General features: G+C 39.1%; 8 protein-coding genes and 3 pseudogenes across 10 annotated transcripts; 8 read left to right on the top strand and 3 right to left on the bottom strand.

Annotated features, from left to right (window-relative positions):
* The first annotated feature begins 16,392 nt into the window (after positions 1–16,392).
* Positions 16,393–17,337, top strand: LOC114098595 (olfactory receptor 52I2-like; annotated as a pseudogene).
* Positions 17,338–27,373: 10,036 nt separating this feature from the next.
* On the top strand, positions 27,374–28,419 carry LOC114098594 (keratin, type I cytoskeletal 18 pseudogene; annotated as a pseudogene).
* Positions 28,420–32,284: 3,865 nt separating this feature from the next.
* Positions 32,285–33,286, top strand: LOC114098593 (olfactory receptor 52I1-like). The gene has a single exon (XM_027942833.1). The coding sequence runs from the start codon at positions 32,285–32,287 to the stop codon at positions 33,284–33,286; it is 1,002 nt and encodes a 333-aa protein (XP_027798634.1).
* Positions 33,287–46,829: 13,543 nt separating this feature from the next.
* On the top strand, positions 46,830–47,825 carry LOC114098592 (olfactory receptor 52I1-like). Its single transcript, XM_027942831.2, has one exon. The coding sequence runs from the start codon at positions 46,851–46,853 to the stop codon at positions 47,823–47,825; it is 975 nt and encodes a 324-aa protein (XP_027798632.2). The 5' UTR covers positions 46,830–46,850.
* Positions 47,826–50,268: 2,443 nt separating this feature from the next.
* LOC114098591 (keratin, type I cytoskeletal 18 pseudogene) lies at positions 50,269–51,398 on the top strand (annotated as a pseudogene).
* Positions 51,399–55,056: 3,658 nt separating this feature from the next.
* On the top strand, positions 55,057–56,055 carry LOC114098590 (olfactory receptor 52I1-like). The gene has a single exon (XM_027942830.2). It carries the CDS (start codon positions 55,057–55,059, stop codon positions 56,053–56,055), a length of 999 nt encoding a protein of 332 aa, XP_027798631.1.
* Positions 56,056–63,170: 7,115 nt separating this feature from the next.
* On the bottom strand, positions 63,171–76,176 carry Trim68 (tripartite motif containing 68). Of its 3 annotated transcripts, none has more exons than XM_071616431.1 (7): positions 76,085–76,176; positions 72,772–73,254; positions 71,006–71,101; positions 69,648–69,908; positions 69,172–69,194; positions 68,527–68,627; positions 63,171–68,344 (listed from the first exon to the last, which is right to left on the bottom strand). In XM_071616431.1, exons 2-7 carry the CDS (start codon positions 73,195–73,197, stop codon positions 67,794–67,796), a joined length of 1,458 nt encoding a protein of 485 aa, XP_071472532.1. In that variant the 5' UTR covers positions 73,198–73,254; positions 76,085–76,176; the 3' UTR covers positions 63,171–67,793. The 3 variants fall into 3 exon arrangements, with proteins under 3 accessions (XP_071472532.1, XP_071472533.1, XP_071472534.1); XM_071616432.1 differs by having other exon boundaries at positions 69,648–69,833; XM_071616433.1 differs by lacking the exons at positions 72,772–73,254; positions 76,085–76,176 and adding an exon at positions 72,631–72,730.
* A 7,441-nt stretch (positions 76,177–83,617) lies between these two features.
* Positions 83,618–84,589, top strand: LOC114098588 (olfactory receptor 51D1). Its single transcript, XM_027942829.2, has one exon. The coding sequence runs from the start codon at positions 83,645–83,647 to the stop codon at positions 84,587–84,589; it is 945 nt and encodes a 314-aa protein (XP_027798630.2). The 5' UTR covers positions 83,618–83,644.
* A 13,094-nt stretch (positions 84,590–97,683) lies between these two features.
* On the top strand, positions 97,684–99,389 carry LOC114098492 (olfactory receptor 51E1). Its single transcript, XM_027942741.2, has one exon. The coding sequence runs from the start codon at positions 97,722–97,724 to the stop codon at positions 98,673–98,675; it is 954 nt and encodes a 317-aa protein (XP_027798542.1). The 5' UTR covers positions 97,684–97,721; the 3' UTR covers positions 98,676–99,389.
* A 4,696-nt stretch (positions 99,390–104,085) lies between these two features.
* LOC114098459 (olfactory receptor 51I2-like) lies at positions 104,086–105,048 on the bottom strand. The gene has a single exon (XM_027942707.2). It carries the CDS (start codon positions 105,046–105,048, stop codon positions 104,086–104,088), a length of 963 nt encoding a protein of 320 aa, XP_027798508.1.
* Positions 105,049–114,879: 9,831 nt separating this feature from the next.
* Positions 114,880–115,842, bottom strand: LOC139706993 (olfactory receptor 51I2-like). The gene has a single exon (XM_071616976.1). The coding sequence runs from the start codon at positions 115,840–115,842 to the stop codon at positions 114,880–114,882; it is 963 nt and encodes a 320-aa protein (XP_071473077.1).
* Positions 115,843–121,896: the final 6,054 nt, after the last annotated feature.

The raw sequence follows: 121,896 nt of genomic DNA, 5'->3' as shown, positions 1-121,896 counted from the left end.
GAAGGGGCTTGAAGGAATGAGGTTGATGTCTTGTATTGATCCAAAAATACTAAAGAAAATGTCAGCAAACAGAGTCCAATTGTGTTAAGAAAATAATGTCAGATCAAGTGGGATTTGTTCCATGAATGTAAATATGGTTCAATATTAGGAAATCCTTTGATACAAATCATATTAAAAGATCTAAGGCAAAAGATAATATAGTTTTCTCAAAAGATGTACAAAAGGCCCTTTAACACCCATTACTCATAGAATATTCCATAAAATAAAAAAGCAATTATAATTTCTATGTATACCTCATTCCTCTTACTTAAGGAACAAATAGTAAAGCATTCCAAGAGTAGGAAAGATTAGAAAAATGGCATGAATACACACTGACGTAGTGTGTTTTCTCAGAAGCAGATCCTGAATCAATTATTTGAATGCAAGTATTTTATTTTAGAAGTCACCCTAGGAAGCAAAGGTAGGATAGTTGGGAGTGATATATAGGTAAAGAAATAAGGTCATTACAAGGCTGTGTAATGAGTAGGTTCTACTTTGGCTCACTGGGTGAGAAAGGGTCATTCCTGATGAAGACTTTTGAGAAATTATGTAGTACATGCCTCAGATATTGCATAGGAGGGGTGAGGAGGCCAAGGTATTAACTAGAAACTCCATCTATCGACTGTTGAAGTTCCCTTAGATGTGTTAATACACTTCTGAATTTTTGTGCCTGAAAATTCCCATATCCTCATATCCCCACCAATCCATGGGGTTATCCAATTTTCTGTCTTTTCTCAGTTATTGACAAATGCTATTATTGTAGTTTCCTCACTGTTAGTTTTTATATCTTGACATGTTTTAGCTATTAAAGGTACCCTTTCTGTAGCTTGACTTATTTTCTATCAGAATAATATTTTATTCTATGTTTTTTTCCTTCTATTCTTGTATTTATAGTATTCCAGAAGTTCTTTTAGGCTATGTTAACTCCTTATCTGTTTTAGATACTGACAGTATTTTCCACTGGGAATGTGGCAGAAATAGATATCCCCAAAATAGTCTGCTTGACGCTTTCAGAGTGCGGCTAAGAGCTTCAGACAGCTAATGCCTCCCAAGAGGAACAGGAACAATATATACTTCCCTTTTTATTCCTTTGTGCTGAGTCCTTTCCTCAGTATGGAAAGTATATCTTCCTTCTTCCCTTCATCCCATTTCCCTTCTGCATTCACACAGGATGAGAGGTGATTTAGGTGAACAACCTGGAGGCTATTGATTACATGTGTCCCCTGTCCATCCTGTGGGTTATACATGGGTTCCAGGCATAGAACATTGTAAGAAAACTCTTGACATAAGAAACATTGCCTTGAGATCTGTCTCTCAATTTTTAGTGGAACAGCATTATCAGATAGTTAACAGTTAGGAAACATGGTTGTCTTACTTAGAGATTTTCATATAGTTTTAAGAGTCAGAAGCTCCAAAACATTCATAATCAGGTTAATTATTCCCAATAGCAAAAGTGACCGGCAACTGGTGGCATGAATTTTTATTACTGTTATTAAAGTGAAACTGTAGGCAAGTGGTTAGCTATCGAATTATTACTTTGTTTTCTAATAAATTGCTTCAAAATTTAGCAGCTTCAAAAAAATACACAAACAAAAACCCAAAAAAGTATCTCATAGTTGATGGGATCCAGGAATCCAGGTGCTAATTGCCTTTGGCTCAAAGTCTTTCATAGGTTACCATCAAGGGGTTGGCTAGGGCTACAGTCATTCTAAAGGCTTAATTAAAGAGATTAACATCTGGGTCAACACATTTGGGTGTTAGAAGTCTCATAGGATACACTGTTACGTTCTCTCACATTACTGTTGTTAAACATTAGGTTCTTTTTTACAGTTAGTCAAAGACATACTTTTCTTACCATATCCACCTCTCCACAGTAGCTCATAATATGGCAGATGCCTTACCTCAGGATTAAAAGAAAGACAGACAGTATTAGCAAGATGTAAAGCACAGTCTGTTTGTAAATTAATCTAGACTGTGAAGTACCATTAGTTCTGCAGCATCATATTCAATACAAGTGGGTCCTGATGTCCAGCCCACACTCAGGATGAGGGAATTTCACAGGGGCATGAATACCAGAGGAGACCATTTGGTACCATCTGTTGCTACCTACTGAAGGGGCCTCCTGGGAAATCTTGGCAGGAAAGCATCAGAAATAAATAACAAGTTGTATATTCTCTTTTGGAGAACATTTCCCTTTTTATTCCTTTGTGCTGAGTCCTTTCCTCAGTATGGAAAGTATATCTTCCTTCTTCCCTTCATCCTATTTCCCTTCTGCATTCACACAGGATTTTACACAGAGTGTCATGTGAAATATTAAATCTGTAGAGTCTACTGTGCGTCCTCAGGAAGAAAGAGGAACAATAAAATGCAGTTTGAGAGATTAAGTACACTATCAGTGTGAATAGTTGTACAAAAAAAGTGATATGCACCACAATTCTAGAATTTGAACCTTGATTCTCCAACTTACTAGCTTTGTGACCTAAGTACTTCACATTGATCTATGAAATGTACATGTCATGATGGAGCTACATCAAAGGGATGTGAAAAGTGAATGAGATAATTCTTGAAACATGTTTATCAGTGTGTCTGGCACATAGCAGCCTTTCACAGATTTACTGTAACTTAGAACTTTTGTTTTCCTATCAGGATGCACCTTACATAAATAGTGTAGCATTCAGTTTCCCCTGAAGACTTGAAGAAACAAATCCCTTCAGTTGCTAGGCATCTGCTTCCTCCTGCAATCTGGAAAGCTCCAGGGGCCAGAGCTCAGAAAAACTAGTCTCTGGAGAAATTACAATTTTCATTTCCAGGTAGGAGTAAAGGGAATTTACCATGTCTGGGGAAATGGCAGGATAATAAAGTATCTAACTGGGAAGGAGGACTCACCATAGGTAGTCTTTGAAAAGCACAGTAGTCACTTTGACTCTATATTATCTTTGTGATTGTTACTACTCCTCTTCAAGGATCCTGTATCAATCCCCTATCTTTTGAGTGAAAGAAATGTGGACTACCAGGCATAGATCACCAGATGAATAGAGAAACTCCAAGGATGTGGGTAACTGACCTGGATATCAAGGACTGGGATGGGAGGATTTAAGACCAGAATCATTGAAGAAAGGAGGATTCAAGTTCTCAACACAACTATAAAGGGCTGGCCAGATCTAGAGGATTCTCTTGAGACCAAGAACTTCTAAAGTAAGGGGAGGAAGAAGGAAGATGGCGGCGAGGGGAGTGCATTGCCCCCGTGTGCTGCTTCACTGTGTGGGAGTATGACAAGTCAGGACGGCTAAAGGATATCTTGTTAGGAATTTCCAGCAATAGTGGGGTGCTCTGGAACCTGGAGGAAGGATTTCCATCGCACGAGGATCAGCTACGGGGACTCAAACGCGAGAGGTTTGTCGCACGGAGGGTAACACTGCTTATTCAGCAAATCGCCCCGCAGCTAGAATATGCAGCGTGCGCTGGGATAGAGACGCAGGGTTACAGCGCTGCAGTTTCTGCCAGCCGCGCAAGCACCGTACTCAGGGCTGAATTCTGGGTTCGAGACGGGGGAAGGAAGCGGTCCATCTCGGTTCTCCACACCGGTCAGACCACAGAGGAGGCCAGCAGCCACCATGTTGGTAAACTGACGTCACCACCCCTGTTTTTGACTGACCGCAGCTCATTCAGCCATAGAACAGGTAATTTCAGGCTGCAATTCGCCTGCGGCTTGCAGACAGATTGCTAGGGCTCAGCGCCTGGGTGCTTCTTAGAACCTGATCTTATCAGAGTGAATACCGAGCGCGGGGCGGCCGAGTTCCGGCTCCCGGAACTGAGCCCGCGGGGACTGCTTCTTGGAGCTTACATTTATAGGAGCTTACACCGAGCACGGAGTGGCCGAGTTCCGGCTCCCGGAACTTCCCTGGCCCGGGGCTAGGAGCCCGCGGAAACTGCTTCTCGGTCCGGGTCCTGCTGAGGGCCGGTCAGGACTCACCCGGTGCTTTGGTTGCCTGGCAAGGGGAACGAAATGCTGCCATTCGCATAGGATACCAACATGGCAGAGATCTGACGTCTGCAGAAAGCGGCGGAGGAGGGAACTTCATCAATACCAGTGGTGACATAAGCAGTTGGTCTCCTGGTAGGGGGGGTGAGGCACAGTCACCCGAGTCTCCTCAATTTGTTGTCGAGCCAGAGGGAAGGAGCCGGGCCGCCGCCAGCGCCCGGAGCAGGCCCAGCGGCTCGCCAGCGTGGTGACCGCGTGACCCCAATTGGAGAGGGGGCGGAGCGAAGCCGCCACCCGCAACCGCAAGGTGGGCAGACCCGTAACCCAGTGGTACATGGGCGTGGTAGGAGGGGCAGGGCAGAGCCGCGGTTCGCGCTTGCAAGGTAAACAGACCTGTGTCAGCCTGGCGGGTCAGGCCCAGTGGCCTGCCAGTGTGGTACACACGTCACCCCAACTGGAGTAGGGGCAGAGCAGATCCTTCTCCCACGCCCGGATCAGGCCCTGCCGGTGTGGTGGTCACGTGACCCCAATTGGAGTGGGGGCGGAGCAGAACCGCCACCCGTGCCCGCAGGGTGAGCAGACCAGTGATCAACCTGCAGATCAGGCCAAGGGGTCCGCAGGCGTGGTAGGAGGGGCAGGGCAGATCCGCCGCCCGCGCCTCCAAGGTAGGCAGACCTACAACAGACCGGCGGATCAGGCCCAGGAGCCTGCCGGCGTGGTACAAACACCACTCTAATTGGAGTAGTGGCAGAGCAGAGTCGCCGCCCGTGCCAGGAACAGGCCCAGCGTCCTGCAGGTGGGGTAGCCACGACACCCTAATTGGAGTAGGGGCAGAGCAGAGCCTCCACCTGTGCCCGAAAGGTGGGCAGATCTGCGACCGACCAGCGGGACAGGCCCAGGGGCCTGCCGGTACGACAGACACGTCACCCCATTTGCAGTAGGGGCAGAGTAGAGCCGCCGCCCGCGCCTGCAGGGTAGGCAAACCTGCAACCGACCGGCGGATCAGGCCCGGTGGCCTGCCGGCGTGGTACACTCGTCACCCCAATTGGAGTAGGGGCAGAACAGAGCCGCCGCCAGCTCCCAGAACAGGCCCAGTGACCTGCCGGCGTGGTAGCCACGAAACCCCAATTGGAATAAGGAGAGAGCAGAGCCGCCGCCCGCACCTGCAGGAAAGATACGCAAGCAGTATGAAAAGACAAGGAAAGAAAGGACCACAAGCAATGCAGGTCAACGCAACTATAGAAGAGGTAACAGCTGCAGCAGATGGAATGTCAGATAAAGAATTCAGGATATACATGCTTCAGATGATCTGGAATATCAAGGAAGACATTAAACAGCAAAATCAGACAATGAAAGATCACTTCGACAACGAATTACGCAAACAAATCCAGGAAGCAAAGGATCAACTATACAGGGAGATAGAGGTTATAAAAAACAAACAAACAGAAATCCTAGAAATGCAGGAAGCAATAAACCAACTTAAAAACTCAATGGAGAATACTACCAGCAGAGTAGAACACTTAGAAGATAGAACATCAGACAATGAAGACAAAGTATTTCAACTGGAAAAGAACATAGACAGCTCAGCAAGACTGTTAAGGAACCATGAGCAGAACATCCAAGAAATATGGGATAACATTAAGAGACCAAACTTAAGAGTCATTGGGATACAGGAAGGTACAGAGCTCCAAACCAAAGGAATGAGAAGTCTATTCAATGAAATAATACGAGAAAACTTCCCAGACTTGAAGAATGAGACAGAACCCCAAATCCTAGAAGCCTACAGGACGCCGAATGTGCAAAATCATAAGAGATCCACACCTAGACACATCATAATGAAGATGCCCAACATACAGAATAAGGAGAGAATTTTAAAAGCTACAAGAGAAAGGAAGCAGATTACATTTAGGGGTAAGCCAATCAGGATAACAGCTGATCTGTCAACGCAGACTCTGAAAGCTAGAAGATCCTGGAATAACATATTTCAAACACTGAAAGAAAATGGGTTCCAACCAAGAATTGTGTATCCAGCGAAATTAAGCTTCAGGATGGAGGATGAAATTAAAACCTTCCACAATAGACAAAAGTTTAAAGAATTCGCAGCTAGAAAACCATCTCTTCAAAACATCCTCGCCAAAGCATTACAGGAAGAGGAAATGGAAAATAACAATGAAAACCAACAGTGGGAGGTAGGACAGTAAAGGGGGGGGGAATAATCAAAGAGGAAAACAAACCATGTTTAGTAACAGAAATAAACAAATATGGCTGGAAGAACAACCCATATCTCAATAATAACCCTAAATGTTAATGGCTTAAACTCACCAATTAAGAGACACAGGCTAGTAGAATGGATCACAAAACAAGACCCAACAATATGCTGCCTACAGGAGACGCATTTGATAGGAAAAGACATACATAGGCTGAAGGTGAAAGGTTGGGAAAAATCATATCACTCATATGGACTTCGGAAACAAGCAGGAGTGTCCATACTCATATCAAATAAAATAGATTTCAAGCCAAAGTTAATCAAAAGGGATAAAGAGGGACACTACATACTGCTTAAGGGAACCATTCACCAACAAGACATAACAATCATAAATATATATGCCCCAAACAATGGTGCAGCTATGTTCATCAAACAAACTCTTCTCAAGTTCAAGAGTCTAATAGATCACCATACCATAATCATGGGAGACTTCAACACACCTCTCTCGCCACTGGACAGATCTTCCAAACAAAAGTTGAATAAGGAAACTATAGAACTCAATAACACTATTAATAACCTAGACCTAATTGACATATATAGAATATACCACCCAACATCAAGCAGTTATACTTTTTTCTCAGCAGCACATGGATCCTTCTCAAAAATAGATCATATATTATGTCACAGGGCAACTCTTAGACAATATAAAGGAGTAGAGATAATACCATGCATCTTATCTGATCATAATGGAATGAAACTGAAAATCAACGATAAAAGAAGGAAGGAAAAAGCATACATCACTTGGAGAATGAACAATAGGTTACTGAATGATCAATGGGTTATAGAAGACATCAAGGAGGAAATTAAAAAATTCTTAGAGATAAATGAAAACACAGACACAACATATTGGAATCTATGGGACACATTGAAAGCAGTTCTAAGAGGAAAATTCATTGCTTGGAGTTCATTCCTTAAAAAAAGAAAAAACCAACAAATAAATGATCTCATACTTCATCTCAAAATCCTTGAAGAAGAAGAGCAAAACAACAGCAAAAGAAGTAGAAGGCAAGAAATAATTAAAATCAGAGCTGAAATTAATGAAATCGAAACAAAAGAAACAATTGAAAAAATTGACAAAACTAAAAGTTGGTTCTTTGAAAAAATAAACAAAATCGACAGACCCTTAGCGATACTAGCAAAGAGAAGAAGAGAGAGAACTCAAATTACTAGCATACGGGATGAAAAAGGCAATATCACAACAGACACTTCAGAAATACAGAAGATAATCAAAAACTATTTTGAATCCTTATACTCCAACAAATTAGAAGATAGTGAAGGCATAGATAAATTTCTTAAGTCATATGATCTGCCCAGATTGAGTCAGGAGGATATAGAAAACCTAAACAGACCAATATCAATTGAGGAAATAGAAGAAACCATAAAAAGACTTCCAACTAAGAAAAGCCCAGGTCCAGATGGGTATACAGCAGAATTTTACAAAACCTTTAAAGAAGAACTAATACCAATACTTTTCAAGCTACTTCAGGAAATAGAAAAGGAGGGAGAACTTCCAAATTCATTCTATGAGGCCAACATCACCCTGATACCTAAACCAGACAAAGACACTTCAAAGAAAGAAAACTACAGACCAATATCTCTAATGAACCTAGATGCAAAAATCCTCAATAAAATTCTGGCGAATCAGATACAAAAACATATCAAAAAAATTGTACACCATGATCAAGTAGGATTCATCCCAGGGATGCAAGGCTGGTTCAATATACGGAAATCAATAAATGTTATTCACCACATCAATAGACTTAAAAATAAGAACCATATGATCATCTCGATAGATGCGGAAAAAGCATTCGACAAAGTACAGCATCCCTTTATGTTCAAAACTCTAGAAAAACTAGGGATAACAGGAACATACCTCAATATTGTAAAAGCAATCTATGCTAAGCCTCAGGCTAGCATCATTCTGAATGGAGAAAAACTGAAGGCATTCCCTCTAAAATCTGGAACTAGACAGGGATGCCCTCTCTCTCCACTTCTGTTCAACATAGTTCTCGAAACACTGGCCAGAGCAATTAGACAGACGAAAGAAATTAAAGGCATAAAAATAGGAAAAGAAGAACTTAAATTATCACTATTTGCAGATGATATGATTCTATACCTAGCAGACCCAAAAGGCTCTACAAAGAAACTATTAGAGCTAATAAATGAATTCAGCAAAGTGGCAGGATATAAAATCAACACGCATAAATCAAAGGCATTCCTGTATATCAGCAACAAATCCTCTGAAATGGAAATGAGGACAACCACTCCATTCAAAATATCTTCAAAAAAAATAATATACTTGGGAATCAACCTAACAAAAGAGGTGAAAGACTTATACAATGAAAACTACAGAACCCTAAAGAGAGAAATAGAAGAAGATCTTAGAAGATGGAAAAATATACCCTGTTCATGGATAGGCAGAACTAACATCATCAAAATGGCGATATTACCAAAAGTTCTCTATAGGTTTAATGCAATGCCAATCAAAATCCCAACGGCATTTCTTGTAGAAATAGAGAAAGCAATCATGAAATTCATATGGAAAAATAAAAGACCCAGAATAGCAAAAACAATGCTAAGCAGGAAGTGTGAATCAGGCGGTATAGCGATACCAGACTTCAAACTATACTACAGAGCAATAGTAACAAAAACAGCATGGTACTGGTACCAAAACAGGCGGGTGGACCAATGGTACAGAATAGAGGACACAGAAACCAATCCACAAAACTACAACTATCTTATATTTGATAAAGGGTCTAAAAGCATGCAATGGAGGAAGGATAGCATCTTCAACAAATGGTGCTGGGAAAACTGGAAATCCATATGCAACAAAATGAAACTGAATCCCTTTCTCTTGCCATGCACAAAAGTGAATTCAAAATGGATCAAGGAGCTTGATATCAAATCAGAGACGCGCCGTCTGATAGAAGAAAAAGTTGGCTACGATCTACAGTCGGTGGGTTCGGGCTCCAAATTCCTCAATAGGACACCCATAGCACAAAAGTTAATAACTAGAATCAACAAATGGGACTTACTCAAACTAAAAAGTTTTTTCTCAGCAAAAGAAACAATAAGAGAGGTAAATAGGGAGCCTACACCCTGGGAACAAATCTTTACTCCTCACACTTCAGATAGAGCCCTAATATCCAGAGTATACAAAGAACTCAAAAAATTAGACAATAAGAGAACAAACAACCCAATCAACAAATGGGCCAAGGACCTGAACAGACACTTCTCAGAGGAGGACATACAGTCAATCAACAAGTACATGAAAAAATGCTCAACATCTCTAGCTGTCAGAGAAATGCAAATCAAAACCACCCTAAGATACCATCTCACTCCAGTAAGATTGGCAGCCATTAGGAAGTCAAACAACAACAAGTGCTGGCGAGGATGTGGAGAAAAGGGTACACTTGTACATTGCTGGTGGGACTGCAGATTGGTGCAGCCAATTTGGAAAGCAGTATGGAGATTTCTTGGAAAGCTGGGAATGGAGCCACCATTTGACCCAGCTATTCCCCTTCTTGGTCTATTCCCTAAAGACCTAAAAAGAGCATGCTACAGGGACACTGCTACATCGATGTTCATAGCAGCACAGTTCACAATAGCAAGACTGTGGAACCAACCTAGATGCCCTTCAATAGACGAATGGATAAAAAAAATGTGGCATTTATACACAATGGAGTATTACTCTGCATTAAAAAATGACAAAATCATAGAATTTACAGGGAAATGGATGGCATTAGAGCAGATTATTCTAAGTGAAGCTAGCCAATCCCTAAAAAACAAATGCCAAATGTCTTCTTTGATATAAGGAGAGTAACTAAGAACAGTGTAGGGACGAAGAACAGGAGAAGAAGATTAACATTTAACAGGGATGAGAGGTGGGAGGGAAAGGGAGAGAGAAGGAAAATTGCATGGTAATGGAAGGAGACCCTCAGGGTTATACAGTGGAGGAGGTAGAGAGAGAGGAGGGGAGGGGAGGGGAGAGGTGGGGAGGGGGGAGGGTGGAGGATGGGAAAGGCAGAGGAGCACAACAGACACTAGTATGGCAATTTGTAAATCAATGGATGTGTAATTGATGTGATTCTGCAATCTGTGTATGGGGTGAAGGTGGGAGTTCATAACCCACTTGAATCAAAGTGTGGAATATGATATGTCAAGAAATTTGTAATGTTTTGAACAACCCACAATAAAAAATTTAAAAAAAAAAAAGTAATTTAAAAAGTAAAAAAAAAAAAATAAAAAAAATAAAGTAAGGGGAGGGTAAAGGACGCAGGAGAGGGAACAGGAATATGGGACTTCTTTGGTTCAAAGCAGAGAAAAGAAGGGAAAATAAGATCAACAGTAGGATGGTGCAGAGACAATTCTTAGGGGACAAGCAGAGTTATTAAAAAAGACCAAGACCAAGTAGTAAGGCACATTGGAAGAGTGTTTGGATGGAGAGAAGAAATACCAGGATAGAGGCACATGAACAGAAAAGCTCCATTCAAATTGAGTACTTTTACCTTTAAGAAAAATTTGAGTTATGAATTTTCCAATCCTTTAAATAGGAATGAAAACCTCACACATCCTGTGAGTTGGTTACTCCTGTTAAGTGATTTGTCTAAGCTAGTTTTCAGTGATAGACCCTCTGGGTCTGCATGTAAGGCAGAGGTAGAAGCAGGCCTGGAAATATGATTTAGGAGATGTTGGCTGAAGCTTTCTGGAAATAGAGGCCTCAGCAACCAGGGAGCAATTGTCTTGAGTCTTGACCTGGGTAGTGGCTATATGGGTGTGTTTATTTGTTCACATTATAAAGTTCATCATACTGTTTATCTTCACATTCAGCATCTTACAGTACGTATGTCATACTTCAATCAAAGAGGATGGGGCAGGGAATTAACTGAGGCTACTCTCAAAAGAAAAGTGTCTTTCTATACAGGGCAGCCAGGAGGGGGATGTTATGGATGAGAGGTAACTGGGGCAATAGGCACTCTGAATCTTTTTTTTTTTTTTTAAACTGTTTAGGCAGTGATGCTCAACCCTAAGTTTTTGGCATTGAGAACCTATTTAGCAGTCCAGAAATTCTCGGAATTTTTTAGTTCTTTACTAGCATTTTATTTTGAAAGATTTCCCAGTCCTCTTCAATCTGTCATTGAAGATATGTTCCCAATTGCTATTATGATAAGGTTCCTATGATGTGGAGCTGTGTACTTCCTTCTTTTGTCCCAATATATAGCATTTCTTATGTTTAGGGGTTGTGTCTTCATGGTTGGCTTGTTTCAATAAAGTATGAGAAATCTGATTTTAGGAAATCTCCTGAGGACTCTGTAGGTACCTGAGTATGGAATAAATCACTGACTCTCCAGAAGGCAAATGGGAGGGCAAGTGTATGCCTCATGGTTGGGATGGAGAATCAGGAACTGTTTGTCTAGTGCCTGGCTAACAAAGAAAATGTCTATGGCAGCAGGTGAGAATATGAGCCCAGAATTCACTGGATGTGATCTATCCAATTTGCGCAGGAAGGATCCAGGCCCCTGATAAGGAGTTAAAAAGGGATAACTAGAGACAATGTCCAAGGGTAAGGACATGGCAGTTTCATCAGCCTGGAAATGCTTTATTTAATGTGTTTATTTATTTATTTTTATTGATTTTGTTTTTTTAAATACATGACAGCAGAATGCATTACACATTCTGCTTATTACACATAAAGAGCACAATTTTTCATATCTTTGTATATAAAGTCTGTTCATGCCAATTCATGTCTTTATACATGTATTTTGTTTCTTTTGCATTATAATTCTTATTACACATATATACCACAATTTTTCATATCTCTGTATATAAAGTAGGTTGACACCTAATTCATGTCTTCATACATGTACTTTGGATAATGATGTCCATTACATTCCACCATCCTTGATAATCCCCTGCCTTCTCCCTTTCCCTCCTTCTCCTCTTCCCTATCTAAAATTCATCAGTTCCTCCCATGGTCACCCTCCCTACCCAACTATGAGTCAGCCTCCTTATATTAGAGAAAACATTTGGCATTTGTTTTATTGGGGATTGGCTAACTTCACTTAGCATTATCTTCTCCAACGCCATTCATTTACCTGCAAATGCCATGATTTTATTCTCTTTTATTGCTGAGTAAAATTCCATTGTGTATATATGCCACATTTTAAAATCCATTCATCCACTGAAGGACATCTAGGTTGGCTCCACAGTTTAGCTATTGTGAATTGTGCTGATATAAACATTGTTGTGGCTGTGACCCTGTAGTATGCTGTTTTTAAATCCTTTGGGTATAGACCAAGGAGAGGGATAGCTGGGTCAAATGGTGGTTCCATTCCCAGATTTCCAAGGAATCTCTATACTGCTTTCCATATTGGCTGCACCAATTTTCAGTCCCACCAGCAATGTATGAGTGTAACTTTTTCCCCACATCCTCGCCAACTCTTAATTGTTGTTTGTGTTCATAATAGCTGCCATTCTGACTGGAATGAGATGATATCTTAGAGTAATTTTGATTTGCATTTTCTGATTGCTACAGATGATGAATATTTTTTCATATATTTGTTGATTGATTGTATATCCTCTTCTGAGAAGTTTCTGTTTAGGTCCTTGGCCCATTTGTTGATTGGGTTATTTGTTTTTTTGGTGCTTAGCTTTAGGAGTTCCTTATATACCCTAGAGATTAGTGCTCTATCTGATGTGTGAGGGGTAAAGATTTGCTCCCAGGATGTAGGCTCTCTGTTCACCTCACTTATTGTTTCTTTTGCTGAGGAAAAAGAACTTTTTAGTTTGAGTCCATCCTATTTATTGATTCTTGGTTTTAATTCTTGTGCTATAGGAGTCTTATTAAGGAAGTTGGGGCCTAATCCCACATGATGAAGATTAGGGCCTACTTTTTTCTTCTATTAGATGCAGAATCTCTGGTTTAATTCCTAGGTCCTTGATTCATTTTGAGTTAAGTTTTGTGCATGGTGAGAGATAGAGGTTTAAGCATATGGATTTCCAATTTTCCCAGCACCATTTGTTGAAGAGGCTATCTTTTCTCTAGTGCATGTTTTTTTGCACCTTTGTCTAACATAAGATAATTGTAATTTTGTGGTTAGTCTCTGTGCCCTGTATTCTGTACCATTGGTCTACAAGTCTATTTTGGTGCCAATACCATGCTGTTTTTGTTACTATTGCTCTGTAGTATAGTTTAAGGTCTGGTATAGTGATGCCACCTGTTTTGCTCTTCCTGCCAAGGATTGCTTTAGCTCTTCTGGGTCTCTTATTTTTCCAGATGAATTTCATGATTGCTTTTTCTATGAGGAATGCCATTGGGATTTTGATAGGAATTGCATTAAGTCTGTATAGTGCTTTTGGTAGTATGTTCATTTTGATAATAATTCTGCCTATCCAAGAGCAAAGTAGATCTTCTGGAAATGCTTTATTGAGGGGAGGCACAGGAAGTAATAACTAAAGTCAGGCTAGTCTTGAGTCTTGGCAAATAAGCCTCCTTCATTGAAGCTTGCCTGGAAACTTAGGAAACAGTCTTGGGTTATATATGACTACTGTTAAATTGGCACAATTGGGGTATTGACTCGCTGGGCTGAAGCCTTGAGAGATGCAATAATAGGGCAATGAGAGTTTGAAGGAGGAGTTCAATGGGCTTAATATGGTCTGGTCCACATTTGGACTCTTGAGTCCACAAGTCTGGGACCAAACCACATGTACATTTCTTTAGGAAGTGGAATGATCTGAGAGTAGGAAAAAAAAAGTCAAAGCAGCAATTTAGCCTGGATCAAGCATGCCTGTCATACCCACTTCCACTCCATCTTTAATCTGATTTCATTTTGGCATTCCTGTTAAATGGTCAGTGCGAAGTCAACTACTCAGAGTTTGTTATTAGAGATGGGGTGTAGATATATGTAAGAGAGACCTTTTTACTGAAATGATGATAAAAATTAATCAAACAAAACAAAACCCCATTTCTTGAGAAATATCCTGTAAGGAACAGAGAGTCAGATCCTCATGGTGGGATAGGAGATCCTTACTATGCATAGGCACTGTGGGAGACATCTTCAGTGGTACATCAGGGGAAGACAAGAACAAAGGTTCAAACAATGCAAAGGGGGCAGTGTGTGTGTGTGTGTGTGTGTGTGTGTGTGTGTGCACGCATGCACTGGCCTCCAGGTGACACCTATTGACTTCAGAATGCTATTTAGAATAATTCGGGACTCCAGTGAAATAGTCTCATTCTTTTGAACACCTATTACCAAGCAGCATGCTAAGCACTTTCATATGGCTTATCATTTGAAATTCTAAACATCTACTTAATGGAGTAAATATTATTTCCAACTTGCTAATGAGAAAATAAAAGCTTGGATTGTTAGAATGATATGATCAAGGTAAAATACTAGTTAGTGGCAGAGTAAGTATTTCATTTTAAAGAATACGACTTTAGAAGCAATGCATTTAGCCAGTTTATTTTCCTGCCTCTTGATGCTGTAGGACCAATAACACATTTTAAGTGGGTCATTACAAGTGTGCAGGATTTTAATGCTGTATTCAAAGAAAAACTAGTCTTCCTAGAAGATCAATCACATTTCTTAGGCTAAATGATTCCCAGAATAAAGATGGGTCTCTTACAAGGAGTCTTCTCAGAGTGCTGCAAGTTTGTACACATGCCTAACCACCATATGAATTCATGAAGTTAAACCACACTAAAAGAACTAAAGGGATATCACCTGAGAATGGAATGGTAATTAATGCTGATCCCTTATATTCAGCTTTACTCCACCAGGTCATAAGACATTATATAAATAGCAATACATGTGTGAGGCAGAAGTAAGGCGAAGGTAATAATAAACAGAAATTTTCCAAGTGTTGGGTCAGTATCTGGTTGTGCAGGGTGCCTGTTGATACTGGCCAAATGAAGTTGCAACACTTTTTTTCTTAGGTATGTATAGCTGATTTCTTATAGTTGATTTTTTTTTAAATGTTGAGTTGGAAATGCACGGGAGTCATACCTGGAAGACCTGGACCTGTATTTCCAATTTACTACATATTTGTGAGGTGATACTGGAGGAAATATTTTATGTCATTTAAATTATATTGACAGTTCCAGATGGATGTTTGTTTTATACTATAAAAGAAGAAATATCTTTCAGAAGTTCTATACTTTGGGTACTAACATATAGTATCTTCTTTAAAATATGCTTTAAGTTCTAAAGCATAAAACTTATTATCTGTAATGTTTTGGTGGTCCATCATAAAAAAGTGGTTAGCTCTAATGAACAAACATAAAACTAATTGAAGGATGAAACTATGAGTTATTAGTCTCAAGAGTTTATTATGTGGTTAATCTATCAATTGAACCTAGCTCAATAGGAAATCCAGAAGGAAATGCAGAGAAGGTAGGGATTATAAATATTTCCAGGCAGTTTATTATCTCCTATGGAAAATAATAGTGTTGTTTTCTAATGCCCTTATTTTCCTAAACCCACTAATTAACTTCACCTGCCACAGGGATGATTTATTTAGGTCTTGTTTAGATACTACCCCAAGGATACTAAACATGACATGCTTGATCTCCAGAAATTCATTGCTTCTCTTAGTTATTGATCACTAAGAGAAAAAGGACAATTTCTTCTACTTTATTATTCACTCTGTGATAATTATAAACTGAATATATATGAATATATATGTTCTTATATTGCATGACAGATCACATACTAGGTACAAGGCACAAACAAGAGATACACACTTGAGTGCATATAATAAAGTCATAGAGTATTGGAATTATCAATTTAGGTTCTCTTGGGTCAGTATGGGATATTTCATGGGAACTGAAAAAGAAAAAAGAAAGGTACCTAAATTCACATGACCATGGAAAAGGGAAAGGGACCAGAGATGACTTTTCAAAGGAGGTAACCTAAGAGCTGATTTTGAACAAGGATGGAAGGTAAAGCAGAATAACATTCTCATATGTCAGTTTTCTGATCCTAAGATTACCAACCAACTGTCAATACTACAAGGTTTACCAACACCAGACAGGTACAATTTTTACAGGACTACATATTTTTTTTATCCTACTTTCTATATTAACAGGAAAGCATTCTCATCTGTGATGCTGGGGCCACACTACAACCACACAGTGGAAACCCCTGCCACCTTCTTCCTTGTGGGCATTCCAGGCTTGCAGTCTTCACACCTTTGGCTGGCTATCTCACTGAGTGCCATGTACACCACAGCCCTGGTAGGAAACAACATCATCATGGTGGTAATTTTCATGGATTCCACTCTATGAGAGCCCATGTTTTGCTTCCTTTGTGTTCTGGCTGCTGTGGACATTGTCATGGCCTCTTCTGTAGTCCCCAAGATGGTGAGCATCTTTTCCTCAGGACACAGCTCCATCAGCTTCCAGGCCTGTTTCACTCAGATGTACTTTGTCCATGCAGCCACAGCTGTGGAGACAGGGCTGCTGCTGGCCATGGCTTTTGACCGCTATGTAGCCATCTGCAAGCCCCTACACTACAAGAACATTCTCACACCCAGAGTGATGCTGAGGATGAGTGTGACCATCACCATCAGGGCTGTCATATTCATGACCCCATTGAGTTGGATGATTAGTCATCTACCTTTTTGTGGCTCCCATGTGGTTCCCCATTCCGACTGTGAGCACATGGCTGTGGCCAAGTTAGCATGTGCTGACTCCATGCCCAGCTGTTTCTACAGTTTAATTGGTTCCTCCATTATTGTAGGCTCTGATGTAGTTTTAATTTCTGCCTCTCATACCCTGATTCTCAGGGCAGTATTTGGTCTCTCCTCAAAGAATGCTCAGTGGAAGGCATTAAGCACATGTGGCTCCCATGTGGGGGTTATGGCTTTGTACTACCTACCTGGGATGGTGTCAGTCTATATATCCTGGCTAGGACAGGACTCAGTCCCTCTGCACACTCAGGTGTTGTTAGCTGACTTGTATTTGGTCATTCCTCCCACTTTGAACCCTATTATCTATGGCCTGAGAACCAAACAAATGCGCAAACTGTTGTCTGTTGGAACACACTTGTAAGTGTTCATGAATACTAAATTCTTTAGACCGTGAACATTCCAGCCAACTTCAAAGGTATCTTAGTCATCTATGGAGATAGATTTTTTTTTAACCTACACCTCAGGAATTCTAAGATGAAGCCATAAAGAGCATCCTTTCAAAGCTTTCAATTTATAATAATAATGCTAATGGAATAATTCTGATTGTCTGACAACATTTTTATTAGTATTTATTAGGAACCAATTTGCACATAGAAAATATATTTTTGATTTTTCTTTCCTTAGCTTCTGACCTGTATTTTTAACCTAATATCTCAAGAGTTCCTTTGCTGAAGGAAAAATTATTTAAAACACTTTCACCAATCCTCCTATGATTTTCTCAGAATTTTTTCTCCCCCATGTAATTACATGGAAGAAGCTCTTACTATGTGACTCTTTCCTTTGGTCCATTAACAATCCACTCATTTGGGTTATGTGCTCACATCTAGACCAGTGTCTTCCAACCACAATGGATTCCAGTTTATCCAAGGACATACAAACTTGAGATCAAAGATGGTGGCAATTTTTGAACACTTGAACTTGAAAAGAGGAAAAAGAATCATAGCAAGAGAAGCCAATTATCAATATATGATGCCGATAACATTTTTCTGCTGTCTAGCTCTATTTCACCTCTGACACCAAGATAGATCCCTGTTCTGCTCTTTGTCACTCAACTTTAAGACATAGAAAAGAGGGACCAAATATAACTTAGGTGTTTCTTCCTGTGGGTACATCTCAGGATCTTTCTGGGATGAAAAGTTTACTTCACAACAATATAGAAATAGACATTGAAATATCACCATTCTTTTGTAGGTCCCTGCATACTTACATGGGTTTTGTTTTACATATTTTTCTTTCAGAAAGTCTTAAACCTAGTTATCAACACTGTGAAAGAAAAAAGATCTCATACATAGGAGACATATATATATTTGATTAGGGTACATTTGAATATCAATTTAAATATAAATTCTTAATAGTGCTAAAATTGACAGTATAAGAAGAAACCATTGATAGTGTGTTGTTATATCTGTCTTAAGGGTTGTTTTTACGGAAAGTAGAAACAATGTTAACTTATTAAGGTTCCAAGAAATAATGAATGGAAAAAATTATATAACATTTGACACATTTTATGTACTTAAAATTACACAAGTGTTAAGACAAATTTTAACAGTGCTAGGATTGGAACTTAGTCCTGTGTAAATTAATACTAATATGATACTCTTTCAAAGTAATTTGCTGACTAAAACTCATAATCCATAAATTTTGCTAGCATTGGACTTCTTTACCAACCAAGAAGTTTTCTACTTGGGTGCCAACAAAGTAGGAGGAAGCCTTACAAAAATCTGATAATAATGAAAATGATAGTACAACATGAATTTATTTGTCTTAAATATTTGTAGTTTACAATTTTTTTTCACATAAAAAACTTAGATCTTGAAGAAAAATGAATAAGAATCAGGAATTTTAAAAAAAGCGTGATTGGTCTTGGGAATGTAGTTTTAAAGGAGACAAAATCATATCCAGGAATTAATTATATTTTGGTAAAAGAAAAAAAGAGATTGAAATTAAAATTTCATTAGGAACATTAAAGATAGAATATTAGAACACTTGTACTAGAAAACAGAATAAGGAGATGACTGAGATCAAATAGAAAATAACAGACATAAGAAAACAAAGAAGTGTAATGAATATGTGTTAGATATTTATGTCCATGGAATCCCTCAAGAGGATTTAAGAATTAAAGGAATCTAAAGATTATTTTTATATGAATTTTCAAAGAACTCGCCTAGAAATATTTATCTGAAATTGTCAACTCTTTGAATAATATTTTTGAGTCTGTCAAATATTTAAAATAATAAAAATTGCCTTTGGCCTTCAGACAAAACAAAAACAGAAAGTAAATAAACAAAACGCCCCAAACCTAAGTCATGTTCAAGGAAAGTAAAACCAGGCTTAAACTGCTTTTTTAAAAATTTTTTATTTTATTGGTTCTTCTTAGTTGTACATGACAGTAGAATCTACTTTGATAAAATCATTCAAGCATAGGATATATCTTGTTCTGATTCGGGCCCCATTCTTGTGGTTGGGCATTTCTTGACAGCAGCATGTAAATCCAATAAGAGTAGAGTAATACTTTTAAACCAACAAACAAAAACCCCTCATGAACAGAAATTATGAACTAAAATATTTTTTCTTAATGGTTTATTTTAATTTATTATAATTTTAATTGTACATTTTTATGAGATATAGTGTGATAATTCATTACTTGTCATGATAAGTATAATTAGTAGTCATTAAATTCAGTGTATTGAGCTTTTCTACCTACTTAAACATTTTTTTGAATTTTGATTAACATAAAATTGTTCATATTTATGAGGTACAGTGTGATATTTTAATACATACCTATAAGGTGCAGTGATCAAATCAGAATAATTAATATTGTCAGCTTCTTATCATCATTTTGTGTGTGGAATCTTTGAGCTCCTCCCTTCTCATTATTCATAAAATATAGAATAGATTTTAGATGAAAGGGATGTTGAATAAAATGCTTTTTCTCCATCTATTGAAAGGATCATGATTTTTGTCCTTTGATTGTTGATGTGGGGTATTATGCTTATTGTTTGTATTGAACCATAATTGCATATCTGGAATGTCATTTGATTCAGATGACTGATCTTTTTGATAAGCTCTTGTATTGATTTATTATTATTTTATTGAGTACTTTTGTATGTTCACTAAAGGTGTTGGTCTTAAAAGTGTATGTGTGTGTGTGTGTGTGTGTGTGTGTGTATTTCCATATCATGGTAAGGTTGGATTTGTTCATTGAATTTGGAACAATTATTTCCCTTTCAATGTTTTAGAATAGTGTGATAGGAATGGGTATTTATTCATCCTTGAAAGTTTGGTAGAATTTAGCAGTGAGGCCATCTAGTCCTGGGCTTTCCCTTGTTCTGAGACTTTTTATTACTCATTCAATTTCATTAATCGTCATTGATATGTGCAGGTTTTTCATGCCTTCACAGTTCACTTTTGGTAGGTTATATGTACCCAGGAATTTATCCATTTCTTCTAGGTTTTCCAATTTATAGTAAATAATTTAGTTGTTTGTAACAGTCCCTGGTGATATTTATATTTTTTGTATTATCAGTTGTAATATCTCATTTTTTTCTCTAATCTTATTTGGTTTGTCTCTTTTTTTTTCCTTGATTAGTCTACATAAAGTTTTGTTGATTTGTTTGTCTTTACAAAGAACCCACTCTTTGTTTCCCTGATTTTTGAATTCAATTTTTTAGTCACTATTTTATTTCTTTCTGCTCTGATCTTCATTACGTCTTTCCTGCTTTTTGATTTTGGACTTGATCTTCTCTTGCTTTCATTAGGTTGTTTATTTGAAATTTTTATATGTTGTTTTCATGTATGCATTTGGTGCTATAAACTTCCTTCTTGTTACTGCTTTTGCTATATCCCATAAGTTTTCATATGTTCTGTTTCCATTTTTATTTGCTTTTTAAAATTTCTTAATTTCTTTAGTGACTCATTGTGCATTGATAGTGTGTTATTTAGTCTCCATGAATTTGTGTAATTTCTAAAGTTTCTATTGCTGTTCATTTCTAGTTTTGTTGCATTGCAGTCTGAAAATATACATTTGATATTTTTAATTTGAGACTTGTTTTGTTGCCTAATGTACGGTCTGTTCCAGAGAACAATGTGTATTCTGTAGCTGTTGAATGAGCTATTCTATAAAGTTTATTAGTTCCAGTTAGTTTATAGTACAGTTTATTTCTGATTTTTCTGCTAATTGTTTTGACAGAATGATTTGTTCATCAAGGCAAGTTGGGTGTTGAAGTCTTCTACTATTATTGAGTTGGAGATTTCCCTTTTTGATCTACTAGTGTGGGTTTATAAAATCAGCTTCTCTAGCATTAAGTGAATGTATATTTATAATTGTTATATCTTACTGAATTGATCTTCTCATTATTATGTAGTATAGCAACCTTCTTTATTTCTTTTTGTAGGTTTTTGTATTTTGCTATCAATCATTTTTTTTCTTATTTTTTTGGATACTGGATACCAGGGATTGAACTAGGGGACACTCGACAACTGATCCACATCTCTAGCTCTATTTTGTATTTTATTTAGAGATAGGGTCTCACTGAGTTGTTTAGTGCCTCACTGTTGCTGAGGCCGGCTTTGAACTCATAATTTTCCTGCCTTATCCTCTAGAGCCTCTGGGATTAGAGGTGTGTGCCAGTGTGCCCTCTGTCAATCATTTTTACTGAGAGAACAAAGCTCTGATGAAAGAGATCAGACAACTACTGATAGTTCTCCAATAGTTCTTCAGAGACAGGGAAATATGGAGTGAAAGTAGAAATTTCATCTGTCATTTAGTTCATGAAATTGATTAAGACATGAGCTGGCTTTTTTTTTTTCTCTCTTCAACTTTACTGAAATTTAATACAGATCAAGGGAATCAAATAAAAGGCAGCAGTTTTTCCTAGAGATCAATGTATCATTTACAAATGAATTATGAGTTGTTACACAAATCTTTCTTGGTACAATTCACTAAAGATAAATATAGTACTTAAGGAGACAGCTATGTGTCAACAAATGAACCATTTTGACCCAGTCTGGTGAACCAAGACAGCACCCCATAGTTTTAAATGATCCAAGATTAGAAATAGAACCACAACCTTTGACTATTGATATATTATTATAATCTCTTTTTCTTTTTCTTTTTGTTTCATAATGTTATGTATAACTAAAAAGATTCATTTTGACACAATTTTTAAAAGAATGGAATATAATTTGCTCTAATTCACTCCCCAGTACTTCCTCTAACCCTCCCCTCTCCTGTTTCCACCCCTCTACTCTACTGATCTATCTTTCTGCTATTTACTTATAGGGTGTGTGCACGTGCATGTGTGTGCACATGGGTGTGTGTTTTAAAGTGTCTCAACCACCCCGTCTGATCAGTGCACTACTGCAAGAGCCAAGATCCAGCCCAGACAGCTCACAAGAGCCCATGCGGTATCCAGGATTTCGGTAGGCCCGGTTCACCCCTCCCCTGGTGGCGTAGACACTGCCAGAGCCTAGCCTTTGGCATAGGACCACCCCTTCCTATCAGCAGACTACTGCAGGGTTCAAGCCCAGTGGCCCAGATCCACCCACTCCAACTTAAGCAGGTCCCAGACACAGGATGCGGTAGCATCCATTGAGGGATACAAGCAGGGTCTAGAAGCCCAACATCAAGGTGAGGTACAGACACAGGTACTAAAAGAATATAGAGAAGAAATTAATATCACAGATCCATGTAGCAAGAAAGGAAGACATAGACAATATGAAAAAACTAGGGAAGAAAGTACCCCAAACAAACCAGGACACTATAATACCAGAACCCACAGGCAGCAAAGTTGATGAAATGTCAGAGAAGGAGTTCAGATGGTTCATAATTAAAATGATCTGTGAATTAAAGAATGACCTAAATGAGCAAATACACACAAAAATTGACCACTCCAACAATGAAATAAGAGAGCAAATGCAGATAGCAAAAATATTACTTCGAGAGAGAGATCCTGAAAAAAAAAACAGTCAGAAATCCTTGAAATGAAGGATACAATAAATCAAATAAAAAACTCAATAGAAAGCATAACCAACAGACTAGACCACTTGGAAGAAAGAACATCAGATAATGAAGACAAAATATACAATCTGGAAAATAAAGTTGAATACACAGTGAAGATAGTAAGAAACCATGAACAGAAGATCCAAGAATTATGGGATAGCATCAAAAGACCAAATCTAAGAGTTATTGGGAATAGAGGAAGGCACAGAGTTTCAAACCAAAGGAATGAACAATCTCTTCAATGAGATAATATCAGAAAATTTCCCAAGCATAAAGAACGAATTGGAAAACCAAATACAAGAGGCTTACAGGACATCAAATGTACAGAATTATAACAGATCTACACCAAGGCACATTATAATGAAAATGCCTAGCATACAACAAAATAAGGATAGAATCTTAAAAGCCGCAAGAGAGAGGAATCAAATTGCATATAGGGGAATACCATTTCATATCTCAGCAGATTTTTCAACCTAGACCCTCAAAGCCAGGAGATCATGGAACAACATATACCAAGCTCTGAAAGAAAATGGATGCCGGAGATCCAACATGGCGGCGGGCGCGGAGAGATCAAGTCTCTGACCTCTTCAGCTGCGCGGGCACAGGGAGTCATAAACTGTCTAAATGCTGTTTGCTCAGGATCACTAGGCAATGCTGAGCTGACGTGTATCTGGGGCGAACAGTCTGGGCCTCTCAGAACACACACTGAGCCCGGATCGGCTGAATTTAAGCTCCCGTTCTCCTGCGTCTCACAGACAAACCGCTGTGACTCAGCACTAAACGATCCTGCTGAAACAACTGGTTGGCTCTTCTGATCCTATGGAGGTTAATGTCAACCGAGCCTTCATAGGCAGTGGCCACAGGATTGAAACGGGGCTTGGGAGAGACAGTCAGGACCCACCCGTTGCATTGGTCACCCGGCAAAGGGAACGAACTGTCACCATTTGCATGGGATACCACCATGGCAGAGAACTGACGTCACCAGAATGCAGCGGAGGAGATAACTTCATTGAAACCAGCGGCGACAGGTGTGTAATCCCCTAGCCTTCCCTCTCCACACAGCGGGGAAACCTTAAGGGCCCCTCCCAGCTCTCCCTTGAGCGCAATAGCCAGATTGAGGGAATCAGGAGTGGCGCGGGACCCACGGTGCGGAACTCCCGGCTACCGCTCCCACCAGTGCTGACAACTGAGGTCTCTTGCACCAGCTACCGGGGGGCGTGGCTACCGGAGGGCAAGCAAAATTCGCTGAGGGTTCTCAGCCCCAAGCTCTACAAACTTAGGGTCTGAGGGAATGGCAAACAGAGAGAGTGTGCCCAGTCGTTCATGAAAACAGGGCTCCCAGGAGCACCAGACCTGGCGTGTAGCCAGTATTGTGGTGAGCGTCACCAGTGAGCGGGGCCTGGCTTGAGGAAAAGTGGGGAAGTGACTAGACACAAGAGAAGGCCCTAGGCACTCAGGATTGGAGACCCGCCCAGTCTGGGAGGAGGAGCTGCTGCACAGTGATTGGTTCCTGCGTATTGAGAGGAGAAGCTTAGCCCAGTGGGAACAGCTCCACCTACTGGAAGAGAAGTTAATCGAACTCTAAGACTGCATTTATTAATTTTTTTTTTAATTTGGTTTTTTTTTTTTGTTTTCATTTTTTTTGTTGTTGTTTTTTAAATTTTTTTTTAAATTTTAATTTTTATTTTGGGAATCAACCTAACAAATCCATATGCAACAAAATGAAACTGAATCCCCTCCTCTCGCCATGCACAAAAGTTAACTCAAAGTGGATCAAGGAGCTAGATATCAAATCAGAGACTCTGCGTCTGATAGAAGAAAAAGTTGGCTCCGATCTACATATTGTGGGGTCGGGCTCCAAATTCCTTAATAGGACACCCATAGCACAAAAATTAATAACAAGAATCAACAAATGGGACTTACTTAAACTAAAAAGTTTTTTCTCAGCTAAAGAAACAATAAGAGAGGTAAATAGGGAGCCTACATCATGGGAACAAATCTTTACTCCTCACACTTCAGATAGAGCCCTAATATCCAGAGTATACAAAGAACTCAAAAAATTAGACAATAAGATAACAAATAACCCAGTCAACAAATGGGCCAAGGACCTGAACAGACACTTCTCCGAGGAGGACATACAATCAATCAACAAGTACATGAAAAAATGCTCACCATCTCTAGCAGTCAGAGAAATGCAAATCAAAACCACCCTAAGATACCATCTCACTCCAGTAAGATTGGCAGCCATTCTGAAGTCAAACAACAACAAGTGCTGGTGAGGATGTGGGGAAAAGGGTACTCTTGTACATTGCTGGTGGGACTGCAAATTGGTGTGGCCAATTTGGAAAGCAGTATGGAGATTCCTGGGAAAGCTGGGAATGGAACCACCATTTGACCCAGCTATTGCCCTTCTCGGACTATTCCCTGAAGACCTTAAAAGAGCGTACTACAGGGATACTGCCACATCGATGTTCATAGCAGCACAATTCACAATAGCTAGACTGTGGAACCAACCTAGATGCCCTTCAATAGATGAATGGATAAAAAAATGTGGCATTTATACACCATGGAGTATTACGCAGCACTAAAAAATGACAAAATCATGGAATTTGCAGGGAAATGGATGGCACTAGAGCAGATTATGCTAAGTGAAACTAGCCAATCCCTAAAAAACAAATGCCAAATGTCTTCTTTGATATAATCAGAGCAACTAAGAACAGAGCAGGGAGGAAGAGCAGGAGGAAATGATTAACATTAAACAGAGACATGAGGTGGGAGGTAGAGAAAAGGGAAATTGCATGGAAATGGAAGGAGACCCTCATTGTTATACAAAATTATATATAAGAGGTTGTGAGGGGAATGGGAAAATAAACAAGGAGAGAAATGAATTACAGTAGATGGGGTAGAGAGAGAAGATGGGAGGGGAGGGGAGGGGGGATAGTTGAGGATAGGAAAGGTAGCAGAATACAACAGTTACTAATATGGCAGTATGTAAAAATGTGGATGTGTAACTGATGTGATTCTGCAATCTGTATTTGGGGTAAAAATGGGAGTTCATAACCCACTTGAATCTAATGTATGAAATATGATATGTCAAGAGCTTTGTAATGTTTTGAACAACCAATAAAAAAAATAAATTAAAAAAAAGAAAATGGATGCCAACCAAGAATCTTATATCCAGCAAAATTAAGCTTTAGATTTGATGATGAAATAAAAACCTTCCATGATAAATAAAAGTTAAAAGATTTTTCAACTAGAAAGCCTGCACTACAGAACATCCTTAGCAAAATATTCCATGAAGAGGAAATGAAAAACAATGATAAAATCAGCAGAGGGAGAGATTACACTAAAGGAAAATCTAATCAGAGGAGAAACTAAGTCATGTTAAATACCAAAATATAAACAAAAATGGCTGGGAATACAAATCATGTCTCAGTAATAACCCTGAATGTTAATGGCCTAAAATCACCAATCAAAAGACATAGACTAGGGGCTGGGATTGTGGCTCAGAGGTAGAGCATTGGCCTAGCATGGGTGGGACCCGGGTTCAATCCTCAGCACCACATAAAAATAAAGGCATTGTGTTGTGTTCATCTATACCTAAAAAAATAAATATTTTTTAAAAAAAGACAGACTAGCAGATTGGATCCCCTCCCATCTACCCTTCGAGTCTCTCATGACCACTTTCCTCTCTGTTTTCTACAAAAATGCCTGATAACTTCAGATTTTTCTTTGTTTTTGGCTTATTACACTTAATATAATGACCTTCAGTTCTATTGATGTTGTTTCAAATGAAAAATAAAAGAATTTCTTTGTTTCTTTTTTTTTTTTTGGTACTGGGATTTGAACTCAGGGGTGCTTAACCATTGAGCCACATCACCAATCTTTTTTATATTTTATTTAGAGACAGGTTCTTGCTAAGTTGCTTAGGACCTTGCTAAGCTGCTGAGGCTAGCTTTGAACTTGTGATCCTCCTGCCTCAGCCTCCTGAGCCATTAGCACTATAGGCAATCACCACTGTGCCTGGCAGAATTTCATTACTTGTGTGACTGAATAATATTCCATTGTGCATATATACCATATGTTGTTTATCTGTTCATTCACTGAAGGGCAACTGTGTTGATTTCATATTTAGCTATTTCAAATATATTTTTGTTTGAATTACTGAGTTCTTATTTTGAAAAATTTATTTGGTCCCTTTTAAAGATTTTTTTGCTAAATTTTTGATTCATATCATGAGTTTTGTTTCTATTTTGTTCATCTGTCTTTCTGTACTCTCTTGAACCTCATTGTTTCCTTATAATTATTATTTTTAAGGCTTCATCAGACATTTTTGGGTTCAGGGATTTTGGCTTGCTTCCCATTCTTCCTAGTTTTCAATTTCCTTGTGGTGGGGATGACCAAGGGTTTGGCAGAAATGGGAAGCATTCAGAGTATGGAGACCATGCAAGACCTGCCCTCCTACCTGGATAGAGTGAGGATCCTAGAAAGCAAACTCTGGGAACATCTGGAGAAGGGACCCCAAATAAAAGACTGGGTGCATTACTACAAGATCATCAAGAGCTTTAGGCTCAGATCTTGGCAAATTTTGTGGTCAAATACCTGAATTCTCCGCAGATTTGCAACTTTCATCTTGCTGTTGAGAATATTAGAGTCAATTATGAGACAGAGATGGCCATGTGCCAGTTGATAGACAGTGACATCCAGGGGCTCCTCAAGGTCATTGATGACACTAGTATCACTTGACTTCAACTAGAGGAAACTGAGGCTCTAAAGGAGGAGGAGTTGTTCATGAAGAAGAACCATGAGGAGGCATGGTCTTCAAGGTTACATTGCCAGCTGTGGATTGACCACAAGGTGAATGCCCCCAGATCTTAGGACCTTAGCAAGATCATGACAGACATCCAGGCCCAGTATGATGAACTGGCTCAGAAGAACTGAGAGGAGCTGAACAAGTACTGGTTCCAGGAGATCAAGGAGAGCACCACAGTGGTCACTTTGCAGTGTGCTGAGATTGGAGCTGGTGAAATAATGCTCACAGAGCTGAGATGCCCAGCCCAGTCCTTGGAGATCCACCTGGATGCCTTGAGAAATCTGAAGTCCAGTTCAGAGAACAGTCTGAGGGGCATGTAAACTTCCTACACCTTCTGTATAGAATAACGTAATGGGGTCTTGCTGCATCTGGAACCAGAGCTGGCATAGATACAGGCAAAAAGGCAGACCAGACCCAGGACATACAAAACTCTGCTGAACATCAAGGTTAGTCTGGAGGCTGATGTTGCCCCTTCCCACTGCTTGCTGGAAGTCAGTAAGCACTTCAGTATCAATGATGGCCTACACAGCAGCAACTCTATGCGAAATATTAAAAGGACTGCCACCTGTGGGATTGTAGACCCCACAATGGTGTCTGAGACCAATGATACCAAAGTACTGTGTCACTGAGGAAGCAAAAGCAGGGAACCCTTGGGTAATAGGAAACAAACAAAAAATGGTCAGAGATCACCAGAGAAAACAGTAAAAACTGTAGGCAAAGATATAAATAAATTGTATAGTGTCATACAGATATAATATGGTGCCACCACTGGTAAAGAATGTGAAGGTTCCTCAAAAAATAAAAAAAATTATAACTACAATATGATGCATGAATCTTACGTATGGATATACATTCAAAGGATTCGATCAGGATCTTCAAGACATACTCATTTTCACAGTAGCAATTAAGTACGAGAGTTGTACAAAACAGTGAAATTTGTCATGATAGAATGTGAATCTTGATTCTCTGCCTTGCTAGCTATGTGACCTTCTATGTACCTCACATTCACCTATGAAATGTAGATGTACTGATGGCTCACATCAGAGGACTGTGAAAACTGAATGAGAACAATCTATGAGAAGCATATAGCAGACTTTAACAAACATAACCAACATTGGACCTTTTATTTTCCTTTCAGGATGCACTGTTTATCATTACTCTGATATTTAGTTATTCTCTGAAGACTTGAAGAGACAAAGACACTTTATTCACTAAGCATCTTCTGCAACCTATATTGTAGAAAGCCCCAGAGGCAGGGTGCAGGGATGAACTAGTCTCAGGAGTCAGTGTTTGGCTGCTCAGCTGAGATAAAGGAAAAATGGTTATGGAGGGAATAGGTGGAATAACAGAGTATCTAGCAGGGAAAGAAGGTTCCCAGGGGGAGGTAGTAAAGGACAATAGTCATCATTACTCTATATTGTCATCTTTGATCTCCTTGGCTTGCTCTTCTCCTTCTGAAGAGGCCTTGTATAAATCCTCCCTCTATTGGGTGTCAGAAATGTGGACTACCAGACATAGACGATCAGAGAAAGTTGAATAGAGAAAACTTCCGGGATGCGGATGATTGACCTGGGGATTGAAGGTTGGGTCGATGGAGTCTTAAGGCCAAGGCTACCCTGGAAAGAGGATTCAAGTGGAGAACACAGTTATAGACTACTCTCCAGGTCTGGAAATACTGCCAAAACCAAGAGATTCTTTAGGAAATGATGGGAGGATGAAGAATGTGGGAGAGGGGACAGGAACATAGGACAACTTTGGTTGAAAGCAGAGACAATATGAGGTAAGTCTAAACTTGGGATGGTGGACAGATATATTTTAGGTCTCAGGATGAACTATGAGAAAAGCAACCAAGGTTAGGGATAATTGGGAGCTCACTGGGATGAAGAGTAGAGGTTCAGGGTTATATAAACAGAAAGGCTCCATTAAAATGAATTATGCATTAGTATTTCAACTTTAAAGAAAATTTTGAGTCATGAATTTCCCATCCTTAAAATAGGAATGAAAATCTCATATATCATATGAGTTCCTATTGATTTAAATGACTTCTCTAAGCTAGATTTTAGTGACCCTCTGGGTCTTCATGTGAGTATCTCTTTAGGGTTGAATTCAGAGGTGAGAACAGAGCTGGAAATGTGCTTAGGAGAGGTTGGCCAGAGCTTTCTGAAAAGAGAGACCTCAACATCAAGGAAGCATTGTGTCTGAATCTTGACCTGGGTAGTGGCTTTGCAAGTGTGTTCATATGTTTACATTATGATGCTTTATCATGCTGTATACCTTTAATTTCTACTTCTAAATGTATGCATGTCATGCTTCAAAGAGTTGACCAAATTATAAGGGAGAACTCAGTGATGTTATAAGAAATTACTGGACTGGCAACAGATCTTTGATGGAGCTCACTGCTGATCTTAGCATGAGATCTTAGAAAATTTTTAGTGGCAATAGGTTGGGTAAAATAAAAACTTTAAAAGATAAAACTGACCCAACCAAATGCCCTGTTCTTAAGGAGAATTAAGACACTGGTGAACCTCTAGCAGTGCTGATGAAGATCAAAAGTATACAAAGAGGGAAAAAAAAAAACAAAAACACTCCAAAGATCATAAAAGGAATGTCCACTGGGTAGGGCTGGAGAGAGGAAGGATGGGGTGGGGCATAAACTGTGGCTGCCCTCAGAAGAAAGGTGTGTTTACACAGAGCATTACACAGGAGGGGAGGACCTGGATCAGAGGTGGGTGGAGAAGTAGGCATTCTGAATCCTCTGCTCTTCTCCAACTGTTCAGGCAGTGAGGCTCAGCTCTAAATTTGTGGCATTCATCATTCACATAGCAGACTTAAGGACATCCAGATATTTTTTTTTTCTACTTGTCACCAGTATTCTTCTTTCAAAGCTTTCCCCTGTCTTCTGATCTATCACTGAAAGCATCTCATCATGTGGTGGTACACAGCAAGTTTTTCATGACCTGCTCTGAAGAGATCATTATTTCATTTAGTCTGCCCTATCATATAGCATTTATTTATTCTTAAGGGTTTTTGTGTTGTTATTTGTTTGAGGACCATAGTTTGAATTCAGGTCTCAGAACTGGGCTTTTTAGAGAACTCCTGAGGACTCCCCACAAGGCTCCTGAGGGCATCTGGGCATGGAGTCATCACTGATCAGCCCTCCAGAAGCAAATGGAAGGGGCAAGTGTACACCATATGGTTGGGATGCTGAATCAGGTGAATGTCTGTCTAGGGCCTGGCTCACAGGGAAAATGTCTACTGAAGCAGAACTGCATCAGCCTGATCTATCCAACTATTCAGTGAGGGGCCAGGCCCCTGAAGAGAATTAAACTTGAGTGAGTGGATATAGTTAATATCCAAGGGTAAGGATGTGGCAACTTCTCAACCTGGAAATCATTTATTACGGGGAGGTACAGGAAGTGACAGCTGAAGTCAGGCTATTATTATTGGCAAATAAGCCTCCATCATTGAAGCTTGCCTGGAAATATAGGAAACACTTCTTGGATTAGATCTGACTACTGTAAATCAACACAATTGATGTGCTGACTCACTGAGCTGAGGCCTTGAGAGTTACAGTTTTAGGATAATGAGGGTTTGCCACAATAGATCAAATGGACATAAGATGTTATGATCCACACTTGAGATATTAGATCTAGTTCTGGGACTGAGATACTTGCCCATTTCTCTGGGGAGTGGAATGATCTGACAGTAACTGGAAAACAGTTGAAACATCACTTCAGTTTGAATCAAAGATGCTCATATTGCCCGCTTCCATTTTATCTTTAATTTCATTTTAAAAAAAATGGCCATAGCGGTGTCAACCACTCTTACTAAGAATTTGTTATTAGAGATAGGTTATAAGTAAATGTAAAATAAATTGTCACAGAATTGACCATTTTTTTTAAAAAAGCAATCAAGCAAGCAAACAAAAAACTAAGCTTGAAAGCTAGCCTATAGATGAACAGAGAATGACTTCATAATGAACCTTTTAGGTTTACCCCACCAGGTCATCTCAGTTAAATAACATGGCAACACCTGAATGAGGAGATGTAAGACAGATATGGAAATGAACTGAAATTTCCAAGTGTTGGAGCTCAGATTCTGGATGTGCACATGGGTAGCTTTTTCCTTATCAAAACTATCCCAGGTGTACAATGAATCAAAATGCATTTTGCTATTATATATAACTAATTACAATAAATTAATTTAAAAAAAACTGTCCCAGTGAAGCCATAACAATTTTTTGGATAAGTATCCATAATTATTCACCTGATTATAACTGTATTTACTTAATTCAACTCCTCGAATCACAATTGGAAAGACCTAGACTTTAAAATATCTTAAAATAGCAATTATACAATAAATTTATCTTAGATGAAATAGCTTATGTTTTGTCGACTATGAGGTATGCATGTTTGTTCTATATTATACTTCACTAATACTACAGTGTGAAACAAATATTATAAGACTATATCATTTCTTATATCATTTTTTTAGATGAACAGAAAAGCATTCTCACCTGTGATGCTGGGGCCACCCTATAACCACACAATGGAAACCCCTGCCACCTTCTTCCTTGTGGGCATTCCAGGCTTGCAGTCTTCACACCTTTGGCTGGCTGTCTCACTGAGTGCCATGTACACCACAGCCCTGGTAGGAAACAGCATCATCATGATGGTAATTTGCATGGATTCCACTCTACGAGAGCCCATGTTTTGCTTCCTGTGTATTCTGGCTGCTGTGGACACCGTCATGGCCTCCTCTGTGGTCCCTAAGATGGTGAGCATCTTCTCCTCAGGACACAGTTCCATCAGCTTCCAGGCCTGTTTCACTCAAATGTACTTTGTCCATGCAGCCACAGCTGTGGAGACAGGGCTGTTGCTGGCCATGGCTTTTGACCGCTATGTAGCCATCTGCAAGCCCCTACACTACAAGAGCATTCTCACACCCAGAGTGATGCTGGGGATGAGTGTGACCATCACCATCAGAGCTATTATATCCATGACCCCATTGAGTTGGATGATTAGTCATCTACCTTTTTGTGGCTCCCATGTGGTTCCCCATTCCTATTGTGAGCACATGGCTGTGGCCAAGTTAGCATGTGCTGACCCCATGCCCAGCTGTTTCTACAGTTTGATTTGTACCTCCATTATTGTTGGCTCTGATGTAGTCTTCATTGCTGCCTCCTATACCTTAGTTCTCAGGGCAGTGTTTGGTCTCTCCTCAGAGAATGCTCAGTGGAAGGCATTAAGCACATGTGGCTCCCATGTTGGGGTTATGGCTTTGTTCTACCTACCTGGGATGGTATCCATTTATGTAGCCTGGCTAGGACAGGACTCAGTTCCTCTACACACTCAGGTGTTGTTAGCTGACTTGTATTTGGTCATTCCACCCACCTTGAACCCCATCATCTATGGCCTGAGGACAAAACAACTACGGAAGAGAATAATGAGTTTGTTGATGTTCTTCCTCTTTCACCATCCCAGTCAAGGTGAATGACACACAACTGTTCATGCCTTGAGCAATTCATCTTCAAAGATGCTTTAGTAATCTATTGAGGTGAATTGTTTGCTTAGCACCTCAAGAATTGTAAGATGAAGCTGTAAAGAGCATCCTTGCATAGATTTAATTTCTAGTAAGAATATCAATGAAATGTTTTGAGCAACTAATAAATTTCTGATGTTTTTTAAAAAAAGAATATCAATGAATTGTGCTGCTATAAACATTGATATGCCTGTATCACTATATTATGCTTATGTCAGTTCTTTTGGATAAATACCCAGGAGGGGGATAACTGGGTTGTATGGTGGTTCCATTCCTAGTTTTATGAGGAACCTCCATACAGCTTTCCAGTACTAATTTGCCATTCCACTAACAATGTATGAGTGTATCCTTCCCCCACATCTTTGCCAGTACTTATTATTATACATATCCCCAATGAATACCATTCTAACTGAGTGAGATGAAATTTCAATGTAGTTTTTATTTGCATTTCCATGATTGCTAGAAATGTTGAACTTTTTTTTTTTTCATTTGTTTGTTGGATATTTGTATTTCTCCATTTAAGATGTGTCTGTTTAGTCCATTTGCCCATTTCCCTCCCCCGCTTTTTTTGCAGGGGTGGGGTGGGAAGTGGTAATTGAACCCAGGAGCAATTAACCACTGAGCCACATTCTTGGCCCTTTTTATTTTTCATTTTGAGATAAGGTCTCACTTGAATTGCTTAGGGCTCGTTAAATTGCTGAAGATGGATGGCTCTGAACTTGCAATCCTCCTGTTTCGGCATCCTGAATTTCTGGGATCATAGGCATGTATCACCATGCTCCACTATTTTGCTTATTTTTGATTAGATTATTTGCTTCTGGGGAGTTTGTTTTTTGAGTTCTTTGTATATTTTGGATACTAATCCCCTCTGGGAGGAGCAACTGGCAAAAATCTCCCATTTTTTATGCAATCTTTTCATACTTTTTTTTCCTTTTCCATACAGCTTTTTAATTTGATGCTGTCCTGCTTATTGTTTCATCGTTTTATTTCTTGCACTTTAAGGGTCTTGTTAAGAAATTCAGGGCATGTGCCAATATGTTGGAGTGTTAAACCTATATTTTCTTCTAGCAGTTGCAAAGTGTTGGTCTAATTCCAGGGTCTTGATCCACTTTGAGTTGATTTTTGTGCTGGGTGGGATATGGGGATCTAGTTTCATACTTCTCCTTAGGAATATTCATTTTCCTTTAAAAAGGCTGTCTTTTCTCCAATGTATGGTTTTGACACATTTATCAAGTAGCAGGTCACTGCATCTATGTGGATCTGGCTCTGTGTCTTCTATTCCATAGGTCTTCATGTATGTTTTCATACCAATACCATTTCATTTTTGTTTCTATAGCTCTACGGTATAATTTGAGGTATTATTCTGCTTGCTCAGGATTGCTTTGGCTATTTTGGGTCTCTTATTCTTTGAGTTGAATTTTAGGATTGTTTTGTTTTTCTAGTTCTGGGAAGACTGTCATTGAAATCTTGATGGGGATTGCATTGATGTATAATGTATAATGCTTTTGGTAGTATGGTCATTTTGACAATATGAATCTGCCTATCCAAGAACATGGGAGGTCTTTCTATTTTCTAAGGTCTTCTTCAATTTCTTCGTTCAGTGTTTTATGTTTTCATTGTAAAGATCTTTCACCTCCTTGGTGAGATTTATTCCAAGTATTTAATTATTTTTAGATCATTGTGAATTCAATATTGCTGATTTATGGATCCAGCCCAGGTTCCAGTCAATAGATGAATGGGATAAAGATAGCATGTGATAGATCCATAATGGAGTTTTACTCAGCCATAAAGAAGAATGAAATTAATGGCATTTGCTTGTAAATGGATGAAACTGGAGTATATCTTGCTAAGTGAAATAAGTCAGATTTGGGAAGTCAAAGGTCAAAGGTTTCCTCTTATGTAGAGAAGCTAGACCAAAATGAGGACAAAAATGGGGGATACCATGATCCTCAAAGGTATATAAGAGGATTAGAATAAGGGATACAAAGGGAAGGAAGAGGGAATGATAAGGAAGTACTAGGGACTGAAATGGAGCAAGTCATGTTCCATGCATATATTATTATGTCAAAATGAACCCCAACATATGTATAACTGTAATGTGCTAATAAAAACATAAAAGGAATGACAATAAAATGATTCTTATTTCTGATACCTGTTTAGATAGGGTTATACAGAGAATATAGATTTGGTATTTTTGTTCCTTTATTTCCTGTTCAATATTTCCAACCTAATATCCTGTGAGTCTTTCTGCTGAAGAAAACAACTTTTTGCACTCTTCCATCAACACCTATCTCATTTTCTTTTTCTTTTTTAATAGTATTTAAAAATTTTTTAAAATAAAAATGTAATGCATTACAATTCTTATTACATGTATGCAGCACAATTTTTCATATCTCTGGTCATATATAAAGTATGTTGACACCAATTCATGTCTTCATACATGTACTTTGGATGATGATGTCTATCACATTCCACCATCCTTGATAATCCCTTTCCATTTCCCTTTCCCTCATTTGACAAAATATAGCACTCTTTCATGTTCAAAACACTAGAAAAACTAGAATAAGAGGAACATATCTCAACATCATAAAGGCTATCTGTGCTAAGCCTCAGGCCAACATCATTCTAAATGGAGAAAAGTTAAAGGCCTTCCCTCTAAAAACTGGAACAAGACAGGGATGCTCTCTTTCACCACTTTTATTTAACATAGTTCTTGAAACACTGGCCAGAGCAATTAGATAGACGAAAGAAATTAAAGGATATGTATAGGAAAAGAAGAACTTAAATTAGCATTATTTGCTGATGATATGATTCTATACCTAGAAGACCCCCAAACCTGTCTCATTTTCTTAGAATTGTTGCAGCCTTCATGTTATATGGAAGAAGCTGTTACTCTCTGGCCCTAACTTGGGTCATGTGTTCACATGCAGAGAGGAGTCCCTTTCTAGTCTGAGTGAATTCTGGTTTATCTGAGGGTTATAATCTTGAGATAAAAAATGGTGGCAATTCTTCAACATAGAAACTTGGAAAAAGAAATCTGAACCATAGGAAGAACATCCAATTACTAGTATAGGATGCAAAGAATGTTTATTTTGCTGTTCTCTGGTTCCAGTTCACTTTGGACACCAAGGTACACCTCTGTTATTAACTTCTGTAAGAGCTCTACATCCTTTCAGACTTTTGTCAGTACACTGAATTTAGTATGCTGACTTTCAACATTTTGTTCTTAAACAATGGTAGCCATGTCAATGTGATTTTTGGTTTAGGCCATACTTCATTTTTCTTTCTAGTCCTTGTCTGGTTTAAGGACAGAAGAGAGGGATCAAATATAAGCGAGGGCTTTGTTCTGATGGGCACCTCTCAGGATCTTTCTGGGATGAAAAGATTAATTGACATCCATATAGAAAAAGAAACTGAAATGTCACTATTTTCTTTCTAGGTACCTGGATACTTACATTGTTTTTGCTTTTATTTCATTCTATATTCTTCTTTAAGAAAGTCTTAAACTGTGTACTCAATATTAAAAGAAAAAGAGCTTTGATGAATTATGAGTTCTGGGAGTTTTTTGGTGGAGATTTTTGGTCTTCTAAATATAGAATCATACCCTTGCAAACAAAGTTAGTTTGAGTTATTCTTTCCCTATTTGTACCCCTTTAATTTCTTTCTATTGCCTAATTGCTCTGACTAGAGTTTCAAGGACTATGTTGAATAGAAGTGGTGAAAAAGGGCATTCTTGTTTTATTCTTGTTTTAGAGGGAATGTTTTCAGTTTTTCTCCATTTGGAATAATGTTGGCAGTGGGTTTGTCACATAGCTTCTACAATGTTGAGGTATGCTTATTCTATCTCTAGTTATTCCATTGTTCTAAACATGAATGGATGTTGTATTTTGTCAAATGTTTTTTCTGCATCAGTTGAAATAGTCATGTGGTTCCTGTCTTTAAGTGTGTTTATATGATGTTCTACATTTATTCATTTTTATATGTTGAACCAACCATGCATCCCTGGGATGAAACCCACTTGATTGTGGTGCTGTATCTTTTTTTTTTTTTGGTACTGAATATTGAACCCAGGGGCACTTAACCACTGAGCCACATCCCTAGCTCATTTTTTATATTTTGTTTATGGCCAGGGTTTAGCTGAGTTGCTTAGGCCCTCACTAATTTGATGAGGCTGACTTTAAACTCATGATTTTCCTCCCTCAGCCTCCCAAGCTGCTAGTATTACAGGCATGCACCACCATACCTGGCTGCAGAGTCTTTTTAATGTGTTTTTGTATGCAATTTTAGATAGGGCATTAATTTCCAGGATATACAAAGAACTCAAAAAACTTAACACCGAAAAAAAACCCCAAATAATCCAATCAATAAATGGGCAAAGAATTGAATAGACATTTCTCAAATAAGAAAAATGATAGATCAACAAACATATGAAAAAATGTTCAATACCTCTAGCAATTAGAGAAAGGCAAATTAAAACTACATTGAGATTCTATCTCACTCCAGTCAGAATGGCAATTATCAAGAATACAAGTAAGGGCTGGAGTTCTAGCTCAGTGGTAGAGAACTTACCCAGCACAGGTGAGGCACTAGGTTTGATCATCAGCACCACATAGATACAATACCTTTATTTTATTTATGTGTTTTTATCTACAATTAAAAAAAATTCAAAAAGAAAAAAGAAGACATAACAACCAATGTTGGTGAGAATGTGGAGAAAAGGGAACACTCATATTTTGCTGGTGGGACAGCAAATTGATGCAGCCGCTCTGGAAAGCAGTATGGAGATTTCTCCCCAAAACTAGGAATGGAACCATCATTTGACCCAGTTATCCCACTCCTTGGCATAAATTAAAAAATTAAAATCGGCCTACTACCGAAGAAGAGCCATACTGATGTCTTATAGCAGCACAATTCCCAATAGCTAAGCTATGGAACCAACCTACATGCCTATCAACAGATGGATGGATAAAAAAATTGTGGGATATATATATATGCAGTGGAATATTACTCAAACATAAAGAAGAATGACTTTGTGACATTTGCCAGTAAATGGATGATCTGGAGAATATCATTATAAGCGATATAAGCCAATCCCCCAAAACCAAAGGCCAAATATTTTCACTGATATGTTGAAGTTAAACCACAATAAAGGAGGAACAGGAAGAAGACTATTCTGTAGATGAGACAAAGGGAATGAAAGGAAGGGAGGAGGAGGAGGAAGGGAATAGGAAAGATAGGAAAATTATATTCAGTTTATTCTATATACACATGAAACTACCTAAGTGAACCCCACTATCATGCCTGCCTGCACAAGTTGGGTTCTAATTAGAATAAGATATATCCTATGCTTGTATAATTTTATTAAAATGGATTCTACTATCATGTATAACTAAGAAGAATCAATACAATTAAAAAGAAAAGATCTTATTTGTAAGAGACACATACATTTGATGAGGGTACATTTGAAAAATCTTAATAGAACATAACTTTCTGATAGTGCCCAAATTAAAAGTACAAGGAGAAACTGCATTGCTATGAGTGTTCTCTGAAAGTCTTAAGGGTCACTTTCCACTGCTGGAAACTGTTAACTCCTAGAGAGTGCTCAAGATTTAATGAGATGATGATAAAAAACAGATAACACAACATCTGACACACTGTATATACATAAAAACATTCCCAACACATTCCTAATTCCATGTTTGAATGATATTTCTAGATCCTGTATAAAGTAGTATTAATATAACTTTGAAATATATCTTCTGATTAACTACTTAGCATCCATACCTTTTGCTAACTTTGAACTTTTTAAAATTCTGTTCCCATTTTTATTAGAAAATAATTGAGCACCAAAATATAAGGAACATTAAAAAAGACTTGTTTATTTACCAAGAATGTTTTCTACTTTTGAATGCCTAGCAGAGTAGGCATCAACCTCTTGAGAACCTGACAAAAGTGAAAATAGCAGCACAAGAGAATGAATTAATAATATGTCTTAAACACTTATAGATAATATTTTCACACAAGAAACTCAAAGCTTCAGAAGTGAAATGGATAAAAAGCATAAGTTATAAAAATAATTGATCAAACTTAATGTAAATTTAATTAGTCAAAATAATATCTTGGGATTACATGATGAATTATATTTTGATAAGTGAGTAATGGAACTTAAAATTTCATAAGGCACATTGAAGATAGTTTTCCAGTGTAGGTGTTTCTAATATTCTAAGAAGTGACAGGAAGAAAAATAGACAAATGGCATTACATAAAGTGTAAGTCATTTTATGTAACAAAGGACACAACAGAGTAAAGGCCACTTACAGAACAGAAGAAAATATTTCCTGATCTTATATTTTATAAGACTCACCTGTCTAGTAAGTAAAATACTTCTACAACTCAACAAAAGTCTAATACACCAATTAAAATTTGGACAAAGGACTTTACAATTCTCTAAAGGTGGTATGGAAATGACCAACTAACATATGCAAAGAAGCTTTAAACACTGATCAATAGAGAATTAAAAATCAAAACAATATTGAGATAATACTTCATACTCATTAGGGTGACAACTATCAATATCAAAACAAAATAGAGTAATACTGTTGGCCAGGATGTGGAGAAACTAAATTCCTTGTGAATTGTTGATTTTTAGGTGTAAAATTATGCAACCACTGATAAAGAATATGGATTTTCCTCAACACACACACACACACACACACACACACACACAACAAAAACAAAACAAAACAAAACAAAAAACACCCACAACCGAATTAATAAATGGGCTAAGGAGCTGAACAGACACTTCTTAGAAGAAGATATACAATTGATCAACAAATATATGAAAAAGTGTTCAACATCTCTAGTAATTAGAGTAGTTTTGATTTGCATTTCTCTAAGATTTCCTCTTGTGCCAGTCAGAATGGCAGTTATCATGAATATAAACATCAGTAAGGGTTGGCGAGGATGTAGGGAAAAAGCACACTCATACATTGCTGGTGGAACTGAAAATTGGTCACAACCACTCTAGAAAGCAGTATGGAGATTCCTTAGAAAACTTGGAATGGAACCATCATTTGACCCAGGTATCCCACCCACCCCTGACTCTATACCCAAAGGACTTAAAATCAGCATACTATAGTAATGCAGCCACATCAATGTTTATAGCAGCTCAGTTCACAACAGCTAAACTGTGGAAGCAACCTAGATGCCCTTCATTAGATGAATGGGTAAAGAAACTGTGGTATATAAACACAATCGACTGTTATTCAACACTAAAAGAATAAAATTATGGTATCAGCAGGTAAATGGATGGAGTTGGAGAATATCATGCTAAGTGAAGTATGTGAATCCCTCAAAACCCAAAGGCCAAAAATTCTTTCTGATAAGTGACTGCTGATCTATAATGGGGTGGGGGGATGAGATAAATGGAGGAACTTTGGGCAAAGGGGAGGGACGGGTGGAGAGGGGGCATGGGGTCAGGAAAGACTGTGGAATGAGATGGACATTACCCTAAGTACATGTATGACTGCACATATGGTGCGATGCTACATTGTGTACAAACAGAGAAATGAAAAGTTGTGCTTCATTTGTGTGCAATGAATCAAAGTGCATTCTGTTGTCATATAAATATATGACATTCTGTTGTCATATATACCTAATTTATATTAATAATAAAACAAGGGACTTTTGTATGATGCTGCTATCTCACTTCAAGGTATATATCCAAGGAATTGATATGAGGTGCTCCTAGACTTATTTTTTTTGCATACTAATGTTTACAGTAGCAATTAGGAATGTGAGTATACAAAAAAGTGAAATGCATTATGATTGATAGAAGTTCACCATAGCTAATAAGATTCAAACTCTATGTACCTGTATTTGTTAGAACATGCAGATGTATTGACAGCTATATCAGAGGGTTGTGAAAATTGAATGAGATCTTTTGGAAAGCATCTGAAGGGGTTCCTGGTGGGCTTTCACAGATCTAACCAATCTTGGACCTTTTGCTTTCCTTCTGGGAAATTCCTTGTAGAAAACTCTACACACTTAGTGTAATGGTTAGATATCCTCTGGAGGCTTGAAAAAAATAAAGACATCTTAGACACTAACAATCTAACTCCTCCTGCATTCTTAAAAACTCCAGGGGCAGAGCAGAGAGAAAATCTAGTCTCTGGAGAAGTTACACAGTTTGACTGCTAGGCAGAAACCAAAGGAAGATGGGTGCCCATGGGAAATGACAGGTGATAAATTGTCTAACAGAGAATGGAGGCTCCCAGCCAGAGGTCTTTGAAAAGGACAATAGTAACCATGTGTATACATTGTTATCTTTGATCCCCTGGGTTCTAACTGCTCCTCCTAAAGGGTCCTGTATAAATCCTCCTGTTGGGTGAAAGAAATGTGGACTCTCAGGCATAGGTCACCAGAGAAAGTTGAATAGAGAAAACTCCAGGGATGTGGATATCTAACCAGTGGACACCAGGGTTGGGTTGATGGAATGTCAAGGCCAGGGTCACCCTGGAAATGAGGATTCATGTCCTCGACACAACCATAGACTACTGTCCAGCCTGGAGGCTGCTGCTGATACCAAGAGATTCTTCTGGAAATGATGGGCAGATGGAGGAGGTGGGATAGGAAACAGGAACATAAGACAACTTTGGTTGAAAGCAGAGAGGAGATGGGGTAAGTTCAAAATTGAGGTGGAAAAGCAACTTTCAGGATCAAGAAGAGTTATGAGAAATGCAATCAAGTTTAAGCCGACTGGGAGCATTTTTTAGTTGGAGAGGAGAGGTACTCTGAGTCCACAGGGCTATCGTAAAAAGAAAGGCTCCTTTCAAATGAGTTATGTAGTATTTTTACCTTTAAGAAATTTTTGAATTATGAGATTCCCATCCTTTAACTGGGAGTGAAAACCTCACATATCCTGTGATTTGGTTGCTTATTGTTGAGTGACTTATTTTGGTTGCTTATGTTGATTGACCCTCTGGGTCTGCATGTGGGTGTCTATGTAGGATTGAAGACACAGGTAGGAGCATGACTGGAAATCTGACTTAGGAGATGTTGTCCAAAGCTTGCTAGAAAGTGTGACCTCAGCAACCAGGAAGCTTGAATCTTGACCTGGGTAGTGGCTATGTGGCTATGTTTGTATGTTCACATTATAAAGTTTTTTAAAATCATTTTACTTATGTATTTTGGTATCAGGGATTGAACCCAGTGGTGCTTACCCACTGAGGCACATATATCCCCAGCACTTTTTTTTATGTTTTAATTAGAGACAGGTTCTTGCTAAGTTGCATAGGGCCTCGCTAGGTTGCTGAGGCTGGCTTTGAACTTGTGATTCTCTTGCCTTAGCCTCTCAAGCCTCTGAAATCACAGGTATATACCACAAATCCAGTTCACATTATAAAATTTATTATGCTGTTGATCTTTAACTTCTGCATCTTACAATATGTATGGCATACTTCAATCTAAGAGCTAACCAAAATATAAGGGAGCACTTGGGGATGCTAAAAGAAGTCAGTGGATAGGTAACAGATTTTTGTGGAGATCATTGTTGATCTTAGCAAGTAAATTTTCAGGGGCAATACACTGAGTGCAATAAAATTTTTAAAAAAGGAAACTGAACAAACCAATGTCCTGTTCTCTGAAGAGAGCAATATCATATGTAGACCTCTGGAATAGCTGATTAAGAAGAAAAGTAAATGAAGGAAAAAAAAACCCTATGAAGATCATCAAAGATATGCCCAGTTAGAAGTCTCTAGTGCTGGAGAGAGAATGGATGGGGCAGGGAATAAACTGAGGCTGCCATCAGAAGAAAAGTATCTACACAGGGCCTTGGAGGGGATGTCCTGGATCGAAGGTGAATGGAGGAGTAGGCATTCTGAATCCTCTGCTTTCTGAATCCTCTGCTTTTCTCCAGCTGTTCAGGACATGATGCTTAGCTCTAAACTTGTGTCATCAGGCCATGTGTAGCAGGCTTAGGGATACCCAGACATTTTTCCACTTTTACCTCCTACTTTGTAAGCTTTCCCTTGTCTTCTCCTGATTTATCACCAAACACATCTTACCCTATGGTTACCCACAGCAAGGTTCTTATGATCTGTGACACAAGGACCATCATTCCATTGCATCTGTCCCATTATATATCATTTCTTATGTATAGGCCTTTTCTTTTAGTGGCTGTTTAGTTGTTTGTTTCAGTGAAGACAACAGAGTGGAATCGGTTCTCAGATATTTGTGTACTTAGGGAACTCATGAGGACTCCTCACAGGCTGCTGAGGGCACTTGGGTATGGAGTTGTCACTGATAAGCTCTTTAGGAGGAAAATGAAGGCAAGTATATGCCCTATGGTTAGAATGCAGAACCAGGGGAATGATTGTCTAATGTCTGGTAACAGAGAAAATATCTACTGCAGGAGATGAGAATGTGATCCCAGAATTCCATCAATCTATCTATCTAACTGTTCAGGGAGCGGCCAGGCCCCTGAAGAGAGTATAGGAAGGATTAAGTAGCAACAGGATTCAAGGGTAAGGACATGGCAGTTTCTCAACCTGGAAACCCTTCATTGAGGGAAAGACACAGGAAGTGATAGTTAATGTCAGATTAGTCCTGAGCCTTGGCTAATAAGCCTCCTTCATTGAAGCTTGCCTGGAATCCTAGGAAACAGTTCTTGGGTTGTATGACTACTGATAAGTCAAAACAATTGGTGTGCTGACCCACAGGGCTGAGTCCTTGAGAGATTAATAATAGGGCAATAAAGGTTTGAGGTGGGAGTCCAAAAGTACTTACAATTTGGTCTGGTCCACAATTAGAACCTCAAATCCAAGTCTGTGATCAAATCATGCATCCTTTCCTTAGGAAATAGAATGATCTGAGAACAACAGGAAAAGCCATTTTTACTTCATTTCATTTTATTTTTAGGATCTGAGGATTGAACCCAGGGCCTTGTATATGCTAGGCAAACTATACCCACAGCCAGTAGAAATAGTTACAGTAGCAATTTGCCTGGATAAAAGATGCCTATCATATCCACTTCCACTCCACCTTTAATGAATTCATTTCAGCAATTTTGTTATATGGCAGTAAAGGTGTTAACCACTCAGACTTTATTATTAGAGATGGGTTCTAGGTAAATATAGAAGAAACCTTTTCATTGAAGTAACAATGGAAAGAAAATGCAAACAAACAAAACAAATATCCTAAATTTGAGTAACATTCTCATAATGGAACAGAATGAGCTCCACATAATTGGTTTCTAGATCGTAAGAACCTTATTGTATATAACCACTCAGGGGTGAGGGATCTTCAGTGCTAGAGCATGGGAGGACAAGAGAAAAGCTTCAGCCAATTCAGGTGGAGTTGGTTTGCATATGTTTTGTTTTCTTTTTTAATTTGACCCTGAGTCACACTTAGTCATTTATTTATGCTATTTGGAGCGACCCGGACCTATAGGATTATGTAGGGAAAATAATATCAGCTTTATTAGCTACCATCTATTGAACACTTATGTACCAAGCACTTTTACATAGCATCTCCTATAAATCTCAAAACATCTCTTTGATGGAGAAATTAGTCTCTCCAACTTACCAAGGGGCAATCTAAAGGTTGGATTATTTATGTATTTTGACCTAGACAAATGTTTAGCAAATGACAGAGTATGGTTTTCAGTCTGGGGACTATGACTCTAGAAGAATGCTCTAATTCCTTCTCTTTTTCTGGTTCAATCATTCCTTCAAGAATGATGTAGGTACAACAGCACATTATGAGTCGGCCATTAGAAATGTAAATAATTTTTATGCTGCAATCTAAGAGGTAGAATAAGGGTTCCTAGAAGATCAGCCCACATCTCCCAGGACAGAGTGATGCCACTGAGTGAAGAAGAGCCCTTGGAAGGATTGTTCACTTATCATGGTGCTAGCACATAGCATCTTCTGTAAAACATGTCTTACTTTCTTTTATTGGGTATTTTATTTTATTAGTATTGGTTCTACTATCATGTATAAGTAAAAAGAATTTTTTGACATAATTATAAAAGCATGCAATATAATTTGTTTTAATTCAGTCCCCAGTACTTCCCCTTCTCTTCTCTTCCTCTCACTCCCTGTTCCCTTACTTCTAATTTGCCAGTCTTTCTGATATTTACTTATAGGTATTTTTTAAAATTAGTGTCTTGTGGATGTACATAATGGTGAGATTTGCTGTGGTATATTTCATATAGGTATATAGGACATTTGGGTCAGATTCATTCCACTGTCTCTCCCAATCCCATACCTCCTATCTTTCCTTTATTCTCTTTTGTCTATTCTCCACTAATCTTTTTTCTGTTCTCCCCCCTCCCCAGCTTATTTTGGATTAGCTTCCACATATCAGAGAAAACATTCTACCTGTGGCTTTGGGGACTGGCTTATTTCACTTCGCAGTTCCATCCATTTGTCACAGATCATAGAGTTGTTATTCTTTATGGCTGAGTAATAGTCTATTAAGTATATATATATATCACAATTTCTTTATCCATTCATCTGTTGAAGGGCATCTAGGTGGGTTCCATAGCTTAGCTATTGTGAATTTTGCTGCTATAAACATTGCCTACTCTCTAAAGCATATAGCATCTTGTTGTCCAGAATGATTTGGCAGTTCATCATTATCAATTGGTTAATTTATTGAAGAATCAAGAAAACTTATGGGAGGGTTCATCTATGAGTTGGTACTAAGGAATTATTTTTTAGTTTTTTAATCTATTAATTGAAACTACCTTGAAGGTATCCAAGCTAAATTTAGGGAAAATAGGGGTTATAAATATTTCCAGACATTTTGTTATCCCCTGTGGAAATTCATGTTTTTCTCTAGTGATCTTATTTTGACTGAATTCATTAATGAATTTCTTCAATCACAAGAATGTTTGGTTGAGGTTTTGCCTTGTTTCTATACAGGACACAAAATGTAACATTTGATTTTAAGAAGTTGATCAAGAATGATTATTAGTACCTAAGCGTAAGAGATGAAAGAAAAACTTCTTGGATTTATTAATTCCGAGGAAATGATAAGAATACACATATACTTATAATAGTTTATTTTGTATCACAGCTCAGGGTTACATATTTGGCATAAGGTAACCAGCAAGACCTACATACTTGAATGCATACATAACCATAGGTAGATAATTGTAGTTGTCAGTTTAGGGAAAATAGGGGTCAGCATGTGAGATTTCAGGAAGGCCCAGAGGAAATGTACCTAAATTCACCTGAACATGGAATGGAGAGAGAACAGACATGACTTCTCAAGGGTGGTATCCCAAGAGCTGATCTTTGAACAATGAATAGAAATTAGTAGGGGACGAACATTGAGGAGGACAGAAAGTGGAGTAGGATAACATTATCATATGTCAGTTTTCTGATCCTGAGATTACCATCCAGCTGACAGTAGTCACAGGGTTTATCATTGCTACAGACAGGTACAAATTTTATAGGTCTACATCTTTTCTTATCCCACTTTCTATATTAACAGGAAAGCATTCTCATCTGTGATGCTGGGGCTACACTACAACCACACAATGGAAACCCCTGCCACCTTCTTCCTTGTGGGCATTCCAGGCTTGCAGTCTTCACACCTTTGGCTGGCTGTCTCACTGAGTGCCATGTACACCACAGCCCTGGTAGGAAACAGCATCATCATGGTGGTAATTTGCATGGATTCCACTCTACGAGAGCCCATGTTTTGCTTCCTATGTGTCCTGGCTGCTGTGGACATCATCATGGCCTCCTCTGTGGTCCCTAAGATGGTGAGCATCTTCTCCTCAGGACACAGCTCCATCAGCTTCCAGGCCTGTTTCACTCAGATGTACTTTGTCCATGCAGCCACAGCTGTGGAGACAGGGCTGCTGCTGGCCATGGCTTTTGACCGCTATGTAGCCATCTGCAAGCCCCTACACTACAAGAGCATTCTCACACCCAGAGTGATGCTGGGGATGAGTGTGACCATCACCATCAGGGCTGTCATATTCATGACCCCATTGAGTTGGATGATTAGTCATCTACCTTTCTGTGGATCCCATGTGGTTCCCCATTCCTATTGTGAGCACATGGCTGTGGCCAAGTCAGCATGTGCTGACCCCATGCCCAGCTGTCTCTACAGTTTAATTGGTTCTTCCATTATTGTAGGCTCTGATGTAGTCTTAATTGCTGCCTCTTATATCCTGATTCTCAGGGCAGTATTTGGTCTCTCTTCAAAGAATGCTCAGTGGAAGGCATTAAGTACATGTGGCTCCCATGTTGGGGTCATGGCTTTGTACTATCTACCTGGGATGGCATCCATTTATGTAGCCTGGTTAGGACAGAACTCAGTCCCTCTGCACACTCAGGTGTTGTTAGCAGACTTGTATTTGGTCATTCCTCCCACTTTGAACCCTATCATCTATGGCCTGAGAACCAAACAAATGCGCAAGAGAATATGGGGTTTGCTGATCTGTTGTGTGTTGGAACACACTTGTGAGTGTTCATGAACACTAAACTCTTCAGATCGTGAACATTCCAGCCAACTTCAAAGGTATCTTAGTGATCTATGAGATAGATTTTTTTTAACCTATACCCCAGGAATTCTAAGATGAAGCCATAAAGAGCATCCTTTCAAAGCTTTCAATTTCTAATAAGAATGTTAATGGAATAATTCTGATTGTCTGACAACATTTTTATTAGTATTTATTAGGGACCAATTTGAACATAGAAAATATATTTTTGATTTTTTTCTTTAGCTTCTGACCTGTAGTTTTAACCTAATATCTCAAGAGTTCCTTTGCTGAAGGAAAAAAAAAACTATTTAAAAAACTTCCCCCTATCCTCCTCTGATTTTCTCAGAATTGTTTCTTCCCCATATGATTACATGGAGGATGCTCTTACTATGTGACTCTTTCCTTTGATCCATTAATGATCCACTCATTTGGGTCATGTGCTCACACCTAAACCAGTGTCTTCCAACCCCAATGGATTCCAGTTTATCCAAGGACATACAAACTTGAGATCAAAGATGGTGGCAATTTTTCAACACTTGAACTTGGAAAGAGGAGAAAGAATCATAGCCAATTATCAATATATGATGCAGATAACATTTTTCTGGCTTTTCACCTCTGACACCAAGATAGATCTCTATTCTGCTCTTTGTCACTCAACTTTAAGACATAGAAAAGAGGGACCAAATATAACTTAGGTGTTTCTTCCTGTGGTACATCTCAGGATCTTTCTTTCACGATATAGAAAAAGACATTGAAATATCACCATTCTTTTGTAGGTTCCTGCATACTTACATGGGTTTTGTTTTATATTTTTCTTTCAGAAAGTCTTAAAACTAGTTATCAACTCCATGAAAAGAAAAAAGATCTCATACATAGGAGACATATATTTTTGATTAGGGTACATTTGAATATCAATTTAAATATAAATTCTTAATAGTGGTAAAATTGACAATATAAGGAGAAACCATCACGTGTTCTCAGATCTAGCAGTGGTGCATGCTCGCCAGGAGCATTTGGCTATGAGGAAAGGCAGTATCAGCACCTGCCTTCATTCCCATCTGGAACAGCTGGCCATGCCTCTTGTTGTAGGAAACAAGTGTCTTCATGTATCAGATCTTGAAAGAATCACCCTTCCCTCATCCAGAGTTGAACCATTTGGTTCTAGGGTTATAGTTGCTCTGCTGGGTGATTCTGGGTTCATGAGGCTTCAGGCCCCTGTGCTGGTTGGTGAAATATCTATGGGGTTCCAAATCTGGGGTTATTCAGATGTTTCTGACCACAGGACAGTATGAATTATTCCCTTTTCAGGCTGGTGCTGAGTTACAGCATCCTGAGTTATGAGGATTTGAGGGAAGAAAACATTAGTCCCTTCCCCAAAGTAAATCTATTATGAGGACCCCACTTAGCTTCCTTATGTAGGCTATAAGCCTGTGAGGTCATGGAACTCTCTGGTAGCTATGATTGCCAACATACTGATGGAGTTTCTGATGGATCCTTCAATTCACCCTTTTCTCTGCAAACAGTAGCTCCCTAATTATTGTGCTTTGTTCCTTGTTTCTATGCTGCCATTCCAGATATCTGATTCTTATAGGGTTTCAGACTTTCCCTTGCTCAGTTGTAGCATTCTCTGTTGTTCATTAATTTTAATATTGCAATTACACATCTGTTTATTTGGTTATTCTTTGATGTGGAGGAGGTGATCTGTAGGCAACTTTATTCAATTTTCTTGGAATTACTCTAAACTAAAATTTTATAACCAGATAAGTTATTTATAAGATTAATAATACAGAAAATAGTCATTAAACACAGAATATTTTACCTGTTCTCCTGTCATGAGAATTTTTTAGATATGACATCAAAAGCACAGTAAACAAAGGCAAAATATGCATGAAACATAACTGATGGTGTGTAACAAAGTACCCAACCAAGTAAAGAACAAGCTGCAGAATGGAAGAAAATATTTGCATATCATATTTATTAAGGGTGTCCTATTTAGTAATTTTAGAACACCTACAGCTCAACAAAAAATCAAAGACCCCAATAAAAACTGGGCAAAGGGCTTAGTATTTCTGTAAAGATGATATGTAATGGATAAAAGATGTTTTATATCATCAATATTAAGGGAAGGAAAATTAGAAGTAGGTATTACCTCATGACCACTAGAATAACACCTATAAAAAATAAAATAGAGGCGGCCTGAACCTGAATCCTGGTCCCTGGCCTGCTTCCAGTATGAGTTTTGTCACCCACTCCACTCCCTGCTCCACAAATTACTGGTCTCTGGCTCCATCTGGTCACCTCGTCATCAGGTCTGGCCTGGCAGTAGCACAGCCAGAGTCTATGCAGGCTCTGAAGGCTTGCGTTCAGGGATTTTGGCTTGCTTCCCATTCTTCCTAGTTTCCAGGGAGGCTGGGGTTCCAATTTCCTTGTGATGGGGATGACCAAGGGTCTGGCAGAAATGGGAAGCATTCAGAGTATGGAGACCATGCAAGACCTGCCCTCCTACCTGGATAGAGTGAGGATCCTAGAAAGAAAACTCTGGGAACATCTGGAGAAGGGGCCCCAAGTAAAAGACTGGGTGCGTTACTACAAGATCATCAAGGAGCTTCAGGCTCAGATCTTGGCAAACTTTGTGGACAATACCTGAATTACTCTGCAGATTGGCAATTTTCATCTTGCTGTTGAGGACATTAGAGTCAATTATGAGACAGAGATGGCCATGTGCCAGTTGATAGACAGTGACATCCATGGGCTCCTCAAGGTCATTGAAGACACCAGTATCACTTGACTTCAACTAGAGAGGAAACTGAGGCTCTAAAAGAGGAGGAGTTTTTTATGAAGAAGAACCACGAGGGGGCATGGTCTTCAAGGTTACATTGCCAGCTGTGGATTGACCACAAGGTGAATGCCCCCAGATCTTAGGACCTTAGCAAGATCATGACAGACATCCAGGCCCAGTATGATGAACTGGCTCAGAAGAACTGAGAGGAGCTGAACAAGTACTGGTTCCGGCAGATCAAGGAGAGCACCACAGTGGTCACTTTGCAGTGTGCTGAGATTGGAGCTGGTGAAATAATGCTCACAGAGCTGAGATGCCTAGCCCAGTCCTTGGAGATCCACCTGGATGCCATGAGAAATCTGAAGTCCAGTTCAGAGAACAGTCTAAGGGGCATGAAAACTTCCTACACCTTCTGTATAGAATAACGTAATGGGGTCTTGCTGCATCTGGAACCAGAGCTGGCATAGATACAGGCAAAAAGGCAGACCAGACCCAGGACATACAAAACTCTGCTTAACATCAAGGTCAGTCTGGAGGCTGATGTTGCCCCTTCCCACTGCTTGCTGGAAGTCAGGAAGGACTTCAGTATCAATGATGGCCTACACAGCAGCAACTCTATGCGAAGTATTAAAAGTACTGCCACCTGTGGGATTTTAGACCCCACAAGGGTGTCTGAGACCAATGATTCAAAGTACTGTGTCACTGAGGAAGCAAAAGCAGGGAACCCTTGGGGAATAGGAGACAAAACATGGCCAGAGGTCACCAGAGAAAACAGTAAAAACTGTTAGCAAAGATATAGATAAATTGAAACCCTTGTATAGTGTCAACGCAGATATAATATGGTGTTACCACTGGTAAAGAATGTGAAGGTTCCTCAAAAAATAAAAAAAATAGAACTACAATATGATGCATGAATCTCACTCAAGGATATATATATTCAAAGGATTCAATCAGGATCTTCAAGACATACTCATTTTCACAGTAGCAATTAAGTACAAGAGTTGTACAAAACAGTGAAATTTGTCATGATAGAATGTGAATCTTGATTCTCTGCCTTGCTAGCTATGTGACCTTCTATGTACCTCACATTCATCTATGAAATGTAGATGTACTGATGGCTCACATCAGAGGACTATGAAATCTGAATGAGAACAATCTATGAGAAGCATATAGCAGACTTTAACAAACATAACCAACGTTGGACCTTTTATTTTCCTTTCAGGATGCACTGTATATCATTACTCTGATATTTAATTATTCTCTGAGGACTTGATGAAACAAAGACTCTTCAATCCCTAAGCATCTTCTGCAAGCCCTAGAGGCAGGGTACAGGGATAAACTAGTCTCAGGAGTCAGTGTTTGGTTGCTCAGCGGAGGTAAAGGAAAAATGGGTATAGAGGGAATAGGTGGAATAACCGAGTATCTAGCAGGGAAAGAAGGTTTCCGGGGGGGGGGGATCTATAAAGGACAATAATCATCATGACTCTGCATTGTCATCTTTGATCTCCTTGGCTTGCTCTTCCCCTTCTGGAGGCGCCTTGTATAAATCCTCCCTCTATTGGGTGTCAGAAATGTGGACTACCAGACATAGACCACCAGAGAAAGTTGAATAGAGAAAACCTCAGGGATGTGCATGATTGACCTGGGGATTGAAGGTTGGGTTGATGGAGTCCTAAGGCCAAGGTTACCCTAGAAAGGAGGATTCAAGTGGACAACACAATTATAGGCTACTCTCCAGGTCTGGAGAATACTTCCAACATCAAGAGATTCTTTTGGAAATGATGAGAGGATGAAGGATGAAGAATGTGGGAGAGGGGACAGGAACATAGGACAACTTTGGTTGAAAGCAGAGACAATATGAGGTAAGTCTAAACTTGGGATGGTGGACAGACATTTTTTAGGACTCAGGATGAACTTTGAGAAAAGCAACCAAGGTTAGGGATAATTGCGAGCTCACTGGGATGAAGAGTAGAGGTTCAGGGTTATATAAACAGAAAGGCTCCATTAAAATGAATTATGCATTAGTATTTCAACTTTAAAGAAAATTTTGAGTCATGAATATCCCATCCTTAAAATAGGAATGAAAATCTCATATATCCTATGAGTTCCTATTGATTTAAATGACTTCTCTAAGCTAGATTTTAATGATCCTCTGGGTCTTCATGTGAGTATCTCTTTAGGGTTGAAGTCAGAGGTGAAAACAGAGCTGGAAATGTGCTTAGGAGACTAAGGTTGGCCAGAGCTTTCTGAAAAGAGAGACCTCAACAACCAGGAAGCATTGTGTCTGAATCTTGATCCGGGCAGTGGCTCGGCAAGTGTGTTCATATGTTTACATTATGATGTTTTATCATGCTGTATACCTTTAATTTCTGCATCTAAAAGTATGCATGCCATGCTTCAAAGAGTTGACCAAATTATAAGGGAGCAATCAGTGATGCTAAAAGAAACTACTAGACTGGCAACAGATCTTTGATGGAGCTCACTGCTGTGAGATCTTATAAGATTTTCAGTGGAAATAGATCGGGTAAAATAAAAGAAATTTACTTTAATTCTTTAAGGAGAATTAAGACATTGGTGAACCTCTAGCAGTGCTGATGAAGATCAAAAGTATACAAAGAGGGGAAAAAAAAAACACTCCAAAGATCATAAAAGGAATGTCCACTGGGTAGGGCTGGAGAGAGGAAGGATGGGGTGGGGCATAAACTGTGGCTGCCCTCAGAAGAAAGGTGTGTTTACACAGAGCATCCAGGAGGGGAGGACCTGGATCAGAGGTGGGTGGAGAAGTAGGCATTCTGAATCCTCTGCTCTTCCCCAGCTGTTCAGGCAGTGAGGCTCAGCTCTAAATTTGTGGCATTCATCATTCACATAGCAGTCTTAAGGACATCCAGATATTTTTTTTTCTACTTGTCACCAGTATTCTTCTTTCAAAGCTTTCCCCTGTCTTCTGATCTATCACTGAAAGCATCTCATCATGTGGTGGTACACAGCAAGTTTCTCATGACCTTCTCTGAAGAGATCATTATTTCATTTAGTCTGTCCTATCATATAGCATTTATTTATTCTTAAGGGTTTTTGTGTTGTTATTTGTTTAAGTGAGGACCATAGTTTGAATTCAGGTCTCAGACATTGGGCTTTTTTGAGAACTCCTGAGGCCGCCCCACAAGGCTGCTGAGGGCATCTGGGCCTGGAGTCATCACTGATCAGCCCTCCAGAAGCAAATGGAAAGGGCAAGTGTATACCATATGGTTGGGATGCTGAGTCAGGTGAATGTCTGTCTAGGGCCTGGCTCACAGGGAAAATGTCTAAATTGAGAGTGGAGGCAGTCAATATTCAAGGGTAAGGATGTGGAGGTACAGGAAATGATAGCTGAATTCAGGCTAGTCCTGAGTCTTAGCAAATAAGCCTCCATCATTGAAGCTTGCCTGGAAACCGAGGAAACAGTTCTTGGATTAGATCTGACTAATGTAATGTCAACACAATTGGTGTGCTGGCTCACTGAGCTGAGGCCTTGAAAGTATTAGAGCAGTATTAGGGCAATGAGTGTTTGCCATAATAGATCAAAGAAACATAAGATGTCCTGATCCACACTTGAGATATTAAGTCTACTTCTGGGACTGAGCTACTTACCCATTTCTCTGGGGAGTGGAATGATCTGAGAGTAACTGGAAAACAATTGAAGCATCACTTCAGTTTGAATCAAAGATGCTCATATTGCCCACTTCCATTTTATCTTTAATTTCATTTTGAAAAAACTATGGCAGCAAAGGTGTCAACTACTCTTACCAAGAATTTGTTATTAGAGATGGATTGTAAGTAAATATAAGACACATTTTCACAGAACTGACATTTTTTTTAAAGTAATCAAGCAAGCAAACAAAAAACCTAAGCTTGAGAGTTAGCCTGTAGATGAACAGAGAATGAGTTCATGATGAACCTTTTAGGTTTATCCCACCAGTTCATCCAAATTATATAATATGGCAACACTCGAATGAGGAGATATAAACAAAAGCGGCAATGAACTGAAATTACCAAGTGTTGGAGCTAAGATTCTGGATGTGCAGATGGGTAGCTTCTTTTTTCCTTATCAAAACTGTCCGAGGTGTACAATGAATCAAAATGTATTCTGCTGTTATATATACCTAATTAAAATAAATAAATTAATTAAAAACTGTCCAAGTAAAGCAGTAACACTTTTTTTTTGGTAAGAATCCATAATTATTCACCTGATTACAATGGTATTTACTTAATTCAACTCCTGGAATCACGACTGAAAAGACCTAGACATGTATCTTAAAATAGCAATTATGCAATAAATTTATCTTAGATGAAATAGCTTATGTTTTGTTGACTATGATGTATGCAGGTTTGTTCTATATTATACTTCACCAATACCACAGAGTGAAATAAATATGATATGGCTATATCCTTTCTTATACCACTTTTTAGATGAATAAAAAAGCATTCTCACCTGTGATGCTGGGGCCACCCTACAACCACACAGTGGAAACCCCTGCCACCTTCTACCTTGTGGGCATTCCAGGCTTGCAGTCTTCACACCTTTGGCTGGCTGTCTCACTGAGTGCCATGTACACCACAGCCCTGGTAGGAAACAGCATCATCATGGTGATAATTCGCATGGATTCCACTCTACGAGAGCCCATGTTTTGCTTCCTATGTGTTCTGGCTGCTGTGGACATTGTCATGGCCTCTTCTGTGGTCCCCAAGATGGTGAGCATCTTCTCCTCAGGACACAGCTCCATCAGCTTCCAGGCCTGTTTCACTCAGATGTACTTTGTCCATGCAGCCACAGCTGTGGAGACAGGGCTGCTGCTGGCTATGGCTTTTGACCGCTATGTAGCCATCTGCAAGCCCCTACACTACAAGAGCATTCTCACACCCAGAGTGATGCTGGGGATGAGTGTGACCATCACCATCAGGGCTGTCATATTCATGACCCCATTGAGTTGGATGATTAGTCATCTACCTTTCTGTGGATCCCATGTGGTTCCCCATTCCTACTGTGAGCACATGGCTGTGGCCAAGTTAGCATGTGCTGACCCCATGCCCAGCTGTCTCTATAGTTTAATTGGTTCCTCCATTGTTGTAGGTGCTGATGTAGTTTTAATTGCTGCCTCCTATATCCTGATTCTCAGGGCAGTATTTGGTCTCTCCTCAAAGAATGCTCAGTGGAAGGCATTAAGCACATGTGGCTCCCATGTGGTGGTCATGGCTTTGTACTACCTACCTGGGATGGTGTCAGTCTATATATCCTGGCTAGGACAGGACTCAGTCCCTCTGCACACTCAGGTGCTATTATCTGACTTTTATTTGGTCATTCCACCCACCTTGAACCCCATCATCTATGGCCTGAGGACTAAACAACTAAGGGAGAGAATATGGAGTTTGCTTATCTGCCCTTTTCATCATTCCAGTCAGAGTTCATGAGCCCATGAGCTGTTCTGTCCTTGAGCATTTATGTGAACTGCCTAGTTTTAGGGATCTTCGGAGCAAGACTTGTATACCTGGCACTATAGAAATTATAACAAGAAGCTGTGAAGAGTATTCTGATCTAATTTTTCAACTTGTAAAAAGAAAATAAATGGGATGATTCACCATCTCTAATGGTTTTACTCAACTTATCTCTGAACAAGAAATAAGTATGGGCAGAGAACATAGATTTCAATTTTTTTCCTTGGCTAATGACCCATATTTCTAACACTAATATCTACCTTCCATGGAAATCACTTTATAAAAAAATGTATATTTTCAATGCATATTTATATCTGCATTGACATATTTATATATTCACACATAAGTTTACATATATGTTCACATACTTATTTGTGTATTCATGCCCTAAATTTTATCTAAATGGTAGCTATGTATTTTGTTCCCATATTTTCATACATAGATACACATGTTATAAATGTTTTTGTGTATATTTTCACATGTATGTTCATATAAATATTCATGTTTATGGATATGTATGTTCTAACCCTAATCTTAAACCTACACTCTTACTTGTTTCAAATTCTAACACTAACAGTAGCCATGAGACCATTTTTAAAAAATATCATATATGTTTCTATGATTATTCATACTTATATAAATACCTACATTTATATTGTCATACAAAATGACAAACATGTCCATAAACACTCATATGCCCATATTTATGCCCTATGAGTAGGCCAAAGCATAATTATACACCAATCATGAAGTTCATTTGTACATGAAAACACTATGTGTATATGTTTTTGATTATTTTTTGCCATGCATTTTCACCCAGAAATTCATGTTTGTGGCTATATGAGCATATATATTCTAACTGAAATGGTAATGCCAGTCCTAAAATTAGTTGTAAGCCTGAATAACTCTTACCATGGAAGACTTTAAAAATATATATATAAATTTTAAAGCATTTTTATGCATCCATTGACATAGTTATGTGTTGGAATAACTTTCGGGCTAGTAGCTATGAACAGCTCATAGTGCTAGGAAAACCTATGCTCATACAGGCCTGACAGGAACACCTGCAGGACAGAGTGCTCTGCCCTAGAGAGCCGTCTGTGAAACCACATCCTCAGTACTTGTGGTCAGTGTTGCCAAGCTACCAGACTCCCAGGTCAGGAAACCGCGAGTCAAGTGCTTCAGGGCCTGTAACCCCCCAGCTCATAGCCCCTCTACCTTAGGGACGAAGACCCTTCCAGACTGCCTTCCATCACGACAGCAATATTTAGTGCTTCCTTGTAGTGTGGTTACATTAGGCATAAGATGATTGGCTTATAGATGTTAAGGTGCTTATGTGTGATTGGCAGGCACGCCCTACCTGAACCCTATAACAGCTGTATGCATTCCAAAAATAAATGAGCTTGCCTGGAGGTTGCCTGAGGTTGTCACCTGCCAGCTCTTACCAGCTCCCAGTGTCTGTGTGTTGGTTTGACACTGCGTCTCTACCCCCCTGCGACTGAGGTAGCCGAGTGACCATCGACCACACCAGGGATGTAGGAACACACACAATTTGGCGCCACCACACGGTCTCTCACACCCTCACACCTCTGGACTGATCACCCTGTTGATTTCAGGTAGGATTTTGGGTAGTAGACCCCGTTTGAGTTCTGTGTGCTCATGGTTCCTTGAAGGTGAGCAAGGAGCCCCCTCCTTTACCCCCTTTCCTTGTCCCTGTCATATCATTGGTACCCCGAGTTGAGGCACACACCATCATAAGGACTGGCGTCACCTTATGACCCCTCCTTTCCCCTGGTTAACCTGGCGAATTCACATAAGGGACTGGTCCTCCCAGAATTCAGAACCTCGGTTTTCTCTGTTAAAGAGAACTCTGCTCCGGAGACACCGAGTGGGCACACGGCCTTGATCTAACAAGTCAAGGAAGTCCCCCACGAAGCACAAGACATTGGACCCTAAACACATCTTTTGTTTGTCCTAGTCAAGGCCCTCCATGTCAACGTCTTGGGCCCCTGTATTAGGCATCTTGTGAAGTCAAGGACATTGCTTTAAGAAGTCTTAAAAATATCAACCCCCCCCCCCCCAAATATGAGGAATTGTTCAGAAATATGATCCAAGGCCCCCATGAATGGTTTCCTGATTTCTTATCTAGAGTAATCGAGGCACTCAGGAAGTTCATTCAACCTGGCCCTACTCAAGGTTCATTAGTCAAGCAATTGGCATAGGAAGGGGCAACCACTGAAACCAGAGTTGCAATAGCTCCTATGGGCAGTGAATCACTTTCTAAATGGATCTCTGTCACTAAAGAGGTGGCCCCCTGTCGGGGCCCATTCAGGCTCTAACAGCTGTCATTAACAAAATAGCAATTCACAAAAATGATGGGCCTTCCCAACCAAGATCTGATCCCATTTGCTAGGGCTGTAATCAGCCAGGGCACATTGAAGAGTACTGTCCTAAGAATGGCAGCCTCCCTGGCCCCAAGTCTCGCTGACCTAGATGCAAAAAAAAGGTCATCTCCCATCTGCTTAAACATTTTAAAATTATGGATGTTCCCATGTCTATTAATTGACAAAGGGCCAACCTATACTAACAAGACATTTCAAGAAATTTGCAATGTTGGCATATACATCACTTAATTAGGATTCCCTATAGCCCTTAGACTCAAGGCATTATAGAAAGAACACACCAGAAACTATACCAAGTCCCCTCATGATGCCTAGAAAACAATCTTGTTTGCTTTAAATTTTCTATTTCAAAAATTCCTACTGAAATAACAGCCCATAAGCATTGGGCCCCTTTCTCGGGGTCTTCCCATCTAACTGTGGTCTCATGAAAGGATCCCATAACAAATGCATGGGATGTTCCGGGGCCCCTCTTAACCATGAGTGGACAGTTTATAAACCGACAAGAAATGTCACACCAGCCACCAACCAACTGCCAAGCTCTGGAAATTGAGCCTGGAAGAAAGAAAAAGACCACCCTCATCTCCCCACTGGACTGCACACAAGACAACCTGGGTTGATATCATAGCCCTATCAGATCAAGCTCAGACCATGTCATCTGCTGGAGACCAGAGCCCTGGTACTGTCTTCTTGCTTATGTGTGCAATCATAACCAGCAACTCACAGGTAAGTGCACAACAGGTAAGTATGGAGGATGAAAGGCCTCTGCCTACCGGTCTGACTAACTCAAGGCCCTGTGCTGGCCTGTTAGAGCAAAACGGACACATTTCAAAGCATGACCCATATGGGAGGAATTGCTTTGCAGATGGAGATCACTCATGAATGGCTGTCTGCAAGACAGTTCTCCTCTAGTGGAGAGCCTCTAATACCATCTAGTGGCAAAAACCCTTCAGTTTTGTGAGCAAAATACTCATGCCACTGCAATTAAAAAACATGACAGCAATCCACGCTCAAACCCCAAAGATTAAGTTTAGGGTGAGCACTAGGGCTAGGGTAAGGGCTAGAATATACATATCCATATATATAAGTCTGTATGTAAAAACACATGTGAAAATATATACAAAAACATGTATAGGTGTTTGTTTTTATATATGGATACATTTCTTGATATGTGTATAGTAACCATTTGATTCACTCATAGATTATGAATATTCAAATGAACATGCCATTTTATACATAAAATGTAAGTGTAGATGTCAGTATATGTATGAATATTCATATAAATATATATAATTTTTAATTAAAATTGTCTCATGGTGACTAGTAGCATTAGAATTATGACCCAGTTAGAGGGTTGTGTTAGGGTTAGGGTTAGAAAATATATATCCATAAGTATAAATATTTATATAAATATACATATGAAAATATGCAGGAAAATATTTATATCACATGTGGTTATGTATATGGAAAAATTTAGGGTAAGATCTGTGTTATGGTTTGGATGTGAGATGTTCCCCAAAAGCTCATGTGTGAGACAATATGAAAGGTTCAGGGGAGAAATGATTGGATTGTAAGATCTTAATCAATCAGTGATTCAATCCCCTTATAGGGATTAACTGAGTGGTAACTGAAGTGATAGGGTATGGCTGGAGGAGGTGGGAATTGGGGTGTGGCTTTGGGTATATATTTGTATCTAGCAAGTGGAGTCTCTCTGTTTCCTGGTCACCATGATGTGAGCTGCTTTCCTCCATCATCTTCTCCTGCCATGATTTCAGCTTCACCTTGAGCCCAGGGGAATGGAACTCGCCTTCTATGGACTAAGGCCTCTGAAACCATGAGCCCTCAACTTTTCCTCCTCTACAATTGTTCTGGTCAGATCCTTTAGTCACAGCAGTGAAAAAGCTGACTAAAACAATCCATATCTACCATTTGGATAAAATTTATGGCATGCATATTCCAAGGAATGTATATGAACATATATGTAAATTATATGAAAATATATATTTATGTCAATGCATGTATGAATATGCATTGAAATATATACATTTTTGTATAAAAAGGCTTCCATGGTAGGCATTGGGTCAAGCTTTGGTCTAAGTTTAGAGCTCGCAGTAGGGTTAGGATGGTTAGAACAATCATATCTACATACATGAAATTTTGTGTGAAAATGTATGCAAACATATATACAAAAACATGTATAAGTATTTAATACACAGATGAATTTTGTGATCCATGTATAGTTACAGTTGGTATATTCACAGAATTTGAATATGCAAATGATTGTATATGAACATATATGTCATAAATCATGGAAATGTAAATGTAGATGTCAACATAAGTATGTATATTATATAAATATATAAGATTTTTTCATGATGATGATAAAATTGTCTCATGATGGGCTACTAGGACATAGTTAGAGGGTAGAGTTAGAGTAAGGGCAAAGGTATGGATAGTTATATCCATAAATATATACAGTCATATGAATATACATGTGAAAGTATACACAGAAATTTATATCATGTGTGATTCTGTATATGGCAAAATTTAGGGTAAGATGCACAGCTACCATTTGGGTAAAATATTTTGCATGCATATACATGTGAATGTATATAACAAATATAGAAATTATATGTGAATATGTAAATACTTATGTCAATGCATGTAAATATCCATTGAAATCTATCTATTGAAATGACTTCTATGGTAGGGGTTGTGTTAGGATTAAGCACTAACTTTAGGGTAGTATTAAGGTTAAGGTTAGGGTTAGAACATACATGTTCACTTATATAAATATCTGTGTGAAAATCTCTATATGAAAGAATTTTGTGATATGTGTATGATTAAGGTTTGGTTTACTAGTAGGGACAAATATCCAAATGACTGTGCATAAACATAAATGCCATTTTATATATGAAAATGTAAATGTAGATGTCAATATAAGTATGAATATTTGTATAAACATACATGATATTTAATAAAAATTGTCTCATGGTGATTATAGTGTTAGGATTAAGACCTAGTTAGAATGTAGTGGTAGGATTAGGGCAAGGGTATGGATATTTATATGGTTTTGTATATGGAAAAACTTGGGGTAAGATGCATACTTACTGTTTGTATAAAATATAAGTCATGAATGTGCTATTGAATGTATGTGAACATATAGGTAAACTATAGGTGAATACATCAATATTTCAATGCATATAAATATGCATTGAAAATGTACATTTTTATATAAAAAGGCTTCCATTTTAGGGGTTGTATCAGGCTTAAGCACTAAGTTTAGGGGTAGCATTAGGTTTGGGGTTGGAAATACAAATTTTTGTGTGAAAATCTATACAAAAACATGTATTTGTTTTTACATACAGATAAATTTTGTGATAAGTGTATAGGTACTGTTTGTTCTATTCAAAGGGTGTGAATATGCAAATAACTGTATATGAACATGTATGCCATTTTACTCATGAAAATGTAAATGTAGATGTCAATGTAAGTATAAATATTCATATAAACATGATTTTTATTAGAAGTCATCTCATGGCTACTGTGTGTTTGGGTTTGGACCTTGTTAAAGGGTGAGGGTAGTGGTAGGTTTAAGTTTAGGGTGTAAACATATATATGCATAAATATGAATATTTTTATGAATATACCTGTGAAAATATAGACAAAAACATTTAAAATGTGTGGTTCTTTTTAAAAATATTTTATTAGTTGTAGGTGGACACAATACTTTTTTTTTTATAATTTTATTTATGTGGTGCTGAGGATGGAATCCAGGACCTCACACATGTGAGAGGAGAGCTCTACTGCTGAGCCACAGCCCCATCTAAAATGTGTGGTACTGAATATGAAAAAATTTAGTATAAGATGCATAGCTACTCTTTGGATAAATTATAGGGCATGCTTATGCAGATGAATGTTTATGAACATATAGGTAAATTATGTGTGAGTATATAAATACTTATGTCAATGCATGTATAAATCTGTATTGAAATATGTTTTTATATAAAAATTATTCCATGGTGAGGGTTGTGTCAGGCTTAAGTACTAAGTTTTGAACTCATTAAGGTTAGGAGATAGTTTATTTGAGGAGATACAAACTTGAGAACAAACATATCCACATACATGCATTTTTGTTTGAAAAATGTGAAAATCTATACAAAAACATGTGTAAGTATTTGTCTTATATATGGATGAATTTCATGATACATGCATAGTTACAGTTTTTGGCCTACTCATAGGGTATAAACATGCAAATGACTGTATGTGAACATATACCTCATTTATATGTAGAAATGTAAATGTAGATGTCAATGTAAGTGAATATTCATATAAACATGTATGATATTTAATAAAAGTCATCTAATGACTACTCTGTTAGAATTTGGACCTAGTTAGAGGGTAGGGTTAGAATATACATATCCATAAATATGAATATTTATATAAATATACATGTGAAAATATACACAACAACATTTATAACATATGGTTCTGTATATTGAAAAATTTTGTGTATATATCCCTCTGCCCAACCACTATAAATTCACCTGCCTGATTTTCTCAGAACTGTCTCTCTCCTCATGTGATTATATGGGAGAATTTTTTTCTATATGACTCTCTTCTTGGAACCTGTGGTTGGGTCCACTCAAGTTGTGTCATATGCTCACACCTAGACAAAAATCAAGCTCCAGACAAATGGATTCCAGTTTATTTGAGGAGATACAAACTTGAGAATAATCACAGTGGCCATTTTCCAACAAATGTAATTGAAAAGAGAAACCCAGACCATAGCAAGTAAGATATTTATGTAGTTAGGATGATAAGAATGTTTCTCCGGTTCTCCGATTCCAGTTCACCCTGGATACCAAGGTACACTCCATCATCAAGTTTTGTAAAATACTCTTACATGTTTTTAACTTATCCCCTATTGTTAAACTAGTTGAAGTTAGGGTGCCAATGGTAATCTTTTTGTTTTTAAGCAACAGGAGCAAGTCTATGTGAGTTTGACTTTGGACATTGTTATTTTTGCTTACTAGTCCTCCTCTCTGTAGCTCAATCTCAAAACACCTAGGTGGAAATCAAATATAACAGAGGTACTTCTCATGGCACCACTCAGGTGTATGCACTTAGATAAAAAGGTTAGCATATAAGAATATAAAGAAATGGCACTTTTCTTTTTCTGGGTCCCTGGATCCACATGTATTTCTATTTTTAATTTGCTCTTTAAGAATATGTTAAACTGAGTAATCTATATATTTTAGGGGGAAAAAGACCTCACATGCAAAAGACATATATATTCAATTGTAGTGCATTTGAAAATATTAATAAAAATAATTTCTGGTAACGTTAAAACTCAAAGTGCAAGAAGAAACTGTGTTGAAAGCAAGTGGTTCTGTCATCAATCTTAACTTTTTTTTCTAGTGATGGTGGAAACAAAGATAACTTATAGATGGTACTTAAAGTTCAGTGAAATTGTGAATAGAGAGCACATAACACAACATTTGACACAATACATGTACTTAAAAATGCACCCAAAACATTTATATTTCCACAATTTTAAGAGGCAGTTCTAGGTCATATTACAACTGTAGTACCATAAACTGGTACTAATATGTTCACTCTATTCAAATAGATCTGCTGCTTAATAACTTAGCATCCATTTACTAACATTTGACTTGTTTACCTACCAGGGATGTTTTCTATTTATTAATACCAACAGAATAGAAGCCAGCCTCTTAAAAATCTTATAATAATGTACCAAAGAGCAATGAAAAGAAACTCTTTTCTTGCAACCCATAAACAAGAATGAAACAAGATTATAAATTTATTCCATAGTTAAGATTTTCATTTTGAAAGTCATACTATTCTCTCTGCATAAGCAACCTGAAGAATTGAATATATTTATTAGATCAAAGAATATGTGATGGATTAAATGATATGATGTAAAGCAACAAAGTTCCAGTCCCACTTGCAAGTAAAACAGAAATTTCTACCCAGCATTTCCATCTGGAAGGTTGCCCTAACAGCTTTGTGTTTCGTTCGGGTTGGCATTCTCTGAAATTATGGTGACCCATGTGGCTACTCAAATATTTTCTGAGCTATGTACTTCTCAAAGTGTACTGGTTTCTTGCCCTGGCTACCTCCAAACAAGAATATCCTGTGCTTCTTACAGTACATGCAGACACTGCCTTGTCCCATTGCATGAAGTGATGTGTCCCCATTTAACTAGTGTCTGGGACCCATAGTAAACACTGTTTGGATTTTAAGAGATCATCAATCTTATTTGAAAAAAGGTAGACTGCATTTCCTGTGGAGAGTTTGAAACCCAAGAATTTGCCCTGGTGTCTCCTCCTTTTGTAGGACTCAAACATTTTTACATTTTAACAAGTGTCTCCTCAAAGCTCAGGTATGGCATCCCTGTCTATTAGTAAAACAAGGCTGGGAAAAGCAGTCCATGTATTATAGGGATTGATCACACTGAGCTGGAAGTGTCAACCTAGGCATAACAGGGAGCAGTGCAGGCACTTTACCCCCATTACAACTACTTGTCTCTTTCCAGTTGAAGTCACTTTTGAGAATTACAATGAAAGAAATTATCCATCAAATTAGTATTGAACAGAAGTATCATTATCATCTAGTTTTACTGTTCCTTGGAGTACTATCTAGCTTTTATTACCTCTTTGAGGCAGGAAGAACTTATTTTTATTAAATTTTAGGCACTTGAATAAAAATTACCTCACTTAGATATTTAAATATTTAACACGCACATGTGTAAACACAGGTGCATGCGCACACATGTGTACACACATACACACACAGTACTAGACTGATTTGTAATGCTAAACCAAACAAATAAGGTTCTCATCTTTATGGAATACTTAAAAAGGAAGTATAAGCAAATACCCTATAGAGAAGGGTTTTCATGCATGAAAAAATTTATCTTTTTGTCTGGTCTTAAAAATTAGACAATGTGAGATAACAATGTTATTTAATTCATTTAACAAATAGCCAATGCATACAAATCAATGTTAAATTGTAGCAAACAACCAACAAACCCCAGATAGTAAATTACACTTGAGGTCATTTCATTCCTTAATTTACTCTAGGTTTGAATAAATTTATCACCTAATCATCCTTTTTATTTCTAGGAACCTTCTAAGCAACGTTGATTTGCCCCCATCTTCTTTTGCTAAGTGTCCTTGGATATAACTGGAAGCACTTTCTAAGAACCTATTTCTCAATTCTATTTCCCAGGGAGTCCCCACACAAACACACATGATCCTTCTAATGTAACTCGGCTCAACCTTTTGTCAGGATCAGGTCTTTGACTTACCAGATCATTTCCTGATATTAATATCCACCCCTCACCCCTTTTTTCCCCTAATTCCTGAGAAGCAACTTGGACACATGGTGGTAGAATTAGTTTATTTCTTTACTGTGGCCTGTTTGACCTTCTTCATATGTAAACAACCAATACAATTAACACAGAACGGTGATTTTTATTATTCCTTATTATGACCAACTGGAAGCAGCTATGTGTCTGTGTACACCAAATGTAATATCAATTTTACTCTCCAATCCTAAATTAACCCTATAGATAAGGGTTTTTATGCAAGGATAAACTGTGCCAGAGGTTGTGTTATATTGCCTCACAGAGACAACATGCAATTTTGTAAACATTGTAGCACTCACAGTAGGGCCAATAATTCTCAAATACTTGGCTTGCCTTGAAATTTGTTTCTAGCCATAGTTACTTCCACATCATAATCTTATGACTTGTAGTGAACTATTTTTGTACAACCTTTCCCGCTAAAGTCAACCTTTCTCTCTAAGGCTAACAATAATCTCTCTAAGGTCTAAGACCAATATGTGGTCTTAATTCCCTTTCATTATAATATCTGATCTCAAACTCACTTTTTGTGTCTAGTCCTGTTCTTTCTCTGCACATTTCCCTCCCCTATAGATTCAGAGAAAAGAAAGAATACAATGGAAGTAAAAAGAAGAATGAAGATTCCCTTGATGACATCGAAAGATCCAAATTTTAGCCTAACTCGCTGGTAGATGAGGTTTCCTTCCTTTTTTCTTGTTTTGTTTCCTTTTTCTTTTCATTATCTTTATTTTGTAAGCTGAGGTCGCAGACCCTACTCTATTCCAAAGACAAACACAGACATGGTACCTTTCTCTCTAAATGGCTACAGAGTGTCACAAGAAGTCCTCAGAAACAAAGGCACTGCTATGTAGATGCTGACTGCACCACAGGCAGGTGAGAAGGTCACCACATGCCAAATCCATAGTTTGCCTTCCTTTATCCCTGAGAAAGGAACAATGGCATGACTGGGATCTGGGATCTTTACAGCTACCCTATGGAGTAGGCAAATAAGTTGTTTTGAGCCAAATTATGCCCATTTTCCAATAAGGACACTTAATACTTCTCAAATATGTGAGAATTTTCAGACCCAAATGTAGTGAATGATATGATGACAAGTGACCTTAGAAGTGAGTTTGTCACTTGTTTCATTTGTATGTGAAAAATAACTTTATAATTTTTAAAGTGATTTAAAAATTATTTGTAGGGCTGGGGCTGTAGCTCAGTGGTAAAGTGCTTGCTTCTCATGTGTGAGGCACTGGGTTCAATCCTCAACACCACATAAAAATAAATAAAAATATTGTGTTTCCATCTACAACTAAAAAAATATTTTAAATAAATTATTTATAGCTTCGTAAGAAATAACTTGCTTCAAGGCCATTTCAGTTTTCTCATCTACAAAGTGAAAATAAAACACTAAGGCTCATAGGTTTTCTGATACTGCCATTTAGAGAAAAAGGCAGGGCTAAGAATCTGAGGGACAATGATTTGCTCAGCTCATGCTCAGGAGGGGGATGGCAATGGGACATTATTCTTTAGGCTCAATGGTAAACCCTGTTTAAAAGGTTTCCTGAGATTGGAACCACTTTGTCATGCTCACTGACTTAACTATGGCATTTGACAGAGACCAGGCAAGAGGGTTGTGAGCTACAGAATTGACAAAGTCCTGATCCTTACACCAACAAAGTATCTGAGCACTGCTGAGCCTCACCATTGGCCATGCTACTTTTCCCTCATGGATCACAGTGATCATCTGACTGACACTCCACTCTTTCACATGAGTGGTTTAGTGATCAACTTTGGCCCAGTACCAAGAGACCACAGGGTTGGGCAGAGGAGTCCTTGGATTCTAGGCTTGGTTCAAGGGGACACTTCTCAGTGGCAGGATCCTCCAACACCCCTGTGGGCCAGGCCAAATTCCAAGGGCTCTAGGGTAGACAGTGGCTCTACTAGTTCTCACCATCCAGGGAGCAGATGGTCAGAGGAGCAGTGTTGTTTGCACCAATGCTGTAGCAAGGACTAAAATAGGGCAGGAGGCGTCCAGGGAAGGGATGAGGGGGGAAAGTGAAAATGTGGGAGCCATTGTCAGTCACATTATAGAAGGAGATATCATGGGCCTCATAATCTAGGAAGACCCCCACGCGGCGAGGAGGAACTGGCAAGGACAGAAGCAGGTATTTATCAGTGCCTGCCCGGTACTCAGTTCCCTTCCTCAGCCTTATCACCCAGAATCCATACTGGGGGGATAAATAGACTACCTCCTTCCGGTCTACATTTTCTGTACACACTCCAAGACCCCATTCAGACCTGTCTCCCACCTCTACCTCCCAGTAGTGCCGGCCTGAGGAGATGCACTGGCTGCCAAGGACAATATTATAGCGGTAAAATCTTTCAGGATTGTCAGGGAGTTTCTGTTGAATTTCTCCATAGTGCACACATTTTCTGTCCTCTGACACGATCAGTCGGGAATAAGCAGTATCTGGATCCAGGCGCACATCAGCTAGGGAAAAAGATCCTGGTTGGTAACACTAATATAGAGCAAGGGCCACCAGGGAGATTTCTCTGATAAATCCAGCCACAGATTTCTCACTGATGGGCATCTAGAGGGCAATGAGTTATTTCACTTCTGTAGGAGGGAGGGATCCCTCAAACTGCTATCGCAATCATCCCAGCACCCATTACCTGCATATGTCTTCAGGATTTCTCTCAGCCCCAGGACACGGCAATCTGTCTTCAGTTCCAGGGAGACTGGTTCTGGCTGCTGCAGGCTCCAAGACTTGCTCCTGGTAGAGGAGGGCTAATGTTGGGGCCAAGAATTCTGGCTCTGCCATATGAGCCTTTCCTTAGAATATGGAAGAAGGGCATGGCCAGGGACAGTCAGCAAGGTGCCCCTCCTTAGCAAAGCAGAGATGTGATGATGATTTGGCTGACTCTCAAATTATGACATAGAAATGAGAACTCTCAGATCTCCATGCTGTGGAAAAGTTTAGGTATGTATTTGGTACCAGAAGAGGAAAAAGTGTCCTGCAAAGGAGAAAGGCTGGAACCTCTATGCAGTCTTTCCCTGCCCTTGGGTGATTTATTGGAAACCACATATTTTATAAACTTTACCTAAAATTCTCATTGGTAATACCTGAAATAAATTCGATCAAGTACCAAGAAGAAAAAGGAAATATCAACAATTTTTCTTTAGCCAATATAAGGGAAGACGGAAGAGATTATGGATCACTGTCTACTTTCTGTTGCATCATTTTCTTTTCCCATTTGTGGGTCTGGCTTCTCTATCCCCTACAAGGCTGCCTAGAGGCTCCAAGGATGGGAACATACCTGTTTAAGATTTCCTGAATACCCTAGAAGGAGAAAAAAAAAATGCAACACATGAGTGCTTTGGAGGGAACAGACAAAACACTGAACTCTGGAAGGGGTTTCTCAGAGTGAAATGGAGAAAAGCTGAGCAGTGCTATAGCAGGAGAACCTGTGAGAGGGCAGCAGAGCAGAGTTGGCTGCATTGGCCAACATTAGGCTCCATCCAAGATTCCCAGTGTGGAGGGCAGGAACTGGAATGATGCCAAGCTGCCTGAGTACCTGCTGACCTATTCCTGGTTTGGAGAATGAGCTGGTCTATGGAACTACCACCTAATCAGGGAAAGGAGAACAGCATGTATTAGTTAGAGACACACAGAGTCCCTAACTGGCAGGCAGAGTGCTGACAGGCTGCATGGAAGATCAGCTAATCCTCTCTCCTGGAATCTCAGTCTATCTTCTGCTCTCACTTAGGCCTCCCAAGAAAAGGTGGTACTCACCTGCAGCATCCAACGGACAGGTCTCTGATACCTCTCTTCCAACTCTGCAACCATCTTCCATAAGACCTGGCTCTGCTGGCTGAGCTCCTTGTAACTCAATTCCAGCTTATGCACAGTCTCTTCTTTCTCCTGTTCTAGACTGGCCAGAGCTGCAGCTTCCTCCACCTCTAGCTGCCGACCTGGTGGCTGTTGATTATTTAGTAATTGACGATACTTCTCAAACTCCCACATGATACTTCGCTTTCGGATTTCCACCTGTATCTATGGAGCCAAGATTGGAATCAGCACTGCTATTTTTTTGGTATAAGGGTCACTCTGAATTGGGGACACTGACAGGTGTGTATGCATATACTGTGGAATGTTTGGTACAACCATGTACTAGGCACCGTAGAGACAAAGATAAAGGATACTAACTGTTCCTACCTTTATTCTTCCACAGCTTAAGGGCATTCTTCTGGGTCTCTTTTATATGTTGAATATCCTTTATCTGAAATACCTGGTACCTGGTACAAAGGTGTTTTAGATTTGGGATCTTTTTGAATTTTGGAGTATTTTCTTATATGTAAAGTGATATTTTGGGAATTGGACCCAAATTTAAACAAAAACATTCATTTATGTCTCATATATACCTTATACACATAGCATGAAGGTAATTTTATATAATAATTTTTAATGTTCTTATGTTTTGAATGCAATCCATCATGTTGGTGTTCAAAAAATTTTGGATATTAGTACACTTTGGATTTCAGATTTTTTAGATAAGGGGTATTCAACCTGTACCACTATTATTGACCCCAGTAGGATCCATGATACAATACTAGTACCATAAGAGCTAGAATATTTTCCATTTTCAGAATAATAACCAGATATACTTGCTAAAGCAGTGTAAATGAACTATACGGATAGATGGTGTTTCCTCTTGCTGGTGTTATACCTGTTCAATGTACTACTTTAGATCACTTTCTTGATCAACCTTTCTGACAGTTTCATATTTATCAGCTTCAAGTGTATGACAGAGATTATTTTCTGATATTTTAATAATTGAACTCATAGCAACTATTCTTTAACTGGGAAAGTGAAATGGAAACTATGATTTACTAGCATTAGACAAGCCACACTACCATGAGCTATCATGTATATAAGGCACATACTTTTCCTTTCTAATATATGAGGGCATGAGATCAGAGGTATCCCTAATCATAATCAAGCAATGGGTGGAAAAGCCTATGGCCTGAGGTAAACGGAAAGCTGGTATTGGGACTCCAGGCTCTCTGACTTCAAGCCCCACATTCTGCTACACAAAGATGAGAAGCTACCACAGCCAGCTCCAGAACAACATGGGGATGACAGCAACCTACCTTCCAATGGGCAGTTCGTTTCTTCTCACTAACTGCCAGGTTCCAGGCCTCCTCTTGTTCTTTCCTCAGATGTTCCAGAGCCTCGTGGAGCTTCCACTGTAAGAGATAAATAAAGAAACTGTTAAAGCCACCTCACACTGATTTAAAAAAAAAAAAAAAGCTTTTTAACACTGGAAGGTAATGGGAAAACCAGTGAACCTCAGACAACAAGAATCTGAATAGATGCTGGGAGAAAAAGGAATGCCATAGAAGGAGTGGACTTGGCCAGATGACATGCAGTGTAGCTCTCTGAGCTAAAAATCACTTCAATTCCCACAATGCCTAAGTGTCTGTAAAGTAGAAGAAAAGGCCCATTATAACTTTTCTAGAAAAAAAATACTGGATTTTCCTGTTCATGCCTAATTTTATTCTTATCTGTTTTGTTATTCTATGGTATCCCAGAACCCTGCTACTCAAAGTGTGATCCAGAGTCAACAATACCAGCATTCCTTGGATGGTTGTTAGAAATGCAGACTCTTGTGCTGCATCACATACCTTTCAAATGGGAATCTGAATTTCAGCAAGATCTCTGAGTGATTTGTATGCACATAAAGGGCAAGAAGCACTTTCTTAGAACAGAAATACAAGGGATTTCTACTGGAAAGAATTAAGTATTTTAATATGAGTTTAAATTCTGATGATTTTGTTAAAGATTTACCAAATGCCACATATGGCTTAAGCACCAAACATGCACTAATACTTTGGCATTATCCCCATTTTATAAATAAGAAAACTGAGGTTAATCCAAAGTCATCCAGCTAATAAATGGCTGGGCTGGGATTTAGCTCAGCTCTTAATTCCTATGTTATAATGTTATACCTCATCCCTATGCTAATATTCTCAAAAAGAAAGAAAAAGGAAAAGAAAGTATATACTTCTGATGTTTTAGAAATTCTTCCCAGATAGAAAAAAAATAAATGGTTCTGATAAAGAATCCTCAGCATAGGCCTGAGAGAAGAGCAAGGAGCAGCCTGAAGGCTGGAAGCTGACAAGGGTGCCTACAAAAAAGGAGCAGATGTGACAGAGGTGACTCCAGCCCCATACATAAGTAAACAATAGGAGCTGGGAAATGAGAAAGAATCCTGGCCAAAGAGCAAAAAACCTAAGATTAGCCTTTGATCTTCCTTTAACTAACTTCAAGTCAGAAAGGATCTGAAAACAGATGCTGTGAGCATTAATACATATTAAGTGCTTAAACCAAAACTGGCACTGGCAAATCCGTTCTAAGTGTCTTATCATGGTTCTTTTCAGCTAAAATCAACTATTAAGATCCTAAATTTCTAAGCTTCATTTTTGTCTATAAAATGAAGGAGTTAAAGTGATTCACTCAATTTCAAGTGATTTCTTGTGGCACTGCTAGAAGTTTACAGATTCTGATAACTGTAGCTGTGACTACTAAATAACAGCCTCCTATCTAAACTCACCCAAGCCACACAGAAATGAAGTTAAAGGTATCCTTCAAACTATCAGTATTGAAAATATACTTGTTTGGACATTAAGCCATGTTGGGCTTGGGGTAGGAAGTGGAAGAAGTGGGAGGGAAGAAAATCAAAGAAGTTCATGAATACAAGGAAAGTTCAATGTACCAGATTCTAGGGAACTGTGGGTGGATGTCAGGAGCCAAAGGAATTGGCTCTCAGTCTCTTGGGCTGGCCCTCGTTGTGGAGATGGCCAAATGAGGGGCCAGTCAGATCTGTGATATGGAATGGCCAGGCTCTATCTCCCACCTTGTACTCCCAGGCAACATCCTCCATGGGCAGGACACTGTGGGCTTCATGCTCTGGGGACTGGCTGCAGGCCTCACACATCATCAGTCCATCCTCTTTGCAGAACATTTTTATCTCTTTCCTGTGGAGCTCACACACATCGCCTTTCAGCTCCATTCCTGGACAAAGCTGTAACAAACGAACTTTTTCTGCAACACTGGCCAGCTGCCAATTAGGACGCAGGTTTCTTAGCTGGACAGGAGCTCGACAAAGGGGACAGGTGTAACCCCAGTTCTCAGATTCTGCTGGGACTTGCCAGAGTCCAAAGAGACAGCTATGGCAGAAGGTGTGGCCACAGTCAATGCTCACAGGCTCTTTCAGAAAGCTCATGCAGATGGGACAGGCCACTTCTTCCATAATGGCTTCCACCAAGGCTACGAGATCCATGGTTCCTTCTCATGTCCTCCTCAGACTATGAATAAAACTAGGGAGAAATACTGAAACCTACAAGAATAAAAGAAAAACAATTAAGAGAAAAAGGTAAAAGAAGAACAGAGAGATCAATAAAAATGATAAGTGACCAAAAAAGATCTCTTTCCTTTGGATCCTTTACTGACTTTATTTAACTTCTCAGCTGAAGTTCTGACTAGGCCACATTACTCATATCACATTAGGGATAGGTAGGGATGTCTAAGCTGATGGAATTTTTGAGTTCTCAGTTTTCGTTCATTTGATCAACTTTGGTTCTTCTCTGGGTTTTGTACTATTAGACCATCTCACTGCAGTCATGCTCTATACAGCAGCAGTTTCTCTTGAAGTTGGGTAAGAACACATAACATGTGGTATTTCAGTTGTCAGAGTAAGGTCATAAATACTTCCAGCCTCACTCTGGTCTGTCTGTGTGTACATTTATATACTTCAAGGTGCAAAAGGCCTATGTTGGAAGCCCATCGCTTTTATGCATAATTTGTTTTCTTATGCTGCACACTGTGAGAGGCCCTGGGTTTGATCCTCAGCACCACATAAAAATAAATAAAATAAAGGTATTGTGTCCAACTACAATTAAAAAATAAATATTTAAAAAATATATATTTAAAAAATATATAAGAAAAACAGCAGTTCTTTCCTTCTGCCCTGTGAATCCCTGCACTAACATACCTTTTCATTCACTAACACGCCAAGACTCAACCTTTTGTTTTTTATAACTCTTTAATTTGTTTTAATTAGCTATACATGACAGTAGACTGATAAAGCCATCATTACAGGAAAAAAATAAACAAACAAAAAAAACAAAACCAAACCCTGAGATTTTTGCCAGGGCCACATATGGATATGGAACTTGCATGGTCAATGGTAGGCTCTTGGCTCAAGTTTGTGTTATGCGATAAAATCTGTAAAAGGAAGGATCATGCTGGTTTATGCACCTAAATGGTACCTGCCATGTAGATATTGCCCAATAAATATTTGTTGAATAAACCAGCTTAGCATAGAGTAGTTTTTTTTTTTTTTTTTTGTACCAGGAATTGAACCCAAAGGAGCTTAACCACTGAGGCAAATTTCCAGCCCCTTTTATTTTGAGACACGGTCTCACTAGGTTGTTTACACCTTTGCTAATAAGGCTGGCTTTGAACCTGTGATCCTCCAGCCTCAGCCTCCTGAGCTGCTGGGATTACAGGAGTGTGCCACCACATCTGGAAAAAAATAGTTTCTAAATGAAAAATGCTTTTATAATTATAGGTAATTGAGAGCATAAATTAATAATAATAGCAAGTACTCCTTGAACACTTACACTATGTTCCAGGTACTGTTCTGTGCACTTTACACAGATTAACTGTTTATTTCACAACTCTAGATAGAAATCATTATTGTTCTCATTTTACAGATGGTTGACCCAGGGTTCCACTATTCTATTTTAGGCAAATTACCTAACCTCTCTGATTACAAGGTATAATACAAATTCAAGACAAAAGAGAGAAATCACTGTGGTTCAGGCTCATCCAGGAGGGCTTCCTGGATGAAGCAGGTTAGTAAATCATGCAGGACTCTGTTAGAAGATATCAGCAGGTCATATCTTCCTGTCTCCTGCTTTTTCTTCATCCACTATCGGTACCAAACTATGGAATCCAGTTTTGCTAAACTACTAACCAACTCAAGAGCTTCTCAGTTCCAGCTCAAAACAAGCTGTATCAAAGGGATCCTGTGGAAAATGCTCTTCCCTCAATCTTAAAACAGCACCAGTGGCAGGACAGCAAATGGATAAACTTCCATACTGTCCTGCAGATTCCATGTCCGTTCATTATTAGTGATTTGGGTTCATGCTGTTCTCCTAGCTGGAATGATGTCTTCATGATCCTACTCTTAACATCATTGTCAAATATTTATTGACTGTCTTACTTTGTACACTAAAGGTTTTATGTGAATAGGGATATTGTCTGTTTTGTTCACTACTATTTTTCCAGTGCCAAGAACAGTGCTTAATATTGTTGAATGCATGAGAATTAAATGTAACTGTTGAAGTTCAGCTGATAGTAGGTTAGAAGTAGAGCAAATATTAAATCCTCATCTAAGCCAGTGGAGGGGGCGACACTAAATGGCACTGCCTGAAGCTGACAGAACATGAAAAAGAGGTTGACATCTATTATTTAGAGCTAGAAAGGTTAACAGAAAAACTGAAATAGCAACTGAAAATTGAGAAGACAGTGACAGTAGGAAATTGAGGCAAATAAATATCAAAATAAATCAAGAAATGAGATGAGTGGAAAGCATATTATTTTGACTTAAAGTCATAAAAAGATATAACGTGGAAACATTAATAGTGGTGACCTCTGCAAAGATTTAGGGATGGATAATTATTGCTCTTCGGTAGAAGATGTTTTATTTTTTTATTGTACATAAAATACTTCGACAAATTAAATAATTAAACGTTTAGTTGTTACAATTGTGCCTCTGGCAGAGTAGGACACAGGTCTGAGAAGACATTTGAGGGGAGGGGACAGAGACTGGAAAAGATTTTTGAGGCAGAAGGCCAGTGGGAGAAGGGAGAGGGGAAGGCGGGAACCTCGGGGTTGAGGAGCAGTGGGGTACAGTAATCTTCTGGCTTTAGGGCGCTGGGCAGGTCCCGAGGGCAGCTGGGTGTTGGGGGCTGACTAAGGTGAGCTTGCAGGATTCCTGACTTCAAAAGGGGCACGGTTGTCTACCCACCTCCCTCCTTCACCTGGATGAGCGTTTCGCAGGATAAATCGAAAGTGGAAATGTCCAGGTCCGGCTGCCCAGTGTCCGTTGCGTGAGAAGGGACCCGTCCCGCACCAGTGCAGGACTTAGACTCAGTACTTACCCGCCCGTCCAGCGCCCTAGGTTCAGGGACTTGAACCCCGCGACCAAGCCTAGGCGATCCACAGCTCCCGGGTGGCACTCCACAGCGCAGTGGGCCCGACCCTGAAAGCCAGTGCCAATGAGAGCAGGGAGGGTCCAGGCGCCGGCTCCGCCCGGCTGGTGACGCTTCCTCAGGAGCAACCAATCACAGACAGGAATCTGAGAATCCTAGCCTATTGGAGCTGGGAACCGGAGTTGTGGCCGCCTCTAGGCGTGTCTATCTCCACAGTTTTCCCGGCCACATTCCTCACTCAGAGCCACTTACAAGGTTTACTAAAAAAAAAAAAAAAAAAAAAGTCTTCCAGGACTTATCATAGGATTGAGATCATCCAACGAAGGTCCAGGTTCTGCATTAAGAGACGCCCAGTTCATTTGCCGGTTTTTCATGTTAAACTGAGCAGCCTATGAGATCAGGCAGATCTGGTTTTGTGACTCAATCTAGCACAGGGCTGGGTACACATATTTAGTGGACTCTGAAGTTCCCTGCAAGATCTGCAACCTCTCATAGCTCCTGAGTCACATGCTGGGTTCTTTATTTAAAAACCCTCCCGTTTTCCCTGGCAAACTCTTATCCTTGAATGCTTACAAAGAAGTTTCTCATCACAATTCCAATAATCCAACTCAAGAATTAGGAGCAAATATTGGGAAATTATATTTCCCAATATAATGGAGTAGGAGAAGTGGAATCTTTGGTTACAAACTTCCATTTTAAAAACTTCCCCCGCCCACACACAACAGATACCCACTTCCTCACCCAAATACACAGACACACACACAACATGCTACTTGAGACAATGACCTGTATGTTGTATTTCTAGGGCTTTGTCTTTTTTAAAACTACTTAGGTCGATACCAAACAAACAAGTGAAGGTACATCCAATATGGACGTAACCAGGAAATCATTTAATTGATGCGCAGTCCCAAATGATTCCTCACTAAGACTGACACTCTTTGAATCCTCATGCCATTGTTGGAGCTCAGGCCATGGTTGAAATTCTGAAAGGTGAGACCCAGAAAATTCCTGAAACAAATGGGACTATAAACACAAAGAAGAAAAGAGATAACTGAGATCTGAGATGGATTGTCACCTGGGTCTGGATAAATGGCTACCCTAATGGAATAGTGAGTGAATTAATTGAAACCAACCATTTATTTATTTTTATTTTTTGGAAAACAGTCATTTAAAACATTTATTGAGCATCACTTAGGTAGAGGAAAGAGATTGAAGATGGAGGTGAGTTTAGAGCTGAGACTTAGGATTCTGTCTAAAGGAGGTAGAGAACCTTTCCAAAAGTGCTTCTGGGTTAGAGGGGTGGTCACCAAGAATGTGTATTAGACTTTAAGAGTCCCAACAGTCAGAGAGTAGAACGGAGAGGACCTTTACAAGAATGTGCTGGGCACGTTTCAGTGTGAGATGCCACAGATGGGAATATGGTAGCATATGTGTATGTTGTGTTTGATGTAAAAATAAATAAATTATAAATATGTATCAGAACATAGTCAAATATTACAATAGCAACTATTACTAATTATAGATTACTAACAGCAAGATATTTGGAGAGTTGGCTTCAGAACAAGCCAGAAAAATCTTGTTACTAGTTTGATGTCAATGTTATGTCAGATTAAAACAAGAAGAAATAGCTTCACAATTTATTGTATTATTGTTTAGTTATATTTATTTTAACTTTAAATCTGTTTCAATAAGCTGTTTTTTCTTCAAATGCCAATGTCTCCATCAATAATGATTGAATTACACAAATTAGTACCTTTTTTTTTTATTTCCCTTGATTTCTGAGAGTTTTTTTTTTTTTCTGGATTTTGGTCCTTAATATTATGTGTCTGCCAACATTTTATTATATTTTCTGAGAGAATTATCTTTTTTTCCCAGAGATCTATTTAGTTGATTGTCCCATTTAAAAACTTTGTTAATTGTTTATTATTTTAACTTATTCATTCCAATTTTATCTTTATTACTTGTGTTTGATTTGTTTTACTTATGTTCATTGTCTTATTTTTCTGGCTTCTTTTAGTGCTTTTTTAATTCCTTTACTGGGGAGTATAAAATTTTCTCTAAATATGTCAGGCTACCTTCCATAAATCACATTGGTACTTTTATTTCAATAGTTACTAAAAGAACCGTAAGAACAGTTTTGAATTTAGTTTTTTACAAAATATATGTATATTTATTTATTTATTTTTGGTACTGGGGGTTGAACTCAGGGGCACTCAACCACTGAGCCACATCCCCAGCCCTATTTTGTATTTTATTTAGAGACAGGGTCTCAGTTGCTTAGTGCTTTGCTTTTGCTGAGGCTGGCCTTGAACTCGAGATCCTCCTGCCTCAGCCTCCCAATCTGCTGGGATTACAGGCATGTGCCACTGTGCCTGGCTAAATATCATTTAATTGAATTTTTAAATATATAATTTTTTAGGTTTGCTATATGACCACAATGCAAAAAATTAAAAAAAACAACTTTAAAAATGTCATTATAAATTCTACTGTGAGAATATGTTATGTGACCAACAATGTAATTGCGTTATATAATTATTCACGAGGTGTGGACAAAAAACATAGGCTCTATAGTGTTAAAGACTATATAGTGCCCTCATACCAGTATAGTGTTTGATTTTATTGACCCATTGCTATGGATGTGAATAGCAGAAGATTGAGGCAGGAGGCAAGGGACTGAGGCCAACCAAAATGCTGACCAAAAATAAAAATAAAATATGACAGGAACCTATTTTAAATAGGAAAATGACATATTAAAAATATTCAGTGACTTATTGATGATGCAGCCAGCAATATCATCAAACTACCCTGGAGTTCCACTCCAGTGGAGTTTTCACTCCACCTTCAGATCTTACTCCCAAACCTGCCACTAGAAGCTAACTAGAAGCTAACTCTAGAATCTCTACCTTTGCTATGTTTGCTATCAGACCTCTTCATCATAATGATTCAGTGTGGCATCTCTTCTTTATATTCCTATTCCTAGTATCTGAATTGGCATCCTAAATCTAAGAAGGATATTTAAACAGATAAATGAAAGTAAGAATGAATCAGAACAAGGAAGAGATGAGTGTTCTTACCATGAGGAGAATGTACATGAAGGCAGAGGATGACAGAGTATGCCATATTTAGGTGGTTGGACTCTTTTGGTACATCTTGGACTTAGCATACAAGAAAGGAGGTAGAATGGTTAGAGATGGGGATGAGTAATTTGCACTAAGATAGCTCATGGAGTTCTAATGAGCTGGGTTATGGAGTATGAACTTCCAGCTTCCATTCCTAAAGCAGTGGGAAATTTCTATTAACTGAATTTGTGTTTGGAAACTTTCGCTGCCATAATATGGACAAAGGATTGGTAGGAAAGCTCTTCTGGGAGACTGACCAGTGAATAAACTATTCTGATAATTTAGGCAACAGATTATTTTGGCTTGGACTGGAGAAAAGTTGAAGGAGATAGAGAAAAATAATCTGATTCACAATATTTCTAGTACATAAAAAAAGAGAACTTAATGACTAATTGGATATGGGGGAGAGGGAGGTGAGAGAGAGAGAGCATGCCAGAATGATGACTTGAACATTTCTGGTTTGGGCAACTGTGTTAGTCAAGTTTGTGTTGCTGCAACAAAATGCCTGAAAAAATCAACTTACAGGAGGAAATATTTATTTTGGCTCACGGTTTTATAAGTTTATGTGAATGGTCACTCAATTCCATTGGTTCTTGGGGTGAGGCCGAACGTCATAGGGGAGGGGAAGGCCTGGAACAGCAAAATTGCTCACCTCATGGCATCTGGAAAGAGAAGAAGAAGAGAAGGAGGAAAAGGAAGGAGAAGGAATGAAGGAAGAAAAGAAGAAAGGAAAAGGGAAAGAGGGAGGAAGGGAGTTAGGGATAAGATATATCCTTTCAGGTCATGCTCCCAGTGACCTACTTCCTCCAACTAGGCTGTACCTCCAAAGTTTCCACTACTTCCCAGTAGCTCATTCAATGATGAGCCTATCCAGAGGTTATCCCATGGATGAGATCAGAGCCTGCATGATCCAATCTCTTCCCCAAAGTCCCACCTCTAAACCAAGGCTTGGGGACCAAGCCTTCAACACATGAGCTTTTGGGGGACATTCCAGATCCAAGTTATAGCACCAAGAGAGTCATTTTTAGGATGGGGACAGGAAACAGAGAACAGGGTTCAGACTGGGGCATCAGAAATAATAAGCTTAGTTGATAATGAGAACGAGCTTAGAGATAATGAGTTAAGTATTGAGTTTAAAGTGCTTGAGGAACTTCAATGTCTAATAGACACTATTATATCTTAAGTTTAGGGGAGTGATCTGGCCTGTTTGGGTGACGGAAACTATGGGCTCAAGTAGAATTGCTCATGGTTGCTATACAGAGGGTCTACCTGGGTCATAGCCTAGAAGAACCCCACCAATAGTGTGAGATGTGAAGGACAGGTGACCTCCCTATTAACTCCATTCTGCTGATATTTACTTGTGTTCAACCTCTGTGGAGCTATCAATTCTTCAAGTCTTGCCAATTTCACTTCCTTCTGTTCACATACAAATGTCTTAAAGAGTCATCTTCAACTACTTTCTCCATTTGCTCCCAACCCACTCACTCTGCTGCCTTCAAGCCTCTGTCCCCACCCAACACTTGTTAAGGGAACCAGGGACCTTTTGACCTTTTGTTCTCTGGCTTCACACTCCTCCCTCTTAACTTCAGGCAATTGTAACACTATCTCAATGGGTTTCCTCTGACTCCTTTAGCAGTTGTTTCAACTAATAATAAACAAAAACATTCACTGGAGAATTGCTATTATCTTATTTTTCACATCAAACTGAGCTTTAGGGTGGCCATATCATTTATGAGGGTTTTAGCCCCATATTCAAACCACACACTACACTGTCTCTTTCTGGAGGGACAGGTGAGCAATGAATGGTGACCCAAAAAAGAAAAGGTTGGCATGAGAGGTAAGGGAGGAAGAGCTGAAGTGCAAGGTAGTGCTGCGAGGAGGCGCTCAGACTCCCAAGTCCTTGAGTCTTGAGTCTTGGCCCTTGAGGCTTCATCCTAAGAGGCCTTGCTCAGAGTCAGCTACGAGATTGTAACTCCATTCTGTGACCATAAGAGGGCAGCATCAAGACGCGAGAGACAGTCCCTGGTGCAACTTGGTATCCCCTTGGATAGTGCCTTCAAAGCCAGGCGCGGGATCCCCATTGCGCTTTCTGGTGCGCATCCACACTCCCATTCCATTAACTCCTCTCTTCCATCCTGACCATTACTCCTCTCCCCGCTCCCCCCATCCTACGCAACTACTACTCCCCTTAGTCTCCTACACTGGCCTCAGAAGAATTAGGTAGGAGTCAGGGATCAGCTGCCCTTAGGCGCCTGTCGTCCCAGTTCACTCCTCATCACTCCTTGCACTCTCTAGGGTCCCCAGAGAAGCTATATATGCGTGGCGCCCTTGGGCAGAGAGACTTTGATGTGAATGTGCCAGGCTTAGACCAGACGGAGGAGGCAAGGGGAGGCTTGCTTGGCTTTGGGGAATCAGTGCAGATTGAGCACTGCACAGAGGTCTCATTACATGAGGGAGCCCGTCCTCTGAGCAGTCTGGCTGCTCTGCTGGGGAGGTCTGACAGTAAGCAGCCTTTCCAGATTACAGTTGCCCAGACTACCCTGTGTTCAGTGACCTACCCAAAGAAGAATTTCTTCAAACCTCTTTGAGGCCAGTTCCAAGCTTTGCAGATCCCTTGAACAGGACCCTGAGTTGCAGCCTCCTACCCTTCACTTAAGAAGCAAGGCAAGGGGAATTAATTTCCAGGGAAAATGTCAAGTGTGCCGTGTGTGTGTGTGTGTGTGTGTGTGTGTGTGTGTGGTGTTGTTGTTGTTTGCATTGGTAATTGGTAACAAAGAAGGAAACCCAGAAGTCGGGCTGTAAAGTTATGTTGGAGCCACACTGGGAAGAGGCTTGTGTGCAGACTATGGAATTCCCACTTTGTCTCAAAGTCTCCGGAATCACTCAATATGTCGTCCTGCTGTTTAGAGGCGGTGGTGTGGAAGGAGGATTGCAGTAGGCTGGGTTTGAAGGAAGGGAGGTGAGTTAGAAGGCTCTTTTCATAATCAGGACAAAGGGATTGATTTAATGAGATTGGGAGCAGGGAACTTATGTCAAACAAGAGGAAAAGCCCTAACAGATTAATTGCAAAAGTAAAGTCACATGTAGGAGTGAAAGGACAGGTAAGTGGAGATGGGGCTAGCTGCCTTGACCTTGGTGACTTGGGTGCTGGGTGGTCTACTCACTGAGCTCAGGACCAGAGCTGAGGCACTGATTTGGAAATGATCTTATTGGGGGCAAATGAGCATGAGACCAATTAGGTTATTCGGGAAGAAAGCAGGTGTTAGGTTATATGGCTGAATCTCGGGATAGAGGCTTAGAACAGAGTGGTCTGTGTAGAAAGAGAAGTTGAGCCTGTAGTGATGCAAGATCACCATGCAGAGAGGGAGAAAGAAGGGGTGTGCCTGTGACCTCCAGATGGTAATGGCAGCAGCAGTGAAAGGTTCTCTTTCTATGTCCAGGCTGCATCTAGTTTCCATGTCATACCCCAGCCAAGTACAATTTTTGACTTGAGAGATCTCAATGGCAGATTCTGTTCTCTTATTTGTTAGGGCTGGAAATACAATTCCTTTTTACCCCTACCTTACCACTCTCCAGAGAGAAAAACTTCCCCCAATTTTCTCTGATTGAAAAAAAAATTATGTAGGGGAAAGGAACTAATTGTTTTTTCCAAACATATTTCTGGGCCCTTCCCCTGGAAATTCTGTTTCTCTTGAAGCAAGTCTTTGGGGGGAATGGTGTTTGCTGCTACTTTTGATGATTCTATCAGAGAAGCTTGAGAAAAATCACACAGAGGTAAACATAAGTCCATCTTTAAATCCTGCCCTAAATCTGGTTATAGTGGGTCTTAGAGGCAATCACAAACTGAACTCTCAGACTTGGGACCTAAACCCACCTTAACACTGACATGCCCCAGAAGAGCCAGGGTCAGAGTGGAAGGTTAGTGGAAACCTTTTAACTCTTTTGGGGAGTGGACAAGAGCAATGGCCTGGTGAGACACATCAGCTTTGAAAATGAAAATTGTTTTACATGTCTTATGAGTGGACATTCACACGCTGAGACTAATAGGACAGGATTAGAATTTGCTCATGCAAAAAAAAAAAAAAAAAAAAAAAAAAGAATTTGCTAGTGCAGTTCTGGGACCTTGGAGGGTAAAGATAAGGTTTGGAATGTTCAGGGAAGCTTGTATAAGGAGAGGCAGAGCAGAGAGAGGCAGAGGTATAGAATTGCTAGATGTACTCAGTCCTGTTTGCAACTGTCACTGCTCCAATGCCTTTTGTGTACAAGTTTTTTCTCTTCTTTGAGCCATGACTAAACCATGTTTTTCCTTTTTTTTTTTTTTTTTTTTTAATTTCCTAGACTCTGAATTTAGGATGCAGAAGGCATAGCTCTTGGTCCCTTGGTCCCTGTCATGGCTTTCTCAAATGGAACTCTGGTCCACCCAGCCTATTTCCTACTGGTGGGAATCCCTGGTGTGGGGCCTGATGTACACTTTTGGCTGGCTTTCCCACTGTGTTTTATGTATGCCTTGGCTACTCTGGGCAACCTGACCATCATCCTCATCATTCGCATGGAGAGGCATCTGCAGCAGCCCATGTATCTCTTCCTGGCCATGCTTTCCACCATTGACCTTGTCCTCTCCTCTGTCACCATGCCCAAGATGACCATCCTTTTCCTGATGGGCATTCAGGAGATTGAGTTCAGTGTTTGCCTGGCCCAGATGTTTCTTATCCATGCTCTGTCAGCCATGGAGTCAGCTGTCTTGCTGGCCATGGCTTTTGACCGCTTTGTGGCCATCTGCCACCCATTGCGACATGCTTCTGTGCTGACAGGGCCTACTGTGGCCAAGATTGGATTAGCTGCCCTAACCAGGGGCTTTGTTTTCTTCTTCCCACTGCCCTTCATCCTGAAGCGGTTGTCATACTGCAGAACGCATACTGTCACACACTCCTTCTGTCTGCACCAAGATATTATGAAGCTGTCCTGTACTGACACCACCGTCAATGTGGTTTATGGACTCTTCATCATCCTTTCAGTCATGGGTGTGGACTCCCTCTTCATTGGCTTCTCCTACATCCTCATTCTGCGGGCTGTGTTGGAGCTGTCCTCTCAAGGGGCAGCACTCAAGGCTTTCAACACCTGTATCTCCCATCTCTGTGCTGTCCTGGTCTTCTATGTGCCCCTCATTGGGCTCTCAGTGGTTCACAGGCTGGGTGGTCCCACCACCCTACTTCATGTGGTTATGGCTAATATCTATCTACTGCTACCACCCGTAGTCAACCCCATTGTCTATGGAGCCAAGACCAAGGAGATCCGTTCAAGGGTCGTCCATATGTTCTCACAAGGTGGCAGATGAAAAAGAATCTCACCTAAGCGTCCAGAATACTACCAAAGATGAGAGGATGAGAATCTGTAGAATATCTTGGTGATTGGAGTAACCAACCCACTGGGATCACTGCTTCCAGTTACCTAAATATAGACCTTATATTTCTGCCTTTAGGGATTTATCAATATAGAAGAATTTATGACCCAGTCTAGACAGGCTATCCTGGAAAATGACTGTTGTAGTCTCTGTTATGATGACCTTGACTTCCCCCTCTTTTCCAACTAGAAAATGCACATGGTTTTGGCTTGGAAAGACTATAAATGCTATATCTCATGATTTATTCTGGACTTGATATATGGTTTTTAATTTTGTTTGCCAAAATATATTCACATCAGCTAAACTGTGTTGGCTATAAAATTTATTGCTTGTACCCTGAAGTGGTTACACAGTCATAATTAAGAGTTAGTGAAGGTAATGGGGGGACAGTAATTGGAGGGAAACTGTATTAAGAGAGGAGGCAAGTTGACACAAAGGTTAAAGTTGTTTTTTTTTTATGCATGTGTGTGTGTGTGTGTGTGTATGTGTTGAATCTGCCAATATTCATCTGTGTAAGTTCATAAGGACACCATGTATTCTGGTTGTGGGTGTGAATGTGTGGTATATATGGACATATGTACTTTGTGTTTGTGTGTGTGTGTGTACATGTGCATTCACAAGAGAGAGAAAGAAAGAAAGAGGGGAAAAGGAGAGAGAGAGAATATGTATTCTGGTGAGTGTAGTAGCTGTATCTTGGAATATAGGTTTCGTGAATATGTCTCTGATTGTGCCTTTCCTTTGTTTATGTACTATATGGCAGTTGGTATGTGTTGTGTATTTATATGAGAATACTGATATGTGCATCTGTATGGTGGGAAATGTCTTTATGTGTGCCTGGTGGGAATGCCACCTCTGTCTTTTCTTCACATTTGTAAAATGTGGGATGTGGTGCACAATCTTGTGGAATGTGTAGTGTTGGGATGGCTGTGCCTTTTAGCATGTGTGCTGTTTATCCTTGGGTATATGTGTGTTGTGCATAGCATTTTTGATATAAATTCATTTTATGACACACACAAATACATCACAAAAATATGGGTTTTTTTTTTTGATTTATTGCATTGACCAGGAATACCAGGACACAGAGAAGGTAACTATGAACTGCCTTTATTATTTATCATAGTAAGGGAAAAAAATTCAGTCTTTTACTATTAGGCATGTTCTATCAATTATTGAGAGAAGTATTGAAATTTCTTTACTATAATTTTGAATTTGTTTATTTTTTATTGTAATTATGTCACTTGTTTTTAGTTGTGTCACTATTATTTGCTCTTAAATCTACTGTCTTGTATGAATAAAACCACTTCAGAAGTCTTATGATTGGTGTAACCAAGATCTATCTTTTCTTATTTATTTTAATCTATTTGTGTTTTTATGTTTGAAGTATTTTTCTCATAGACAACACATTGTTAGTCTTGTGGGTTTTTTTTTTTTTTTTGTACCAAGGATTGAACTCAGGGGCACTTAATCACTGAGCTATATGTTCAGCCTTTTTTATTTTTTATTTTGAGGCAGGATCTCACTAAGTTGCTTAGGGCCTACTAAATTCCTAGGGCTGGCTTTGAACTTGCAATCCTCCTGCCTGAGCCTCCTGAGCTTCTGGGATTACAGTTGTACACCACTGTGCCTGGCAGTCTTACATTTTTATCTAAAATGATGATGCCTACTTTTCAGTTGGGTTTAAGATATCTTTCATGTCTGTTTTTAATTTTTTGAACCTATTTATTACAGTTATAAAAATCAATCTTAATGTCTGTGTCTTCTAGTTTTAACATCTGTTTTAATTCTTGCTAGGTTTGGATCGGTAATTACTATCTTCATTATGGGTCATGTTTTTGCATACCTAATAATTGATCCATTTACAGACACTGTAAATTTTACATCTGTGCTAAATATTTTACTCTCCGTGTAGATATTCTTGTGATTTTTTTTCAAGAGGCTTTTAAGTAGCTTGGAACTAGTTTGGTTATTTTGGGTCTCATTCTGAGATTTGTTAGGTGGAACTTGGTTACCACTGAGGCATGATCTTTCTATATTCTCAGTACTGAAGGATGCCCTGTGATCTTGAGGTTTTTCTAGTGTGACTGGTAGAAAGTCATTACCCTTGAGCACTGGACAATGTTAGCACTGATCATTTTATGTGATTCCTTCCCTCACTTTAGGTAACTCACTCACCTGATGAGGTGATTATTACTTAGATGAATTCTGAAGGAAGAGCCTCTGCTTATCTCTATCTGTGTATCTCTCTATGTGTTCTTTCTCTGTGAAGATCTCTCATCTCTGATACTTTACCTTCAAATTCTAACTGGCTTGGTCTTAAACCCTTACTCCACCTTCTGTTCTCAGGCAGCCCTGTAGACAGCCTGGTTCCCCTTTTCTGATGCAGCATGGAAACTCTCTTAAGGTCCTAAACAGGTAAGCTGTAGAGGTTACCTCACTCGATTACCTTGTCTCATGTCCCACTGTCCTTCGTTGCCTGATGTCTAGTGTCTTGCAAACCATCGTTTTATGGTTATTCTATTCTTTTTCATTCCTTCAGGTGGATGTAATTCTTGTTACTTCATCTTGGATGGAAGTAGAAGTTCCTAGGTTATTTTTCAAAAAAGTCTTTTCACCATCTAAGCCTGGGGGGGGGGGGTGGTTAATGGAGGCAGCAGAGTTGGCTCTAGGGTGATTACAGGGGCTATCAGGCTACAAGTTCTGCAGACACTGGGAAGACTTTGTGATTGGTAATTTTGATAAAATCTGAGACAGAATGGCCTGGTTTTACATGGTTTATTTTGGCATAGTTTGAGTTAACATGCCCTCTGTTGTGAATTAAAATGTTCAACTATGACATTGATCAGTGAAAAATAAAGAGAAACCAAATAAAAATCATGTTGCTTTATTTATAAACAGTTTTAACTTATTTCAAAATTGAAGATATTATTTTCATATTCAAATTACTCTCTAACTTTCTAAAAAAATGTTCTTACTACTTTTGTCTTTAAGAGAGACACCAGAGGGCATTGGTCTTACATGGCTGGTATTGCAGGTAGGAGATGGTTAAAAAACCATATCTTCCTGCCTTGGCCAGTAGTTCAGTAGACCAAGGCCAGGGAGTGGTAGACAGAGGCACTGTCCCTGGGGATCCCTGGTATGAGTTAGTCAGACACAGAAGCCAGAACCTTGGAGACAAAGGAGTTCCTAGCACTTTGAGGAAGGGAGGATGGACCTCTTAGGTTCCATGGTCCACAAAAGGAAAGAAGGCAGAGGGTAAAGAAAGTTTCAGGGTGGAAATGGGGTGTCAATCATAGGGTCTTCCTGCAAATTAATTTTGCCTTTCTTCTGGCTGAGTTTGATAAGCCTGTGAAGAAACTGGCAGAAGGATTCTCAAGACGACCCTGGGCATAAAAATGAGTTTCTTCTAAACTTTTCTTGCTTTCATTGCACACTGAGAGCTGACATAAGTATCCAAACTGGCAGAAGCCCATTTGGGGAGGACTCTAGAGACCCATTCTACACATTGCCCCTCCTTCTCTATACCCCCAGGCACATCCTCCTAGGACTTAGAAGCTGGGAAAGAAACTCACACCAAAACTGGCTAGTGAGGTGCATAGGCTGATGGACCCTCTGGACATAACCTTGCACCCCCAGCAGGCAGGAGCAGAAGGAGGAAGGAAGGAAGAGAGAGAATAAATAATCCCTGCAAGAGAGGTCCAGAGGAGGAGGTGGAGACAGGGAGAGGGCAGGGCTTCAGTGCAATTTCCCAGACCTCTTTAGAAAGAGTTCCGGGGGAAAAGGCACACATTCCATCCCTTCAGGACAGCTGAGGTGAGTAGAGACCAGGGGGTGTAGGGGTGTGTGGGTTACTTGTGGCTAGTGATCACTGGTTAGTCCTTCTGAGAGACCGAGAAACCAGGCTGAAGAACCAGATGTACAAGGGTGGGGCTGGGGATGTGGGAAAAGCCATCCACTCCGAGGACAGACAGTAATTTCTTTTTGTGTGATGAAGGGAAGTAGGCAGGTGATAAATGTTGCCTAAGGATAGTTTTCAACCAATTTTTCAATAATCAGTGTACTGGTATACCTGTCCAGAGGCTGGCAAGAGTATAAATGTCAGTAGGGACAGAGAACAGATTGGGGTGGGGTTATATTGGGGTTGATTTGGGTTAGATTGTGTTTTGATGTGTGGACAGGGCCATCCCTAATTTTAAGAATGAAGTTCAGTGTGTGACTGGGGATCAGGCTGTAGCTAGGGGCATATGGGGAACTCTGAGTGGGAACAGGGCTCTTTCTATACTCTGTACCAGGAGTCAGGCTGTGGCTGAAACTGTGATTTAATAATCTTCCTGAGGCTTCAATGCTGGCTCAGTCTGTGTCTAGGATCAGGGTTTATCTTTCAGTCCATTTAAAAAGCAGCTCAGCATCCACACTGCAACCTTTCCTGCCTTGCACTTTTTACCCCAACCACACTAGAGCCTTGCAGCTTTCCAAACAAGGTCTGGTTTCTTTTACATTGAGTCTTCGCCTTTGCCAGAGGATACTTTAAAAAACAAAGTAGACAAAGGGTGTTGCTTAAATTCCTTTCAGTCACTCATAATTAAGCTCCTTACCATGTCTGGCAAATCATAGTGACACAAGCTGGCCCCTGTCTCCTCTGGCTCATCTTAAACTCTCCTGTGCTGTTGGTGTTCTGGCCATCTTGAGCTTCTCTCTGTTCCCCGAGCTCCCCAAGATATTCTGACCTTAATACCATTTTCTTCTATTGTCTCCTTTGCCTGGAAAATGCTTTCCCTAGATCTCAGAGTGGTGGGTATTTTCTCATCACAGGGCTCTCAGTCATTTGTCACCTCTTTAGAGAAACTTTCTCTGATGTGCCTTGATCCTATCTTTCTCTATCCATCTCTTTGTCTGGTCCTTAATGCACTTTTTGATTGCTGACTAAATAATGTCTTTATATGAAATTTTCTTTCCTGTTTCTATATTTACTTTTAGTTGTTGTCCTCCTGGTATATGAGGTGCATGAGCATGATCTCATCTGTTGTATACACTGTTTGATCTCCAGCTTCGGCAGTATGTTTTTGTTAACTGAATCCTACTATCTCTGCCCTCCCCCACCCCAACTCCCTGATTAAATGCAACTGGTCCTGCAAGCCATGGTTCAGTGTCACCTCTTTGTGGAACCCTCTGAGCCTAAATATGGTGAGCCATGGTTGTCTTTGCTTCCAAGATCCTGATGCTTACCCTTGCCCTAGCGCTTATCATAATGTGTTGTGAGAACTGTATGTTTGCCTCAGTCTCTCCTCACACCTAAAGGGCTGGAGCTGTGCCTTGTTTCCCCTGTACCTCAGTGTCCCCAGTACTTAGTGAGTTGTCTGGAACATAGTAATCAGCAATCAAAAATTGCTGAAAACACTGTGTACTGACTCAAATCCCAAATCAGGTGTTTCTCCTGCTCCACATTTGCCTTCAGTTAGGCACAAGGTAGCCTAACTCCATGGGGCACTGATAGATAACAAGGTCAAACTTCGCAAGACTGATCTTACTTATGAGGAGAATGGAAAGGGACCTGAACCCTAGGAGCTCCTCCTTGGGCTAAATTTAGGGGACCTGTTTGACTTGAGTGAGTAGGATAAGGTGGAAATTTCACTCAAGTTTTTGTAATTATCAATTGCATTATTTCATCTTTCCAGTCTCATATTGGCCATTTAAAAAATAATGGCCAAACTCCTTCAAGGGTTCATCTGCTTGATCAAATCTAAGCAATGTATGGGGCACATTGGGTGCAGATAATTTGGGTGGATGTGATCTGGCAAGACTGCCCTTATGTAGAGTTAGGATAAAGTCTCCTCCAATAATTGTGAAAAGACCCTGCGGTCTTTGTCAGTCATGGCATTGCTTCTGAGATCTGCCTTCCTTCCCTGGGTTGGCAGTGGGAACCAGAGGCTCCCAGGTATGTCTAAGATTCTCTCCAAGAGAATTTGCTTCCAAATATTCCCATTGAATCTGGAAGTAGCACCAGTGTCCACTTTGTTACTCTAGGCATGAGACATTATGTGTCCAGATAATGACAGACACCATAAACCCCCTCTCCCATTACCCCTTGTTTTCCTTTCACATTGAACCTAAGTGGGGAGAGCTAGCTGGAGGTCTTGAACTCTAGAGAGGTACCTGGACTCAAGGTCCTCAATTTTGGATTCAATGGAGAACAACATGAAATAGCCCTTACAAATCATCTATTTATTCTTTTATTTTTTAACAATGCCTTTATTTTTATGTGGTGCTGAGGATTAAACCCGGGTCCCGCCCATGCTAGGCTAGTGCTCTACCTCTGAGCCACAATCCCAGCCCCCATCTATTTATTCTTAAGGAAACTGGGTTATGAGCAGGGCAGTAGCCTGGCATTTTGGAAAACATGTAGATTTGCCACTCTGTGCTCTAACCTTCAATGTTTTATCTGCCAAATGGGACTAATAATACTAACTTGATGGGTTGATGAGAAGTTCTAATTAGATAGTAAGGAGATACTTGGCAGAGGACAAATCTTTTAATCTCCGCTATGGTTCCTCCCTGTGTCACAGACAGTAGAGTTGGGGCTGGAAGAGGAGGATGCTGCCTCAAGTCCCTGTCCAGGAGAGTCCTCTTTCTGCCCTCCTGGTTTCCCTCTGAGATTATACCTGGGCCAGGTATTACACCTATCAAGCTATTCTTTTACTTTACCTCCTGGGAAGATTTTTTTAGCTTTCAGAGGGTGTAGCACAGTTAAAGGGAGCCTGGATCAGGAAACGTGTACAGGTCTTGGAGTTAGTCTAGGTCAAGTTTCTGCTTTACTAATCAACTGTTAAATCCTGAGAATGCTGTTTAACTCCTTGGAACCTCAGTTTTTTCATCTACAATGTAGAAAGGACACACAAAACTCCTCTCATGCAGAGTTGTTCTTGGATTAGAGATAATAATATACAGTAGGTACTGTATAGTGTCTGGCATTTTGTAGGTATATAATGAAATCTGCTAAAGTATTATTAAAAACAACAAAATCAGTGTTGTGGGTGATTTCATTGTTTCCTTGGGTCAGAAGAGAGGGTGAAGAGTGCCATCTTCCTCTCTGTGTGCTTTTCCATGGATCTATGAGAAGCGGTTGGATAGGGGATGAGTGTTAAACTGGCTCTAACTGGCAGAGTTCTGAAGGCCAGGGGGAAGGAAGGAAGGAAGAGGATTGAGGGCCTCAAAGTGAATCTCTACTCCATAGCTGGGGACTCCCTTGTTTCCCATTCTGAGAAAGGGCTAAGATATTCTTCATGGTTCTCCAAGAAACATTCCTGGGACTTGCTAAGATAGTTTGAGGTTTTAGAGAAAATTTCAAGGGCAGAGTTATCCCTTGGGGGTTAGGGCAGTGTGTGGGCTTTCTAAAAAAAGAAAGAAAGAAAAAGAAAAAAAAATGATTTCTTTGTTTATTTTTCCTTAATTCTACTTTTTTTTTTCCATATTAGAGTGATTTAGTTCCAACTTCCTTCTGAGCTCAAAGCATCTTTTGAGTGCATGCAAATGGTTTTAATTACTAACAGATGCTCAGGCTGGAAGGCTACCTGGGAGTTCTCTTTGTCCTCTGCTACCTCTTGGGGAGACTGTGAGATTGAGATGCTTCAGGGCCAGCAGCCTGAAGAGCACTAATTGGGCTCTCTGGCTGGCTCCCTCTCTGTTCCTTCTATTTCTATTGCTGTAGTCTTCTTGGGTCCAGATTGGTATCCAACTTCCAGCAACAGCAGCCCATTTTGTGCTACTTATGCACATCCCTTCAAGGTCAGCTTACTCTTCCCTTTTAGATTTTGGGCATCTGTCCATCAGTGCCCATTCTTGCCATTGTGAGAGATTAACTGTTATCACTGTGTGTGTCTATTGGTGAAAGAATGAGTGTGCCAGAGGTTGAGTGGTAATTAAGATAACAAATTGGGCGAAATGAAAAATTCTTGGAAACTTCAAACATTTTCATAGATCTTGTTTTCCATTTTTTTTGATGGAAAAAAGTGCTTGCGTGCTGTAATTGTTTTTACAACACCTTTTGATATGCCTTATAATATAATTTCATAGCAGCACTATGAGGTTATTATTATTCTCTGCATTCTTTAGGGAGAAGATTCTTAGCTCCAAGATTTTGCTCACCACATCACTCTACCCACCATGGTAATGGAAGGGAGGTGGTTATTGAATCCAAGGACACTCTACCATTGAACTGTACCCCCAGCCCTCATTATTTTTTACGTTGAGACAGAGTCTTGTTAAGTTTCCAGGGCTGGCCTCAAACTGTGATCCTCCTGCCTCAGCCTCCCAGTTAGCTTGGATTATAGGCATGAGCCACTGCACCAGACCACCAATACTTTTTTTGTTTTTTTTTTTTTTTAATTTCTTTTCTTTCTTTCTTTTTTTTTTTTTTTTGAGAGAGAGAGAGAGAGAGAGAGAGAGAGAGAGAGAGAGAGAGAAAATGAATCTTTTTTTTTGTAGATGGACACAACACAATGCCTTTATTTTAGCATGGGTCCCGCCCATGCTAAGCAAGTGCTCTACCACTGAGCCACAATCCCAGCCCCACCAATACATTTTCTTCCCCCCCCCCACGATGTAAACAGCAAAGAGGTGTTTATTGCGAGCTAGCTCGGTCCTCCACGCACACACAACAACTGATGACGCTGAGAGTCCAGGGTTTGCAGGAGTTTTATACAATCTTTAGAGAAGGCAGGGACCCCCACATACATCATAGCATCTCTTAGCAAATCATCACACACCGCGGGAAAATCAAACAACTCTAAAACATGATTCGCACATTCACTGGCGGGAACAAGTTGGGTAGGGGTGATTGGTAACTACAAGAGGGGGATTCATTTGAACTGATTGGTTTAAGCCAAGAGGGGGTGTTTGTGCTGAACTACATGGTTTCCCAACACCATAAACTACTGGGAGGGTCATTTGGCATCCCAGGTATTTTCCTGTCTCATGCAGATTGGTGGCTGCTAGGGGATTGCTAGCCTGACTGAGTCAGGGACACCTGGCACAGCAGATCTTTCCTGTTATTTGTAGATAAACAACTTAGCAGGGTGGAAATGTGCCTAGGCCCACCAATACGTTTTCAATGCAGCACATTTTTATTATGGGGATTTGTTTGCTCTACCATGTCTGTTCATGTGAAACTGGTGGATGGCATGGATACTTGGCCCTCTGGAGCATCAGAACCTTCTTGCTAATGTTTTCAGGTGAGGGATCCTAGGTTTTCTATCAGGTGCAAACTATGCTTCATATCCTCTTTGCATTTATTAAAGCCAAGGCATTGCAGTTACTCTGTTTTCTGCATGTCCTCTTGTGCCCTCTGGCTCCCTGAGTAAGAAAGGGCTCTTCTGTTTGACCCTAAAGATTCTTGTTCTAAACTTAAGACCACCCTGCTCTGACCTTGCAAACATTCTTTCCTCCCTCTCAAAAATCTCTAACGTTCCTACATTTGGCAGACCGACCTTCTTCTTAACCGTGTTAACCTCAGATGCTCACTGGGGGATTCTTTTGTTGATAAAATTTATTTTTACAGTCAATAAACACTAACTTAACACTAATAAATATAGTAGGATGCCTGCCTGGCATTCAGCAGTTTAAAATTCAGGGAAAAATGAATATAGCAATAATTAGATTTCTTATTATCAGAAGGGTAAATGCATAAAAAGAGACCTAAGTAAAGTTCTTTGGGAGCACAGAGCAGGAAACATTTAATTATGCCCAGGGGAAAGAAGCTTAGGAAAAGTAACATAGGAGAGAGAAAGTAAGCCAGGACATAAAAAATGAGTGTGGGAAGTTGGAGGGAGGTCTGGGAGGAACCGTTTCTCTTGATCAAAGGATGAGAAATAAAACAGGCAAAATGAAACAGTCACGAGAATCAGTTTTACTTTTATGAAGCAGCATGTATTCCAATGTGGCTGGAGCACAGGGGCCATGGTGAGAGGCCTAAGGCCAGATTCTGAAAGGCAGTTCTTTAGCCATATCCTAAGGAGTTTTGTCTTTATTCTACAATCCATTTGGAATTTTCAAGCACATTTTTAAAATAATTGGCAGTTAGATTACGAAGATTGTGCTGATGAGGAAGGCTATACTAGAGGCAGGGAAGTCAGGATCAGAGTGTGTAGCTGGTGTGACTGGCGAGGCCACCACAATAGGAGAAAGACATACTGGAGGAAAACATTAAACAAGAGTTATGTGTTTTTTATGCTTCTTCTGTGATGTATTGAGTTAAATGCTTTTCACTCTTCTTCTCATTTAATTTTCACATTGACCCCATGAGGCAGGGGCTGTTATCATTTTAAAGATCAGGAAACTGAGACTTAGAAATTTTAAATGACTTATTTGAGATCACACAGGTCATGCCTGGGATTGGAATGTAGGATTGACTTCAAAGTTCATTCTCTGAATGGCCATGGAAGAGGTTATTTTTTGGACAGAAAGTGTTTGATGTGCTTGAGAGATAGTCAGGTAGACACTTAGTAAGACTTTGGAATTATGAATTTGAACCACAAAAGAGAATTCAGCACACACTAAATAGATTTTGGAATTGAGAGTTTATACATAGAAAAATGGATATGTACAAAGCCCCTTCCCAACTCTTAAGGGCCAAATCCTAAAGCTCTGACCATATGTATCACAGACACACACACACACACACACACACACACACACACCTGGCCCTTTGTGTCCATGAGTTCTACATCTGGGGACCTGACCAACTATGGATCAAAAATAATAGAAAATACTGAACTTTTGGGCCATTAAGTAAAATAAAGGTTTTCTGAGCACAAGCACTTTGAAGCCATGGCAGTAGAGGCAGTAGATCTGATAACCAAGAAGGCTACTAAGTGACTAATGGGTGAGTCAGATAAATATTGTGGAGACACCAGGTAAAAGGAAGATTCATGTCCCAGGTACACCAGAGTATGGTGGCACATTTCATCATAGTACTTTGTATCACATACAATGTAAAGCTTGTGAACTGCTTATTTCTGAAATTTTCCATTTAATATTTTTAGATCTCAGTTGACCATGAGTGATTGAAATCATGGAAAGAGCAACTATGAATCATCACATTGAGGGAAAGATGACGTGAAAAGCATGAGGAAAGCAGGATAGAGCAGGGAAGAAAGCTAAGTAAGGCTGAGGCTTCAGCTGGAGACCAGCCTCAGCCTGTTTCCAGGGGAACTGATGCACTAATTATGTTGGGTGTTGGTATACTAGTGGTGCTGTATTGTTTAATGACTCTTCACAGAGCAGTTACATTGTATTAGGTACTGTAAGTAATCTAGAGATTATTGAAAGTGTATGGCAGGATATGCAGAGGTTATATGCAAATATTAGGTCATGTTATATAAGTAGATTGATCACTCATGGGTTTTCATACTTGTAGGGGTCTTGGAAACAATTTGCTGTGTGATGGCATTCTATCTATCTATCTGTCTGTCTATCATCTATCTATCTATCTATCTGTCTGTCTATCTATCTATCATCTCCGGTGTATGTAAATATATTTGAAAACTACAATGTACTTAGACTAAATAATCTAATAAATAGTAAGTATACATGAATATTTGCTCTTTAAAGAAGCGCAGGTTGGTTAACTTATTAGAGATGCAATCTGAGATAACCCAAGTGTCTGACATCTCCTCCCTCAGAAAAGTATCTATCTTTATCTCCACCTCTATCTCCATCTCTCTTATCTCTATCTCTATATAACTTTGATAGCCAGGTTCAGTTCAGAGTCAGCCTGAACTCCACTATAAGATTGATTATCTAATGCCACCAGCTCTGGACTAGTGTTCTAATTGTGTTAATTCCTCTGTTTTAGACTGAGTGAGTCTCCTGGAAACAGAAAAGGGGTTTCTGCTCAAATGACATACAGTAGTCCCCCTTTATCTGTGGGCAATATAGTCAAAGACCACTAATGAATACCTGAAACTGAACCATACATATACTATGTCTTTTTGGACACATACATAACTACAGTAAGCCTTTATCTTTTCACTTAAAGGGAGCCTTTGTGGATTCTGTTTGGCAATTCTAAATTACCAGCATCACTATCTTTACCACCTGGAGACAAGGAGGCTGACCTTTTGTACCCTTATGTCAGGCAGTCACTGGCCTCTAGATAAGCCTCTTTGGGGCCTTGTGGAATCTTCTGGAGGAAGTGCCTCCCATTTGATCAAGGACAAGTCTGTGGATAAAGGGGGAATTGTGAGCCCTTAGCATTTAACATCCACTGCATATTGGAGTTGGTGCTTTGGCTTTGTAAATGGGATCTGATAAAATACCAGTGGTATCTACTGTAGATAATCTGAGTGGTCTGGACAAGTTTAAAACTTTGATTGAACATTTGGGAAAAGTTGAAATGTATAGTTAGAGTTCAGAGTAAAGTTAATTGGGGTGTTTATTACAGTAGGATTTATCATAGTAAAATGGATGTTATTAATATTAGGCTAAAATTGAAACAGTTAGTATGATTAAGTATTGGGTTAATGTTAAAGGGGTTAAGGCTGGAATGGGGGATGTCATCAGATTAGTGATGAGGTTAAATTTTAATGTGATTCGTTGTTAATACTAATATTGCTACATTTGGTTTGGAATTCATTAGTCTAATGATATGGTAAGAATCACAGTCAGTATTATGCATAAAAAAGCATAAGGCTGAACAGGATAGAGGAACTGATGGTATTTTTTAAAATCATCTGAGACCAATGTATGTATACTCCGTAGCCTTTCTTTTAGAACTAAATAACTTAAAATATGATTAGAATTTTGTCCTAGTATTTTACTTGTTATTAAGATTGTACAGATGAGGTTAGTAAGTAGGACTGGGTGAATCTGCATATGATACTTTTCTATTAGATTGAGTTTAGAACGGGAATGAGAGTTTAGAGTTTGGGTAGGCAATGGAATTAGAATTTGAGTTCAAATAGGACATCAGGATTAAGGGAGGTGTGCCTTGGGATTCTGGAAGATCTGACGATGGCTTATCTTTGCATTCCAGCCTCTACCTGCCTGGCATTGGTCACTGCTCAATTTCTTCACTATGGTGGTCCCCAATGGCAATGAATCTAGTGCCACATATTTCATCCTAATAGGCCTCCCGGGCTTGGAAGAGGCTCAGTTCTGGTTGGCCTTTCCGTTGTGCTCCCTCTACCTTATTGCTGTGCTAGGTAACTTGACCATCATCTACATCGTACGGACCGAGCACAGCCTACATGAGCCCATGTATATCTTTCTTTGCATGCTTTCTGGCCTTGACATCCTCATCTCCACCTCATCCATGCCCAAAATGATGGACATCTTCTGGTTCAATTCCACTACCATCCAGTTCGATGCTTGTCTGGTACAGATGTTTGCCATCCACTCCTTATCGGGCATGGAGTCCACAGTGCTGCTGGCTATGGCCTTTGACCGCTATGTGGCCATCTGCCATCCACTACGCCATGCCACTGTGCTTACATTGCCTCGTGTTGCCAAGATTGGCATGGCTGCTGTGGTACGGGGTGCTGCACTAATGGCACCCCTACCTGTCTTTATCAAACAGCTGCCCTTCTGCCACTCCAACAAACTTTCTCATTCCTACTGCCTACACCAGGATGTCATGAAGTTGGCCTGTGCTGATATCAGTGTCAATGTCATCTATGGCCTCATTGTCATCATCTCTGCCATTGGCTTGGATTCACTTCTCATCTCATTCTCATATCTGCTTATCCTTAAGACTGTGTTGGGCTTGACACGTGAAGCCCAGGCAAAGGCATTTAGCACATGCGTCTCTCATGTGTGTGCTGTTTTCATCTTCTATGTGCCTTTCATCGGATTGTCTATGGTGCACCGTTTTAGCAAGCGGCGTGACTCTCTCCTGCCCGTCATCATGGCCAACATCTACCTGCTGGTCCCTCCTGTGCTCAACCCCATCGTGTATGGAGTGAAGACAAAGCAGATCCGACAGCGCATCCTTCGTCTTCTCCATGTGAACATGCATACTTCAGATCCCTAGGAGTCAGTGATCACATTTTTTTTTAATTTAAAATCCTCCAATTCTGATTTTAATAGAAATATTTTGAAAGACAGTATTAAGGAAAAAGATCTTCTTTAACAACAACAACAAAAAAATACAACTCAGAGCCTTTGAAGATGAAACTGGTGGGGGAGTCTTCATGTGGAAAGAAATGACAGGACCATATATCGTCATTCCCCATTTTCCAATATTATCATCCTGTTTGTTTTTCACTTTATAATGAAGACCCTGAGGTAGTCATGGGTGAGTTATTACTTCCCATTTTTCCATCCAGAAAATTGCTTCCACTGATAGTCTGCTGCATCCTGAAACAAGTATAGTTCATCTAAAGAATACTTGCTAAAGGCTTAAGCCTGACAAAAGAAAATAAACCCAAGAATAAAATAAGGTTAGATAATTTGGCTCAAAAAGATGACTTCCTCTTCAGAATTCCCAATCATTTCACATGCAGGAAAAAGATATACCTGGATTTCCTTCTTCAAAACAAATTCCACAGAGAAAATTGCTTTTCTCCTGGGTATGAGGCTCTGAGGGGAAGATTGAAAGTAAAGCCTTGAAAAGACTACATTTGCCTACATTAAAGAGAGAGGACACACATTGTTCTGAGAGTTTTCATTTTCTTTCTTTCAGCTTCTGATTCAGGCAGGGATATTATTAGTACCCTCATTGTATCAATGGGGAAATTGATGTTCTATGGGGACTGGAAAATTGCATAAGACACAAAAACAAAACAAAACAAAACAAAACAAACAAACAAAAAAAAACCTATATAAAAAAAAAGAAATTTTCATGCCAGTCCTATATTTTGTGAAAGGACTGTTTGACCAGTCAGATAAGGAGTAAGGTATTTCCAGAGTCTTGCATTTTCTAGAGGAAGTATTTATTCCTGTCTTTCACTAACCCCAATTATTTATGGAGCAAACTCCTGTTAATTGAGTTCATGGCCTTAATTCCAATAGCTCTTGCTCACTGTCCTGGTCCAGTTGCCACTGTACCTGTGTGGGGAGTTCCCAAAGAGTGGCTTATTTGGGAATGGTATGACTAACACTGAAGGCACTAGGATATCTGAGAGACACTTTAGGAAGAGAAGCAGCTAAGAACATCCAGGAGCATGTGACATAATGTCAGGACTTGTTACCACAGACCAGAATCAAGAGCAAAGGGGACCATGAAACTGAGTAGGGCCAGTGGCTCATATGACTGGCCAGGAAGCAAGGTTAGGGGAAAAATGAGTCCTCAGAGAGTGAGGAGAGCACATAGGTGGATACAACACATCCCTAGGACTTTGAGTTGTCCTGCAGGAGAAGTTTGTCAGATGATTATATAACACCACCATGAAAGAGGCCAGTAAAAATCCTACAGTTTGGATATGGCCTTGATCTCCACCCAAGAAGCCTACAAGCCAAGCACAGCAGTTCCAGAAATGGGTTGGGCACTGTACAGTTGCAATAGTGGCCTGGGCAGGATTTGAGATCAACACCTAAAGGGAGAGTCCTAGTTAGATCCAAAGAGGAGCAGACAAGTTTGAGGGGCAGGGAGCATAGTGGGGAGCAGGGCACATGGCCACTCATAATTTTCTGGCTATATTGAGTAGCACAGAGGCCGACCTGATAGAGAGAGCATAGAGGCGGCATATCCAACTTCTTGTCCAAGAACTCAGAAGAATGAGGATTTGGGGCACTTTGGAATTAGCTAAGTCCAGGTGAGTGGTGGTTAATAGAAATGAGAGCATAAGCTGGGGTTATTGCAAGCTATGGTCACTTTGAACTGTATAGAGGATCAGCTGTTGTCCAGAAGGGCCTTGGCATTGGAGTTGAGAAAAAGAATGAAAAGAAGAGAAAAGAGATTTTTTTTAAATGAGGAAAACATTATAAATCTCTGTAAACAAAAATTGTAGACACCCTGAAAATATAAAAGAAATAAAAATGTAATGAAAATCTTCAATAATATTGTCACCTTTGAATATTTTTAAAACACATTATTAGCACTTTGGTGTTAATTCTTCTGGATTTTTAGTATGCAGTTGTGTGAGTGCTTCTCCATGGGCACATGATAACTGTATGTGTCTGTTTTGTATTTGGAATCCTTTTGGAGGCAAACATAGATGGATAATAGATGAATCAGACAGACACATTTAAAAACTTTTCTAAAGAATTCCTAGTCTATGATAGCGAATATGCCCATGACAAAGACTCATGGCTATGATCCTGAATGACTTTATTGTTCTGTGAATGTAAATATACCCACCACCACCACTCCCACCCCTTTCTCATTTTTCCCAACAAGTACTAAATTCCAGATACTGGCAAAACTAGACCGGATTTCTGGTGATTTACTTTATAAATACTTTCTGGGATTCCTTGGAAGGGTCTGGAGAAAGAAGTAGGATGAAGGAGAAATGTTGCTTCTTTTAGGAGATTTGGTTGGAAAGTTGGGATATGTTCTGGACAATCCTTCATTACATGCCTTTCCCATGGACAGCCTTTTAACCTTCGCTGGGTCCTTTGTTCAGATCTTTCTGCCTCTGGCCCTATAGTCTCAGATATTTGTTGGGTCCTGGAGAAGTCAGAATAATACTAAAACTTAGTATCTAAGTCATTTCTAGGATTTTTTCAGGTTTAATCCAGAAATGATTCTTAGTGTGTCTTATGTTCTCCATTCTGACTGTCAACACTGGGGCCCAGATGCTCGTCTTCTACAGTGGCAGTTGCCACAGCCTGCACACTGCTCTCCTGATCTTCAACATCTTTGCTTCAGTTCTAAATCCCATGTAGATTACACTTGTTTTTCTAAACACATCTCTGATTATCTTACTGCCCTGTTTGGAATCCATTAAAGATCGCCTCTCAAATAGCATACAAATTTCTTAGAATAACAATAGGTTATCACACAATAGTTCCTCTTCCCTTCCATATCTGTTCTTATCCTATTTTTTTGGTATATTTTTTCAACATATCATGCATTCTGATACTTTACAATACTTGCTGTCTCTCAATGTTTCACATACTTTAAAGTCTCTGATTCACTGTTTCTTTTGTCTGAGTTGACTGCTGCCATTTTTCTTTTAGTAATACCAAAATAAATAAATAAATAAATAAATAAATAAAAATAAATAAAGCTCTTGGTGATTCATTAGGACCCCAAAGCCTTCATGCTATAGTGTTCCCAGATCTCTTTGTTCAACTTTACAACCGGACCATTTCTAGTTCACAAGAATTGGAGAAAGCCTGTCATCGCTGAGTCTACTTAGGTTAATAAACTGCCTTATTCCACTCCTCAAACTGAAATAAGACCCCCTTGTATGTGATGGGCACACCTGAGGAGTGCTATCCCCCTCCATTGTATCTGGGTTTCTGGTTACAGGCAGACCTGAATTTGGGAAAGAGCTATGTTATACCATCAATTTAGGGTTTCAGTGCTGATGTGTGTGATCTCTCTCTTACATACAAAACCCTCAAAGTTGGTCTTGCCTGGAATTGTACGGGTTTTTATTTTAGACTTGATTCAAAAAAGGTGAATCTGATACAGAATAAAATTGTGGTCTTGCCTTTTATACTGCAGGGTTTTCAACTCTAGGTAAGTTAAAGTGAAGGATGTGGGTGTGGAGAATCTAGACATCTGAGATAAGGACCCAGAAGAGAGAGCAATCTTCAATATCAGCCTTCACTGCGGAAGCTGAAAGGCAAGGGAGTCTTTTGGAGAAATGGACATTCCCGAAAGAAGTTTCAAGAAGAATCAGTGCTAAGGCATATGGCACCATATCATCTGATCAACACATTTATTTATCCACTTATTCAATAAACATGTCTGGAAGGAAAAGCTAATAAGGTGAGACAATGAGTCAGAGCGGCAAGGGCTAAGGAGAATAAGACAGAGAACCTAACATTAGGAGACTGTTAGCTACTACATAGTCTCTTAATAGTAAATAGTAATCTTGTGAGCTAGCTTCCTGATTCCAAAGCATCTCTTAATTTCTTCCACTGAAGTTGTAGGGTGGAGTGGTGGTATTAGATAAAGATTGTTCCTCCTGGATCCAGTCTTGTGCATATGTCCAACAAACTTCTAATATACAAACTTCTTAAATACAAAATACTAACTTATTTTACAATAAAATATCTGATAAGTGATTTTTTATGTACTAGGTACAAGCCAAATTATTTAACATAGTCTGTGCAATTCTGTACAACCTGGTCACCTACCTTTCGGGCTTTACCCCCTTCCATAAAATTATAAGCTCTGGAGGTATTGTTTAGTCTTTAATCCTCCTTACTTCTTTGCAAAGTAAATGCTAGACATGGATTTATAAGATAACTGAACTTTATGGTATTCCCACTGTCTTAGCATGGACTAGGGATTTTCAGTGCTTGCTGACCCTAACAGGTTCCCATGAGTCTATAGGAGGGTCTTCTTAGTCTTTCTCTGTTATTGGTGCATATTAATTATAAATAACAGTAGGTTTCACTGTGTCATATTTGTACATGAACATGTCATCCTTTGATTAATTTTACTCCCTAGTACCTCCCCTTGCCTTCTTCCTTCCTCTGCCTAGTCTTCTTTCCCTACTTTCTACTTACTCTCCTAAGGGAACAAAAGGGTATACAGGGTTTTTAACTCTAGGTCTTTCTTCTATTTTCATGAGATCCTTTCCCCCCTTGCTCTAGCTTCCATATTTGAGAGAAAAGAGATGATACTTATCTGAGTCTGATAATTTCACTTAATAAATTGTTCCATCCATTTTCCTGCAAATAACATAATTTCATCCTCCTTTATGCTGAGTGAAACTCCATTGTGTATATATACCAGATTTTCTTTATCCATTCATTTGCTGACTGATGCATAGGTTACTTATATAACTTGGTATTGTGAATTGTGCTACTATAAACATGAAAATGCATGAATCTGCTATTTTTAATTATTTAGATAAATGTGGAGAAATGCAATAGCTGGATCATATGGTAGTTCTATTTTTAGTTTTTTTGAGGAACTTCCATACTGATTTCCACAGTGGCTATACTAATTTACATGCCCAACAAAACGGTGTAAGGATTCCTCCCTGCTCCCACATCCACAACAGTGTTTCTGGCTATTTGTGTTCTTGATGATTACCATTCTGAGAATGAGATGGAACCTCAGTATAGTTTTGATTCCTGTTTCCCGAATGACTAAAGAGGTTCAACATTTATTTTCATGTAATTCTTGGCCGTTTGCACTTCTTTATGAAAAGTATCTGTTTATTTCATTTGCCCAGGAATTGAATGAGTTATTTGGTATGTGGGTGTGTGCTGAGTTTTTTTTTTTAAATGTATTTTAGAAGTTAATCCTCTGTTGGAAGAATAGCTTGCAAAGATTTTCTCATTTAACAAAAAAATCTATTATATCTTAAGTTTTATCAGCCTTGGTCTTTCTTCCTCAGAACCCTGAGCATGGCTCCCCGGATGGGCTTGGACTTGACACTGTAGATGATGGGGTTGAGCACAGGAGGCACCACCAGGTACACATAGGCAACAAGAGCATGTACAATGGGGGGCAGGTGCCTCCCAAAACGGTGGATCATGGACACACCTATGACTGGGATGTAGAAAACCAACACGGCTAAGATATGAGAGACACAAGTGTTGAGGGCCCGGGCACGCTCCTTGGGAGAGGCCAGCCCCATCACTGTATGAAGAATAAGGGTGTAGGACAGGACAATAAGCAAGGAGTCCACACCCACTGTGGACAGAACCACGTAGAGCCCATACAGGATGTTGACAGTGATGTCATCACAGGCCCTTTTCATGACATCTGCATGGAAACAAAATGAGTGGGACAGAAGGATCTTGCCAGGGCAGTAGTTTAGTCTTTTCAGCAAGAAGGGGCCTGGGAAGAGGGACAGAGTGGCTCGAGCCACAATGGCCATCCCAATCCTGATGATGACATTATTTGTGAGGATAGCTGCATAGCGCAAGGGGTTAGAGATGGCCACAAAGCGGTCAAATGACATGGCCAGGAGCACTGAGGACTCCACTACAGAAAAGGAGTGCAGGAAGAACATCTGGACCAGACATGCATTGAAACCAATGAACCGATGATCAAACCAGAGCACAGCCAGGGTTGTGGGCAGTGTGGACAAGGTGAGGCCCACATCAGTGAGAGCCAGCATGGACAGGAAATAATACATGGGCTGATGCAGGCTGGGTGTGCTTCTCACAGCCAGGAGGATGAGGCAGTTTCCAGTGAGTGCCACAGTATACATGGAGGAGAAGGGGATGGAGATCCAACCATGAAAGTCCTCCAGTCCTGGGATGCCAATCATGAGAAAAGCAGGTGGCTGAAAGAAGGAGATGTTGCCATAGGACTGGGAAGGGAGCATCCTTGGAAGGCAGCTGAGGACTCCTTAGAGATTGTGACCTCTCCGATCTGAATAGACACTGAGATGATCTTAGATGACAAAAAAAGAACAAGCTAGTGCTAAATCTAAAGTATAAAAAAATCAAGTCAGAGCTGGTTCTACCATTTACTGATATGTATAAGAAAGCATAATAATGATTCAAATCCTCGTAGACTATCTGATCTTTTATAAACTCTTATTTTGAAGATCTGGCTCCTTTCAAACACAAGATTGGGCCCTCATAGCCATGTCAATGCTACTTCCAAAATCTTATTTTGCAAGGATTATTATCTCTAAGGTTGACACTGGGTCTGAACTGGTGGGATGATATTCAGTCTGCCAGGAAATAGTAACTAAAGTTCAGAGAATGTAGTTGGTATGTACTTTTTGCTCAAATTGAGGATGCGTTATTTTCACATGCATCGATGGAAATGAAGAATTCCTTTTTGGAAAGAGACAAAGACAATTGATTCAAATCAGTAGAGAGGAATGAGGAAGGGTAAGGATTCATGCAGGGTATAAACAGAATCAGAGAGTGAGGGGTTGCCGTGCTTTTTCTAAAGTCAGTTATTCCTGAGATCATCTGTTTTATCTTGCCCTTGATTTTTCTATAATACACTTTTGATATGTAATAAGTTACATGATTTATTATTAAACATTTTGGGCCAAATTTCTTCATACTCAGAATCAACAGAGACTTTCTGTAAGGCATTTTTTTTTTAAATGATATAAGGCTGTAGTGACTGACCAAAGGTGAGTGACTCATGTGTTATAGTCTTGGAGTTTGAATACATGTGTGTCTGATTCCAAATTTAATATTCTTTCCTCTGATGATGGCCTCTTCTGATGTTACAAAGTATGAGAAAAATCTCCCGGAGTGCAAAACATCCCAAACATGATTTTTTAAATTGTACTAACACTTTGTATTTCTCAAGTTCTTTCATTGCATATAATTCATTTAATCCTCACAGTTATTCTTAAATGTAGACCTGAAAGATTATGATTTCTACTTCAGGGATGATATAACTAAGGTTCAAGGAAACACTTGTCTATGTTACTCCTCTACTTTAAATCCTTCAAGGGTTCTCTTGTGCTCTCTAGTAAAATGCTTAGGATATGACCCATACACTCCAATGATCTAGGGCCTGCCTAGTCTCCACTCTCATTGTAAGCTAGACTATCTCTTGCTCAGTAATCTTTAGCCATGCTGATCTTATTTCAGTTTTTTGGATAGGCCAAATTACTTCAGTTTGGAATTTTGTGCTATCTCTACTCACCTCTTACTTTTGATGTGGCTGGCTCCTCATTCTTTTAGATCTTAAACATTGTCTTCTCGGAGCCATTTAGGTAACACCAAGTAGATGCTCTGAGCCATACACCCATTTATTATGTTCACCAAATATTCTTAATTTCCTTTATACCACTCAGTTCATTTTTTAATTTTATGATTATTTCTTTCTGTAATGTTTTTCTACTTCTCTCACATTAGATTGTAAGATCCATGAATATAGCAACCATATGGTTTTGTTTGCGAACACATAATTCTTGTATAGTGCTGTACCTGGAACAAAGGAAATTCTCAGTCAACATTTGCTTGTTTGAATGAATAAATAATAGAATGAATAACCAAACCTATAAACACCTGAAGGAAAAGGAAGTCAGGATAAATTGTGAGTCCCTAGGCTTTAAATACTAGGTTCAGCGCTGGCTTAGAAGATGAGGGGAAATGAGGCCCTGTCTCTGAAGATCATGAGTTATTATACACTTGGGATGAAGCTTACATATGTTAAATTGATAGGTGATTTCACACAGAAGAAATCTCCAAAAATGGGCTTAGTTAAATTTCTGAAAAAATGGATTTTTATCAAGCAACAAGGAATCTCAAGTATTTGATGGACCCATACCCTACTCTGAGATGCCTGGTGGGGATGCCCACAATAAAAAGCATCCTTACATTAAAAAATTTTGGTATATATACACAATGGAGTATTACTCAGCCATAAAGAAAAATGACATTATGACATTTGCTGGTAAATGGATGGATCTGGAGATTATCACGAAAGGTTGAATGTTTTCAAGTATATGTGGAAGCTAACCCAAAATAAGGGGGAGGGATAGAAGTTCAGTGGAGTAACAATGGGGATTGAAAGGAAGGGAGGGGGAAGGGGAAAGGAAAGACAGTAGAATGAATCTGACAGAACTTTCCAATGTACATACATGAATACACCATGGTGAGTTTCACCATTAAGTACATCCACAAGAAATTAATTAAAAAACAACTATAGGTAAATGGCAGAAAGATCAATAGAAGGAAGGGTGCTGAGGGTGGGGAAAGGCAAGGGGAAAGAGAGGTACTGGGGTCTGAAATAGATATGATATATTCCATGCTTTTATCATTATGCCAAGATGAATTCTACTGTCATGCATAACTAAAAAGAACCAATTAAAAAGAGCATCCTTACAGCTTGCTGTCAGATTATCTGCGTAGGGTTAAGGCTGATGGACATCTTCTTAGCAATTCATTTTCTCTGACCAATATGCCTTGCATCTATGCTTTCCTTCCCCTTGTTCAATCCCTAAGTAAACTGCTCATAATTTCATCGTTTCTTTCAGTTTCTTAAGCAGTTGCTTTACTGTTATAATTTTTATCATCAATTTCTATGCCAGGCCATCAATGTCTTCAGTTGGAGCTCAGCTCTGGCACTTGCATGCACTTCTTTGCATGACTCTGGAACTGGGATATTTGGGGTGACCGCAGCTGAAGAATCCCTGAGGCTTTCTCTTCATGTCTCACTATGGTTGAGAACACTAACAGACAGTATGAAGGAGATGAAATGAAATTAACACTTTTTACAATGTTGAGAGAGAAGAGGCTGCTGATTCAGTACTCTATTGTACCATTGTTATGGTGGGTATATATATTAAGAATCCAGTCAAGCTTTGAGGAACAATAAATTCAGTGATGCTACTTTCTTTTCAGTGATTTTCATGTGCTACACATGTGCTATATACTGCTACAATAACTTCAATATTCTGTCCCTCAGCTCCAATGCAGCACTGTATGGTAGATATATCTGTGGTAGATATAACTTTCTTTATTTGCACATATGAAGACAAAGATGTCAAATCTAGGGAATCAAATGTCTTATTAAATTGGAAGGGCAATTCAATCTTGGTTCTTTTTGACAAAAATTACCTTGTTTTTTCAAATGAACTGCACTGTTTGTTGCAGATGGTGCTAGATGCCAGGATCACTTTCTCCTTATGGTTCTCAATTTCCTTATCTGTAAAAATAGAACTAGGTTTTTCTTTCAAACTCTGGCATTTGGTGATTGCAATATCCTGTGTTCCTAAAATACAATTCTATTTTACTTTCCTACCTCTTCACTTAACTCTGAATTTTATCCTCTGAATCTCTTCCTCCTAAGATTTCTTTGCTCATTCATTCATTTATCCATTTTCTTTTCTATTTATTTTGACACAAACCTATGAGCAATTTTTTCCCTTCTGTTTATCAGTTCATGACTTTAGAAAATCCTGCATATACATTTTCAAAATAATTTGTGATTTCTCTTTCTTCTCAACAGTTTGAATTTTCTTAAACTAGTATGTCTGATTCCTATTGATAAACTGTGCTTAAGAGCATATGGTACAGATGATGGTTGATTTTGTGTCAATTTGGCTAAGTGATGCTACCCAGCTTTTGGTCAAACACCAGTCTAGATGTTGTTGTGAAGGTCTTTTTAAATATGTGATTATCATATTGTCTCCATTTTTTAGCTTCTGTAGAAGAAACAATTGTGTTCATCCATAAAACAGAATAGTTTGGAAGGTAAATATTTTGTCTGGTAATGATAGTTGGTATTTCACTGATATGTGGAGTGGTAGTCAGGAAGGGCCACACTTGTTCAATGTTCCCCATTTACCCTTCCCAAAGCCACAGACTGGTGGAGGGTAGAACCTTCCCTGGTAGATGAAGGAATTGTTCTGCAATAAAAGTTAAATAAGGCCCTGTCCTTCTTTTTAAAAAAATTTTATTTATATATGACAGCAGAATGTGTTACAATTCTTATTATACATATAGAGCACAACAATACAAATACAGATTATGGATAATCTTAGTATATTTATTACTTGTTACAAATAATAACTAACATTTAATATATGCATATGGAATTCGCCAAGCATATATTTGTATATATTCATTACCTGAATATTAAAAATAATAATTGCTTCTCTATTATATGCATACAAAATTTGCCAGATGCTTATCATCTGAAATTGGGATTAGTATGAAAATCTACAGGAAGTTATCTATTATTTGGCATAGTTTATTTGATTCATCAAATGTTATAGTCTAGGTCTCAAAATAAAAAAGAGCTGGGGATATGGCTCAGTGGTTGATCACCTCTGGGTTCAATCCCTGGTACCAAAAACCAACCAACCAAACAAAAAAACCCCTCATAGTCTATAAAATAAAGTATTAATTTATTTAAATGTAACAACAACTCTGTGAGCTAAGTACTTTATTTTATCCGTTTTATATAAATGCAACTGAGAAACAAATGCAGCCAAGTAGCTTGCTCAAGGTTAGAAGTGGTCAGGTTTTAGAGGCAGGATTCAAATCCAGGCAAAGTGCTTCCAGTACCTGTGTCCTTAACCTGAATGCATTTCTGCCTCTCAAATGATTGGTGTCTTTTGGTTTGGTCATTTATTTCCCTACCTGTGTATGTTCTGTCCCTAGATTGTTAAAATATGTCTCAATATCTCTCTTGTTGTACCCCTAGTTAAACCGAAAGCTAATGAAAGCCACTCAATTTCTGACTTTGGTATGAGCAGTGGGAACCATTTTATCTTCTCACTATCTTTGTTCTTTGTCTTTTAGATCTGTTCTCAAATCCTGAAGAAGTTCAACATCACAATTGATTTAGTGATATGACATTTTTATCATTAACAACAGATATGATCTGTTATCATTGTTTACTGATTTCACCAATTGGACCCATAGTATGAGATCGAGTTACAGAATTGGGAGACAATTAGAATGAAGAAAGGCACAACTGTGAACAAAACTAAAGAAAACTGAGTTTCTCTTTCCAGAATATTCAATAACTAATTCAACTTCAAAATATTTTCTTTATGTTCTCTTTATCCTAAATTGAAATTAGATGACATGTAGGATCTGACAGATTAATAGGGGGGTAAAGAGAGAGAAATACCTCATTTCCAAATAGCATAACAAATAAACTTTTTTCACATTATCGTTCTCACCTTCACTATCAAGTTAAAATACTCATGTATATAGAATGATCAGGTCTAATTCTACTAACTTAATCTTATACAGTGATATATTATATACAATGATATCATTACTCTATCACACCAATTGGCACAAATTTATCATATTATTCAAAATACTAACATGACAATTTCAAGCAAATAGTATGCTTTTCTTCAATAATTCAGCTCAAGTCAATGAGTTAAGGTTACTGTTCCCATTAGTTTGACTATACAGAGTCTACATGATGTGTGTATGTTTAAGATAATCAGAAAGAAACATAGGGTCCCATGATTAAGGTGAGATAGTTGAAATAGGTCATATTTGTTAAAAGTGAAAAATAATTGTATAATTTTTCCGTGTCTCTGTATAGAATTCACATGGTTAGGATGTGAATTTAATTTCAAAAAAATTTAATTTAATTAAAAAAATCACAATAGTATTTGAACATAATTGGAAGACATAGAGTGGACAATTATAGACCTTGTTTGAACTATTGAATTCCTACAGAATCATACAACTCAACTTAGAAACTATTTCATAATTATTGACAATTGCAAATGAAAGAATTCATGGATGGACTTGAAAACATCATTAATGCCAAATAATTAACTTCTTCAAATAAGTCTTGCTATTTTTATTCATGGCAACTTTGTCAGCAAGAAGCCACTGGACATATGCAGAATCACACATACCTCTTTTCCCAATGTTATGACTTGTAAATATTTGTGGATGGATGAAGAGGAGGGAGAAGGAAGTGAAAAATTCTGTATTCTTCAGGTGAATAATTTACTTGTTTGGGTTAAATAAAACACATTGAAGAATATGAAAAAATGTGATTATCATATAGGCAATTACTCTCGCTAATGTGGGTGGACCTCATCTAATCATTTGAGGGAAATTCTGCTCCAAATTGCTTTCAGACTCCAGACTGTAACATCAACTCTTCCCTGAGTTTCTCGCCTGCCCAACATATTTAAGATATGTGAGCCCACACAGCGTACAAGCCAATTCATAAAAGCCCATTCAACCCCTCTCTCCGCACCATTTATTGGTTCTGTTTTTCTGGAGAGCTTTAATTAATACACAACACCTATCAAAAATTGAATCATTTAAATGAAAGCATAAAAAATCACTGGAGAAATCTATGGACAATACTTATGTGTTTCCAATCATGAACAATTATATTTTTTCTAGAATACAAGTCCATGTATATAGACTTTGAGTAGCTCCTCAGCCTAACTACTTTGGGTCATCAACATAGGTATCTTGCTCTGAAGCATTGTCAGGGCTTCTGAGCACTTGCCTGAGCTACTTTATCCATGGGCCACAGAAAGAGAGCTAGTCTTCTTGGTATTTTTTATTTTTCTCTTATGCAAAGTATGTAACTACTAACTGGAGATATTCAATACTTAGGTCTCTTTATTTCCCTGATATTTCTGCTTTTTGGCTTTTCTTTTCTTTTGGCTATTCTTTTGAGGGAGGGGAACAGGATCCCTCCAGCAATCTGGAAAGCAGAGAATAGCTTAAGTGTGGGCTGGGATTACTTACCCTAGCTTCTGGTCTAAGCTGTTCTGTTGTATCACATCTATAGAGGCCAAGGAACCCTGGACAGCTAAGATGCTATTTTATTCTGCAACAGGAAAATGCATCCAGTCTCCAGGGAAAACAGGCTTTAGGTCACAGAGAAATTGCTCTCTGCTCAGCTTTACTCTTGGGATGGCAATACTTGAGGACAGGGTAAGGTAGCTTGAGGGAGCAGTGAGGAGAAAAGAAAGCTGAGAGGTATTAGAAATGAGAGCAATCAGAACTGTCTAGCCCAGCTTTCTCCAAGACACACTTCCTGCAGGTTTTGATTCTTTGGTGGCCCAGTTAACTTCTTACCTTGGTTTTAGAAAGTATATCTTTCTATTTTCTGGAAGAAGGCAGACTTAGCTAACCCTGGAATCGGACTGCATAGGACTAACCATAGAATAAAGATTCAATAGGAGTCTGAGGAAGGAAATAATGGATATGTCACAGATGGAAAAAACATGATGCACCAAAAGAGCTTCAAAACCCAAAGAAACATGATATATCAATATGGACAGGGAGATTACTGAACAAGGTGTCAGAAATCACCAAGTAGCAAATGTCTAAATGTCCCAGTAAGACACTGTTTTGATTAACTCCTCGAAAATTCAGCAGCTTATCACATTAGTGAAGTTCTTATGGGTTCAGTGGTCTTTGTCCTGGTGGGGCACCTTCTTCAGAGTTAGGGGAGGTTATTGCTCCTTATACTTCTTACCACCAGGAAAGAGGCCAGGGAGGAGGCACTGGCACATACCTTTAAACCCAGCTACTCAGGAGGCTGAGGCAGGAAAATCATAAGTTTGAGGTCAGCCTGGGCAACTTAGCAAGCCCCTATCTCAAAATAAAAAGTGTAAAACAAAAACCAACCAACCAAACATACAACAACAAACAAACAAACGAACAACAAACAAAACAAAACAAAAAAAACAACAAAGCAAAACAACAACAACAAAACTGAGAATGTAGTTCAGTGGTAGAACTACATTCTCAGTTTTGTACCCCTGGAGTACTGCAAGAAAAGAAAATGAAAGAAAAAAAAGAGGCTTAGCCCTTGATAGTTTTCTTTGGATTTCAAAGATAGCACGTAATGCACTTAGAAATAATTCTGTGATTCATTTATCAGGTAATCAGCAGGCTGTTAGTTTTTTTTAAACATTAGAAATTTATTAGTTGCTCAAAACATTATATTGATCTTGACATATCATATATCATACATTTATTTCAAATGGGGTATGAATTCTTATTTTTCCACATGTACAGATTGCAGGATCACATTGGTTATACAGCCACGTTTATACATACTGCCATACTAGTGTCTGTTGTATTCTGCTGCCCTTCCTATCCCCCGCCCTCCCCTCTCTCTACCTCATCTACCATAATTCATTTTTCTCTCTCTCTCTCTCTTGGTTTTTTTTTTTTTTTTTTTTTGTTGTTAGTTTTTAAAGGGCTGAGAACAAGAGAAGGCTGTATAGCAGATAAAGTCTGTGGTACAAGCAGTTTTGGTGTTAGTATTATATAGTCTGGTAAAACCATAGTTCCAGTTTTATCTGTGGTAGACAAAGACATTGTGTGGAGTCTTTATCAAGCCCAAATAAGATATAACTTGGAGGTATGTAGACATAAAAGAGGAAAAAAAAACCTCTCTTATTTGGAAGTGGTTACAAATTTATAATCATTAGAATACAGAGCAGACGATAGTAAATGCTTTTTAAAAGAACAAGGATTCTTTTGGGATCCCATTTGCCTTTCAGATGGGATCTGACCGATGAAGCCAGACTGTAGCTCATGTTTAAGAACAGATCCAACTTTCTTGGCACAGCCTGAGAAAGCTCTCCTTGAGCCAGTCTGGCCTTCCACTCCAGCCTCACCCTCTGCCACCTCACTGTCTTCTCTCCTTATACTTAACCACCCATGCAGGTAGGGTACTCACTCCTCAATTTGCAATGTCTTCTCCCTCTACATTTCTCTACTTCTCCATACCACTTCATATGCCTTCATCAGCAAATTATGACTTTTTAAATTGTTGTTTCAAGTTGAATTAGAACCTTCAGAACAGTTCTGAACTCCATGTTCCTGTTTGCCCCGCCCCATTCTTCTGTTCTCACCCAGTATCATTATCTTGTCATTGTAGTTCCTTACTTATTTCTCTCTTTACTCCAATGGACTATGTGAGTCTCAAAAGCAAAAAACATTGTGTCTTACTCATTTCTGAAGCTTCAGAACCTTAAATAGGCACAAATAAAATATTTTTTGATGAATGAACAATGAATACAATAAAAAGAATAGAATATCTTTATATTTACTATATGCTATAGGTCACTTAATATACAATGATCCTCACAAACACTATAAGATAGGTGCTGTAATTGTTTCCATTTAATAATAGAAGGAACTAAATAACTTGGTAAATAACTTGTTCTTGTGCTTACCTAGCACTGTAACATTGTGTCTATTACACTGTATTAAACATGTACCCATATGTATGTTTTGGATGTACAATCAGATTTGAGCTTTTGAGGGGCAAAGTAATGAAGAAATCATTTTTGAGATTCTCTTACCTAGCATGGGGCAAGAAAATAGTTCTCACAAAAAATGCATGTGAAATAAATAATATAATAAAAATATTTTTTTCAGGGCTAGGAGGGTAGCTCAGTGGTATAGCACTTGTCTGGAATGTATAAATCCGTGAGTTGGATCCCCAGCACATATAACCATGTAAATCATAGTGCCAGTTGTATCTGATTAGACCAAAGCATTGCATCACACAAACAAAAAAAAATAACAATAATAAATTTTCACCACAATCTGACACCTTCCCTCTCATGTACATATAATGAAGTCATGGGTAGAATTTGATCTAACCAGGAGTTGGCTGCTTCATTTTTATTTTTTGCAGAGGTGAGGGTGGGAGGGGATTAGCAACTTCTTTACAGGGCTCCAAGTCCTGTAAGCATCCTACATCATCATCTCTGGCCTGTCTTCCTCAACACCCTGAACATGGCTCCCCGGATGGGCTTGGATTTGACACTGTAGATGATGGGGTTGAGCACAGGAGGCACCACCAGGTACACATAGGCAACAAGAGCATGTACAATGGGGGGCAGGTGCCTCCCAAAACGGTGGATCATGGACACACCTATGACTGGGATGTAGAAAACCAACACGGCTAAGATATGAGAGACACAAGTGTTGAGGGCCCGGGCACGCTCCTTGGGAGAGGCCAGCCCCATCACTGTATGAAGAATAAGGGTGTAGGACAGGACAATAATCAAGGAGTCCACACCCACTGTGGACAGAACCACGTAGAGCCCATACAGGATGTTGACAGTGATGTCATCACAGGCCCTTTTCATGACATCTGCATGGAAACAAAATGAGTGGGACAGAAGGATCTTGCCAGGGCAGTAGTTTAGTCTTTTTAGCAAGAAAGGGACTGGGAAGAGGGACAGAGTGGCTCGAGCCACAATGGCCATCCCAATCCTGATGATGACATTATTTGTGAGGATAGCTGCATAGCGCAAGGGGTTAGAGATGGCCACAAAGCGGTCAAATGACATGGCCAGGAGCACTGAGGACTCCACTACAGAAAAGGAGTGCAGGAAGAACATCTGGACCAGACATGCATTGAAACCAATGAACCGATGGTCAAACCAGAGCACAGCCAGGGTTGTGGGCAGTGTGGACAAGGTGAGGCCCACATCAGTGAGAGCCAGCATGGACAGGAAGTAGTACATGGGCTGATGCAGGCTGGGTGTGCTTCTCACAGCCAGGAGGATGAGGCAGTTTCCAGTGAGTGCCACAGTGTACATGGAGGAGAAGGGGATGGAGATCCAACCATGAAAGTCCTCCAGTCCTGGGATGCCAATCATGAGGAAAGCAGGTGGCTGAAAGAAGGAGATGTTGCCATAGGACTGGGAAGGGAGCATCCTTGGAAGGCAGCTGAGGGCTCCAGACAGATGTGACCTCTCCAATCTGGGAAGAAATGTAAGGAGATAAAATAAGTTATTGACAAAAATAATTCTGATATCTGGTGACATGGGTTCAAGCAGAATAGCAAGTATGACCCATATGAAGCAGATTAAAAATAAAGTATAGTTTCATTCAAAAGAAAAATGCATATAAATGTGCTATAAACCCAAATACTACAAAGTATCACATCATTGTGTGGAATACAGTTCTCTCCACAATTGAACAAAGCAACATTTTCTTTATATACATGCAAACTAATTCTTAGGAGCCCAATGAATAACACTGTATTTTGAATAGCAAGTAGTGACTTCATGGAAATAAACTGCAAACATATGTGGACATCCAAAGGGTAGATATTAGGGACTTATTTTTCTTTTCCTGGATTGCTTTTTAAATTTCAAACAAGAAACAAGTAAAGAAGAATATCAAAAATAGCTTGAAGGTAGGTCAGTAAAAAACAAAACAAAACAAACAAACAAAAAACCCAAGGGAAACAGTCACTCTTACATATCTTAGCACATACTTAAAAACATGCCAAAGACAGAATAATAGATCTGTGAGCTAAAGTTTTATTATGATCACTGAAGTTTACAGTCAATGCCAAACCTGGGCAATGTAATCAGCTTACTCTGAAGGAATGGTAAAAATGACCAATTTTTTTTTTTTGTAGTGTGGGAGCAGAATGATGGAGAGGTTGACAAGCTTTGGTCATCTGGGCTATGGGATAGAAGACTGTGCATATATTAGTAGAATTTTAAGAAACATGTAGTAAAATTGCTAGTGGTGTTTGTCCAGTCAGAAAGATGGGCAAGGAGCAAAGAAGTTCCAATATAGAATTTGTATGGACATTTTTTTTTAAAAAGCTAAAAGAGACAAAATAAGGTAACAATATGTCAAAGTAAGTTTTTGAGGTAAAGCATTATTAAAAGAAAGAAGAAATTTCTCTATTTAATTTTTCTAATAAATTAAAGAAAGCATGTACCAAATTAAAATGTGTTATACTAAAGGGTCAAATTGAATTGATAATAAAGAGACAAAATGAAGATTAACATAGTATGCTAAAGAAAATAATTTATAAAATTCAATATGAAGTTGAAATATTTTTATTACAAAATGACACACTAGTTAAAACACTAAGATGTATGGAGAATATGATTAAGAATAAACAAAATAATACCAAAATGATAATATTAAAGTTAACATGAGATACATTGAATAGAGTAGAATTACAAATATAACATATATTCCTGAAGAGAATTAAGTATAAAAAATTGACAATATATTTCAATTTTTAATAAGATTTTTCTGAAAAATTAAGGAAATCTTTATATAAATATTCTTATCATATATTGGGAAATAAACACTAACCTAAGGAAAAAAGGATGTGTATTTAAAATCAAACAAGTTAGTTGAAATTTTGTCATTATTAAATCTGTAAAATGCTTTTGGTAGTATGGCCATTTTGACAACCTTAATTCTGCCTATCCAAGAACAAGGAAGATCTTTCTATCTTCTAAGGTCGTCTTCATTTTCTTTCTTTAGTGTTCTGCAGTTTTCATTGAAGAGGTCTTTTATCTCTTTTGTTAAATTTATTTCCAAATATTTTATTTTATTTTTTGAGGTCATTGCAAATGGAGTAGTTTTCCTAATTTCTCTTTCAGAAGATTCATCACTGATGTATAGAAATGCATTTGATTTATGGGTGTTGATTTTATATCCTGCTACTGTGCCAAACTCATTTATTAGCTCTAGAAGTTTTCTGGTAGAATTTTTTGATCTTCTAAATATAGAATCATGTCATCAGCAAATAGTGATACTTTGAGTTCTTCTTTTCCTATTCAGATCCCTTTAATTTTTTTGTCTGTCTAATAACTCTGGCTAGAGTTTCCAGGACTAGATTGAATAGAAATGGTGAAAGAGGCCATCCCTGTTAAAATATTAATGTCATTCTTCATAGAAATAGAAAAAGCAATCATGAAATTCATTTGGAAAAATAAGAGACCCAGAATAGCCAAATCAATCCTTAACAAGAAGAATGAAGCAGGAGGCATCACAATACCAGATCTTAAACTATACTACAGGGTTCTAGTAACAAAAACAGCATAGTAATGGCACCAAAATAGACATGTAGACCAATGGTACAGAATAGAAGACACAGAGATTAACCCACATAAATACAGTATTTCTCATACTAGATGAAGATGGAAACAACATATATTAGAGAAAGGATAGCCTCTTCAACAAATGGTCCTGGGAAAACTGGAAATCCATATGTAGAAAAATGAAATCAAAACCCTATCTCTCACCCTGCACAAAACTCAATTCAAAGTGTAAGAAGAACCTAGGAATTAGACCAGAGACCCTGCATCTAATTGAAAAAAATTTTGGCCCAAATCTTTATTATATCAGCTTAGGACCTGACGTCTTTAACACTACTCCAAAAGCACAAGAAATAAAATCAAGAATCAATAAATGGGATGGATTCAAACTTAAAAGCTTCCTCTCAGCAAAGAAAACAGTCAATAATGTGAAGAGAGAGCCTACAGAATGGGAGAAAATCTTTACCACATGCACATCAGACAGAGCACTAATCTCCAGGATATATAAAGAACTAAAAAAACTTAACACCCAAAATACAAATAACCCAATCAATTAATGGGCTCCATAGAAGAAGATATACAATTGATCAACAAATAGATGAAAAAATGTTCAACATCTCTAGCAATTAGAGAAATGCAAATCAAAACTACTCTAAGACTTCATCTTACTCCTGTCAGAATGGCAATTATCAAGAACAGAAGCAACAAGAAGTGCTGGTGAGGATGTGGGGGAAAAGGTACACTCAAACATTGCTGGTGGGACTGAAAATTTGTGCAACCTCTTTGGAAAGCGGTATAGAGATTCCTTAGAAAACTTGGAATGGATCCATCATTTGACCCAGATAGCTCACTCTTGGTTTATACCCAAAGAACTTAAAATTATCATACTACAGTGACACAGCCACATTAATGTCTATAGCAGCTCAATTCACAATAGCTAAAGTATAGAACCCAACCTAGATGACCTTCAACAGATAAATGTATAAAGAAAATGTGGTATAAATACACAATGGAATATTTCTCAGCCTTAAAGAAGAATGAAATTATGCCATTTGCTAGTAAATGAATGGAACTGGAGATTATCATGCTAAGTGAAATAAGCCAATCCCCAAAAAGCAAAGGCCAAATGTTTTCTGTGATGTGCGGATGATGATCCATAATGGGTGGTGGTGGGGCTAGGGAAAAATGGAGAAACTTTTGTTTGGGCTTAGGGGAGTGAGGGGAGGGGAGGGGGTGTGAGGTGGGAAGGATGGTGGAAAGAGATGGACATTATTACCCTATGTGCATGTATTATTGCATGAATGATGTGACTCTATATCATGTACAACCAGAGAAATGAGAAGTTGTTCTCCATTTATGTACAATTAATTGAAATGCATTCTGCTGTCATGTATAACTACTTAGAACAAATAAAAAAGTAAAAAAAAATGTTGTCATAATAGAGCAATGGAATGAAACACATTAAATATGTACTCATTAGTCACTCTGCATTGGTCAGTGATGCTAGGAATTCAATACAATGAACACTGGTAAATAGCCTGCTCTTATTCTACAAACTCTTACATGATATAAACAAAAAACAGATGAGGGAAATTTTCTCTTTATAGAAGAATTATAATTAATACAAATAATAAAAGTGGGTACTTTAGCAAAATAAGAAGTCTGAGTCATAATTAACTACCAGTTTGTGGAAAATATAGGAGAGAGCAAACAACTAGGAATGTTAAAAGTTACTAGCAGATTGAATCAGAAAAATCCAATAGAGTTTTATTCAGTCATAAAGAAGAAGGAAGTTATGTCATTTGCAGGAAAATGGATGGATCTGGAAACTATGGTTTTGAGTGAAGTAAGTCAGATACATAGAGAGAAGTATCCTGTGTTTTTTCTCATATGTGAAAACTAGAAAGAAAAACCAGGAGAAAAAAATGGGATGCCAGGAAAGTAGAAGGGAGTCTATTAGGGTAGAGAAAGGGGGTCACAGGTGGAGAGGTAGGGATGGAAGAGGAGATTTGGGGAATAAAATTGTTCAAATCACTTTTTTAATGTATATACAAATATGCCACAATGAAACCCACCATTCTGTATAAATAATATGAACCAATAAACACAAACACACACACACACACACACACACACACACACACACTACAAACCCAACAAATTTGAGAGGACAAAATGCCAGTTTCTTCCACAAATAAATGACAATAAAATTAAAAATGAAGAGGGAAAAACCTATAGATTTAAAGAGACCTGACTCATATCAACCAAGTGAGATGTGTGGACTTTGTTAGGATCTTGTTTTGAGCAAACCAAATGTAAAAAAGTGAAAAATGAACAAAGAAAAATACTTTCACAGGATAATCAAGGAAATGTGAATAAATATTGGTTGAATGTTATAATATCTGAAAACATTTTAAACCTATAGAATGACACAGTGACTTAGACTAATTTCAAAATAATTGGAACACTTACAACTACAAGAGTGGTGAGGAGCTAATGATTATAGCATTTGCATACAGCTTTACAAAGATCCATTTTATCCTTTCTATAATTTTAATTAATTTTTTTGTGTAAAATATTAGTAAAATCAATAGTATTCTCTCTATGTAGTAACATTAAAACTCTATAACAAGTAACATTAGTGGAAATTATCAAATGAGGAGATTTGTACAAAAATTTATCACTACTCTTTCGAAAATTTCATTTAAGTGAAAGTGAAATGTAAAGTCATTAACTCTTAAAGAACAGGATGGATATAAGGGATGCAAACAACATTATGGCTTATGGATGAAAATAGGAAGAGTGGTAAGAAACTGGCAGAAATAGTCTACTTTCTTATAGAGAGGTCACACCACAGATCCACTTCAAAAGAAATAACTGGATCTTCCATTCTTGCCGAAGACAGAATATTTCCTGGAAAAACTTCACTAACAAGGCTGTGGACCCAGAGATGCCAGAATGAAAGGAAAGATACACAATATTAAAAACAAGTGACCTTAGGAAAGGCAAGACTGCCAAGGTCTCCCCACTTGGTTCACAGAGTTCCCACCTGAGGGGCACCTTGGGCATCCCAGCTGGAAGAACATGACCAGGAATATCTCTGGATAAATGTAATTCCAAATAAAGGTAGATGAGATGCTGAATCAGTGCTGAGAATGGCACTCTGAAGAGAATGGAAGAGAACTGCACATATCCACTCATTTACTCTATGAGGGGCATCTCTCCCCAAAGATATGGTCTGGGATTCCAATTTATATCTAAACTATAAACTACAGGACCTTTGGAAGGCATTCTCCTTCAGCCCTTCTTCTTGGGATAGGACTACTCTCTCTCATTGTCCTTGATTTTGTATTTCTTCTCCTTTTGTTTTATATCCAGCACTTTCCCATTGATACTGCCATCTGAGGCTGAGATGTAGTAGCCATCCATCTGGGAAGTTGAGGCCCCAGGTACTCACCCTTGGCTGCTGTTCCAGGCTGCCCTGACACTCACATCCTGCAGGAGCCCAGGGTGAGCATAGCAGAGAGATTGAATTTTATCTCATTGCACAGGGCACCTTAGCAGAACACCTGTCTTCAGGGAAGGCTAGGCATGAGCCACAGAGTAGTAATTCTACTCAGGTCCCTGCGGAGTGGGAAAACTGAGGCTGGCTTTGTAATCATGGGTCAAGTGTTTGGAGAAATAAAACCATACAAATGAAATAGAGTCCAGAATCATAGGCTGGTTAATATTCCATCAAATTAAGTCGTCTTTGGAGACTATTATCTTCAATGGCCCCTCTGAATTTGAGATCCTCCAAAGACAATATTCCTAAAGCCTCCTCTGAGCCAGACCACAGAATTAACCCTACAGGAACTTGCAGTTTTTTTGCAGAGGGCAGGGATATGGCGAGATGTGGTGCGGAGCCCAGTG

This window comes from Marmota flaviventris, chromosome 9 (genome assembly GCF_047511675.1).
Source record: "Marmota flaviventris isolate mMarFla1 chromosome 9, mMarFla1.hap1, whole genome shotgun sequence".
NCBI lineage: Eukaryota > Metazoa > Chordata > Mammalia > Rodentia > Sciuridae > Marmota > Marmota flaviventris.
This window is presented reverse-complemented; position numbering and strand designations above follow the sequence as displayed.

What these genes read in the sequence shown, in the direction of transcription:
- Trim68 (XM_071616431.1), bottom strand. Translation starts at nt 73,197, where the DNA reads ATGGATCTCGTAGCCTTGGTGGAAGCCATTATGGAAGAAGTGGCCTGT. An exon ending in ATGTTGCCTGGGAGTACAAG is followed by an intron (nt 71,102 to 72,771) that starts GTGGGAGATAGA and finishes TATCTCTTACAG; the next exon opens with TGGAAGCTCCACGAGGCTCT. An exon ending in ATTCAGGAAATCTTAAACAG is followed by an intron (nt 68,628 to 69,171) that starts GTATGTTCCCAT and finishes CTCCTCTACCAG; the next exon opens with GAGCAAGTCTTGGAGCCTGC.
- LOC139706993 (XM_071616976.1), bottom strand. Translation starts at nt 115,842, where the DNA reads ATGCTCCCTTCCCAGTCCTATGGCAACATCTCCTTCTTTCAGCCACCT.
- LOC114098459 (XM_027942707.2), bottom strand. Translation starts at nt 105,048, where the DNA reads ATGCTCCCTTCCCAGTCCTATGGCAACATCTCCTTCTTTCAGCCACCT.
- LOC114098590 (XM_027942830.2), top strand. Translation starts at nt 55,057, where the DNA reads ATGAATAAAAAAGCATTCTCACCTGTGATGCTGGGGCCACCCTACAAC.
- LOC114098492 (XM_027942741.2), top strand. Translation starts at nt 97,722, where the DNA reads ATGGTGGTCCCCAATGGCAATGAATCTAGTGCCACATATTTCATCCTA.
- LOC114098592 (XM_027942831.2), top strand. Translation starts at nt 46,851, where the DNA reads ATGCTGGGGCTACACTACAACCACACAATGGAAACCCCTGCCACCTTC.
- LOC114098593 (XM_027942833.1), top strand. Translation starts at nt 32,285, where the DNA reads ATGAACAGAAAAGCATTCTCACCTGTGATGCTGGGGCCACCCTATAAC.
- LOC114098588 (XM_027942829.2), top strand. Translation starts at nt 83,645, where the DNA reads ATGGCTTTCTCAAATGGAACTCTGGTCCACCCAGCCTATTTCCTACTG.